Source organism: Ailuropoda melanoleuca, chromosome 1 (assembly GCF_002007445.2).
Source record: "Ailuropoda melanoleuca isolate Jingjing chromosome 1, ASM200744v2, whole genome shotgun sequence".
Lineage (NCBI taxonomy): Eukaryota > Metazoa > Chordata > Mammalia > Carnivora > Ursidae > Ailuropoda > Ailuropoda melanoleuca.
The window spans coordinates 137,837,783-137,981,961 of NC_048218.1; the positions used below are offsets into that span (position 1 = coordinate 137,837,783).

The 144,179-nt window shown below is 39.9% G+C and overlaps 3 protein-coding genes and 1 pseudogene across 11 annotated transcripts in view; 3 read left to right on the plus strand and 1 right to left on the minus strand.

Annotated features, from left to right (window-relative positions):
• Positions 1–7,166: 7,166 nt before the first annotated feature.
• DMTF1 (cyclin D binding myb like transcription factor 1) lies at positions 7,167–51,702 on the plus strand. Of its 3 annotated transcripts, none has more exons than XM_011236858.3 (18): positions 7,167–7,323; positions 18,295–18,417; positions 19,609–19,725; positions 21,512–21,634; positions 26,116–26,210; positions 30,061–30,175; positions 31,373–31,449; positions 36,085–36,242; positions 37,365–37,397; positions 38,294–38,403; positions 40,333–40,561; positions 41,718–41,869; positions 43,202–43,411; positions 46,171–46,256; positions 48,500–48,655; positions 49,167–49,544; positions 50,048–50,195; positions 50,359–51,702. In XM_011236858.3, the coding sequence occupies exons 3-18, from the start codon at positions 19,617–19,619 to the stop codon at positions 50,466–50,468; spliced, it is 2,289 nt and encodes a 762-aa protein (XP_011235160.1). In that variant the 5' UTR covers positions 7,167–7,323; positions 18,295–18,417; positions 19,609–19,616; the 3' UTR covers positions 50,469–51,702. The 3 variants fall into 3 exon arrangements, with proteins under 3 accessions (XP_011235160.1, XP_011235163.1, XP_034523127.1); XM_034667236.1 differs by lacking the exon at positions 7,167–7,323 and adding an exon at positions 8,670–9,171; XM_011236861.3 differs by lacking the exon at positions 21,512–21,634.
• Positions 51,498–72,034, minus strand: TMEM243 (transmembrane protein 243). 2 transcript variants are annotated; one of them, XM_011236835.3, is made up of 5 exons: positions 71,793–72,034; positions 70,860–71,158; positions 54,576–54,626; positions 53,436–53,540; positions 51,498–52,135 (listed from the first exon to the last, which is right to left on the minus strand). In XM_011236835.3, the coding sequence occupies exons 2-5, from the start codon at positions 70,935–70,937 to the stop codon at positions 52,013–52,015; spliced, it is 357 nt and encodes a 118-aa protein (XP_011235137.1). In that variant the 5' UTR covers positions 70,938–71,158; positions 71,793–72,034; the 3' UTR covers positions 51,498–52,012. The 2 variants fall into 2 exon arrangements, with proteins under 2 accessions (XP_011235137.1, XP_019665518.1); XM_019809959.2 differs by lacking the exon at positions 71,793–72,034 and adding an exon at positions 71,417–71,772.
• A 60,438-nt stretch (positions 72,035–132,472) lies between these two features.
• On the plus strand, positions 132,473–132,904 carry LOC100478459 (annotated as a pseudogene).
• A 2,116-nt stretch (positions 132,905–135,020) lies between these two features.
• Positions 135,021–144,179, plus strand: part of CROT (carnitine O-octanoyltransferase) — a 62,404-nt gene continuing 53,245 nt past the window's right edge. For 2 of the 6 annotated variants that reach the window (XR_004627415.1, XM_019809978.2), the window contains exons 1-5: positions 135,070–135,492; positions 136,088–136,177; positions 136,318–136,423; positions 138,713–138,848; positions 143,128–143,252. Coding sequence is in view for 4 of the 6 variants with exons in the window: in XM_019809978.2 (XP_019665537.1) it covers positions 138,734–138,848; positions 143,128–143,252 (240 nt within the window). In the remaining 2 variants the exon portion in view is untranslated. Of the gene's footprint in view, positions 135,493–136,087; positions 136,178–136,317; positions 136,424–138,712; positions 138,849–143,127; positions 143,317–144,179 lie in introns of all 6 variants that reach the window. The other 4 variants (XM_034667294.1, XM_034667281.1, XM_034667289.1 and 1 more) reach the window with 4 other exon arrangements.

The window sequence follows — 144,179 nt, forward strand, 5'->3', positions numbered from 1 at the left end:
TGACAGACTGTAAAGGAACAGGTCTTTGTATCTGGGTCCAGACATTCTCCCAATTTTAGTCAAGTAACTTAACTGTTTCATTTTGCACACAAAAAAAATTTCAAGGACAGAATGAAAACTTTTATCCTCGCTTACTGGGAGTATTCAAAGTCTTGGTTCTTCATTTTCCTAACTGAAAGAAAAACCAAATTTTGCCAATGTTCCATTAATAAGTCTCAGTAAAGACCTATTGCAAAAGAAAAAGTGAGGAGGGTATAAAGAGGTGGTGACTAAATTGAGAGATAAAAAGAAGTGTGGAGATGAGATACTGACACAAAATGCGCAGGGGGGTGGGGAGGAGAAAGGAGCATGACAGGGGTATTACATGGAGTGCCATAAACCCCAGAGAAAAGCCTAGAGGAGGAATGTGAGACCAAAGAGGACCTGGAAGAGTATGATGTGTGGGCCTAATTAGGGAAAGTTTCTTTCCCCTATTAGCATAGGAATCCCCATCAGATGTCCAGAACTTCTTGAAAGACTTCCAGTGTAGCCCACAAACTGTATTAACATGACTCAGAAACTGTGTAGAAAGAAAATGGACTACCCAGTAATTGTATTTTTCATATACTTTGAACAAAAGCCCTTGCAAACATCTCTTTCATACCATCCAGGACATGAGATAATCGCCAAACAACAGAACCTGCCTCTCAGTATATGAAACACTTTCGTGTTTAAGAAAACCAATTTCAGGGGCGCCTGGGTGGCACAGCGGTTAAGCGTCTGCCTTCGGCTCAGGGCGTGATCCTGGCGTTATGGGATCGAGCCCCACATCAGGCTCCTCTGCTATGAGCCTGCTTCTTCCTCTCCCACTCCCCCTGCTTGTGTTCCCTCTCTCGCTGGCTGTCTCTATCTCTGTCAAATAAATAAATAAAATCTTAAAAAAAAATAAAACTAATTTCATCAATATTTTATCACTGATGAGCTTCCAGAAAGTGTTATAAAAAAATCTAGAGTCCAAGAGAGTTAATCATAAGTAGCAAATGCAGCAAATAGCATAACTGTGCTGTAAATACTTTTATAACCTCTATTTGGGATAGAACTATTTATACGATTTTTCTACAAAATATTTAATTCTTAATTAGATAAATCCTAGGATAATATTAAAAATCTCTTGTATTCCCTAGAGATACAGTGACAAAGTACTAAGGTAGAAATAACCTACATGTAAAACTACAGAAAGTTGCCCTAGACTTCAAATTATATCATGGATAGTCCTTACAATGATTATGCAAGTTAAAGATAATATGATGTTACTATAATAAATTTTAGTATTTTTTTATTACTAAAAAAAAGTTTTAAGTACACCCATTTCTCCCACCCTCCGCCCATCACCTCTGGCAGCTATCAATTTGTTATCTATACCTATGAGCTTGGGGTTTGTTTTGGGGGGAAGGGATTTTTTGGGGTTTTAAGTTTCCACATATAATCATATGGTATCTGTCTTTCTCTGACTTATTTCACTTAACATAATACCCTTCAGGTCTATCCATGTTGTCACAAATGGCAATATTTCATTTTTTATGGCTAAGTAATATTCCATTGTACACACACACATTCTTTATCCATTCATTCACTGATGGGCACTTAGGTTGTTTCCATAGCTTGGCTATTATAAGTAATGCTGCGATAAATATGAGGTGCATGGATCTTTTTGAGTTTGTGTTTTTGTTTTCTTCCAATAAACACCCAGAAGTAGAACTGGTGGATTATATGGCTGTTCTATTTTTAATTTTTTGAGGAACATCCATAATGTTTTCCATAGTGGTTGCACCAATTTACCTTCCCACCAACAGTGCACAAGGGTTCCCTTTTCTCGACATCCTCATCAATGCTTATTTTTTTTATCTTTTTGATAATAGCCATTCTTTTTTTTTAAGGTTTTATTTATTTAATTGACAGAGAGAGACAGCCAGTGAGAGAGGGAACACAAGCAGGGGGAGGGGGAGAGGAAGAAGCAGGCTCTTAGCAGAGGAGCCTGATGTGGGACTCAATCCCAGAACGCTGGGATCACGCCCTAAGCCAAAGGCAGATGCTTAACAACTGCGCCACCCAGGGGCCCCTGATAATAGCCATTCTAATGGTATGAAGTGATATCTCTTTGTGGTTTTGATTTGCATCTCCCTGATTAGTGATGTTGAGCATCTTTTCATGTACTTGTTGGGCATCTGTGTCTTCCTTGGAAAAATGTCTTCAGATCTTCTGCCCATTTTTTAATCAGATTGGTTTTTTGCTATTGAAATGTAGGGGTTCTTTACGTATTTTGCATATTAGTCCCTTGTCAGATATACGATTTGCAAATATTTTCTCCCATTCAGTAGGTTGCCTCTTCATTATATTGATGGTCTCCTTGGGTATACAGAAGCTTTTTAGTTTGTTTATTTTTGCTTTTGGTGTCAGGTTCAAAAAAATCACTGCCAAGACCTATGTCAGGAAGACTACTGCCTATGTTTTCCTCTAGGAGTTTTATGGTTTCAGGTCTTTTTTTTTTTAATATTTTATTTATTTATTAGACAGAGAGACAGCCAGTGAGAGAGGGAACACAAGCAGGGGGAGTGGGAGAGGAAGAAGCAGGCTCCCAGTGGAGGAGCCTGATGCGGGGCTCGATCACACAACGCTGGAATCACGCCCTGAGCCGAAGGCAGACGCTTAACAACTGAGCCACCCAGGGGCCCCATATGGTTTCAGGTCTTATGTTCACATCTTTAATCTATTTTGAGTTAATTTTTATATATGATGTAAGATAGTGACCGAGTTTCATTCTTTTGCATGTGGCTGCCCAGTTTTCCCAATACTATTTATTGATAAGTCTGTCCTTTAAACATTGTATATTCTAGACTCCTTTGTCATAAATTAATTGACCACATATGCATGGGTTTATTTCCAGGCTACTTTGTTCTATTGATCTATGTGTGTTTTTAATGTCAGTACCATACTGTTTTTTTTTTTTTAAAGATTTTATTTATTTATTCGACAGAGATAGAGACAGCCAGCGAGAGAGGAAACACAAGCAGGGGGAGTGGGAGAGGAAGAAGCAGGCTCATAGCAGAGGAGCCTGATGTGGGACTCGATCCCATAACGCCGGGATCATGCCCTGAGCCAAAGGCAGACGCTTAACCGCTGTGCCACCCAGGCGCCCCAGTACCATACTGTTTTAATTAATGTAGCTTTGTAATACAGTTTGAAATCAGAGAGCATGATGCCTCCAGTTTTGTTCCTCTTTCTCAAGAATGCTTTGGTTATTTGAGGTCTTTTGTGGTTCCACACAAATTTAGAATTCCTTGTTCTATTTCAGTGAAAAATGCCATCAGAATTTTTAAGGGATTTTGTTGAATTTGTATATTGCTTTGAGTAGTATGAACACTTCAACAATATTAATCCTTCCCAACCATGAGCATGGAATATTTTTCCATTTATTTGTCTTAAGTTCTTCTATTCATGTTTCATAGATATCAACACACAGGTCGTTCACCTGCTTAGTAAATTTCTTTTTAGGCATTTTATTCTTTTGGATGTAGTTGTAAATGGAATTGTTTTCTTAATTTCTCTTTCTGATAATTTGTTATTAGTGTATAGAAATGCAACCAGTTTTTGTGTATTGACTTTGTATTCTGCAACTTTAATGAACTGATTAATTCTAACAGTTTTTTGACAGTCTTTAGGATTTTATATATATAATATCATGTCATCTGCAGACAGTGAATTTTACCTCTTCCTTTCCAATTTGGATACTTTTACTTCCTATTCTTGCCTAAATACTGTGGCTAAGACTTCCAATACTAGGTTGAATAAAAGTGGTAATAAAAGTGGGTATTCCAGTATTGTTCCTGATCTCAGAGAAAAAGGTTTCAGCTTTTCACCACTGTGTATGATTAGCTGTGGGTTTGTCATATATGGCCTATGTTGAGGTACATTCCTTCTATATCCACTTTGTTTTGATCATAAATGGATGTTGAATTTGCTTTTAAAATTATATATTAAACTATTATTAAAATACATTTGTCTTCCCTAAGTATATACTAATGGACTTTGGAAACGGTATTTATGTAAGAAACTCACCCAGAAAGGTAGAATTAATTATGAGGATGGGCTTGACTTTTTCAGGGAATTAATGCAGACTGGAGCAGAGTGCAGTCTGCAAAATTTTGCAGAGGGCAATGGACAGACAGACTATAATTTAGATACCACCCTGTCATGCCTTGGTGAAAAAGAATCCTATATGGTTATGCTTCATGAAAAATGTTGCTAACTAGGAACCACTTCCTCATAAATGTTAACAATTTTACATATGTAATTATTATTTCATTAGAACCGCTCTGAGAGTAATTGCTTTTCTGGTTACTACACATCAGGCCCTGTGCAATGCATGCCTACATTATTTTGGGAGGTAGATTTTATTATTTCCATGTTTTGAAGGCAAATGAAACTGAGCAGTGAATTACCATACCCACTACTAAACAATAAAGCCAAGATGCATACTTTGGTGTAACTTCAACATCTATTCCCCAATACAATCCTACCTCATGGTTTTGCTTACAAAAATGAGTGGTATACGTAATACCCAAGTAGGATACAGAGTATCACATATTGGTAATAAAGTCAGATGTAATAAAATGCTGCTTCTGGCATTTATTTTTGAAAATTGGTCAAATGTGTCTATCTTCCAGTTCAGTAAAGACTCTGTAAACTGGCTGAAATAATTTGTTTTCATTATAGAAAGACTGCAAAGTGTACTTTGTGAGCTGCAGGAGTCATAGTTCAGAGCATGGGCTCTGAAGCTGAGGATTCAATTCTGACTCTATCACTTACTTATCTGCTGTGCGCCCTTGCACATTTCTTCACTTCTTTCTGGTTGTCTAAAATAAGATTCATTTGTGATAACTGTACTGATGCACCTTACACTTGTGAACACTAAATGAGTTTAATACATGTAAAGCATTTGACACATAAGCAATCAAAAAATGCTGGCTCACGTTGTCCAAATCCAAAGGCTTATTTCGCACTTTCATTCTTTCTTTCTTCAAGTAGTTTTTTTTTTTTTTTTTTTTTTTTTAGATTTTAAGATGCACAGCAAAACTGAGAGACAGGTACAGACTTTCCATATACCACCTGCTCTACACATGCGTTGACTCCTCCCCATTATTAACATCACCCACCAGAGGGGTACATTTATTACAAATGAAGAACCAACAATGACACATCATTATCACCCGAAGACCACAGTTCACATTAGGGTTCACTATTGGTGTTGTACATTTCGTGGGTTTTAATAAACGTAGAAGCACTTGTATCTAGCATTTAGTATCATAGAGAATTGTTTCACTGCCTTAAATACCCTCTGCTCCATCTATTCCTCTCTCCAGCCCCAAACCTTGACAACCACTGATCTTTTTAACTAACTCCAGTTTTCCCCTTTCCGGAATGTCATGTAGTTTTAATCATACAGTATGTGACTTTTTCAGATTGACTTATTTTATTTGGTTATATGCATTTAGGTTTCCTTCATATCCTTTCTTGGCTTGATAGTTCATTTCTTTTTAGCATTAGCTAATATTCTAGTGTATGGATGTACCACAGTTTATCCCTTCACCTACTAAAGCACATCTTGGGGTCTTCCAAGTTTTTTGGCAATTATGAAAAAAGTTGCTATAAATATCAGTGTGCAGGTTTTCAGGTGGACTTTTCAACTCAATGGGTAAATAAGGAGCAATTGTTGGATCATACAGTAAGAACGCTTAGTTCTGTAAGAAACTGCCAAACTGTCTCTCAACGTGACTGTAAACTTTTGCATTCCCACTAGCAGAGTTCCTGTTCCACATTCTCACAAGAATTTGGTGTTGTCTATGGCTTTTTTTTTAGTCATTCTAATAGGTGTATAACGGTATCTCATTACTGTTTTGCACTCCTTTTGTGAAACCCAATGTTTATGCCAGAGACATTCTTTTACCCCAAAGAACAGCATGGTTATGTGGGCTACTGCTAAAACCATGGACATTTGGCTTAAAATGTGACTATGTTTCTAAACCCAATTCATTGTGTTTTGCTATGTTTTTTTACCACGACCACTCCCATGTTTCTTTGATGAATTACTGCCCTTTTCACAAAGTCTTTCAACAATACTTTGTAGTCAAAGAAAACCACAACTGCGCAGAAAAATCATAACATGCTAAGATAATGGGGGAGGGAAATCGCTAACCATTATTAACCTCATTAGCTACGTAAGACCAATTTGGGAGTACATATTCACATTCTCTATAGCCTTTATTTGACCTTTACCACTGAGGTGGACTACATTCCCCTCTTAACAACGTAGTGTGAGTCTACACATAGTTGTTGGAAGCAAGAACATTAGTCAAGTCTAACTTTTAAACTTCTGTCATCCCGGTATAGAAAGGAGACTACAACAAATCTAGTTTTATAAACAAGTAAAATGAGATCGGAATCATAAATAGTTGTAACAGGTTCGGACCACTCCCACCCTGATTTTCAAGGCCTTGAAATTCTTTAAAAACAAAATCTCTGCCAAGGTCTTACGGAGCTGCTGAAAGACTGGTCTAGGGGATAGGCCCGAGTATTGGTCCTTTCTAAAAGTTTCCCACGTAACTGAAGAACAACCGGCTTAGGAAAAACAGTGCTTTCAGACTGTAAACTAGAGTGGCAACTTCCTACGCTCACAGGGGATACTTCTGACCAGTACCTCATCACACTCCCAAAGCGCCTAGAGCAAGGCAAACCAAATGTGAGGGGCCAGACTAATTCCCGGCTTTCTTCTCCATCTAGACAAGGCTCTCATTCCGCCCCACGCCCAGCTGTATCCGCTCTGGAACCTGGCGAATTTAACAAACTCTGCCAGCTGGGCCCAACTGCCCCTCGAGCCGGAAAGACCACAGTTACGCCGAAAAAAGATGAGCCTCCTTTACAGCATCAGCAGCAGAATTGTCGGTACCAAGATTTCCCAGTAGCAAGAGAGAAGAGGAGCAGACCACAAACAACAGCCACACGGACCCGTACCAAAGCTCCAATAAACCGAGACTTTTTTCAGTGCTCCAACTTGGCCGGAAGTGACGCGAACAGCCAACACGCAGGGCAGTCCCAAGGGAGAGGAGAGCGGGAGGGGGAGCGTGCGGGGGCTGGGGGCGGGGCGCGGCCGTAGCTCCGTTTCCGGTGGCTCGTCGCGCTCGCTCACTCCAGCTGCAGCCACTCTTGCCCGTGGCTGCTTCCTCCATCCTGGTATTTTTTGGAGCCTCCATCCTGGTTCTTCCAAAGTGCCCGGACCCAAAACAGGAAGTAAGTGCGATGGAACCTTCAGGTCCCAACCGCCGCCAGGGCCGCTCCGCCCAGTGGAGCCTGTCCGGCCCCCTTGCTGCCAGCTTGTTCCTGCCGGCCGGCACAGGCTGTGGGGACCCGGGCATCGCGGGCGGGGTCGGAGCTGGGCCTTCATGACGCTGAAGCTGCCGTCCCCGCACGCTCAGGCCAGGGCCCCCCTCTCAGGGCCCGGCCCGCGGCGGTGGCTCAGGCTACAGAGTGGGGTAGAGAGCGGCCGCCGAGGCGCAGCAGCGATCCGGCGGGGGCGGAAAATGGCGGCGGCTTCGGAGGAGCTAAATGGCGCCGGGACCCCTGGGGGTGGGGTGGGCCGGGAGCTTCGGTAGAGAATTGGGCCCGAGAATGCGGAGAGTAAGGAAGCCTTACTTGCTTTCTCGTGGTATTCCTTTTATGTTTTTTTGTTACCTTTTCGGTTTTATGTGGTGCATTGAAGGAGAGGTGGGCTTGAGAGAGTTGGGCGGGTCTCGTCTCTCCCCCTCCCCCCCTTTTTTTCCCCTTTTACCTTGTTTGCGTCTTAGACTCTTCCATCTTTTGGGATTCCTTCTCGCTCTGCTATTCAGGGCCCATGCAGAGGCAATAGAGGTTGCTGGCTGTAGTATTTCTGTCAGTCTCTCTTAAAAAGGAGAGACTGGGACTGACTGGGGAGAGAGTGTCCTAGTCTAGCAGAGAACCGTAAAAGGCGTCTGCAAAGTAGTAATTGTCATATTTTGCTGAGTGCTGAGGAAGTTTTTAATTTTTTTAATCTTATTGTCCTTTAAAATAGACTTTGTTTTGACCCAATCTCTGGCGTAGATTGAGAGTAGAGGTGGCCAAGTGCCGCCGTTCTATGCAGCTGAATGATACAGCATCTGTTTTTATAATAAAAATACTCCGTGAAGATAAGGAGAGGGTGATAATTAAGTGTAAATCAGGACTCTCTCCCTTTCCCTGTTTGAATCTGGAAATTCAAATTAGGTGTGTGGTTGCTTGTCTCGTAACTTGATTCATCGTCGTGTTCCTTCTGACAGTAGGCGAGGCTGCTTGTTGGGACGTCCGACAAAATTAGTAGTCTTAGTACTAAGTCTATAGGGTGACTTTCGAATATGCAATGTTTTAAGCATAGAATAATAGCATTTCGAAATTTTTTTAATCTTTTACTAATTATATCTTCTTTTTTAATTCGTACAAGGCTATTAACTATTTATAGCTTTCAAGCTCCAGTCCAAGGAAGAAAATATTCTTCCATTGTGTTTAAAGTTTTACAAACGGGAAATCTTTTCTTTTTGTTAAAGGTTTTTATATTTTTCCGTTAAGATTCTTCTTTGAGCCGGCTTTAAAGTTGTTTCTAATATTTTTTGTATAACTATTTTCTTTTTTAGTAATTTGAATAATTACCACCACTTTAACATTTAAAGATTCTGTGGCGATAAAAACAGTTTGACTATGGCGGTGTAGTGTTAAGAGCGCATTTATTAGGCTAAGATTCAGAAATTTAGTAAGATTTAGGAAAAAATTATTCAGTTTCTTAACCTTACAAAAAGAATTGTCAGGCTGAGAAAAATTTGGTATGAGAATAGTTTTTTCATTCACCAGCGACAAAAAAATAGCTTGAATTTGGAAAAAAAAAATTACAGTTACAAAAAATACCTTTCATGTGCCACCAAAAAGCTAATTTTTTTTTTTACTATTTTAGTTGATAGGCTCACCCCAAAATATGCTTTTTGGGGCTGATCTAGAATCTGCATTTTCTGCGTGAATCTCTTTATTTGATTGCAGTTGAGGTAGATGGTGGAGCCAAAATGCTATTGCCTTGTCTTCATCTACAGTTAATCAGTAAGTACTGGGCGTTGCATACTTGCTTAGAACTTTAAGTTCATACTTTGAGCAGTTAGATGAATAAATATATACTGTATAAATGTTTTTCTCAGAACGTTCAGGTTTTAGAAATATTTTGAGGGGAAGCAATCACAAGAAAATTTTGAAGTTAGGATCTGATCTTTGAAAGCAGAGTATGGCTGGGAAATGGTTATAGAGAATTATATCAAAAGAATCTTTTTTAAGTTCTCTTCTTTTTAAAGGGTTTTGTTTTGTTTTGTTTTAAGATGAGCAAGTTTTATCTGATTTCACCTTGAGGCAATGGGAGAGAGAAGTGTATTTGTAAGGTTAGATATTGCTAGTTTAGTATTGAAATACAAACAGCAGACGCTTTTCTTTTTTTTTTTTAATTTATTTCTCTCTCCAACATCTACAGATGTTTTATTAATGTTGTAATAAAATTGTATGTTCTGACAATAATTTCACGTTATTAATAAACCGTTGCTTTTGTCATGCTCCGTTATGTCCATTGGCTTAAGTTAACACCTGGGAGGATGAATACCCTAATTTGAAACACTAGCATCCCTAGGGATTTACAACCTGGCACATGTTAAAAATTTAGGAGGGCTGGGAAGTGTTTCTTAAAGTATTGAGCTCCTGGATCATATTGAACACACATTTTTATAACTGTTGCAGGGACAGCAAAACTGTAGAACAACAATGAAGTTTAGGAAGAGTTGTCCTTTTTTTGTCTAAGAGGCTCCTTATTTAACATGGAATGTTTATTTCTCAAAATGAAGTTTTATTTTTAGTAGTCAATTTTCTCTTATTGCCCTCATCTTTAGCACTTTTTCTCCATATAAAAGGTTTGCCTAGGAATCGGTGTACCTCTAAATGCTTTGCAATTTCAGTTGCAAAACTTTTTTTTATCCTCAAATGATAGGAAATGACCTGAGAAAGTTATGAACTTATTGCGGTGTTAAGTGATAGATTTATTAAATGTATGTGGCATTTGTTTGCTTTCATGTCATTCCCTCCCCCCTTCTTTTCCTTTTCTGAAGAGAATTCTTGTAATAGAAATCACAATAGGTTTTGGTTTTGCTTTGATTCCATAAAGATAAATGATAAATAAAAGAACGAATCTGTTTATCATGTCTGCTGCTTCAGGTTTGTGGAAAGATCCCCATTCCATGACTGAATTTCAGAAGTTGTTAGGAAAAAAGCACACTGGAGATCCCGTTATAAACAGTTTTTCATTTTTTTTAAGCTGTCATTTTGGTTAAGTACACTGTTGTCAGGCCATTCTTCCAAGCCGTGGGTTGTCAACACTAATCTTTATTTACCATCACATACTATGTAGCGAAAGAAATGCTCATTGTTTATTTATTGCCAATGTGTATGTTAGTATCTGTCAAGAAAGTATGCTTTAAAAATCAACTTCAGTGTAAATCGGAGGAGTATGGTGATAATTTATTTCCATTTAAAGAGCTTCTGATCTTGTATAAAGGCACTCAGTTTTGAATGGATAAAATTTTTAAATGTAGTCAGATACACATTATAAGCTCTTAAATCATGCACTGTGTGAAAAATTGTCTTTCTTTTTAATCAGCAATATGATTTTATTGCCAAACCAGGTATGAAATGCTGCACCTTGAAATGAACCATACTACCAAGTAACTCTCTTTGATAATAACATTGTTTTTCAATAGCTGGTTAATTGGGGGCGCCTGGGTGGCTCAGTCAGTTAGGGTCTGCCTTCTGCTCAGGTCATGATACCAGGGTCCTGGGGATTCGGCCCTGCCTAAGAGCTCCCTGCTCAACCAGAGTCGGCTTATGCCCCTCTCCCAGCGTGTGCATGCTCTCTCTGGCTCACTGTCTCTCTCAAATAAGTAAAATATTTAAAAAAAAAAAAAAAAAAGCTGGTAATTGAAATCGGCATCTTAAGCAACTAAACTTTTTATAATGAAGTCCACAAACAACTTTATTGACTTAGTGTGTAGTCATATACTGCCACCTTAAAGCTAAGCTATTACAATGATTAGTTACCTTAGTCTAGTATGCTTTGCGTTCATTTATAGCTTCTCAGACTTTTTCACAAAATGTATAGAAGAGCAAATCCCCAGGGGCCTGGAAACACCATCCAAAGCATTCAACCTCAGTGTGAAGTGTCCCTGTTTCTATCTTGAATAAAATCAGTATTCTGCAGCTTTCTATTCTGCCAATGATGTGTATACCCATGTTCAGGATATAGGCACTTGTTATTACTCTCTTCCACTAAGACTTTCTAATCAGCGAAGAGTTTTATTCTTTCAAAATATCTTAAACATATCTTTAAATTTGTTATATATAACTGAGGAAGTCCACTTACAAGCATTTCCTAAGGCATTAGTTATATGCAGTGATAGGTATGAGATGGTTAATACAGGGTCTTCATAATAGCACAACCTCAAACAAAAATGTCCATAAAGGATAATGGTTAGATAAATTTAGATACTATGAACCCATTAAAAATGCTATGGAAGGATAAGTAGAAATACTGGAAAATGGTTCAGGTAAAGTAAGTGCAGAAAAAGAAGTTATAAAAGATGGAACAGTATGTTTGGAAGATCATCACAAAATGTTACAGAGGAATATATGAAGAACTTTCCTTACACAGGTTTAAGAAAAGACCTCTAAAAATTGAACATGGCCTTACTGCCTTATTAGTTGAATTACACCACAAACCTTGCATCACGGTGTTATTTTTCAGTCAACTCCTTCAATAAAAATCTAGTGTTACAAGTTCTGTAGCTTGCTTGATTTCCCCTTATAAAAGAATCTTATTGGGGCGCCTGGGTGGCTCAGTTGTTAAGCGTCTGCCTTCGGCTCAGGGCATGATCCCGGCGTTCGGGGATGAGTCCCACATTGGGCTCCTCTACTGGGAGCCTCCTTCTTCCTCTCCCACTCCCCTGCTGTGTTCCCTCTCTGGCTGGCTGTCTCTCTGTCACATAAATAAATGAAATCTTTTAAAAAAAAATAGTACTGAATGTTTAGTCTTCTCACATTTTTCAGTGTAGAATCCCGACTCTAAGCTTGTAGGGTCAGCAACTTTTAGCTCCTGTGCTTTTCATGATCTCCACTAAAATACACCCTCGTATACTTGGACTGTTCAGAAACAGATACAAATTTATCTACAAAACTAGTTCCCAAACTAGGAAGAAATGCCACTTTTCTTGGTTGTAGTTTTTGGAAGAGAACCTGACACTTGGAAAATTAGGAGCATTAAAAGCATGCCTTAAAGATCTGCAAGTTCATTCCGAGATCACTGCAGTAAAGCAAAGGTTGCAATAAAACAAGTCAAATGAATTCTTGGGTCCCAGGGTATATACAAATTAATGTTTATACTTTACTGTAGTTCATTTAAAAGCATGCAAGAGCATGTCAGAACCAATGTGCATACCTTAATTAAGAAATAACTGCTACAGGGGCGCCTGGGTGGCTCAGTCGTTAAGCATCTGCCTTCAGCTCAGGGCGTGATCCCGGCATTCTGGGATCGAGCCCCACATCAGGCTTCTCTGCTATGAGCCTGCTTCTTCCTCTCCCGCTGCCCCCTGCTTGTGTTCCCTCTCTCACTGGCTGTCTCTGTGTCTGTCAGATAAATAAATAAATCTTTAAAAAAAAAATAACTGCTACAAAATGTTATCATCTGAGCTTTCACCTAGTCTTAATCATTGATCACAGATCACCACAACCCATATACAGTTGTTGGATGCTTAGGGGAGATGGTCCCCTGGGCAGTTAAAATCCCTATATAACTTTCGACTCCCCCCAAAACTAATAGCGTACTGTTGACCAGGAGCCTTACCAATAACAATCAATTAACACATATTTTGTATGTTACATATATCATCTACTGTATTCTTAAACTAAAGAAAAAAATGTAAGAAAATCCTAAGAGAAAATACATTTACAGAACTGTATTGTAAAAATTCCACATATAATTAGACACATGCAGTTCACACATGCTCTGTTCAGGGGTCAACTGTAATAATGAAAAAGTTGAAAATAGTTTGAGCATTATCAAAATGTGACACAGACACGAAGTAAGCAACTGCTATTGGTAGTGCCAGTAGCCTTGCTGAAAGCAGGATTGCCATAAACCTTTATTGCATTAAAAAACATAGTGTCCTTGAAGTGTAATAAAATGAATTATGCCTGTATGTAGATTTAGTTGATGGAAATACCAATCTAAGATAATCCATTGAATAAGAACTTTACATCAATACTAGAATGAAGTAGGATGAAGGATTCATTTCTTTAATTAAATTCTGTACTAAGTACCAGATCCAGAGTTGTTATTTTGTTCTACATTAGATACGGTTCTCATTCACTGGGAGCTCTAAATGAAGATAGATATATTTCTCATTAAATGTGAGTGTAGGTATTCCATTATAAATGCTTTATACTGCATTTCACATATTCTTTTCATGACTATTAGTATATTGTTGCTGTTCAAGATAGCCACCGAATGATGGATGGAAACGTGCTAAAAAGCCATTTCACCAGTTAAAATGGCTGTTAAAATTTTTTTCCTCTTCTTGTTTCTAGTTAGTATAAAAACAGTACATACGTTACCTCCTTTTACAGAGAATGAAGGGAAGACCTCAGTAGGCTGATGGCAGTCCAAAAGAAGACTGAAACGTTGATACATCTTTCTGATACATTTCCCAAATAAGGAACAGGTCCAGAAGTTAAGCATAGTTTCATGTATAATGAATTAGAATGGAAGGCACTAAAGTTAACTCAGCTTTGTACCTTACTATCCTAAGATTTTTCACCAACGTTTCTCAGGCACTCTCATAGTTCTATCAGAATAGAGATTTCTTTTTCTAAATAACAGCTCTCTGGACGTTACTGTAACTAGTACTCTCACTTGCCCTGAAAACTAAACCTCATAAAAGACCCGTAGTCTTGTCTCCCTACTTTCAGTTCTCTGCATATTCCAGTAGGGCTGCTGTCCCCACTATACCTCAGATACTTTTGTTAAGGCCACCAATGTTCTCCATATTGACAGATGAAATAGTCACTTCTCCATCATCTCACATTTCTGTTAACACAGTTGACTACTTAATGCTCCTTGAAAAACACTCTGTGTCTTCTGATTAACACCTTAGTTTTCCTTCTCCATCACTAGCTGGTCCTTTTCAGTCTCCTTTGCTTGTTTATATATAGCTTGATTTCCGCCTGTTAAAGGGTGCTCTAGAACTGGAATCTAGACTGTCTTATCTAACCTCTCTGGGTGGTGATATGTTTAAAAATTATTTGCCAGGGTGCCTGGGTGGTGCAGTGGGTTAAGCGTCTGACTCTTGGTTTCAGCTCAGGGTTGTGAGATTGAGCCCCGCCTTGGGTTCTGCACTCAGGTCAGAGTCTGCTTGAGACTCTCTTTTTCCCTCTCCCTTTGCCCCTCCCCCCTAAAATAATTAAATAAATCTTTAAAAAATGTATTTGCATGTCACTAACTCATTTGTCTTGATATTCTAATCCTTGTTGAATTCCAGTTTACAGCTGCCAGTGTGATATCTTCATTTGAATGCCTTAGAATGTTAATTATTCATACTAATAGTAATAAAAATACATAATACATATTTGAGTGCCCCCAACTCAATCAGCTGTTCAAGCCAAAAGCCTAGGAATCAGCTTGAAATAGTTCCCCTCCCCTTAATCTCCATCATCTCCTCATTCAGCAGATCCTCTCAACACTGCCTCCAGAATATATCCGCTGTTCAGCCTCCTTCCTTTGACTGCTGTGAACAGTACAGACAAGAATCCTCTCTTGGACAACAGCTTGTCTTTGTAACTTGCTTATCCATTCTCCATTCTGCAGTCTAAGTGATCTTTTAAAAATGTAAATTATATTCCCCAACTGAAAACCATCCAAGGATTTGTGAGGCCTTGTGAGATTTACCCGTCTTTATCTCCAACCTTAAATTCAGCTACTCTCCTTTATGGAATGCTTCTGCCATACTGGCTGCTGGGAGTTTGGGGGGGGGTGTTGTTTTCCTGCCACCTACCAAAGCAGGTCCCACTTTAGGGACTTTGCTATTATCAATCAGTTGGCCAGCTTGCAGTCATATGCTTCTAGTGGTGTCTCCTCCTCTTGCTGAAGCACTGGAAAGTAGCCATTAAGGTACTGTTAAGTGTTGGTAGTATGATACTATTTCTGTAAAAAGGGTATGTGTAGCAGGAAGGTCTATATTAACTTAACATCTGCATAAAATAACTGGAAGGAAGCCTGAGAAATTGATAACAGTTTACCTGTAGAGGAAGGGGACCAGGTGACTAGGGAACTGGAGCAGGAAGTAGACTTCACTGTATAACCAACTTGATCTTTTGAATTTTGAACTGTGTAAATGTGTTACCTATTAAAAATAAATATATTAAAATCAGATGAGTTTCTTAAATATTAATAAATACACTGATCACCTAGCTCTAACTATAGTGGGGAGTGGGAGAGACCCTAGGAAAGTGAGTCAAGAGCATATCTAAAGAGACAGTTAAAAAAAAAAAAGTGGCCACCATATCCCTAGTGCCTAAGAGTGCCTAATATATAGTAGATAAGTAATAAATATTTGTTGATTGAACAAATATGCTTGTTAATTTGCAGAGCATCTCAGAACCATTTACTAATCTCAAACATGAGTTGCCGAATTTTCGAAAATGAACCTAAATTTCTGATTTAAAGCTAGTACACTACATAGGATTACCTGTAACCAGTACTGGTTGTCAAGAATGAAATCCTTTATTTCAGCTAGGTATTTCAGACTCCTTTTTTCTGGTATTATTATCTCACCTTATTTCCATATTGTCTTAAATCTACCTTTATTTTTTCTTAGTTTTACATTAATTTGGGTCCTGATGAAATTGATTAAAACGCTAAACCAGTGACTACTTTGCACCTATCAAATGAGCTCTTGCGCTGTTTTTTTTGCTTTGTGCTTTTTTTTTAAAAAAAAAAAGAAAGTTTGCCAAGAACAGAGTTTCTACCTCAGTGGTTTGCGTATAAATTCAAACAACCTTTCTGAAAAACTGATTGCAGTATTGATGCAGGCAGGCCAGGTCTGAAGATTCAGAAGGGGTCCCACAGGACCAGCCAACCAGGTTCTAGGCTTCCTGCAGAATGGAAATCAAAGCCAGCAAGAAGTGAAAGCAGAGTTGAATGAATATCTAGACGAGAGCAGATACAGACAGACTGTCTGGGAGACTCAAAGGAAAACCGGCGTGAGTCTCATCTTTGCCGATCTGGAGTTATTATTAAGGACGATGGTCTGGTGTACATGTCCTCTCAGGCATCCAGGAACTGGTCAAAACAAGGATTAATGGTCAGGTGCCCTCTTTAAGGCATTTAATGCCCTGGAGCTTGCAGTCTTGGTCCAGGTGTTTGGAGTCTGTGGTCTTGGAGAATGTTCTTGAAGACCTCATCTGACCACTCCTTAGATGTTATCAGTTGTGCTGGAAGACTTCAAAGAAATAATTAACTCCTTGACCTTTACAAGGAGGACATACATTAAGGCATGTATAAGGTAGGGGTGCAGGTCCTAGCAAAATTAGAAGCAGGGAAAAAAAAAAACAAAAAAAACACTTTTTTTTTTTATGAGGTCCCTTACAGTTTCCCAGTCTCAGTGTGACTTAAAAGTTCTAAATTTTGTGATGCCTGGGTGGCTCAGTCAGTTAAGCATCTGCCTTTGGCTCAGGTCATGATCCTGGAGTCCTAGGATCCAGCCACACATTGCATCGGGCTCCCCTTGCTCAGCGGGGAGTCTGCTCCCTCTACCTCTCATCCCACTCTTGTGCTCTCACTTGTGGTCTCTTTCTCTAATAAATAAAATCTTTTTTAAAAAAGTTCTAAATTGTGTCATATTCTTTTAGGTAATAATTTCCATTAATTAAAACTGTTTAAAGAAATAGAGTGTGTAACTGTTTCAGTATGTTTTAAGGAAATGAAAAATTAGGAACAACACATGTCCAGTGATAGGGCAATTATTAAAACAAAGTCATGTTTTTTAAGGTGGTGTAAGTTTTACATGATACCAAAAACTTCAGTTAGCTACCTAGCTTGGTTTCATCATACTTTTTAATATGAATAAACTCTAAAAAGCAGGACATAATTTGCTTATACACTGTAGTATATATACATTTACACACACACCAGAGAGAGTGAACTTTGCTTTTGTTAAGTTTATGGATCATTTTGTTTTAACATTGAATTTCTCCATCTTCTGCAGTAAAATATTACTAACCAGCCTTTTAAGAAATTTTAAGGGATTCAGAAATAAGAACAACATGAAATTTAATAGCAGACTGGAGGTTTCTCCAGCAGGATCTGTACCTTTTCACTGCAGACTTATTTATGTATAGCAATTCTCAAACAACTATCCTGGAGAGAGGAGTTCTCATTAGAACAATGCTAAAACGGGAATTTCAGCTGTTAGCTATTGGTGAAATACCCCTTAAATCTCAAATCATGCTGAACTTTTTGATTCTTTGACCCTTTAGGATGATAATGAGTGTATTGAAAGAAACGTTTAAAAAATACTTCAGATTTTGTAAGTTTCACATTGGATTCAAGAGCTTACTTGTAATTTACCTTTCCTGGCTCAGTTGTTTGGGGTTTCTTTTTTTTCCATAGACCTTAGGCAGGATTGTTCACAGATATGATATAGTTTTTAATGCTTTAAGATGAAATACAGTATTATGTATAAAGAGGTGTTAGTATATTATATAAAGAAAAAAAAAGTTACTGGTAGTACTTGTGGTACAGGGTTAGGTTGCATGTACTCTGTCTTCAGTTCACAGAGCCAGTAGCATAGTTGAACCTCTTTTTTTCTGAGAATATTTGTGTGTTGAGGGACAGCTTGGGTTGAGTAACTGCCTATAAACTAAATAGGTACAGGATCTCATCATTTCTGCCTTTCATTGGGAAATACTTTCAGAGGCTAATTTGATTTCTGAAAGGTCTATTTAGAAAAGAATTCTGGTTTTTGCCATTCCTTTTCTAGTTGAGACATCACAGAGTCTTGAGGCTAGAGTGTCATGAAAGTATCGATAGAACACGATTGTTTGTTCTTATTTAAGCCTTATTGTGTAATGCTGTTACTTTTTCAGAGTGTTGCAGAGGTAGGAATATGGGAGAGAAGCAGTCTGGATAACATGAAAGTGATGCTGGTGTCTAAGGGAAGGCGACTTGATTCTGTGGGAAGGGCTATACCTGATCCATCTATTTTCTAGGTAAGCCTGCCTTTGTTCCAAGGACTTCACCTGTGTTCTGCAAATTTTGGTGATAACTAGATTATTTTTTCTGTTTATCTTTAATTTGGGGAATGTCATCTTTATTACTGTAAAATGATTGATGTCCTTTTAAAACAGTAATTTGTGTAGTAAAACCTGAGTGAATCATTGGATCTTCACCATGTAAATAGTCAGTACATTTTTAAGTTTTTCTGCCAAGGAAAAATGCACGTGAATAAATAGTAAATATGCGAACAGACTGATATGTTGTGCATAGGAGCCAAATAAATATTGAGTGATTAGTAAACATTAAGGCTTATGGCCTCTATTATTTAGTTGGTAAAAATATGTGGACAAGACCAAAATGGAGTATTGAGGGGAGAACTTCATTGAACATTATAAGGTAAACCCCAAAGACTTCAACCAGGCTCTTGATTTTAATTCAATACATTTCCTCCTGTCAAGCATGAGGTATTCTATTGTGAGACTCTGATCATTCGGTTCCTCTGAACAAGAGGAAAATAATGTATGTGTAAAATAGCAGGTAAAGGCATTTTAAAATCAATTATTCCAAAAGAAAGCCTAACTCCATATCCATTAAAAAAAAGCAATTTGGTCAGTGATGAATGTATGCACTTTTTTAATATGGAAAAAAAAACATTGTGAGGATAATTCCATAGTGTTCTTAGTTTTCAGATAATAATAGAGCTTAAATACTTGTAAAAAGTGTTATGGAGAAATTATTAGATTTATCTTAGATTTCTAAGATACAAGGTTTAATGAATCTTCTGAAAGAATCAGAAGTTAAACACCTATTTGAATGTATCACAAAATTGCCAATAAATAATTAGTGGTGAGAGTTTTGCTAATAGGACATAATATTTTATGGATAAGACAACTTGCAACAGTCATTTTCATTGGATGTGGTAAAACCCAGTATTTAAAAAATAAATGCCACAGGCTTTTAATTAGAAAAGTCAGATTCTTGCAGATTATTACATCTCATTCTAAATATGGGTATAACTTTTTGAAAAACAATTTTTGAAGTCTGAACTGTCATTGCAGTTTCACATAAAGAACACTGTAGCGGATATAAATTGTGGGGGTTTTCGTGGGGTGGAGGGGGAAGTTGGAGGCTACTTTATGTTCGTATTTGGAAATAATGTTTTAAATCTGAAATCTGTTCTACAGATTTGAGTATGAGCACAGTTGAAGAGGATTCTGACACAGTAACAGTAGAAACTGTGAACTCTGTGACCTTGACTCAGGACACAGACGGGAACCTCATTCTTCATTGCCCTCAGAATGGTAGGAGAACTTGCTGACCTAGAATGTGGATCTTTTTGAATTTCTGGATTTCATGTCACCTTTGATCCCTGTTACCCAGATAGACAGTTTAGGCTAGGACTGTAGAAAAGAGAGTTCTCTCTTTGGATCAACCTTAATTTATATTTTTATTTTTTTAATATACTTTTGTATATTTAAACAATATACTTTTATTTAAACAATAAACTTTTATTTATTTAAACAAATATACTTTTGTATTTTTAAAATTTACCATGAATTTGAAGTTTGATGCATCTCATAGCTGTTTACAAATAAGTAGAATTTATTGAGCCTACAAAGATGATGATTGATTAACTATAATATACTTCCTCTTTGATATCATTTGATGCCTGCAATGTAGGTAGTATATTAGAAGATATACCTGTAGTCCTTGTCAGTTTTTTTGCTGCAGTCTGTTAGAGGATTTTATATGACTGAATAAGATTTAATGTCATTATCTGTAGGATTCCATAGCCTTGAGGCTTGTGATTTTGTTGTCACTTCTCTACCTATTCCTTATTTGTATTTACTGTTTATTTTGCTTTAGCTTTATCTTTGCTCAGCCTAGGTTTTATCTTCTTTTCTCATTCAGTACTTAATTTCTGGTTTTTTTATTGAATCTTGTGATGTTAACTACCACCTACCTATTAAAGTGATTCAAACTTCTTTTTTCTGAATTCTTTGTGTTTCTCATAGACACCTTAAATTTCACATGTTCCAAACTGAATTCTTTTACAAAATTCCCAGACCACCTTCTCTTTCTCAGTTTCATTACTTAGTATCCCAGATCATAAATGTGGGTAGGAATAAACCCTTCTCTCATCTCCTTCGTTCATTCCATCATGAAAACTTGTTGATAGTATTTTGTTTCTTGAGTCCATTGCTTCCTTTGTCTCAAGTCCCCCTTTCTCAGTTCAGACTCTTCATTTCTCACCTGGGAGGCCCTAGTAGCCTTTTAACGCATCTCCCAACCCGAATTCATCTTTCAAACTGCTGATGACCTTGCTCATGATACTCAGTAGTGTAGGAAGGTTTGTTTGTTTGTTTTAAGTGTCCCATGGTTTTTAGAATACAGTGATGGACTCCCATCATCTCCACTTTCCTTCCAGCCTCACTTCCTGTCACATTTCATGTATCTGTGTCCTAGCAATTCACAGCTGACTTTTTTTCCTTACACACCTTAAGCTTTTCATACCTCACTGTCGCTGCAAATAATTATTCCTAGTGCCAGTAATAATCATCACCCTGGCATTTGTTCATTCAAGTTCTTTCCAATTTAACACCTGCAGGAAACCTTCCTTCAACTGTAGTATAAATTAGATGCCTCTCCCCTCATTCCACCTGCATAACTTTTAGAACGCTATTTTGAAATTGTTGCTTTAGTCATCTCCACTACCCTGTGAGTTCCTTGACAGTGAGGAGTTACCTGTCATTGTTCTATTTCCAGTATTTAGCACATAGTAGGCATTCAGTAAATATTTATGAGTGATTTAAATAACAAGCCCTTGTCTTTACATGTGAAATATTTGGAAAGACAGGTAGTTAGTAGCACAAAAGTGTGATGGCACCTCTGTTGTCATAGTTCTTGTTGTAAGAATGGGAACTGAGGTTCCGCACTGGGGGTAGCGAAGGCATCTGGAGTCCTACCTGCACAATTGCATTAACTGAGCAAATAGATAAGATTGTTTTACAGTTACTTGTTGAAGATTTTGGGTTTTCCTCATTGGTTTGAAGATTTTGAGATTTTTGTTTTATTTTGTTTCATTAGAAGCTGATGAAATAGACTCAGAAGATAGTACTGAACCTCCACATAAAAGGCTTTGTCTGTCTTCTGAGGATGATCAGAGTATTGATGATTCTACTCCTTGCATATCAGTTGTTGCACTTCCACGTAAGTCACTGTGTATTAAGAACAGAGTTCCCTTTTGAAATCAAATTTTAGCTTGGGAGAAATCAAATTGGCATTTCAAGGTAGACTTAGACCCATTATATTATCTTCGTTTAGTTGAAAGAATTCTTAACACTTCATGAGTGGGCATGGCTCTAAATGGTTTTACATATATTGCCTATTTTAATCTTCTCAGCCTTTTTTTTTAATTATTTCATCCTCCCGCCCCAAACTTTTTTAGACATTTTCTCCTGATCGTGCTCTCCTCCAAGAAATCGTAATACCACAGATATACTGGTTTTTTTAATGTACTGTAGGTATGTATTGTTTTATTAATAAAGAGAATGCTTTTTTTCACCCACACCTCGCCCAGAAGCATGTATGCCCTCATTGAGAAAGCGTGCTGTAGAGTAGGTATTATGATCCCTGTTTTACAATGAGGAAACTAAGGCACAGAGAGGTGTGAGAACTTGGCTAAGGTCATACCCAGGCATTCTGGTTCTTGAGAACTTTAATTTTGCTCTCAGCATCAAGCAAAATCACATCTTCAGTTAGAAAAAATTAAGATTAGGTTTTCATCGTGGCAAACCTTGTCTTCACAGGTAGATGTATACTTTTCATGTAGAGTTTATTGCTTATTCAATTGAATAGAAAAGAAACCATTTTATATCAGTTTACTGTGAGACTTTATTCAAAGACATTGTTAAAGTTAATATTACTAATATTGCTTCCACTGACATATACAGACATAATGTATTTCTGATTAAATGATCTTTCCTTCTAGTGATGACTTATATGATTTTTAAGCTCCTAATTTGACCATAATTAGGTTGTGATCCAGTCTTAAAACTTGACTGACCTGTCTGTACAGATACAATCCTATATGGACATTTTCTAAGCTAGAATTTCTTAAAACTCAGATATAATTCACCTATAACATTATTATTAGTCTCAGGTGTACAACATGATAATTTGGTGTACGTATATGTTGTGAAATGAACATAATAATTCTAGTTAATATCTGTCACCACACCTAGTTAACACCTTTTTTTTTCCTTGTGATGAGAACTTTCAAGATCTACTCTCGTAACAAATTCCAAATATACCATAGAGTAATATTAACTATAGTCATCATGCTGTACACTACATCCCTAGTACATAAAACAAAAATATTTATTTTACTAAGCCAGAATTTTTGATGGGTTATTTTCACATAAATTATGACTGGTTAATTCATTTGGTTAAAGTTGAGTACCTACCTTGGTCATGATTGTAGGTTCAAATCTGTTCTATATTGTGGTGTTAGACTGAATCCTTCCACACTTACTCACTTAACTGGGTAGAATAATTTGGATGTGCTGACCTAAAAGCACCTGAGCTGCTTGATATGGGGTCATAGCATCATCACATTTGGAGGACATTCTAGAGCCTAATATTTACAGTAAGACTAAATTTATGAAACATTGGCTTGAAGTATTTTTCTCTAAATTGATAAAAAGTATGTTGATAAAATCAACTTAGGAAAACTTCTCCATTAAAAAAAATTCACATAAAAACATGAAGTCCTGTGTCTGTCACCATCGTCTGGGACTGACTGAATGGTTTGTTGGACTTCAGGGAAGTAAATATTATTAGCTCTTAAAAATTTAACTTGAAATTTAATTTTAATATTCAGGGTTTTCATTACATCCTCTATAAAACTGATAAAATTTATCTGTCTGATCCTTAAAAATCAAGTCTCATGTTAATCATTCTAGATCACTTGCCACTTCTTCTCTACTGCAATTATCTACCACTGCATTTACTCCATTCTCTCTTCACAGAACTCTTGGTGATTATTCATTTAGATGATTGTTGCAATATCTTAGCCTCTTCTGCCTTCTGTTCTCTAACTACCTTTTTTATTACTCCCATTACCTCCTTTGCTATCACCTATTAACTGGAGTCCATTTGTGATATACTTCCAGGACTACCTCCTATCTTTCTAGGTTACTTCCTCTAATACTCTTGAATGCTTGCAGTCCTTTGCCCACTAGGGCCCAGTGATCTTACCACTTTTGCATTGTTCTTTTCCACTTGTATCTTTTGTTTCCTCCTTACCCAGTTTGTTTCGTGGTTAATCGTTATAATCACTCTTGAATTTACCCTCAGATCCTTTTTTCCTTCTCTCACTTCGTTCTTTAGTGAAACCACAACCCTGTTTAAATATGTCTGGCTATTTATGCTATACTGGCACAGCTAACTGAAAAACGGCACAAGCAAGCTAAGTGATCTTACTTTAAATTCATGATCATTAACTTGAAGTGGGCTCATACTGTTGCCTGCCAGTCACACCACACTTACAAATGGATGTTTTTTCTCCCGCTCAGGTGACTGCTTTATACATTCCTGAAACCTCCAGTATTTTCTCCACCTTTGTTACTCTCAGCAGATAACCTTGCTTCTACTTAGTGAGAAAGTTGAAGTAATCCAAACAAGTTTCTGCAAGTGTCCACTACTACAGATACACACCCACACGTAGTTATGTCCATACATTCTCTTCTTTCTTCTAGCTAAGGCCAGCCCTTTGCTTCACTAGATTGCATCCCTTTTACTTACTCAAGGACATTGTTGCAGCATTTCTTTCCTTTTTCCTCTGAATCATCAGTTTTTTGTTCTCTACTGGATCATTCCCATCAGAATTACAAACATACTATAATTTCTTCTTTAAAATAAAAAGTCCCCGGGACGCCTGGGTGGCTCAGTCGGTTAAGCAACTGCCTTCGGCTCAGGTCATGATCTCAGAGTCCTGGGATGGAATCCTGCATCAGGCTTCTTGCTCAGTGGGGAGTCTGCTTCTTCCTCTGGCTCCCCCTGCTTGTGCACTCATGCTCTCTCTCTCTCTCTCTCTCTCTTTCTGACAAATAAATAGATAAATAAAATCTTTCAAAAGAAAAGAAAAAGTCCCATTAGCCCACTTGGGCTCCCATCTAACTTCTTTCCTTTCCTTTAGAGCAGAATACTTTGAAAGAATTGATATACTTAAAAAAAAAAAAAAAAAGAATTGGTATACTCACCTTCATTTCTTCCTTCATTCTTGCTAAACCCACTCCAGTCAGGATTTCACCTCTTATCACTTGACCAAAACTTCTTCCCAAGTCTCTAGAGACTATCCTGTTGCTAAGTCCATTGGTGATTGTGTGTGTTAGTCTTCTTCTTGATCTGTCCAAAATTTCTGACAATATTTATCACTCCATCTTCTCTAGAACATTTTGTCATTTGGTTTCCAGGGAACACATTCCTCTAGTTTTTTCTGCCGTCCTTTCTGCACCTTCTGAGTCTCTTATGCTGACCTTTTCACATCTCCCCAGGCTCTAAATTGGAGTAGACTAGGACTCAGTTCTTAGGTTGCTTCTGTTTTGTTTTCTGTCACTCCCTAGAATGCATGGTTTTGAATCCTATCTCAGGTGATGATGCCCAGATTTATTCCAGTCCAGACTTGATCTTAATTCTAGATGTTTAACCTCAAACTAGTGTGTTTAAAACCAAGCTCCTGAAACTTTTTAAATTCTAATATTTGCTTCTTCTACAGTCTTCCCCATTTCATTAATGGCAGGAACATTCCTCCAATGGCTCAGACTGTTAAAACTTTAATAACATCCTGAACTTTTCAGTTTCTTTCATATTTGGTTTGTCCACAAATCCTGTTGGTTCCCAAATCAAAATATATCTACAATTTGAATGACTCATCACCCTCACTTGCCTTCGACCCTCGTCCAAGTCACTGACCTCTCTTACCTGGATTATTGAATTAGCTTCTTAACCGATTTCACTGCAGCCCTTCCTGCCCTTCAGACTATTGTCTCCTTAGGAGCCAGAGTGATCCCATTAAAATAAAAGACTATGTCACTCCACTGTTTTCCTATGTGAGCGTTAGAGCCAGAGTCTTCACATTGGCCTCCAAGTCCCCATACAGTATCTTAATTTCGTTGTTCGGTTTTCTCTCGTCCCTGTCCTCCTTGCCATTCCTTTGAGCAGTCCAGGTGTGCCCCATCTCAGAGTCTTTGCCCTCGGCTTTTCTTCTGCATGAAGTACTCTTCCTCAAGATACCTGTGTGACTAGCTTCCTTTCTCAGTTGGGTCCAAACCTTGGTTCCTTTTCCTGGCCTGTTATCTAAAATTTCAATCCCTTCCCCCCAATAAATTCCCTTTTCTACCTTATTTTTTCTCATTATTTATCCACATCCGACATAATGTGTTCATTTTGTGTCTTCCTCACGAGAATATAAGCATAGTGAAGGCAGGACGTTGTTTCATTTGCTTACTGCTGTCTTCCCATCATGCAAAGCAATGGTATGAATTAGGTACACAATAAATTTTTGTTAAGCATATATGGTAATGTGTTAGGAAATTAGATGGTCACATATGTTTCTCCATGGATTTTTTTTTTTTTATAATTAGAACTTGCTGTTATTCTGGAGTTGAATTGTTCTTTTTTTCTTGAAGTTTCAGAAAATGATCAGAGCTTTGAGGTGACCATGACTGCAACCACCGAGGTGGCAGATGATGAGATTACTGAGGGAACTGTGACACAGATCCAGGTACAGTGAGTCTTTTTACTGACTGCAAGAGGGTTATCCTTAACACATACCTTAGGTGGTAAGATGATGAGAACATAATTTGTCTGACAAAGGACAGAACTGAGGTAAGATTTATTATTTTCATTCAGGTTTCCAGTCCCCACATATATGAATCTCAGAATAGTAGGCAAAGGTAGAATTTAAAATTCATTCCCTGTAGAGTGGTTCACATCTGTTGAAACAGATGGTGCACGTGCATTCTTTAGCTACATGGAATGATCGCACATGAGCTATTAAATAACTTTAAATTTTATCTTACCAGTTATATAAGATATTGGTATAAAGCTTTTTAAGTGTTACCCAGCAGTATCTCTAGTGACTGATTTAGGAGGGCTACATATGTGCCCTGTTCTCGTATGAATGGAAGCTATTCATTTCACATAAATTTTAATGATAACAGTTGTAGTCCCATTGGGTGCTATGGGACTAAGATACATTTTACCCTGAGTTAAGAGGTTGGATAACAAGCAGGACTTACTGCTTTCCTTTTATGTGAACTTCTTTGTCTCATATGCGTTATTTTTGCCAAACATAATCAGAATTTTTTGCTGTCTTAGATAGCCTGGAGCTTAAATCTATTTTACTTTGAAGTTTATGTCTGGCTTATTGTGCCTTTCTTTTTAGTATCTTGTCCTTTTGCTTCATTTCTTTATTTAATAACATATTTTTGAAGTAGATAATAAAGACATTATGTCATTATTTTTCTTATGTGAAGCATCACAGTGACCCTTCAGTTAAGTGTAAGTGTTATGAGTTGATATATAACATCAAGGACTAAGGACATCTCAGGTGGATGCACTGTGAACCTTTTTCAACAGGGAGCTTCACAGTGGTTCCAGAATGACAGGACTTCCGGAGGAGCGAATCTTTCATGTGCTTCAAACAGTTTTGAGCCTGCCTAGAGATTGTCATAATCTGCTCTTGGATTTCAGTGGGTGATTTGGACAGGAATTTTTTCCAAGTCCTCTGAAGCCATAGAGCACATTCTTCAAAACGGGGCTTGTCAGATTCATTTCCAATTCAAAGACTGTATAGTCTGACTTCAATTTCATATTCAATACAATAAAAATAGCTCTGTGTGTATATATATATATGTGTGTGTGTGTGTATATGTACGTATGTGATGTGGTTTACAACCTACTTGTTAAAAGATTGGGCAATGGCAGTGTGAGTTAGACAAATTATGGGGTTGTTTTGTTTGAGTTATTTCTTAAGAGTTAATGAGTTATGGGGCGCCTGGGTGGCACAGCGGTTAAGCGTCTGCCTTCAGCTCGGCGTGATCCCGGCGTTATGGGATCGAGCCCCACATCAGGCTCCTCCGCTATGAGCCTGCTTCTTCCTCTCCCACTCCCCCTGCTTGTGTTCCCTCTCTCGCTGGCTGTCTCTATCTCTGTCAAATAAATAAAATCTTTAAAAAAAAAAAAAAAGTTAATGAGTTATAATTTTATATTAGCCTCTTGGTTTATTATTACCGTCTTAGTGAATGAAAAGCGTTTAATAATTTCTGATATTTGTTTCATTAAAAATACCATTAGGTTGTGAGTGAAAGCATAGTTCAAAGTTCAGAACTAGCCTGCTTTTTGCTGTGTCCTGTGCCAAAGCAGGTGTAACTATTTCACATATTGTTGTAGTTAATGTACTGTCCCATTTCAGCATGGGAACTAGCTTGGAAAATAAATAGAAACTAAAAAATTTCACAATATATACAGTGCTTTGTGATTAAAAGAAGTATTTAGTGGGTAAAATATTTAGATTTCCAAGTCTATGTATATTACAGACATAAAACCCTATAACCAAACCAACTCAAAAGGCTGCATTTCAAGAACAGCAGCATACTAAATATATTTGAGTAATTTTAAAAAATGTATATATAGAGTAGTGAAAAATTGGGGTAAAATACTGTGAAACTTAATAATATCTATATACTAAATATAGTTAGACATCCTTTAAGGTACCTAAGTCGTCTTTACACTCTGTTCACTTGCTATGGAAGGTGTTCAGTTTTACTGCTAAAATTTAATAATTGTTGGCTTCATTTGATGGCTGTTTACATATTTACCATTTACGTGTTTACTCTTTATAAGTAATAATTGTTATTTCTTCATCAGGGTAATTTGAGACAAAAGGCATTAGATGCTTGCCCAAAGATAGCAGTTAACCAGAATGACAGGTGTATTCCTAAGATTCAGAGAATAGGCTGTATATTTAGACTCACTTTGGGAAATGGTGATTTTTTTAACCAACTGATTAATATATAAGAGAAGATCATCTCAGGACAGTATTTTCTACATTACGTTTCTTAACAGTGGGTATTGTTTGTATCAAGGTCTTTTCACAGCAATCTGTCACCCTTGATGAATAACCTCTGTCAAATCTTAGACAGTTGGGATCTTGAGAATACAAGAGGCCGTAGACATTATCTGTCTAGTCTGTCTCCATTCTCACCTTTATAGAGGTAGCCTCTTGATCTTTAACAGAAAAAAATCTAAAATGTTTGACAAATAAACCTAGGGTTACAAATTTTCCATACTTATTCCAGTGACTCTAGTTTTTTGTGCAGAGATTTAAGAACAGTGATTTCTTAAATAAAACGTACTCATTACTCCCAGATAAAAAAAATAACATAGGTAACAGTAGAAACGTGGCTTTCCTCCTTATTGTGCTTGGGCTATTCACTGACAGCTTCTCTCTTTCCAAGCAGGATGATTTCAGTTCCTCTTAAAATGAAAAATTCACTTTCTGCCTATTCAAGAAATAGTCCAGTGTCTTTCAGAACTTACCTCCAGCCAGTGACATGGCTTAGTTGATCCAGTGCAGAGACTGAACTGAGTCGAGCAGTCACTAGGCATGTGACACTCTCCTGCTCTGCTCAAGCCCTAGATGGGCTTGTCCCTGAAATGGTAGCCCTGTTGCCACATCTTCCTTACTCAGACTGTAGCAGTCTTTAGCCCAAGTCCAGCTCTCTTAAACGGCTTTGTTCCTGCAGAATTTGCTAGATGAGGTATGTCTGTGATTGAAAATATACTTGGTGTGATAATTGCATAAATATACTAAAAGCCACTGAATTGTATATATTTTAAAGGGTGAGTTTTATGGTGTGTGAATTATATCTCAGTAAAGTTATTAGGTTTTAACTACACATTTCTCAGTAAAGACTGCTTTAGCTGCAATAAAAATAAAAAGTGATAACATATAGTCCTTTGAGAAGATACATTAATGAGGTTAGGAATCAGTTCTAGAGGTTGGCTAAAAACAGACTTGTCAATAAACAATAAGGAGACCATGATTTTGCTATGTCTTTTGATTTGACCTATTAATCCTTTAAATTTAGCAAGAGATTACATTACAGATGACTGTATATTTAGGCAGCAAACTACCTCTAAGGACCTGAACAATCATGACATTCAAACGAAGCATTTCCATTTTATTATATGTATGAGCTCATTTTACATATTTACATAAACAGATGGCTTTAGATATCCTGTATTGATTTAAGTACTTAATGGAACCTTAGCTATTATTCTATAAAATTCAGGCTACTAGTACGGAGTTAACATGCTTAAATGAAGGACATATTTTGTTAATGTAGGCAGTTTTGTTTTCATACCATCATAATAAAAACAGAGAAATCATTGTTTTTCTATAAATTGAATATATTTTTCCTCTGTGTAAAGCAAATGAATTCCATATATTATAGTAGAGTTTTATAATGTTTAGTATTGCAAACAAAGATGAATCAGGTTGTATTAAATCAAGCTATACTTGTTTTTTCTTTTGTTTTGTTTTGTTTTTTAACATTTACCTCTTCAAGATTCTACAGAATGAGCAACTAGATGAAATATCTCCCTTGGGTAATGAGGAAGTTTCAGCAGTTAGCCAAGCATGGTTTACAACTAAAGAAGATAAGGATTCTCTAACTAACAAAGGTAATATATATTGTGAATTTTAATATCCATTGGAAAAAATGGGAGGTAAGAAGAACTTGTAGTCATCAGGATTTTGAAGACTTCGTAATTGTGATTGAGTTACAATAATTGAGTTTTTGTAATTGATTAACTTTGGCTCTGAATGAGACCATGAAACCAACATTTGTTTTTTAGTAATTATAATTTCTCTGAGATGCAGTAAATTATAAACAGAAGCACAGTGGTGGCATATAAAAGAAAGTACAGTTACTGCACGTGGGAGTGGGAAGTCAGGTCTTCTCAGAGATCTAACTTTGGTCTGTTAAGCTGCTTAGAGGTTTAAAGTAAGTGTTTATAGTCCTACAGAGTTCTGAGTATTGGTAGGGAGCTGTTACAAGAAAGTGGGGGTTGTGTATATGCCACTCTGAAGTTAAGAAAAGGAATTGTTTTCAACCACTGCATAGTATATACTCATTATGAATATTTTATTCACTTGGTGTGCAACATGTTTTCCTTGTCCTAGAATCGTTTGTGCATGTTCTTTTGCCCATAAAATTTATTTTTTCCACTGGTGAATTTTTCACAGTCTTGAACATGATTTGGCTTTTAGAATTTTCATGTCTTTTTAGCATGCCTGTATTGCTCAAAGAGTAAGACATATAACTGAGGGGAAGTCATAATTTTTTAGTCTTTTACTTATTGTCTTTATTTAGTAGAATCAAATGTATTTTTTTTTAAGATTTATTTATTTATTTTAGAGAGAGAAGGAGAGTGCAAGAGAAGAGGAGGGGCAGAGGGAGACCTAATCTCAAGCATTCTCCACAGTGAGCGCAGAGCCTGACGCAGGGCTCCATCTCACGACCCTGAGATTATGACCTGAGCCGAAAGCGAGAGTTGGACACTTAATTTCCTGAGCCACCCAGGTGCCCCAGGATCAAATGTATTCTTTCTTAAAAACTAGGGGTAGCTGGCTCAGTCAGTAGAGCATGTGACTCTTGATCTCAAGGTCATGAGTTCAAGTCCCACATTGGGCATGGAGCCTACTTAAAAGAGATTACAAAAGCAACTATCTGGGGGTGTTTCAGATTTCAGATGAAAAAGAAATTAGCTACATTTTATTCCCACAGATAGTTTATTTAATCACAAATCAAATCTGCAGTGTTTTATTCCTTTTGAAGGGATAACGTTTTCTATAACATTATTTCTTTTCCTTTAAAGGACATAAATGGAAACAGGGGATGTGGTCTAAGGAAGAAATTGATATTTTGATGAACAATATTGAACGCTATCTAAAGGTATTTTATGACATTTTTTGTTGGTTTCACAACAGATTGTTTCACAATTTTTTGTTTTCACTGCCAGTTGCAAAAATTATCAAAGCATCATTGTGTGTACTTTATAAGGAGCTTTCCAGTAATTTTTATAATGGATGATTGGTTAATATGTCATAGCTTCATACCTTCACACCTTCAAAAAGGTGTATGATTATAGTATATTTTTAAACAAATTTCAAATTCTTAATTTAAAATAGCTTTACTGTGTTAGTTAACACCTGAAGTTTAGACAAAATCCTAATAGTTTCTCAGAATCTTAAAGCCCTGTCTTTTCAAACAGCCTATAAGTTAGTTTAAGCTTGCATTGTCAAAAGCATAAGATATATGTCTTCTTCTTTGAGTGAATTTATGACGTGAGAATCTTCCCCCTTTTTAAAAAAATGAGTAATTTAGTTCATTTTGATATTGAGGCTTATATTCTGTTAGCTAAGTCATCCTTTTCATTAAATGTCTCTTGAACGTAGTATTTTTGAGGTACTGGAGATATGAATTGCCGTAACACATGGTATTGGCTTTTTAAAAGCCAGCAGTTCATTTGGGAATGTTGAAAGCAGGTGAAGAGTAATACAAGGATTTGTACCTAATGTGAATGATACACGTTGTGAATTCTGCATGAGCTCGGAGAAGGAAGAGTATATTCTTAGGGTTAGGACAGTAATGGAAAATATTTGGAAGAGCAAGGATTTGAGTGGAGTCTTAAAGGAATAGAACTTGGGTTAGAATGGGGCTGGAGGGAGCATGAGCAAGTAAGTACTGAGCACCAAGAAGTCAGAAATGAAACCCAGAGCACATTAAATTAGCTCCTTTAACTTAAACTGAGTAATTACCCTCTGGAAACTTGGCTTTGAAGTCCAGTCCAAAGAATTAGAACTCTGTCCTATAGGAAATGAAAAAAACTGGTACCTTAGTTGAGTGAGGGATTGGTGGAGTAGGTCTGTGCTCTTGTCAAGGAAATTTTTCCAGTGATTTGCTAACCATTCCCTTAAAGGAGTTCTAGTGCATGTTTGAAACACAGACCATCAGCATTGTTTGGGAATGGGAGGTGTACAGTATTTATTTAACCATTGTCCTACTGTTTGATACTTAGGTGGTTTATATAATTTTTCACTATTATAAATACATTGCTGCCTAGAATGTCCACATTCCTAAGCCTAATTTTAATCTGCACTGTTCCCAAGCTAAGCTTTGTAAACTAAAGAATGAAAAACTTCAGTTCTTTGTTAATGAATAAAGATCCGTCCCACCAAACTAATTTTTTTAAGAGAAACACAAATACAGTGACCATTGAAAACATAGGTCCAATGGTCACACTTGAGTTAAAACTTGAAAAATGCTGCAGGTTTAGATAAGGCAGTAACGAATGGTAAGAACGTGAACTTTGGAAATTAAGGAGCTGGTTTCTTGTCTAGGGGATCGGAGTAGATGGTTTCCAAGGACCCCTTCAATTCTATGATTAAAGGGCGGGAATGAGACTGAAATTTGAGACCTTTTAGAGGACCATTTCACTTGACCATATGAGAGTAATTAAGAACTTTATAAACTACAGCGTGGAAGAACTGGCAGGGAAAGGGCAGATAAGCAGGTAGTCTCTAAGGACACGTGGTGACTGGATGTGGGGGAAGAGGAAAAAGGATTTGGAATAACTTCAGAGTAGTTTATTCTGGATGACTGGGAGAATGATGAATGAATTGGCAGAGATAGGAAATATCGAAAAAGATGTACTGATCTTGGGAAAAGGTATTTTATTTGATAGTTGACCATGGTTTTTATTATGTGCTGCCGTTTAAGAACATTGTGGAACCATTTTTAAACCAATTAGTTAGACATCAGATAAACAAAAGTAACTGCCACAAGTGGGGGAAAGAAGAGCAGAAGAATCTTCTCGTCTCACTATATGGTCATCCTGCAACACAGTGCCTTTCATATATTTAGACTTGTAAATGTTAGATTTAATTATTTGCAGAACTGGCATAAGAGAATTTTAGATTTTAAAATTTAGAAACTTGGGGCACCGAGCTGGTTCAGTCAGTAGAGTGTGATTCCTGATCTTGGGGTCATGAGTTCAAACTCCCCACGTTGGGTGTAGAGATTACTTTAAAAAAAAAAAAAAAGGAGAAGCTTTTTACTGTGAAGTTTCATACATTCAAAAGAATGTATAAAATGCATATCAGTGTAATTTTACCTCTTTCTGAAATTTATGTAAATAGATTCATTCTCTGGGTGTTCTGTAATTGGCTTCTGTTTATTGTGATTTTGTGATCCATACCCTTTTTTTATTTCCTGTTTTTAGCTATATTTCATTATGCCAATATATATACTCTAAGTTACCCATGCATAGTTAATGGTCATTTGGGTTTTTGTGGGGGGTTTTTTTTGCTATTAATTTATACAAATTCGATGGATGTGAATGGTATTTTATTATGGATTTAATTTGTATTCCTCTAATTACATACTTTTATATGCTTATTCACCACTTTTTATGTTTCCTCTTTGAAATTCCTGTTTGGGTTTTTTTTTATGTTTTTTATGGGGTTATCTTTTTCATTTTCTAGACATTCTTAATGTATGCTGGATACTAATGGCTTTTTGTTTATTTGCATGACAGATATCTTGTCTCAATTTATTGGCCTATCTGTTCCTTCTCCCTGGGGGTCCTTTCATGAAAAAAGATTCTTAATTTCAATATCAAAATCATCATTTTTTACTTTTAGATTTTGCATGGTTATTTAGGAAATCCTCCTCTGCCTCAAGGGCATAAAGATATTGCCCCTTATATTGTCACATTAAAAGTTCTGTAGTTTTGCCTTTCACGGTGATTTTTTATCCTATTGCTCCAAGATAGGGTTTCACTGTTGGGGTTTTTTTTGTTTTACATGGAAGACAGTTGTCCCAGCATCGCTATGGAATATCAGTCTTCTCCCAATCTACAATGTCCATTTTGTTCCAAGTCAAGCTTCCACAGATTTGTTTCTAGGTTTTCTAATTTGTTTCCAGGTTCTGTTTGTTCATACTTGCACTAGTATAGATAACACTGTCTAGAGAAATCATAGCATCTGATGGGGCAAGTCTCTTCATGAATGTCTTGGCTGGTTTGGGCCGTTGCTCTTCTGTTATAAATTTAGAATCAAGTTGCAGAGAAGGGAAAACCTTTGGAATATTTATTGGGACTGCACTGAATCTGTGCGTCAATTTGAGAGTAATTAACATCTGTACAGTAGTCCATCTTCCTATTGAGAACATGGTATACCCTCCATTGTAGCAGCTTCCTCTTTAATGCCTTGTGGTACTTGGTTTTCCTCCATAAAGCCCTTACATAACTTGCCTGAGATTTAGTCCTGTTGCTTTTAATGTTGATGTTACTGTAAATGAGAACTTTTAAACTTTTTTATGATCTTTGTATAGAAATGCAGATGACTTTATATATTTTGTAACCAGTGTTTGCTAAATACTCTTAAGTTTCTACATATATAACATTTGTAAATGATTTTTCTTTTTCAACCTATACTTTTTCTCTTTTTTTATCAGATTATTGGCAAATCGAAACTAGATAGGCGTATAATCACTTATGAATGTTCTATGTTATGAATGTTCCTTCCACATCTATAGATATTTAGAAAAAATTTAATAATACTATAATGATAATTTTTTTTTAATTAACACAAAATTCCTGGAATAAGCTCACCTTCTGTATTGATTACTGACCTTCTTACACATTGCAGGTGCTCAGTATTTTATAAGGCACTGGAAGATCTGTGTTACTGAATGACTTTACCTGAAAATTCTTCTCTGAAACTGTCCTTGTCTGGTCTTGCTATTGAGGTTATGCTCACCTAATAAAACGAATGAGGAAGTGTCTTCCCTGTTTTTCTATACCCTAAAATAGTTTAAAATCAGAATTATGTTTCTCTTGATTGGTTGGCTTTACCTGTAAAGTCATGTGGGCCTGGTATTTTCATTGTGAAAAATTATTAATAACTGACTAAATTTTCTTGGTGGTCTGTGCTTATTAGATTTTCTATCTCTTCCTGAGTCTGTTTTGGTAAGTTGACTTTTCCTAGGAGTTTATTCATTTTATGTAAGTTTTTAAATTTATTGCCATAGAATTTTCATAATGTTCAACTCCCTAGTCTCTATAGCATTTCTGCTTAGGCCCCATTTTCTCATTTCCAGTATTGTTTTGTCTTTTAGTTTTGCCATAGTTTATGTTTTCATATTTTATTAGTCTTAATGAGTCTTTTCAAAGAACCATTTTTTAACATTGCCTCTCATTTCTGTTATTTGATTCCTGATTTCATTAATTTTGTTCTTATGATTTTCTTCTACTTTCTTTAGATACTAATTTCTTATTTTAAAAGGGGTTGACACAGCTTGACTTTCTTGAACTTAATAGTTTATTTTTGGAGCATTTAAGTATCACTTTATTACCTCTTGGAACATTTTAAAGTTTATATTTGACTTATTAATGAATTAGCAATACATTATTTTTCTAAATGCCTTTGATGATCTTGAACATAAAAAAACAACTTTTAAAAAGCATAGTATATCCATATGCATTTTATCAGAAATCCCTAAATCAAAGAAATGTAACCCATTTAGGCACGCGGAATAAAAGATGCTACAGAAATCATCTTTGAGATGTCAAAAGACGAAAGAAAAGATTTCTACAGGACTATAGCATGGGGTCTGAACCGGCCTTTGTTTGCAGTTTATAGAAGAGTGCTTCGCATGTATGATGACAGAAACCATGTGGGAAAGTATGAAAACTTGTAATGCTGCATGTTTTCATGTAATTGGGAAATATTTAAGGAGCTATCACTTTTTAAAATATAGTTTTGATCAGAATTTTAATTGGAGACAGCAGTGAATTACTGTTTGTTGTGTTAATATTTTTTTTCTCCAGGTCCATGTTGTAAATATGGAAATCTCATTATAACAAGGTCTCTTAGAAGTTAGAATGTCAGTCACCTTATATATGTCAGATTTTAGACGTAGCTGTCTTCATACATCAAAGTCTGCTTTATTATAAAGTAACATTATAATAAGAAATATTATAGTGGGTAAAGATTTAGGAAGTGCGAAAAAAACCTTCTAAATTCATTGGTAACATTGATCGTATTCATTTTTTTAAATATACTATAGCATTTCCTAGGTTAGTGATAATAAAGTGAAATAAAACCAGAGTGGAAAATAAATAAATTTCTGAATACATTGCCTGGCTTGCTGTTACAGGTAACATTTATGGGAAGGCATCATTTTTTTTCAATGCAATGATTCTATGGTGTTACTGACATATTTTAAATTTCTCTTTGGGAATTTTAGGTAGTCATAGTATGGCTTATTAGGTAACTGCTTTTAAAAGGAGCATTGCATTGGCTGTATTGAGTACTTTCCCTCTAAAGAAAAAGAGCCTTTATATTGGAGCGAGAGTATGGCAGATGTCCGTGCATGGGTAGGGGAGATGAAGAGAAGTTTTTAAAATTTTTTTGGTGCCTTCTGAGAATTTACCATGGATTTGCATTTTGGCTCTGGTTTACAATGTCCTGCATAAATCTTTCAGAATAGCTACGGTACAGAGGGTCTGAAACCAGTTTTGAAATAAAGGAAGACTTAAAGCAGAATAGGAGCAAATATCTTTTAAATGTTGAATTTTCCTAGAGAAAAATACGTTACTCACTTTTATTATACCTAAAAATATTTACAAAAAATAGAAACATCAGTTTTAATTTTTAGTAATTCACTTTGAAATTGATTGCTTTAAAAATATTATCAGTATGCTAAGTGACTTAATATTTGGCTCCCTAAGTGAAATTCTGATTTTATTAAGGTTTTTTAGCATTCTTTAATTGATCTTCTTAAAAATTTCTTTAAATTTCTAGATATACACCTGAAGAAATTGAAAAGCTCAAGGAGTAAGTTTAAAAATTTTTTTCTTTTCCTGAATTCTGATAGTTGGGTTTTAACTTTTTTAATATCTTTGTTTTTTAAACTTTTACTTTGAAAATGTCAAGAGATTTTTAGTAGACTGGTATAATTTAATCCTGCTATTAAGCATGATTGACCATAAAAAGAACTTTTTAGATCCATACGTGCACGGAGTAGCCATGCCCATAAATTTCTTCTCCTGTAGTGAGTTGCTGAATCAAATGTGTCCTCAGACCACTAATCAGGGTTACAGAAAAGATCAGATGGCCATTCTTGGTGGCCTGAAGACTAAATACGAGGAACTTACATACCAGGATCAAAAACAGGGTTGTGCTACATGCTTAGTTTAGAATGGTGACTTAACAAATGTTTCACTTAATGTCTGGGTGGACTCTATGAAGGCTGTTTCGCAGGAAAAATAATTTTGCTTTGTTGAGTAGGGCCATAAAGTATGGGTTAATGAATTGTATGGATCATGGAAAAAATTGAAGGTTGATCCTCTTTATGATGATAGCAGCTTGGGAAACTTTTTCAGATGTCTGAGAAGAGCTTGTTAGGAGTGCTCCAAAGGGAACAATCTGGGGATGCCTGGGAAATTGTGTCAGTAACCTGAGGGGAAATTTGGTCTTTTTTGAACACATATCCAAGTTACTTATTTCTTCTCTGACCCAGGAAAAAGGCAATTGCTGCCTGTTTTTTTTTCACCCACAGACAACTGTGGACCCCAAAAAAAGGCCACACTTTCAAACTTTGGCTCTCAAAGTATTGCTGCCCACAACTTCCAAACCAGTCAAATGGGAAGAAGAAGAATGAAGAATAAATGATGAAATTAAAAGGGAGAAAACAGTTGAACCCAATGCTGATTGGCAGACTCTTGTTTTAGGCTCCGGATAAAGCATGGCAATGACTGGGCAACAATAGGGGCGGCGCTAGGAAGAAGCGCGTCTTCCGTCAAAGATCGGTGCCGACTGATGAAGGATACTTGCAACACAGGTACTGTGAGCGCTGCCGCTGGGCTGCTCTTGTCTCCATCAGAGCTTCCTGCCCCTTCACATACTGCTTTCACTTCTCTTCTGGAAAGAAATTTGTCATTCACTTGAGTTCACATTTTATTTTTTAGTCTTCCTTTTTCTTCACGGTAGGCCCAAGTGATCCTTCATTTTTCTCCTTTTGTGTGAGGTGACATTTTTTGCAGGGACACATTTCCTCAGTTTCAGAGTTTCTAGCTGTAGCATGTTCTATTTTGTAGCAACAGAGCTGCTCCAGTTGGGAAAGTATTTATTATTAAGGCTTAAAAGAGGAAGTAGTTTTAATTTAAGCCCATCTAACTGTTGAGCTTTTGTTAACAACAGCTTATTAACTCATGTTTATAAAAAAGCTTTAGTTCAGGCAGGTCCACACTTCAGAAGTTATCTTTCGATGCTGTGGCTCTGTTTTCCTTATTTCAAACAAGTAAGTATATTTTTCCATAGGAACAACTTGTCATTAGTGTTTCAGTCTCTAGTCCAGACCACAAATGCCTATTTAACTCTTAATGTATACAAATTCATTGATGATACTGTTAAAGCTTACCTATGTGACTAACAACAGTATTGGGGCTCGGGCACTAGCTCTCACATAAATCCTTTCTGAGCCTCAGTTTCCTCTAAAATGAAGAGGTTAGAACAGGTGATCTCATAGTTCCCTTTTAGCCCTAAAAGTTTCTGAAGGAGCCACAGTCTGTGCTTAGTCTTTCAATAAGAAAAATAGCCCTCAAGGTAAGCTTAAGCTTCTAAGGTTATATATTTTGTTTTCACCTCCTTAACCCTGCCAAAGTGGAATCAGGAATATTTCCTACCTATTCATTCCACCAGCACTATGACCTGTAAGACATGGAGAACATAAATTCCACCAACTCTGTCATTCTGTGGTTAATGACAGCTTAACGAATGAAGCAGGAATAGGAGCTCTGGATTTAGGATGGGACCCCAGTTTTATGTAAAATTCTGTGAGTACAGAACCACTTTTCTTGCCATGATAAAGTAGGAGAACAGGACTTTGTCTTGAATATATGGTATCCAGAACTGTGCCTAGCACATAATAGACGTCCAATAAATATTTGTTGAATGAATGAATCCCTGATGCAAGCACACAGCTCTTTTGAAATTTCCTAGACATATTTTACTAGTAACAAAATGGAAACAAGTGGAAGGAGTAAAAAAAAAAAACAAAAAAAAACCACCTTCTTTTCCTGTTTTTCTGCTCAAGTTCCTTAAGGAAAGATCAAGAGGATCATTTGGTGTCATTACTGGTCTATGGCTTCAGGAAAACCTGGAGTAAAATCCTGTGTGAATACCAGTCTCAGACTTCTGTTATATCACAGTATCTTGGAGTTGGGATGGTCGGGAAAGGAGATGGTATAAACCTAGTTTCCATTTTTACTACAGTGGGTCGGAGCTCATAGGAGTTACCGCACATGTCTCTCATCATTCATTCCTCTAATGAAGGATCTCTGTTGAGCTTACTCTACTTCTGCAGAGATGGAATTCTAGGCAAGACGAAGGAAAAATTGTGATTGTGAGTTTGTGTCCATCTTGCCTCCATGAAGCTCTTCCCACTTAGGATTAGTGCACCTTGACAGTATATAATCCTTTCTAGGTATATATTGCGTAGTTTTTCATTCCTTAAGGAGTCAGCCAGTGTCTTCTATTAGGATTCTGTATTTTCTTTTGTGTCAAGAACCTTACTGGGCTAGTGAAAAGCAACCATGTTAGTGGATAATTTCCCGCCCCAGGGTCGTTCAATAATAATTTTTGATGCTACTGTGTACTTCCATCAGTCCTTGGAAATACAGGGCTGAATCTGATTTTTTAAAAAAAAAAAAAAAAAAAAAAAAAGAAGAAGAAGGTAGCAGTAGTAGTCTAGATGATTTCCTTCTTTCAGGGAAGTGGACGGAAGAAGAGGAAAAGAGACTTGCAGAGGTGGTTCATGAATTGACAAGCACTGAGCCAGGTGACATAGTGACACAGGGCGTGTCATGGGCAGCCGTGGCAGAGCGAGTGGGTACCCGCTCAGAAAAGCAGTGTCGTTCTAAATGGCTCAACTACCTGAACTGGAAACAGAGTGGAGGTACTGAATGGACCAAGGAAGATGAAATCAATCTCATCCTCAGGTTTGTGTCCTAAGTCCTTTAAAGACAAAAGCCGCTTAATCCCTATAGATGACTTGATTGTATTTCCTCTTTTGGTTTCCTTAGATGCCTAATGTCTGAAAGCATCCTTTCCATAGAGAAGACATCCATATAGGATCTTCCAGATCCTATGGATTTCATGTTGAGCTCTTGTTTTGTTTTGTTTTGTGTTTGTTCCTTTTTAGTGGATTTAGTGCTCATGCAAAGTAGCAGATTGCAGGCGTGGAGACTGAAGTCCTCTGTCTATCCACAGAACAGGTACAGCCCAGGCAGTGGTACTGTAGCTCACCACCCACCACCGTGCTTCAGTGCTGGCAGAGGGGCACCGTGTGGAGGGGAAGAGGGCTGCTCAGTCTCCATGCCCTTCAATCTCGGGCTGCTGTGCTGAGCTCACCACGAAGGGGGCCCAGTCTGCAGTTACCCCACACCTTCACGCTGGACCCAGTCAGACACGTCTGTTTCATACATATCCGGAAATAGCTTTAAGATAATAATCCTGAGCTTTTTTTTTTTTAAGTTAGTCAGTTTAACCATTAAGACTCAGTGACTCAAGTGGGCAAAAATGCCAGCAAGAAAATGTTTGAGACACTGAAGTAATAAAAGCTACTCCCTCCTGCAAATCAAAATCATCATGATAGTTGAAGCTAGAAAACAAATGGACCATTAATACCCAAAATTTAGTGGTACTATTAATGTTGGTGGGTTTTGTTTTTAAAACACTTTTTTCAACTAGTCAGCTGCAAAGAGCTCATTTCTAAACATTTTTATTATATAGAAATGGAAAAGCTCAGATCTAGGAAATAACTTGCTATGACACACTATAAAACATTGCAAAACACCATACAACTAACCCTCTTCTTACCCTGTTTCTAACCTTTAGCTACTCCCTTGCCTTTACAGTGCTTCCATCTACTTCAGACCATTTTTGGCCTGGCCCATTGCTTATACCGTTAATGAAAGGGTATTGCTAGTGCTAGGTCATATAGTTCTCAGCTCTGGGAGCAGTTCTGCACCTTGGAATCCTTTCCCATGCAATGAACAGTAGCATCTCCGTGACAGAAGCTGCTGTCCCCTTTATTGCCAGTGCCATCATGTGTAGAAGTTAACATCTAACAGACGTTTGTTTTGTAACCTGTAGGATAGCAGAGCTTGATGTCGCTGATGAAAATGACATCAACTGGGATCTGTTAGCGGAGGGATGGAGCAGTGTCCGTTCACCACAATGGCTTCGAAGTAAATGGTGGACCATCAAAAGGCAAATTGCAAATCATAAGGATGTTTCGTTCCCTGGTAATGTATTATTTGCTTCTTAAGTCCTTCCCTTGTCTTATTCATATTTACTCCTCAGGACCTACTTAGAGGTCAGAAGTTCTTTGCCTCAGCTAAAGAGATAGGAATCTTAGTAGATCTTCACTTAAACATCTCCTCTATTTCTTTGGGTAACTGTCTTTTCTTCCTTGAGAAGAGTTGATGTGATGTGTAATTCTCAAAGTACCTAAGATGAAAATATACACATTTACATACATTCTCACTGTGTAGAAAACGATTTTACATATTGTGCACAAAAATGTATTTCTGAAAACTGAGGTTTAAATCAACTTTTACGTGTTGAATAATTTCACCTGTCTTAACTGGGTTTGTCATATAGAGATTTTCTTGGTGGTTTTATAGTATAAAGACTACAAACTTATAATCATTTATTATGTAAATCTAGGGATCTTAAGTTGGGTTTGCTGAAGAGTGAGGCACAGCGTTTGTCCTTTCTTTGCCTGCTTTGCACTTAGGTGCGAAACTAAGTTGTACAGTCTGTTTAATTAAGGCATTCAGATTCATTCCCCTTAGTATAGTGCTCCAACTTCCATTTTTCCAAAGGAAAAATAAATGAAAAACTTTGGCTTGATGAAAATAAGATTTTTTAAAAAATTAAGTACATAGTTACACATTTATAAACCTAATGTTAAAACCAGAAGAGTGAATGTATACTAATATGACATGAACTCACCCAGATGGCAGTCATCACCTAAGAGGATTGATAGTTTATCAGGACTAGTGAAGGGGAGAGTCTAGATTTGACTTTCCTGCACAAGAATTTAAGGTGGTTGCATATTACTATTTGGAAAAGATGAGCTGCTACTCTGGAGTTGTGAGTTAAACTCGCAGCCAGCTGATGATGCCTTTGCCGTGGCTAAAACAGTCACATGTCCTCGAGTACTTGGTGTGGTGTGTGTGGCGGGAGAAATACACTATTCACTGAGAAAAGGAAAGAAGCTACTTTGCATTAACAATATTCTTCCCAAATAATAAGAATTTTATCCTGAAGCCCTAGGACATAGCAAAGGTCTTATTTTCATTGTCCTCACAACGGCTATTTTTTTAATGCATCTTAGGTGGCAAGAATAACATTAAGAATTTTGTAAATTTCTTGTGATGGATAGTGTTTCCAAAAATTTCCAGACAGGTTGTGGCTTTAAAAAATTTTTATTGTTATTTTGCTGAGATCTCACATGCAGCGTACAATTATTTATTCCAAATACTTTCCCTCCTTACCCCCACCTCCCTTGCTGCTTAGATGGTGGTCTGTCGGAGAATCAATGTTCTTTTTGTCTACCCATCTCCCTTCAGTCTTAATAAAAGGTCTTAAACAGTTACATGAGAATCAAAAAAACAACCCAACGCTTTTGGAGAATAAATCAGGATCTGGAGTTCCAAACAGTAATTCCAATTCCAGTGTACCGCATGTTCAAATCAGAGTCGCCCGCTTGGAAGACAATACAGCCATCTCTCCAAGCCCCATGACGGCCTTGCAGATTCCAGTCCAGATCACCCATGTCTGTAAGTGTTTACTGGAGACTCCCTGCTGTTGGACCTGTATGATTTGGTAATGGCTCTAACACCTTTCATTCTTCTAGAATGCTGACAGGAATTTGTGCAAGTTGACAAAGGCAGTTTAAGGCATTTCATGTTCATTAGGTCAATTAATATTTGCACAAAAGATGAGTGTGTGACAGGATGAACTTGCCAACCATTTAAACCACTTTAAATCATCTTACGTTTAGAGGTTACAAGGAATTAATGATTAACAGACTACTACCTAAAATACAGTCAGTTGAGCAAGGAAATAGAGTTCATGAGGTGGCACATCATTTTGGTGATTCACCAGACACACACAAATTGGGGGTGGATTTGAAGTCATGGCAGAAGAAATGGGTTTGATGAGATTCAAGATTTTCTTCAGGAACTAAAGAGCCAGTTTCCTGTGGGAACTATTTTGTTTATCCTTTTTTTCCTTAGCCTCTCATATATTTTGTGTTTAATGAGATTATGAGAACCCAACAATTGTTATAGGGAGAGGAAATTTATTTCCTGAAATCTAAGCCAAGTTGATAGTTCTACCTTTTCTTTCGTGATAGAGTAACAGAAAAGGAATGAGAAGAAAATTCTCAGAACCAGATGATTCACTTTTTTCTCATTTCTTTTGTCTACCTAAATGCTATGTCTATGGAAAGATCATTGCCAAGAGTATACCAATTGCTGCATGTTATTCTCAACCAGAGGATTATTGGCATTTTGAGTGAGATAATTCATTGTTGGCAGGGCTGTCCTGCACATTGCAGGATGCTCAGTATCCCTTGACTCACCCACAAAATGCCAGTAGTATTTCCTAGTCATTATGGCAAATAAAAACACCCTACAGATTTTTAAACGTACCATATGACACCATTTTGAGAATCACTGGGCTGTATATTGGTCTTGGTGACACTATATCCATCCAGTGACTCAAAGTTACCTTGGAGACCTGTAAACTAATCATTGCCTATCTTAATATTCTAATTTGTTTGGTTATTTGCTTTAGCTTTCTACCATTGTAATAAAGCATGAAGAATTCTTCTTTAGCCCTCTGCTTATTTAACTTTATCACCTGAAGAATTGTGAAACAACTGCAATTATTGGTCCATCATAAATATGAGAACTACTGTTAGTTATAGATTATGCACAGAGATTGTTAGAACTTTCCTTGGCTGTTGGGGTGACTATACTTATTGGGAATGCAGACATTTTAGAATTGGTACCCTAATATTCACAGGATGGCTTTTTTTTTTATATGTAGAATAATTTTATTTCTTCCAGCAGGAAGTATTAGTAAGAGTTTTATACTATATCGGTTATTCTTTGCATTCAGGCTAAAATCTCATGGCTGTTTCTTCCTTTATTTTAGGAGTCAGGGACTAGCAAAATTTAGAGCCAGAATAGTAAATATAAACATGTTAGACTTTGCAGCCTACATAGGTCTTTGTGGAATTTTCTGGTTTTTAAACAATCCTTTAAAAATGTAAAAACCAAAATAATTAAATAAATATGTAAAAACCATTCTTAGTCTTGTGCCACATTTATCTCTGCCCATAGTTTGCTTACCCATGACGAAGGTTATTTCTCTGGAAATCACTTTAAATTAATCTAGATATGATCTTAAGATCTAAATAGAGGAGTAGTAACGTGAATCAAGTACATTTCTCTTGAAAGGTGTCTCATTTCCTTTCCAACTGATTAGTATTTTAGTTGGAATAAACACTACACATTACAAGATGATTCCAAATCATTTTTCACATGGATTTATCTACAGGTGCAATTGAAAGCACCAAAAGATCACATTTCATCTAGTCTTAATTTCTTATAACCTTGATCAGGTATAACCAACACTGCTCAAGTCTAAAGCCTCAACTGACACACCTATAAAGAGGTTATATACTGTGTGATCTCTAAAGCGCTATACAGTCTCCCAGATGTGTTCTTCTGAAATAACACTATCTTTTTTGTTTGTTTGAAGATTTTATTTAAGAGAGAGAGAGAGACAGCACAAACGGGGGGTGGGGGGCACAGAGGGCAGACTCCCCACTGAGCAGGGAGCCCGACATGGGGCTCCATCCCAGGACCCTGGGATCATGGCCTGAGCTGAAGGCAGACACTTAACCGACTGAGCCACGTAGGGGCCCCTGAAGTAATACTATCTTATATTTCATGTTTGTGGTTCCTCCCAACAACTACATGAGGTAGGCAGGACAGATAAAGTCTCAGAACATAAGTAGGTTCAATGCAAGCTATTTGCTCAGGTTTACATTGCTCGGGAGTAATGCTGCTAGAACTAAAGTCTGGTGTTCAGGGACTACCGTTCCAGGAATCTATACTGCTTATCAGAATACCCAGGCAAATTTTTTACCAAGTTCCTATTTACTTGTAAGTTAGCCTTGGTGTATCCTCTTACTTCTAATACTAGAAATATTTTGTGATCTATACCAGGGGTTAGTAGATATTGTCTCTATAACAGCTAGTCAACTCTGCCCTTGTACTGCAAAATCACCTGTGGAAAATAAACAGATATGGCCCGTGTTCCTGTATAATACTTTTTACAAAAACTGGTAGTGGGCTGGATTTGGATATGAGCCATGATTTGCCAACCCCGTATCTGTGCCATCCCAGGTAAATCCATTAGATTCCTTCTCTTGTAAGAAATTTAAATGACTTCAGGTTTCCAGGCAAATTATTCACTATGAGACTACATATTTTATTTACTGTTGTCCTTGTTCCTACCATAGCTTCAACAGAGTCCCCTGCTGCTACTGTTGACTCGGAAACAATAACACTAAACAGTGGAACACTACAGGCATTTGAGATTCTTCCAGTGAGTAACACTTCACAAAATAGAAATTGGTCATTTTATGCATAAGAAAAATCACTAGTTTTAGCACTGTTATTGTACGAACAAATGAAATAAAAACATGATTGGCATTAAGTGCAACTATGTCCATGTTTTTGAGGCCAGATGACTTCCACTTTTTATCTGTAGAGGTTTAAACCAATAACGTGCTCTTTTTACATATGGAAGTGACAGGGCTTAATGAGGGGGGTGCATACTATTGATTTGTGTTGAGTCATAAACAAATACCATATCTAACCAAAAAGTTTATTGTACTGGCCCTTGGGGGTACAGAATTTAAAAGTCCCCATCCTAAATGGTGTAGCCACTTTACAAAAGAATGTTGCAGTTCCTAAAAAGGTGAAACAGTATAGTTAACACCTGAGCCACCAATTCTAATCCAAGGTTATACCTAAGAGAAATGAAAAACATGTTTGCATAAACTTGTACATGAATGTTCTATTCCTAATAACCAAAAAGTGGAAACCCAAGTGTCTATCCACTGACAAATGGGTAAGTAAAATGTGCTGTCGCCATCCAGTTATTCAGCAGCAAAAAAGAATAAAGTGCTAATACATGCTCCAAGGGTGAGCCTTGAAAATGTTATGCTAAGTGAAACTAGGCACAAAATACCATATAGTATTTGATTCCCATTTATTTGAAATGTCTAAAACAGGCAAATCTACAGAGACAAGAAGATTAATGGTTGCCTATGCTAAGAGGTTTTGGGGAGCTAAGGGTCAGGATTGCTAATTTGAATGGGGTTTCTTTTGGGTGTCGTAGAATAACTTTTTAAGTCCCCATTCTTGTCCTGTTTTCTAAAATAGGTAATATCCAGAATTAGCTCCTTTTTCAGGAGGAAAATATAAAGTAGGTTTTATTTAAATTATGTCAAGGTTTATTTGCTGTGAAAAACATAGGGCTATTAGTGCAAAAGTTTATCCTCTGCACAGTCAGATCTCATGAGGATAGCCAACATGGCTAAAGTTTCTCTAACAACTTTGGAACCTCTACTAGCAATTTACTTAACCTTAGCTTCCACTTCCTAATCTTGTCGTCTCAAAAATAGGGATGTGTAATATAACCCTTTGTCACAGGTTGAAAACTTTTGCCAGCTCCCCTCCTCCCCCTGGCCAAATAATATACATAAATATAGCTAGAGACTTCAGTCCTGATTTATTAATAAAGGATGATAGGTGCGCCTCAGCTTCAAAAAAGTGTGAACATTACAGAAACTTACATGTATATAATACATGAAGTATTTATTGTCTGACCACATCTAATTTACTGAAGGTTGTGTTTGTAAATGATCAGCTTTAACTTTTATGGGAGGGAGGAAAGAAATTGAGTCCTACCGTGTGCCAGGCACCATTTTGTAATAATTTATAATGCCCACAACCCCATCCCCCCTAAGGTAGTTGTTATGCCTGCTTTAGCAATAAAGAAACTGAGTTTCATTGAGCTGGTACCAGGAGAGCAGTTTTGACTTCAGTACACAGGACCATAGGCTCTAGGACTTCAACACCACCCTCTAAGTGCAAATACTTTCCCTTTGGGAGAGTAGGATAAACCGAACTCATTATCATATATAGAAGCTTGTGGCTGTGAAAGGCTTATTGGTGCTGAATAGTTTTGTTACAGTTCTGTGAAACATATCAAGATAAACTTATCATCAGTTAACCAGCTTTTCAAATAGTTATTCTTTTTCATTCTGAACACTAATTACTATCTCTGTCCATTTCTTAGTATAAAAAATACTTCCTAAAATTACACTATGAAAAACTGTTCAAGTAAACTCTGCTGCAGAACCTTTTCAAAAATGTGAAACTTTTAAAAAGTGGGGAGAGTACCAGTTCTTCATGTGCTAGAGAGACAGTAAAGGAAGACTGTGTGCAGGTTACTGCACTGGACACACTGGCTGATGCTACCATGTCTTGGTGCTTTGAAATAAATGCGTAAGACCAGACCGTAGAAATACATGGGAGTGAAGAGTAGGATCAAAGTCTGGCCTTGCCTCTCTGTTAAACCGCCAAGACAAGGGTAAGGACGTAGGACAAGTCACTGTTAATACACTTCATTTTGCTACTTGAGGGCACCTTCAGGATTGGGAAGTATGTTTGTGGCTAGTAAATTGAAGCCCCATTTTGGATATAAAGCTAGACTTAATAAGTAAGCTTATTTATTTAGTCTGTTGTACCTGTGCTGATCTTAATTTTTTTTTCCTTTAGTCTTTCCATTTACAGCCCACTGGCACTCCAGGCACCTACCTACTTCAAACAAGCTCAAGCCAAGGCCTTCCCCTCACTTTGACGGCTAGTCCAACAGTAACCCTAACTGCTGCTGCTCCGGCTTCTCCCGAACAGATCATTGTTCACGCTTTATCCGTATGTTACATCAATTCCTTGATTGTTCTAGTTTCTGTAGAGAAGACTGGCTGATAAGTGTCATCAGCTTTTTGTTTTTAATACTAGGAAAGAACCCATGTGCTTTCAGTAACAACAGGTCATGGGGAAAATTGATTATTTACTCTAAGTATTTGAGTACCTGTTAGGGACCAGGATTAATTGATACAAAGTTTAAGACCCAAAACTAATGTAGTACAGTTATTTAAACAATTTTTCCTACTGCTGTTGTCTCAGGAACATGGTTTTACACCATTACTCTACCTTCACTGGGGTGTAACCCTTATCCCCTGTGTCTCCATATATGAGATGGAATGATGGGGCTGGGGGAAGTCCTAGAAGAACAGTGGTAAGAACACTACAGTTCCAGAGGGGGGAAGGGAGGGGAGGGGACAGTAGGGTACCACCTGTAAATGGTATTTGTCACCTATAACTAAAGTCTAATAGGGACTTTCACATTTTGCTATTGATCGTTTTCTTTAACATTTTATAGCCAGAACATTTGTTGAACACAAGTGACAACGTCACAGTGCAGTGTCACACACCGAGAGTCATCATTCAGACTGTTGCCACAGAGGACATCACTTCTTCCATATCCCAAGCAGAACTGACAGTGGATAGTGATATTCACTCATCTGATTTTCCTGAGCCTCCGGATGCCCTAGAAGCAGACACTTTCCCAGATGAAATTCATCAGCCTAAGATAACTGTAGAGCCATCATTTAATGATGCTCATGTATCCAAATTCAGTGACCAAAATAGCACAGAACTGATGAATAGTGTTATGGTCAGAACAGAAGAAATCTCTGACACCGACCTTAAACAAGAGGAGGAGTCATCATCTCCTTTAGCCCGTGCTTATGTTACTGAGGTAAGTAGCAAATACGGGAGCAGCCTCTGGGTTCTTGCCTTGAGCCTTGAAACCTTCAGTTTGGAAAAAGCCTAGCAATAATATGGCGGGGGCTGGGGCGTGTCTTCCACTAACTTCTTTTTCTCTGGACACAAAAATCAAATGCAAACCATACCTGTGACCTCACTAGTATGAGACAGCAGTGTTGCTCAGCCTTAGCACCAAAACTATTGAGAATTGTTTGTTGGGACCTATGGAACCATTTCCAGGAGAGTGGTGAGTAGTAGGTCTTTGTGGTACACCTTAGCACCTTACTTACCCCGGTGGAACAACATTATTTCTGCTACTTTCAGGGGACCTATAACTGAACTACTTCTTTTAAATTCTGTTTTGCCCATCTTCAAGGCTTTAATTTTCTTTATAAATATGAAGTCCTTTTAAACCTAAATGTGTTTGGGATCTTAAGGAAAACCAAGAAATAGGAGTCAGAATGTCTTTTTTTTTTTTTAATTGCTACTGTTTAGGATCTAGAGTCCCCTACCATAGAAGAACATGTTGATCAAACCACCATTGATGATGAAACCATACTTATCGTTCCTTCACCACATGGCTTTATCCAGGCATCTGATGTTATAGATACTGAATCTGTCCTGCCTTTGACAACACTAACAGGTACTGTAACATAACTCCATCATGTGCCTGATAAATCTTAAGGGGAACATGAGGCTACTTGATCCAACAACATTTAGTCATCTTGTTAGATTTTGCACTTACTATACCTTCTTGACATGGATTAGAGTACATACACATAAACTTAACATTTAACTCATTACAGATCCCATACTCCAACATCATCGAGAAGAATCAAATATCATTGGATCATCTTTGGGCAGTCCTGTTTCAGAAGACTCAAAGGATGTTGAGGATTTGGTCAACTGTCATTAGGTAATTCTTACGAGACAGGTAGCTCAGGCAAAGAAACCACACTGTTAATTACAACATCTCCAAAGAAATAGGAGCAACTCCCAAGAGGCTTAATTCACCATTCCTTTGGCTTTTAAATAGCTACTGTGCTTAAGCCACATACAGTGTTGCTGCTATGACTTTTTACCTCCTTTAAATATACCATCTGAGGTTTAGTCTTAGGACAGTGTGTAGATGAACCGAGTATGGAGGTCTTAACTGATAGATCCCTGTGATTCGTGTTAATTGTCAGCAGGGAGTTTCATTCACTTCAGCTACTGAGAAAAGTTTACAATCACCAAAGCTTATCTACTCCATTTTAAAAGCAGTCATATTCATCTCTAAAGATCACACATGGCTCTATCCAGTCTCAGGTAGGCCTGTTCCTATTTCAGAGACTCCCATCAACGTGGCGTAGCGCTTACCAGTAACGCTCAGAAATGTTAAGTATCCTTAGTTTGAAAGGTGACCAGCATCCCATACAGAGACCTAGGAGGGGATTGTGTGGCCGCTACTTTTGGTTTACCCATTGCTGGCAGTGGGAGCTGATTCAGGCTGGGTACACGGAGAAGCATTATAAGAATTAAGAACATTCACTACAGGTTTTCTATTACTTTTAAAGGGAATATGGAAGAGAATAGCAACACAGCTCACCAGAAGCTAAGTAGAGTTTTTACCCCTTCAGAACCCACTGTTGTCAGTTTACAAAGTTAGCACTTTGAAGTAAAATTAAACTAAATGGGAAAGGAAGTAAGGTTGCCTACCCTATACTATGACTCTTACACGTTTTGCTATACAAACTACCGAGGAAATAGTTGAGGAAGGTGTCAGCATCTGCCCTTCACTTCAGTGCATTAGCTGGTGGGGTGCGACAACTTCTCCTTCTCAGGCAATTTAAAAAAACAAAATTTGCTTCTGTTATGAAAAGAAAGAAATCAAGAGTCATTCCTGTATTAGAGAAGATGAAGCCAAAATTAGCCTCTAGGGCTTTAATGAACATGACCCCTATAGAAAAGTCACAAAAAAAGAAAAAAAAAAAAACTTGTATAAATTATTTTATTTATTATTGTAATTAGATCTTCACAATCAAAGTTGTCTTTTCACCGTCTGTGTTTTGTTAATGTGAAATTGTAGTTATAAGCAAAAGTTGGTTGCCTCGGGAACAATAATTGTATATTCAGTTTAACAGAAATAAAAGAATATTTGTCTTAAAATGCAAGATCGTTACATAGCCTTTCGCCATGCACTTACATTATAAAAAAGTTTAATTTCAAAAGTGAAAATTGCTTGTGCCATTTGAGCTTTAAGGGTTGGAATGTTTAAGTGCAATACCACCTCCTTAAAGAAAAAGCAAAGCAATCTAGGATATGTCTCCCCTGCAAGAGGGAATTTTAGATTTACAATTAACATGAAAATCATGTATCAGACTTGTGCGGGAGATTCTTCAGCATAGCTTACCCAGCTCTGACTCACAGTCCTAATGTATAGCTTGGAAGAGACCTGGTAAGTGTTTCTCCTTGGCAGCCTCACCTCCCCACGTCATGGAAGTACAGGTTCGCACATACACATAACATGATGATAGAAAATAAGATATAGTAAATTAGATTTCTAAATTTCGGTTCTAAGTCTCCTTGTCGATACCAGTAGATCTAAAAGAAGAAGAATTAAATAAGAGTTTAAGTAATAGCCACTGGGCCTGGTATGAAAATTTTTAAATACAACTAATTTTTTCACCTGTGATGAATTTCATCCATATATACTTTCCCCCTGAGACAGTCTTTACGTTACTCTGCATTTCTGAAACTAACGTGGCCAGAATGTAATTTTTCTCTTTACAATTCCAGTAGTACCAGATTTCCACATCCAAGATCTTACTTATTCCTGCTTTCTCAGCTACCTTTGTTCTGTTCAAACCAGTGTCATCCAATCACTGACAAGCCATCCAAGAATGTATACCTTGTAGGTCTATTTTAAATGTATTTGAGTAAAAGGTACAGCTCTTTTAGGTACTGAAAAGGATGACAACTTTTAAATTCTTAATTACAGAGTCAGTAATTGCCAATACATTTTAAGTTTTCATACAAAACTAGATCATGTTAGTCACTCCTGGCTTTGGGCTGGGAGTGAGAAGCCATCTCTGGTAGCTTTGTTCCAAAGGCTCCAGAAGTAAGTAGATGGGCCAAATCTTCCTCAGATCAAAGGAGTAGAGCAGAATGAATTAATTAGATAAGTGCATTACAATGGCAACTGAGCCCTATGTGAGTCAGAACTATTGCTTTTAAGGGTTTATAGTTTTGGTTCTACCTCTCCTCAAGGGAAATAAAACAACAGCCAACTAACGAATGACTAAATCACTGGCAAATATCTAGGTGAGGATCTGTCACCGTCTTTGTTTCTTTACATAAAGGAAAATCATCTTTATGGTAAAACTGTACATTCTTGTGACAAGGATACAGCTGTAGCTTAAGATTTCCCAGGAGGTTCTTGGTGTTAATTACTTTCATTTGGGGAGATAAGCACAGAGATTAAAATAGACTAATTCTGTAGTTAGAAATAAATCCAGAAGGCTGTATCTCTTCCCTTTAGAGCAGTAATGGTATTTGCCAGGTCCTGCTGGGCCTGTAGTAGTCCTTGAGGGAAGACGGAATAGGTAAATTAAACCAAAGCTTTGGCCACCCAAGTCTTAACTCTTCTTCCCCTCCCCACACCCCCCCTTTGTTTTAAGCTTTCAAAGGAACAGTTTCCCTTTAGAATTAACAACTCCTGATTCCAACATCAAAAAACCTGCCAATTTAATACTGAGACTTCTGATATCCTTTGCAAGCAAGGTGGGGATGACTAACTAGATACACCCTTTCTTACAGACCCAAGGCTGGGAATCTGTCCTAGGCAGGCACTGCAACCTTCAGCCCTCAAGGATACTCAATTTAAATTCTAAATAGTACTCACAAGTATGCAGGCAGTAATACTACTCAAAGAGATGCAGACAGCAAAAAATATATTCAACGGTTTTGGAGGTAGTTGAGGGAAAACAAAAGCACTGATCAGCGTTACCTGTATGAAAAGAAATTGTGTCAGGCCTTGGGGTAATTACAACACTCCGTTAGACTGGAGTTTTAAGTGCTGTCCTATTATAAAATACTTCACATTGTACAATAGTACCTACCACCAGGTTTGTCTTCTGGAATGTTAATATTTAGTAAAGTATTTGTAATGTTACTTCTTTTAGTACTTCCTTTCTCTATCCTTTTCCTCTACTATCAAAGGAGACAAAACATCATAGAGCATAAAACTAGCTAAGCTCAAAATAACCTCTTGACAAAAAGATTAGAAAGCACTTAAACCTCATTCCCAGGATAGGACTCCACTGGGAAAAGTTCTAACCTTTGTTACGTTATTTTGAATACACCAACAAAAATTAAAACCAGAACGGTTTTTGCTGAACATTTTGGAAAATACTGAAAAAGGATTCTAATACACTGGAGTTCCGTTTCTACCACAGAGAAAGCATTATACTCATTCTTTTTATTAAGAAGTCAATGAAACGTCACTAAAATTCTCTTAGATTTAATGAAAATAGGATACAAAAACGCTATTTTCAGACTGCGGGAGCTGTCGCTTTATTTTACAACAGTAGCACCAAGCTACATTACACAGGATGAAAAATAATGACCAAATAATCTTTTTAAACCAAAGGATAATGAGTTTGCTTTAGGAACAAAATAAACTTAAGGGATTAGCGGAAATGGGGAGTTGTGGGTAGTATACAGGGGAATTGCTATGCCCCTGACAAGTTACAAATTTACTGAAGAAACATGGCAAACTCAGAAAAACTACTTACCTGATGTGTGCTATTTCATATACTCAACTGAGGGATAAGGGTGGAAATCTACGTATTCCTGTTGTCAACTGTAGTTTTATTCAAGCAGTATTAAATCTGAAAACTAGATTATGACAAGAATACTTCACAGGTTCACGTACTGGCCTCTTTCAAGTATTTTTTCTGAGTGTTAAACTGAACCACAATACTGAGGCTTTCAAAAAACTCTGGCTAAGAGCCTAGGTGAGACACAAAGTAAACATACTTACTAGAATCAGTAAGGATGTTAAGCTGCCAACAACTAAATTGATGATTCGATCCTGAAAGAGAAAAGCGTTTTTGAGCTCTATGATGGGACCCACGGCACTTCCAGAAAGGTACAGTTCTAGCCACTGGGGTGATTCTGAATTACGACACTACGGTCCTGCCCCTCTCCGAGCTTTACACATACACAGAACTGCCAGAAAGGCAAAGTGTACTGCGCCACCAGAGTGGAGAGGGTACTTCGGGAAGACACGGACCACTAATTAGAGAAGGTTTTCTGAACGGACACGATGCTTTTACACTATAGTCTTTTGAAGACTGGGAAGGACTTAATGGGGAAAGGACGCTTATAAATATTCCGTGTGCTGCTGGGAACAGTTTTAACAGAAGCAAAGGGACAAAGGCACTGGGATGGCCAGCCCAGGACCTTGGTGACAAGTATCAGGAATCAGACTGCAGATGATACGGAGTGCCAGGAGTTTGGGCCTACTTGTGTTACAACTTAGGTGTCCTTGTCTAATGTATTTAACAGAAGATGCTATGGCTGGAAGGGATCACACAATGCCAGGGCTGGAGGCAATCTCAGACGGTCTATGCCAGTGCTTTGCCAACTAAATTAACAAAAGCCTTTAATAACAAAATAATCCTTGGATTGAATGCAGAGCCTGGGGTCCTATCCACTGAGCCTTCGTGTCATTCCCATCCTTACTCCAACCAATTCCACAGAAAGATTTGGAAAACTTCTCATCTAATTCAATCCTTACTTTTTTTATAGATGAAGATAAATTTAGGTCCAGTGAGTATGGTTAAATTATTTGCTTAAAGGCCTACAGCAAGTGAGAAGCAACTTTTTAACAGGATTCCCAAATCAGGATCACTGGTTAGACAAAGGTTCAGCTGTAGGGACTCAAGTATTTTATATATATAAAACTAATATACTATTAGTAATATGTAATATACGTGTAATATATAGATTTGGTTGAGCTTAAGAGAACAAGGTCAGGATTAAGAAACTGTAAAGGCTATTGAGAATACCAAGTAGTCTTATTACGGAGAAGTCACAGAAGTCAGTAGTCTTAAAGATTGTTTTGGTAGCATCTGAGCAAGGAACAGCAGGATATGGAACATGAGTAGCCAGTATTCAAAAGCTGACAGATAGAAGGGCACAGGAAGGAACAAGCACAGAGCAGCAACTCAACACCCATTTCCGAGCTGTCTACATTTAAAGCTAAGAATCCTAAGTTAAGAGGCAAGCGAAGCTGAGGAAAAATGAAGGAAAGCCAGGTATTAAATTGGGTGTGCTTGATCTGACCAAGGACAAACCACTCTCTCCAGACCAAGGGCGCTGCAATTCACCTGTTATATAGGACAAAGGTAAGGACTCCAGCCACATCCTTAACTAACCTAGAAGGACTTGGAACAGATCTTGTCACCGCCTCGGCTAGAGAAGCCTGGCCAGCAGTACGCAGAGTCTGAAATTACAACCATTTGTGGGGAAAGAGACCCAGGGGCAAAAATCACTGATCGCCAAGTCACTTACTTCCACACTCAAGACAAATGTGTTTCTCAACCTAAGTAGTACAGTCTATTAATGGGAGCCCCATTATTTTTACCTGGTGAAAAAGGTTTAACTGAACTCTCTGGTCTATTCTGAGAATATCTGCTCTCATCTCTTTAGGAGTTCAGGGATTTGCTAAAGTTTACAAAGGTCTGCATACCTCACAACACCTCTCTTACCCATAGAAAGAAGACAGTGAAGAGGTTCAGGTGAGGTAGCCAAGAAGAATCACTTATCTCCAAACAGCACAGCAAGATGCCAACTAGGATCAGAGCAGGAGAAAAAGTAATCATAGTGAAGGGACAGTAACTATGCCAAGAGCTTCTGCATATCTTCTTTAAAAAAAAAAAAAAGTTCTGGGATGGAATGGTATCAGGACTATTTTACAGGTGGTAAAACAGGTTCTGGGAAACAGAATTTGCCCAAGGTCTCAATATCAGTTAGCGATGGAGACAGGATTCAATGCTGAGAGGGTAGATCCCGTTTACGCTTCTCACTGGAAGAGCAACTTAGAATGCTACTTCTGGTCTAGACAAAGAATCAAGTGGCAGGTGGCCCCTCGGCCCATTAGCAAACTACAATGGGGTGTCAGGAATGAAGAGTTCCTCAATTGAGTTTTTCATGTTGTTGTTAAACTTAGGTAAGCCTAACTGGTTTTATAGGTAAGCCTAACTGGTTTTAATCTTTCATGGTAAGATATCTAAACTTGAATGAAGACTCCTTGATTGCCTTCTAGACAGTTCACTGAATAGAATCCCAAGTCATCTTCATGAATATCGGTCATTCTATCATAATGCAGCCCTTCTGGGACTCCCAAGATGGAATGAACCATTTAGCATATGGTCAGGTGTTTCTCACAGGGTTTTCCTTCTCCAAGCCAACGACTTGGCTTCAGGCCTTCTGCTATCCAAGTAACCATGAATCCAGGCCAGAGATACAGCAGAGTTGACTTAGTAAGACCTCCCACTTTTAGGTGCTTCTAAAAGCTTGCTATGGGGAAGTCTGGGGGGCAGCCCAGCAGCATCGCCCTCCTGTGAGAAATGCAGAATCCTGGGCCTTGCCCGAGGACCTACTGAATCAATCTGCATTTTAACAAGATCTTCTGGCGATCTGCACTATTAAAATCTGAGAAACACTGCTCTATCAAGTCCAAACTAAACCATTTTAAATATTGAGAAGTTATTTAATAGAGAAGAGACCCTTTCCAGAGGTTACTTTGCTGGGCTCTAGCGTCTCTCCCACAGCTCCCAGTCTCCAAAGATAGAGCAATTGAAGCAAATAATTAAACAGCATTTCAAAGGTCAGTTTTCAAACTAATATGCACCAAATCATAATAAAGTACATGAAGATAATATTAATTTCTCATAAAACAGTCTCCTCCTCAGTTTTACTATTCCTGTTTCTGCCTACCAAAACTTCTCCCCTCCCAGACCTTTAGACCCTATACTGTGTTTTATTTTCACTCCCCAAGAAAGCTCGACAGGCTCAAAATCATCCTTGATCTTACTTGCAGAGGATAGGATAGGGAATTAGGACATCCTAGCACATGAACAGAGAAAATGTATAGTTCTGAGAGGCATTCTGCATATATTACCTTGTGAGTCATTTATTCATTTAAACATCGCCATTATATCTCAAAATGAAGAAAATTACTATATTCCAGATGCAAATACAACAATGAATAAACAGATTCTACCCTCCAGAAGTTGACACTGTCCAAAGCTCAAGAGAGCACTAAGGAGAAAGGAAGTAAGGTACCTTCGTCAGGTAGAGAATATAAGACAAAGTCAAACCTGAAAGAGGACTCGCAGATGAACAAAAAGGAAAGAAGGTGGTCCAGAGGGACCTTAACCAAGACCCCAGAGAAAACAAAAGCATGGCAAATGGAGGTAGCCCATAGTTGAGCCAGCTTCATTAGACCTGAGCAAAGGGGCTGGCATCAGCCTGAGCCCAAAGCAGTTGGGTCTCATTTTCCTTGGAAATGGGGAAGGAGAAAAATGATGGACGTATGTGCCAATGGCTTGTACCTGGGATGGTAGAAGGTAACCCTGTGACTCAAACAAGAAAACATGATCTCCATTTACCAATGGGTAACTAGCTTCAGTGAGACTTGTCTGTCAAGGTCATACGACCAGGTAATGGCCAAGTCCATCCAATGCTCTTTGCAAAATTCAAGCCAAAAGTCTAAGAATCCTTAGACTAATACTATATATGGATCCTGAAATGAGAGTTAAGAAACCAAGGTTCTCATCTCCTTTCTGCCACGGGCTAACCATGTGACTTTAAAAAGATCCCTTAACCCATTTGGGTCTATCATACCAGAGGACTGGGCTACATCGTTTCTGGGCCCTTCCTGCTTTAACTATTTATGGTTCTACGTTGTCAGCTTCAAATGGCACTTGGGCCAGAGTAGAAGTCCCACTCCCCAGCAGGCAAGAAGCAGAGAATCTTGGCAAATCTTGCCAATCTTGCCTTGTCAGTCATTAGCCAGCATCTTTATACAAGACAGAGACCCCCAAACACGTGTCAAATGCTCAGATGTTTCATGATGGCTCTGGAAGGAAACTGGCAGTAACATCCCAAATAAACAAAAACTGGCCTTTGCCGTCAGCAGCCAGGAAACATCCTGGTTCTAGACTGTTTGGAATGCAAACAAGTATTCCATTTCCAGAGCAATTTATTTTTTGCCGACTTCCAAAATGGATTGAAGGGCTTGTGCTACTGTAGTAAAACCCCACCTCATTTAAGGAACAACAAAAAGAGCAAGGCAAAATTTCTAAAGGGGCTTGGGGAGTGGAGTGAGAGGACAGACAAAAAAACGGGACTAAAGAAAACTTTTCTGATTTAAGCTCAAGTGTTAGTACTAAGACTGCTGGGTAAATGGGGAATGCAGTAGGGTGTAAAACTGCTGGCTGATGAAGCACGCTGGGTCAATAGGAGAGGCAAACTTTGGTTGCATGGGTCTTTGAAATACAGGGACACAGGAAACACAGCTACTTCACACATAATCGTCTCTTATATTGACCCGTAAGTAGAAATGAAGGCACAGTGTTCTCAAAAGTGAGCTGTGGGGTGGGAGGTGGGATGGCTAACATGCCACACTCCCAATTTCAATGCTCACCCTTCAGAGCTCAACTCAGACATCCAAGTCCGCTGTAAATCCTTTCTGGACACCATCCTCAGGCCCCTTCCCCTCAGGATGAGATGCTCTTATCTCAGGACTCCGATCACGCTGCCCAGACTTGACGCTTACTGCACTGAATTAGAACATACTGCCCATCTCCTCCATTAGGACTGGCAGTCAGTTTACGGCAAGGCAGGCAGCCTTCTTGTCTCCCTTCCCTGCAGCCTGGCACACAGGTGATGCTCTATGAATGCTCGTTCAGTCAGAGAATCCTAAGAAGCGGCCAACAGCATTACTCTTAGAGGGCCTCTCGCCAACAGAGGCTCCTCTCATCACTGATCTGGGGCCTGGCTGCTGAGAAATCTCAGCTCCCAGGCAGAACAGCGCGTGGCCTCACCGTTCCGAGATGGACACAGCACTGCCCAGCAGAAGCTATGGCCTGGTCCTGCAGCCTAGAAGGTCACGTTTCTGCCAGCCACGGAGGCCCGACACGCAACTGGTGCCTCCCAGGCTAGGTTCCATTAATTCCATGGAAATATCTAATCAACCTGAGTCCAGGTTTCCCTACCTGAGTACAAGCCCAATTACTCACTTTCAGCAGGAGCAGGACCAAGCACTGGTTTCAGAGGCACAACAGCAACTCCTGCTGAGGAATTCATCCTTCAGCGATGCTGCTTGGCAGTCCCAGGGAGACGGAAAGGAAAACAAAGAAAGCTCTGCGCAGGACAGAAAACCCCTCTGGGGTGGGCGCAAGGGCTGGGGTAAGACTGAGAATTCCACTTTAAGCGTTGCCTGTAATTTTGTGACTCCATAAAATCCTTCGCCTCCAACACCATCACAGGTAGCCTGGCAGACCCGCAGCCTCCCGCTAAACGTTCTCCAAGTCTGTCCTCATACCCACCCTCACAAGTCCTGTGAGCCATCCCACCCCCTGAAACCTGTTCCGTGGGAGCCAACAGCTTTGTGGGCTGCAGAGTTCTCCCACACCCTGGATTTCCCCTGCTTCCTCTGTCTGCGAACACTGTCCCCAAGACAGCCGTGTCACCCATGTACTCACCCCAGGTTCACAGCCGAGGGGTGGGGTGCAGGGCATACCCTACTCTGGGCCAGATGGAGTCAGCAGCCTCAGTCAAACCCTCTGCTATGGTCTCAGTGTTTGTGTCCCGCGTTCTCACCTTCATATCCTACTGCCCACTGTGACACTATTAAGAGGCGGGGTCTTTGGGACATAATTAGGCCACAAGGGTAGAGCCCCCAGGGATGGGGCTGGTGCCCATATGAGAGACTCCTTGTGCCATGTGAGGGTACAAACACGAGCTACCACCCGGCAGAGGACCTTCCTCCAACCATGCTGGCAACCTGACCTCGGACTTCCAGCCTCCAGAATGGAGAGCAAAAAAGGTTTGTTGTTTATAAAATCACCTAGTCCTTGGTCTGTGGTATTTTGTTCTAGCAGCTCAAATGAACTAAAGCATCCTCTTTAAAACCTAGATCCCTGGCAACATCCAGTCAACTTCTTCCCCCTCTTCCCAGTTCCTCGATCATTTCTGCACCTGCTTTTGCCAAATCTGTATCCCTGCAACGTTCTGCTCTACCGCCCTTCAATCTGGTCTTCACCCACATCCACGGTCTAGATCATTCCCCATCTGTTACACCAAAGCTCTAACCTGAGGGCCTCCCTACCAATCTCAGACCATGGAGTCAGCGGTTTCAGCTGTGCACGGAAGATTCCCCAGTGGATCTGTTCATCTGCTGTTGATATTTTGAAAACCCAGTGCTGAGTCACCCCTCCCCCAAACCCTCGACTACTTCTATGTTCCGGTGCTAAGCCTCGCCATGAAACCTTCCTACTGTCCTAACCCCACCTGCCAGTTTATGCGTCCGTCTCCCCCTTCCCCCTGTAAGGTCTGGGAGCTTGAGGGCCACGTCTTCGTTGTTCACTGTCAGACTGCGGGCCACTCACTACACACGGCTGCATGCCTGCAGTCCAGCCCCCTGCTTCGCCCTCCCAGCTGAGCATCCTGGCACCAGCCCACAGCACCCCACTGGCAGGAGCACTTTGCTCTAATTCAGACAAAGCCAAGCCACGTGGCTGAGGAAGCTGCCACTGCCCAGAGCAGACAGAACCTTCTTGTTTGTACAAAGGTGCCACCAAATTGGGGGGTAGCACTAGTCATGCTGACCACAGTGCCCAGCATAGATTAGATGCCCAAATATTAGCTCAAAGACAGACTAACTGAGCTGACTGCAAATTCCTGTTGTCAGCTGAGCCTTCACTGTCCTTCCATGGCCTTCCGAGATGACAGTCCCTGAGTCTCTCCAGAACGGGGTGTGCAGGTCCATCTCAACTCAGCTTCCTCATCCCACTCTTGCAGACTGTTTATCAGCAGACATCCTTTAAAAAAAGATGCCAAGAGGAAAACTCCTCCTCCTCCTGTTTCCATTCTTTCCAAGCTGAACAGAACCAGAAGGTGACCTGCTTCTCTGCCAATCCTGCACCCAGTCCCCAGCTCAATTAACTCTCTCCCTCATCATCTTTATGTTGAAGCTCTCCCTTGTGGAGTCCATCTCGAGCACAGAAAGCTCAATTCCCTCCAGCATCAGAAGAACCTTCCATCCATACCGCCTCCCATTTTGACGTTAGGCATTCATTTTCCACTCATCTTACATGCCAAGTGTTAGGAAGTTTTGAAGAAAATAAAACTGGGTAAATGAAGAGTGGCCAGGGTGGAAATGGGGGCTATCTGTAAAAAGAGGCCCAGGAATCCTTCTTGAGGATGTAACCTAAGGAATGAGACATTCAAGGATCTGGGAGAAGGGTACTGCCAACAAGCCACTGCAGCAAGTGCAAAGGCCCTGAAGCAGGAGTAAGCTTAGGAAATGGATTAAGGAGACAAAAGGGGGTGGGGGTGGGGAAACCTGAGTAGCTCAGTTGGTTAAGCATCTGCCTCAGCTCAGGTCATGATCCCAGGGCCCCACATCAGGCTCCCTGCTCAGTGGGAAGTCTGCTTCTCCCTCTGCCTCTGCCACTCCACCTGCTTGTGCTCTCTGACAAATAAATAAAATCTTTAAAAAAATCTAATTAAAATTAAAATAAATAAAAGGCCAGGATGGCTAAAGCTCAATAAGAGAGAGGGAAGAAAAGGGATTGTTTAATGCCTTTCTATCTTCCCTGCAGTACATACATGCTCCATAAGAGATCGACAACTCCGCACACACAGCACACTTCCTCAGACACAGTTATGGTTAGTAAGTGAATACAAGAATACAGGCACGCACAAGCAACAACCTACAGCCTCCGCAAGAACTCACACTCCCCAGCACAGCATTCGAGGCTCTCTGCCCAGCCCATTCCCAGCAAGCTCTCGAGTCCAGTCACAGTGGCACCCAGAGTTCCTTCACCATTTCCTGTACTTTCCTGCTCCCACCCCTTTGACACAGGCAGGACCTCCTGCTGGGGATTCCCCATCACCTCCTCCTGTCAAAAATCTTACTTCTGCTTCAAGGTCCAAGACTAAAAAGCACTCTGATCTGGTGCCCAGAATAGAAGTTTCTCTTTCTTCAGGCTCCCAGAACTTTGCTCATCCCTTCATTAAAGGCCTCAATCGCATTCTAAATCCAGAACTTATCCTCCATAACCCACAAGAGCTTCAGGTCACTGAAGACAGTGATTATCGTCTCTGGTGAGGCAGAGAGAAGACCGTCCATTCAGCACGTAGGAAATGTCCAAAGGGCACCACTTCCTACCATTGTTAACCTGACTGAGTGAGTCAGACCCTTGAGCCACATCCTACAATTTTGTGTCAAAAGTTTTTGCATTCTCAAACTAAACCAATGCCATAAATAAATGTCAATTCTCAGAAATGATTTTCCTTTTACTTCTTCCAAATCGCAGTGGAAATCTTGTCAGGAAAGCTCTGGAAATAGCACAGATGTCCCAAGAGGCAGCCCTGTGGGTATAAACCTACCGAGGGGGTGTAAAATGTGGGAGGTTGGGGCCCAGCTGAAGCAAGAACTCTCACGCCTTGTCAGTGGGTTAACACGGCTCCCCCAGAGCTACACAGCCCTAAGTAGGAGCCTGCCCTCACACTGTAATCTGGGGCAAATCCAGGGACAGCTTTCAATAGTGAATTTGATCCTAGGTGCTGCTCTTCTGAGACATCCCAAAGGACTCCCAAAGAAGCACCAGACTGGGAATGGCGCCAGGAGCAGAGGCAGTGTGAGAAGGTAGTCACGAGGATGCAGGCGCATGCACACTTTACAACCCCCCCCCCAGCCCCCTCTCAAATGCACCATGACCACCACTGCCACATGTCCATCTGAACACCAACCCCCCGTCTCGATCTGGAGAAAGTACATGCACAGGCATTTTGAAAGGGTTCCCTTATTTCACACACTCACATTTTGAAGCAGCTTTCATTTGTGAATAATTTTGTAATTCCATCCTACCTGATTCTCTTTCTCAGAGATACATGAACTTGAAATATGTTAATTTCATTAAAGCACGACCTATGCAAATCAGATCACAGTGAAAATAGAAAACAAATCTACCCCTCAAGTTTAAGGGGCAAAATAATCCCTAGAATCCCACAGGAAGGGGCCGTGACCTCCTGAGGGTCACAGAGACGTGGAAGTGGAAGATTACAAGAGTAGAAGCCCGACAGACGGGACGGATTTATTCTGCCATATGCCGGCCTGTGGCCTTCGAGGAATCATTCAACTTTAAGCCTAGATTGCATATTCGCACAATGGTCGAACATGTGGGGCTGCTGTAAGGACTTGGAGGTACTATCTGTAAAGCCTCTAGAACAGTGACATTTACCAGAGAGCCGGTAAACGGCTGCTAATATGGTATTACTATTATTTCTACATCTAATGGGGCATTTTACCAATGAGAGGTTGGGTCCTCAGAGATGAGGAGAGTACAGACGGACCATACCCTGGCACCAGTTTCTAAGTCAGCCCCAATTTCAAACGCATTCCATCATTTCCAAAGGGACACTCAAGTCTGTCAACCCACTCGATCCTCGAGCAGCTCAAAAAACGTAATTATACATCTACATGCACCATAAACTGACCCTCAGAGGAAAAAACAACCCTTTTCAGCAGACCTAGCCTACCACCCCAGACCTGCAAAAACCCCACGTGTGGAGAGGACCACTCAGCAGGCCGGAGAGCTTCTGAGAGGCCAACCTCAGTTTAAGTTTTCTGTACAATACGGTATCAGGTTTACTGCCTGCCCCTCTGCTGACACACAGCAAGCACAGGGTCGCGGGAGGCCGTCAGCAGCAGGAGGGCCTCCTACCCTCAAGGAGCTGACACTCGGGGTCAGGAAGGCAAGATGTAGACAAATCCCTCACTTCACAAGGAGTAAGTGCCTGGGGGGCACCTCCGAGGGCCAGGCTCATTTAAGGGCAGCATGGTTGCAGCCTGGGTTTTAAGGAATTTTTTTTTTTAAAGATTTTATTTATTTATTCGACAGAGATAGAGCCAGGGAGAGAGGGAACACAGCAGGGGGAGTGGGAGAGGAAGAAGCAGGCTCATAGAGGAAGAGCCTGATGTGAGGCTCGATCCCACAACGCCAGGATCACACCCTGAGCCGAAGGCAGACGCTTAACTGCTGTGCCACCCAGGCGCCCCTTAAGGAATGTTCTAGGGTGGGGATTTAGACTGAACGGGATTCAGATTTTGGAGAAGAGACAGCACTGGATCCAGGGAATAGGATTCTTTATTCACTTAAACCTTTACAAGGTTCTTCCTCTATAAAAACTTCAGGGGCTGCACACAGACACATTCCTTCACCACCCTGCAAAAATTATTAACCCTGTCCTTTTATTCTTTTTCCTGAAGTTAATTACAGAGACCAGGGGTGGCATGCCTGCTGAAATGTCTGTCTTGCAGAACGGGTTAACATGTAATGAACCAGGACCTGGCTACCACCAGGGTGGGGAAGATAGCACATAATAACCTCAAGAAGTTTCAAGACCCCCTGGAGAAGTTTCAAGTTCACCCAGGTCCTGCTCTAACTGCCACGTACTTTGCTAATCATAGATCAGCCATTCCTAAGTTCCACAGGGCAACTCAGATAGGGCAATGCTCTCCCCTGCCTTCTTGTGGGGTGCCCTTCTGATAGCACAGCCTTCTCTGCTTCAAACCCGGTGACTCAGAGACTGGCTTACTGCGCATCACGAGTCTGATGTCAGGGTTCGGCAAGAACGCTACGGAAAGGTAAACAGCATTTGCCAAGAGCAGGAGGCAGCTAAAGGAAAGAGGTTGGTGGAGAGTGCCAGCCTGCACTGGGCTTCCACAAAGCATGGGTAAGACCAAGGGAATCGGCCCTCGATTCAGGAGCACCCTCTGAGGGGCTTCCTAAAATTACAAATGCCTGAGCCCAACTTGCAGAGATCCCCAGTCCTTTGGTTTGGGGATGGGAGAGAGCAAACTTACTATAGTAAGAAAGAAAAAAGGTGTGGCAGGGATCCTCCTCGAATATCTCCAGCACAAGAAATCCCAACTCAAAGTGGTTTGTCGGTGGATGAGAGGCAAGGGGCCAGCTGATCTGGTACCCTGGGCTACCAGCTCCCCTTGGAGGGAGACAGGAGTTGGGCTCAGAGGCTCACCCAGAAGCTGTAGCACGAGGAAAGAAGCTAGAAGCCTGCACCCCTCAGAGTAAAGACTGGCCTTCTAGGCAGAGGGAGGGGCGGCAGGCAGACAAAATCTTAATCACAGCTTTGTTATGAAGTAAGCGGCAACCCTTAAACTGCCACCCCCCACAAAAAGCACAAAGTAGCACTCTCATTTTACACTATCATCTGCAGAAGCTAAATGCCCCAAGTTGGAATGGCTTTCATTGGAGTACAGGCCATAAAAGACCTTTGTTCCCCCCACCAATCTTGTTTGTTTTGTTTACGGGAAGAAGAGGGAAGGATGCAGGAAGAATACTTTCCTACATGGACCTTTTGCCTTTGGAACCAAAGATCTGAGCCTCGGGGCCAGTAACGTATGCCCTATACAGACCCCACCACCCCACCCCCACATTAGTGGAGTTCAGTGTATGTACCGTCACCAAAGTCACTCACTTCCTTAGATCATATGCAGGTATGAATGGAGGGGCAACCATGGTCACCGCCCACCTTAAAAGATGCATCACTCATTTTTGGAACCAGTGACAAATCAACGGAGCAGGCTGGTCCAGAAAGCAGTTTATATTACCTTCCACCAGGGGTAGCGTTCCTGCTTTCCCACTTGTGCTAGCTATGGGGTGTGGGTTTGCCTTCTTCCTGGAGAGAACCATCTTCTCCCTCCCATCTCAGGTTCATCCATCTGGACTGGATGAAACTGATCTCAGATGACTGGGCAGGCGGCCAGAAAACCAGAAGAACATGGACTTCAGGCCCTGAGGTTAACTTAGGGTGCCTCCATTACTTAGAAAGATGGCCCCAACTATGTGCGTTCCTAAAGCAAACTTTTAAAGGTAGCCACGGACAAGAGGGGGATTTTCTCCAGTTTTAGTTCACAGTAGGGTAGGGAAGAGAGGAGCAAAGGAAGAGGCTTCCTACAGTAACAGTTTCCAAAGGGTGTCCTGTAGAAATCAGTCTCACAAATGCTCCCGTGGGGGAGGGAAGAACCCCATAACTCATCATGCCCGTCCAAAAAGGCTACCTTATCAACAGTCCACAAGTACTACCTACCCACCCTCTCCAAACACAGTCCCAGTGAAAATCAACATATTAAAGGTTCTAACAAGTCTCCCCAAAGATAACAATTTTGTGAAAGTGACCATGGAGACACCGGAACTAAGAACTCACCTGCTTCAGTGCTGTCCAGTAAGGCAGTACCAGCTGTTTGTGATTACTGAGCACTGGGAATGTGCTCATCCAAATGGACACGGGCTCCAAGTGAAAAATACACGCGGGATGTCCAAGGCTTAGTCCAGAAATGTAAAAATATCTCTGCTTTTTATATGGATTATACATGCAAATGTATTTTTGGTAGGAAATTAAACAAAATGTATTGAAATTAATTTCACCTGCTTATATTTTAGTATGGTTACCAGAACATTTAAAATCACGTATGTGGCTCACATTGTGTTTCTACTGGCTCGTGCCCCTTTAGAAACACGAAGCTAGAGTTGGCAACCACAGATACATCCATATTGGCAAATGCGCCACATTTGTTTTTTTCCCTTTGACAAATGTACGTAAGTCCATCCCAGACTTTGGGAATGGATCAAAACAGCTGAAAACAACATTCTGACCAGGATGCATAAGCTAGCCCACCTAGCAACACGTAATTCCAAAGGAATGATGGATAGGTTTCCTTTTTCATCTATTATCCCTGAGATATTTATGTAAGGACAGCATGGTTTCACTTTGCCTTTCCCTCCAAGGCTCTATCTGAGAAGGTATTCGTAAGTATCATGCTGAAGTCTGAATATGTTTAGAGTTCGGTAAATGAAGAAAAAATGTGCATCCCATACAGGTGAAGACAAAAGTTACTACAGGGGCACCTGGGTGGCTCAGTCGTTAAGCGTCTGCCTTCGGCTCAGGACGTGATCCTGGGGTCCTGGGATCGAGCCCAACATCAGGCTCCTCTGCTGGGAGCCTGCTTCTTCCTCTCCCACTCTCCCTGCTTGTGTTCCCTCTCTCACTGGCTCTCTCTCTCTCTGTCAAATAAATAAATAAAATCTTAAAAAAAAAAAAAAAGTTACTACAGAGACTCCCCCACGAGGAAGCAGCTGCAGGCCCACTGGGTTACATATCTTCTGTCCTATAGTAGACTCTGGTACCTTTCACCCACTCCAAGACTTTGGATGAACCCTTTCACCCATTTCCTGGGACTGGGTAACTGGTATGTGAACGTCTACACTGCTTTTCAAAGTATGCACTCAGACTGCATCATTTACTGTCTACTATCCTCGTCAACTCCTGAAAGGGAGTTGTTAAAACATTACCAGGGAAGAACTAGTAGTGTGACCCTACAAGGAGCCTGCTTTGTGGATGAGCTTTCTTAGTTATAAAATCGAAGTCACAATGCCCACCTTACAAAGGAGCTGGATGAGCAAACAGGGGAAAGCCCGAATGCCTAGCATGCTGCCTGGCACTGAGGAAAAGCAACCCCCCTGGAGATTCTGCTCTGTTCTGTGGGCTTTCAGTCATCTTTTTGCCCTAGAGGTAGACACTGGACCCAAAGCTCTCGACTAAAAATTGAGAGGCTAAAATAAATAAATAAATAAAGATAAAAATAAAATAAAACTGAGGGGCTATATATGGTCAGTTGCTGTATGACAAACAAGATTACTGAAAGTTCAGAGCATCTAACAGACTATGACAGGAAGTGGGCTTTCCCCTTTCTGGGTTTTTCTCCTCAGAAATGGTAGCTCATTAATACTAAGTTTCATGGCCAAGTGGCTTTTGTGTCCAGTTCCCTGGCATCTGAAGGAGAGCAGGCTAGGAATACCTGCACAGAGGGGCCAGTGAAGGGTTTCTCTGGGTCCCCAGGGATCCGGCCCGCTCTGGCAATGACTGCTCTCCACACCAGTTGCTCCCCGGCAACTTGTCCTCCCAGTTCCTGTGCCTGGCCCACTTCGGATCCTCCTATAGAATCATTTGCTGTCATTAAAGACCTAGGTCTCTCCTTCAGACCTGACACCTCAATCTGTAAGACAGAGGACGTTTTCTCCCATTCTCAGACCAATGGTCTCTTTCCTTTCTCAGTTCTGGATAATTTCTCTATGTCCAATCATTCTGTCAGCCTCACAGAGGGAACTAAAGGTTGATATGTGGAGCTGTACCTTATTCTTAGTCTCTGAGTAGCTCAATCTACTGTTACAATGCCCTAAATTACCTAAGTAATGCCAGGCCTATATACCCTTGGACTAAATAAGTATGCAACAAAGAGAGAAACATTTCAAACAGTCAAGTTCTTGGATGGATTTCAAACTGATCATAGGCAATAGAAAACTTACAGTGATTGACTGTTTAGGCCCAAGCAAGTCAGAAAACATCAGTATTTCCCAGTGTCTCTGTAAATCAAGTCCATTTTAAACTCATCTACCTCAGTGTTAAGGGGCTGTGGGGCTTAAAGGAGGTCACAAGTCTACATCACCCAGAACCCCAATCTGTGCACCAAGGTCTGTGACGGAGACACTGAACCTCTTAGCTCTTGGGACAACTGGACAGTAAGGTGCCCTTGGTCCAACACCTTCACGCAACCAAGTTGCCTCTGCTCTCCAAGCCCCAAATCCTCTTCTTGTTAAACCCTAATTTAGGGGCATTCATATGTGCAAGCCCAAGGCTACCAGAAACTCTGAATGGAAAAGCCGTCTAAGATCTTCCCCAAGCTTCCCAAACAAAAGTGACCAGTTTCTCCTGTGTCCCCCAACACGCCCTCTCTATGCCCCGTCATAACACAAATCCAATGCATCACATCTGTTTCCCTATTTCGCCCACCAAACTGTGCTCCTTGGACACCGAGGGCCTATCACATAATATTTAATAATAGTAGAAATAGGAACGTCTAATCAACTAGAATCATGCTTCTCAAACTATGTGCAATATGAACCTGGATTATGCAAAGTCACAAAATAAATAAGGTGCATCTTCCTAGAGACCAAGCTTAAAACATTTTCTTAAAATACTCCAAGAAAGAAGAATACCCACAGAGTTTAAAAAATCCAGTACTAGTTCTGTAGAAGACTGGCAGCTTCCAAACCCACCCTGCCAGGTGTACAATTTCCCATCCTGTCAGAGATCCCCCCCACCAAAGCTGAAAAACCCAATAAGTTCTAGATTCCACATGTGCCCTACTTTTTGAGAGGCTTGAAAGGACTTTGTCACCTCTCTCCCCGTCCCTCTGCCCTTCTGCTTGTGCACTCCTGCACTATCTCTAAAATAAATAAATCTTAGGGGAAGAAAAAAAAAAAAGGACTTTGTCAGGGATCAAAGGTCACCAATACCACTATCTAGGTGAAAAAAAAAAAAAAAACATAGGCTCATCTTGCCAAAATGACTCAAAATTAAAGCGGAAGACAGGAAAAGAGCTCTCTTCAATTACTGGCCCAGAACATCACATGATAAAGCCTGTAAGAAGGCATTACACTTTTTAAAAGCCTAAAATAAGGTACTACAGCTTGTTTAGGTCAGCAGACCCTTTGAGCGCTTCCCGGAAAGGAGCGCCGTCAAAGAAAGCCTCCTATCAAGCCTCTTTGCTTGGCTGCCTCAGCCGTAAACCCTTAATGGTTCCAGATAAATACTCATGAGAAGCACCTCTCTGGGGTTCTTTCTTGCGGAAGGTTTAGTTGCACACCTGAAGCCTCTTGAAGGTTGGCACTCCAGCTCCACCTCCCGTCCCGAAAAGGGCTTCCGTACTCCCCTGAAGGGCCCCCAACAGCCCAGAACTTTCTAAACTTTTCTCCACCTCCGCCTTCAGGGCTCCGGGGCCAACCCTGTCCCAAAGGAAAAGCCGAGTGGCAGGACAAACATCTTAAGAGGCAAGCAGGACTGAAGAACCAGCTCTTTCCTACAAGCACCTTCAGGGCCGCAGGCCAGGGCTCCGGGCGGGAGGGCAGACACACATCCCCAACCCCGAATCCAGGTCCGCGCTCACCTTGGCCGACGTCTCTCCGAACAGAGGTCTGTTGTCCAGGCCACTGGTGCCATAGGTCCTAGTAGAAAAGTCCTCCATTTTAGGGTTTCTTCACTCTCCCACGCCACTCAAACCTGAGCCAGCATTACCTCCCGAAGTGTCAGGTCCACGAATGCCCAAGCCGCGTATTCACCGAGAGCTCATGGCCGAAAGCCGAGGTGGGTCGGGACGTCCCCGCGGTGGCGGCGGGTGGGCGCTCAGGCCCGGGGAACGCGGCCGCTCCGCCCAAGGCCCGCTGCCCTCCTCATAGCGAGCAACTGCTGCAGGAAGTGAAAGGAAACAGGCACCGCGTGGCCGACTCTCCTCGGGACGCCCCGCCCGCGCGGCTCCCACTTCCCCAAATCTCAGCGCTCAGCCCCATCGGGCCCGAGGCTGCAAGGTCCGCGGGGCTGCTGCAGCGCGCACAGCAAATCCGCGGCCGCGCGCTCCCGGGGGTACCCACGTTCCCACCCCTCCCCACCGCATTTCTTTACGCTATCGTTTCCCAACTTTCTCAATATTCCGTTGAGCACCAATACCTCCACGCTCGAGGAGGAGCGGGGTTCCAGTGAAGAACTCATTACAAGCCCCTCTCCAAGCTCTCAGCACCTCTCCACCCCTCCAGTTCTGGAGCGGCGGGAAAAATGAAGTTGCCCAAGCCCAGCGCTCCGCGGGCCTCTCCCCCAGCACTGCAGCTGCAGGTCGCAGTCGCAGCCGCGCCAGGCACCTCGAATCCCTTTCGTTTGCCGCATCTACCCGCGCACCGTCGCGCTTTCCGCAGCTCCCTTCGGCTCTCTCCTGCGGGAGCCGCGGCTGGAGCACCCGCCCGGGCTGAGCGAGCAAGAGAAAATCCCGCCTCGGTCGCGCACAGATTGGCCACCCTCCCGGGCACCGCCCCGCGACCGCAGGCCAAACCTCGGCGTCCCCTGCCGCCCTCGAGCTGGGGAGTCCTGGCCGCGCCGGGGTCCGCTGCTCCCGGGCGCACACACCCGCCGGGATTCCGAGCCAAGACTCCGGGGCGCGGGCGAGACCGCACGGAGAAGAAAGAAACCTTCCGGGCTGGCGGAGAGCGGGCTCGAGGGCCAAGCGCCGGGCTGCGGATCCCGTCCGCTCAGCTCCCCCGGCCGGGACCCGCGCCCTCTGTCGCAAACCGACTTGGCCCGCCCAGGCGACGTCACCGCCGGGGCAGCCAATCCCGAGGGCCGAGGAGCCGCATTGGCTGCGGAGCTTTATTTCTGGAGGTGCCACTTCATTCCCGCTGGGGCGGCCAATCTCCCTGGCTGCACGTTTCTCAGCCTCTTAGTAATTAGCGTCTGCGCAAGCCACGTGGGTAAAGAACCTCTCTGAAGATAGCTTTGCATTCGGCTGAAAACACCTTTAAAACAACCAGCCTGTTTTAACCATCCCAGTCTTTGCACTACTAGGACGCAACGGGGGACACTGATAAATTTGGTTTATGGTTGTTTGTATGTTAGTCTTGTTTTGTTCTGTGATAGGGATCCTATGGCGTTTAAAGAAACAGCTGGGACGTGACACTTGCAAGGTACTTCTTTGACTTGCACACTCATGCTGTCAGTGATTGTGCTGACTAAGCACATTTGCAGCCACAGAGAACACTACAGCATAGGGAACTGGAGGTGGACAGGCCTTATAGGCAACATAGTGTCACCGTATTTGGAGTCACAAGTATTAGGGAACAAACGCAACCACGTTACGTTGGCAGGACACTGCAGCTCCGAGGTTGAAGAGAGCTCTGAAAATGTTTGTATGCAGGGAGAACCCTCGTTAGAACGCTGTAGCCATGTAATGTTTAAAGCCCAAGCAAAGATTCCTGGTGACCTTTCGGCGGTTAGGTCAAGGGATTAGGACGGGGGATGGATTAAGAACCACAAATCCATTGATTTGAAATTTGCAACACTGAGTAGAGGAGCTGTGGTACATATCTAATCTACCAGTTATGTATTTCATAAATGATCTTTTTTTGCAGGACTTTTTGTTTTAACAGGAATGCTACACAACCCTGCACCCAGTTCTGATAGAAGGTCGATGGGCTGAACAAATAAGTCACTCAACATTCAGCCACATTCATTCAACAAGTACCTTTGAGAGCCTGCTCTATACAAGCCAACCACCAGAAAGGGTAATAGGGTGATCAAGAAAGAGACAGGCAAAATACATTGGCTAAGAGGGCAAGCTTTGAAGTAGATTATATCTGCCCTCAACCAGTTTTTATTTAAAAAAAAAAGTTTAGTAGAGAATATACAAGACATCTGACAAATAAATATCCAAATGGTGGTTGTCATAATGGTGATGAAGGCTATGATCTGGACTCCAAGGGGTGCTATAGGGATACACGGGAGGGCACCCACCAGCTTCAGTTGACAGGAAAAGCTTCCTCCTTCTAAATCAAGACCTGAAGAGGAGTATGATTTAGCTAATGTGAGGAGAAAAGTGAAGAAGGCAGGCCAGAGAGGCCAGATATTTGTGTAGGGCGTATTTGAGGAGGAAGGTTGAGTTGGAGATAATGATCCCTTACTCTAGAACTTCTTATTCTTTTGTCTCACTAATTTTCTATGCCTCTGCTCCATTCTGTTTCCTAAGAACCAGTCTCCTCATCATTGCTACTCCCCAAAATTTCAAGTGACATATGGCCTAAGCTTGTTTTGCTGCTAAACTTGGGAAAAAATAGATTTTATAGAGCCACTGCCCACCATTGATTTGCAGGCTTAGTCTCTATTTTGTTAGTTCAGAATCTCATGAGAAATTTGATTCAGCTGAGTTCAGCTTGTGGGTAGTTTCCAGTTGCCTCAGGTCCTCCACCCCCAACCAGCCAACAGGTGGGACCAGGGACAACAGGTATCTTCTAAGATCCACCCCCTTCAGCAAAGTAGAGTAGAGGTTTATTTAAATAAAGAAGAGAGTCTGTGTAGAAGATAATGATGGGGTTATATAGTGTCTCGCCACTCGAAGTATGGTTCCCGGACCAACAAATCAGCATCACTTGGTAACTCGTTATAACTGCAGAGCTTCAATCCCCATCCCAGATCTACTAAACATAATCTTCATTTTAATAAGATCTCCAGGAGATTCGTACGCACACTGACGTCTGAAAAGCACTTCTTTCATCCACTTCTATTTTTACAAAGTATTCCTCAGGCCATTAGATGACCTGCCAATCCCATAGCTCTTCATTTCTTGATCTTTGATGTATTTAAGCCACTCATTCTAATTCAACTTTCTGGAGGTTGTCAACACCCAGAATTGCACCATGTTTGAAAGAAACCAGCCCATTTACTAAGCCTTATCCAACAATCCTGCCAATTTACTCATTCTACACCAGTCCCTTGACCACCTCATTGTCTTTAATCCTTTGGTCTCTTGAATTTTTCCAGTGGATCTATTCCCCTGTTTTCACTTCCTACCTGTTCAGATTGTGTGTGCTATCACTAAAATTGCTCTTTCGATGGAGTTTTCAGTTCCTCTGTTCTATTTATTTTATCACACCTGTGCAGAAAGTCCCCTGAGATAGTCATCATTCTGCCATCCCAATACCTGTGGCCAAGTGTCTAGTGCAGCTGGAGAAAAAAAAAATCATGAATGCCCCTAATTAAAATAATTTTAAATTCAGGGCAGCAAGCCTCAACTGATCCTTAAAACCAGCTAGAAATCCTGTGTTACCTGGGCAACACTCTCTTGTGTTGTGTTGTGTCCCCTTACCCTTGGCAGATAACTCAGCCACTCCCTTTGCAAGAAAGAAACCAAAGCCATCAGTGGAGATCCCCTCCATTTCCCAGCAAACCAACACATGAACCATATCCACCATCTTCAGTTCTCCTTCCCTCCAATTAGAATGGAAGAGACACCTGTCCATCTCTCATGTGTTACTTCCCCTGCATCCCACCATCATGGGGGTCTCACTATTATGATTATATTTTTTCTAAGAAAAGCATTTAAGCATGCCCAGCTTCAACCATGTTAAAACAAACAAGCAGAGAACTTGCATTAAGCCCATGTCTACCTCTGGCTACCATGCTTTCTTCATACTCTCTGTGCAACTCTGTGGTCACCTATATAGCCATCTTTCTTTTCTCTCCCTTCTTCTTTGAAAGCAGAATCTACCTCCCAATGTAAAGGACAAAAAAACCAGATGTTCACTTGCTGAGAACCCCTTGTAGCTGGGGGAGGGCATGTGAGTGTTAAGGGCAATGAGTCACTAGAGCAGGTTGGCTGGGGCCTTTCAGGAGGGTTTCCTCCCTAACAAAAGGAGAGGCATAAGAGGAGACCTATCCAGTAGATGTCATGTGAGGACGTGATATTTGAAGATGCTTCTACTATCTCATGACCATGAAGGGTGGCCAAGAGTATGCCAGAGAAGCCAACGAGGGTCTAAATCTGTGAACTGCCCACTTCTGGGCTTCTTGGTGTGCGTGTGTGTGTGTGTGTGTGTGTGTGTGTGTGTAATGGGAGGGTCTCTATTGTGTAAGTCACTTTTATTTGGGTATTCCCATGCTTACAGCTGAAAACACAGATACGTTTTTAAAGCCAAAATTTCAGTAAAAAGGTCCATATGTATTATATCCACTTCCTTACCTCCCACATTTGCCTCAGTCACTGAAATCTGCCTTACCCACACGGCTCCCCAGTGTTCTGCCATGAATGTTCCCATGAGAACTTGGGGCTAATTTGCAGGTTTCCAGGCCTTCCCCTACATGACCACTTGGCAGCACTTAGCATTTAAAAACCCTGGAAGTAGGGCACCTGGGTGGCTCAGTCAGTTAAATGTCTGCCTTCAGCTCAGGGTCCTGGGATCGAGTCCCGCATTGGGCTCTCTGCTCAGCGGGGAATCTGCTTCTCCCTCTGCCTCTCCTTCCCACTTGTGCTCTCTCTCTCCCTCAAGTAAATAAATAAAATCTTTAAAAAATAAAAAACAAAAAAATTTTTAAAAATAAAAATCCTGGGGGGCGCCTGGGTGGCACAGCGGTTAAGCGTCTGCCTTCGGCTCAGGGCGTGATCCCGGCGTTGTGGGATCGAGCCCCACATCAGGCTCCTCCAGTATGAGCCTGCTCCTTCCTCTCCCACTGCCCCTGCTTCTGTTCCCTCTCTCACTGGCTGTCTCTATCTCTGTCAAATAAATAAATAAAATCTTTAAAAAAAATAAAAAATAAAAATCCTGGAAGTAGACTGTATGATAGCTCTTTGGCTCTTTCTCTACCCATCTCTTAAATATTATCCCCCTGGGCTCTGTTCGCATCTTCTTTCCCTTCTCACTACATGCTTTGCAAGAGCCAGCTCACCTACAGCCATGGCTTCACGTCTATCTCCATGCTAATGACTCCCAAACTTATAGGGACAGGCAACCACAATGTGGCAGGAAGCCATTTTTGAAGTTAACTAACTCATTCATTTCATTTGTGATTTAATTGTGTTTCCCCTCTTCTGTCATTTCTACAGTAAAGTTGTCACAGAGAACAGTAGCTGGACGTTAAAATACTTGGGAGTTTTGGAATACCCTGATGCCTGGGGCCACACCCCAGGCCAGTTACATTTGAGTCTCTCAGAGGAGGCAAGACTATTTCTTAAAGCTCCCCAGATATTTTCTGGTGTACAGCCATAAACCACTGGTTTTTGGACAGAGTATCGGGCTAAGTAACTGGATCTGGAGTTCCACTGCGTATCCTCCTCACTCTACTATCTGACAAGTCAGTAGCCTAGACTTTGGAGTCCACACACTTTAGTTTGAATCCTGACTTACCCCCTCACTAGGTGCATGAATTTGAACAAGTTACTTAACCCCTCTGAGCCTCGGTTTTTACTTTTGTAAATAAGATGAAATGAGCAAAACAATACTTGCCCTGTAGGGTTTTGTGGGAATTAAATAACATATTTTAAACACTGGACACATAGTCAAAACTCTGTAAATTACGTATATTATGCATCTACTAAAATGGACATACCGAAGACTGTAGCAAAATTTTAAAAATGCACGATTTAACGTAAAAGGGAAAAAATAAATATAAAGCAGAATCTTTACAGTATTCTTGCTTAACATAGCTGTGCACATGAACCAAGACTGGGAGCAAACATGAAAAATGTAAAAACATGAAAAATATGAAAATCTGGCTGACTCTGTTGGTGGAGCCCGTGACTCTTGATCTCAGGATCGTGAGTTCGAGCCCCACCTAGGGAGTAGAGATTACTTGAAAAAAATGAATGAAATCTTTAAAAAAAAAATATAAAAGCAGAGCTGTTATTTTTAAATCTTTCTTTTCTGAAATGTTTTTTCAGTTCCATGCCTTTCCCAGAAATAGGAAAACTGGTAACAATGCATTTGTGCTTCTTTATTGTTTTTCTTTCTCTTTTTTCCATCTTTGCATATGTTCACTGGCATCCCATGATCCTTCAATAGTCAAGGGCGCCAGTTTTCAGAAACCAATACTAGAGGTCAGGAGAGGCTGAAGAGAGAAGCAGTGTTCACAGTCCAGACTTGAAGGAAAAATTCATATTCCAACACCTGTTCAGTGAGGTGGCTTGCTAAAGGAACAAAGCAGTTATACACACACAACCTTTGCTGAGGAATAGAGTAATATTAATAGCTTCACTTAGGATCACAGAGCAGATTTTGAAGAAGTGTGCTTCTCCTTGATCCCAGAGCTCAAAAATGAGAGGAGTGCACACCAGGTAATTTGTGCCTGGGTCTTGCCAAACCAAAATCAAAAAGATTTTATGTATTTATTTGAGAGAGAGAGAGAGCACAGGCAGGGGAGAAGCAGAGGGAGGGAGACAAGTATGCTCTGTGTTGAGCATGGAGCCCACCATGGGGCTCAATTCCACAACTCCGACATCATGACCTGAACGGAAATTAAGAGTCAGATGCTTAACCCACTGAGCCACCCAGGCACTCCTAACCAGAAGATGTCTCTTAAATAGTAGGGGTGCGGAGAAGCGCACATCTTCAGAATTCTGCTCTGAGTGCTGCCCTCACAGCCTCACTCAATGGACACAAGAAGAAAGTTAAGTGGCAAGAAAGAAGTCAGCTGGCAGAAAGGCTGTGGTACCAGTGAAAAGCAGCCAGAAGCAAGAGTAAGGGAGCAAGTGTCTTCCTACATCACGGGGCCAGATGGCAGGAACTGCTGGGGGCCTTTGCAGGTGTACATAGTTTGTACATGTAATAAGATTGATTCACCAATATAATGAATTTAGGCATTGCAACAGACTGTACATACCATTCTGCATGTGCCCCCAAGAGGAGATAGTCTCTGCAGACTTGCTGACAACATTTTTTGAATCGAAGTATGCAATTTCTACAAACCAGGCAGGTGTTGTGAAAGAACCAGCTTAGTAATTGGGAAACTTATCTGGTGAGCTTAGGAAAGTCTGCTCGGGCACCAGGTTCCTTATCTGTAAACGGAAAGGTTATATTCTACCCTGCCAGATCTAAAATGCTAATAAACTCTGAGACTAATTAGAAGACCTATTTTTAAATGCCTCTAAGTTTTGCAATACTTTTAGATTTACTGAAACATTATAGAGATACTACAGAGAGCTCTGGTGTATACTCCTCACCCGGTTTTCCCCAATGTTAACATTTTATACAACTATGGTACATTTATTTATCAAACCTAAGAAAATTAGCATTGGTATAATACTATTACCTATAGACTCTTTATTTGGAGTTCTCCACTTTAAATAGTGCTGATGTGTAATAGAGAACTGTGACTTTGAGCAAATTTAAGAGGCTCAGTTTTAAATATGCTAAAAAAAAAATAGGGAAAATAAATTCCCCCCTCAGGGTTGTTGTATGAGAATTCAGTGAGATCCGGTGGGGGAAATTGATTTTTATACTATAAAAAGTAATTTTTAGGGGTTTTAGTAATGAATTCAGCACTGGTACTGAAGTGGATAAAATCTGAAGCAATTGTCTATTGCCCACAGCAGAAGCACTGTTCTCAATGTGAAAATGCAAAATCTGCACAGAGAAATTGAATTAAACAAATATGCCAATTTAAGCCAATCCTCTCAAATAGGAACAAATAGGATTTTGAGCATGTAAGCCTTTCACCGTAACTACAGTAGCTTCTGGGTTTCAAACTCTGTGTGTGTGTGTGTGTTGTTTTTAATTCTATGAATGAGAAATTTGAAAATAAATATGCAATGACAAAGTATTTTTCAGGCTTTGAACTATAATATATCTCTTAAGAAAATTTTGGAAAAACTGATGGGAATGACAGTTAAGTTTTGTAATAATTTCATATGAGATCTAGAGTATTTTTGATAATTATTTTGAATAAATTCTTTAAAGTTCAAGCATTTAGCTTCAGGAGAAGTGTGTGCCAGGCAGCGGCTTTGTCACTAACTGTGTCACATTCGGTTATTTATTTAGTATTTATTTATTTACCCTTACTGTAAAATGAGAACAAGAGAATAAGTAAATTTTTAAGGGTCCTTGGCATGAAAATCATGTGACTCTTTGACCTTAAGAGAGGAGGCCAAAAATTAAAGCGGAGAAAGAGAAAAATATAAATGTAATGTAGTTCACAGTGCAGATATATTAGCTTTTTGCATAGTGACTTTGGATACTTTGGGCCTTTTTTTGGAGGGGTAAGATCTTTTCACAAAGGTGTTTTCCCTGTGATGCTTAGATATACTTAGTACTATATGCATAGCACGGCACACTCCAGTCCAGACCTGCTAGCCTTGCTCTAGGCACCTGTCTGTACTACTTATGGTGTTGTCTAAATAAACATAGCAGTGGGGTAATCACACTTCTTTTCTTAGAACAATGTCACTTTCACTTTTTTAAGGAGGCCTAGACAGGAATAAAATGATCTTATTCTTAGAAATTCAGGTTCAGGGGCGCCTGGATGGCTCAGTGAGTTAACCGTCCAACTTTTGGTTTTGGCTCAGGTTGTGATCTCAGGGTCATGGGATTGAGCCCCGTGTCCGGGCTCCACACTCAGCGGGGAGTCGGCTTGAGGATGATTCTCTCCCTATCCTTCTACCCCTCCCCTCCCCTGCTTGTGCATACGCTCTCTCTCTCCCAAATAAATAAAAATAAATCTTTTTAAAAAAAAAAAGAAATTCAGGTTCAGAGTCAACAATAAACATCTGAAGAAGTAAATGGCATTGTTTAAAAATATCTATGGTGTCTTTTGCTGACTATGGGAAATTGACCAAATTAACTTTTTCACTGTAAAAATAGAAAAAAAGTTAAAGAAAAAACCCAAGAATTAAAAAGTTCACATGTCATTCTCGCTTCTGACTTTTTCAATAAAATACATAGAATATTATGAAATAGGTTTATTTTCCAGAGAAGAACTTGGGGGGGGCTTTTTTTTTTTTAAGAAGGCTATTAAGATCAGGAAGAAAAAATTAAATAAATAAAAACTAAGATAAAGAAATTCTTTTGCAACCTGTCCACCCCACAGCACACATATTTTTCCTTCTTAGAGAGTCATTTATATTCTCCCCAGTGAAAATATTAACACTACCTCCTGTTGGCTGGCTTCCTTAACAATCCCTATGGTGAGATCAGACATCTGTTACTGAGCCTCTATTTGGGGAAAAGCTATTAACTCTCAGAATTCACAAATGAAGAAATCTCATCTCTAATGCCCAGCATGATGTTTTTCCTCCCTGCGCACTAAAAGAGAGATATGAACAGAACGTCAGAAGATCTAACGTAATTAGCTCTCCTCTCAACCACGTCTTTTGCTGCCTCCCATTAGCAGATTGAATCGTGGACTCCCAAAAGATATGTTTACCCAAAAACCTGTGACTGTGGCCTTATTTGGAAAAAGGGTCTTTGCAGCTGTAATTAAGGTAAGACTCTCCAAATGAAAGCATCCTGGATTGTTGGGGCCCAAGGCCAATGACAAGTGCCTTTACAAGAGACGACGGCCACGTCAAGACCGAGTCAGAGTGAAGGAATGCCAAGGGTTGCTGGCAGCTCCTAGAAACTAGGAAAGAAACGGGGAACGGATTCTCCCTCGGAGCCTCCAGAAGGAAACACCCCTACTGACACCTTGATTTTGGACTTCTGGGCTCCAGACTTGTGAGAGGATTAATTTCTGCTGTGTTAAGCCACCCAGTTTGTGCTAATTTGCTGTAGCAGTCCTATGAAACTCATACCGGCGACTGCTGCCTCCTTCACTAGAGATATTGCAAAGATTTATTAATGTTGACAAAGCTCTCTCCTGAGCTAAGTCCTCCAGAAGAACCACTTGTTCCAAAGTGAAAAAGATCTTAAGAAAATCATTAAGAGTACAGAGAAGGAAGGCTATCATCTGTCTGGTATGAGACCTGCCTGTAAAATAAGGCCACTGAATTTTTAAGAGACACACAGAATGTTAGCGTCATCCTACAATGCATCCTCAGAAGCTACACATAACTCAAGGTGCCAACTTGGCTCATACTTTTGAAAGTTTTCTCCTATCATTGACCTTAGAACCTGTTGGCAAGTTGTGCTAGTTGGGGTTCTCTAGAGAAACAGTCCCAATAATAAATAAATAAATAAATAAATAAATAAATAAATAAATAAAGTATATATTTATTATAAAACACAAGCTCACGCAATTATGAAGGTTGGTAAGTCCCACAATCTGCCATCTGCAAGCTGGAGACCCAATAAAGCTGGCGTCTTAAAAGCCAATAAAGCTCCTAGTCTAAAAATCTGAGAAGAGAAAGATGTGGATTCCAATCCAGATCTGAAGGCCTGGGCACCAGGAGTGCCAAGAGCAGAACATCAGTGTCCCAGCTTAAGTACTTAGGAAGGGCCAAAGCCTTCCTCCACTTTTTCCTTCTCTTCAAGCCCTCAACAGATCGGATGATGCCCACCACATTGGAGAGGGCAAATTGCTTAAGCGTGTCCAGTGATTCAAACACTAATTTCACAGACACATGCAGAAATAATGTTTAGGGGGTGCCTGGGTCACAGCAGTTAAGAGTCTGCCTTCAGCTCAGGGCATGATCCCGGTGTTATGGGATCAAGCCCCACATCAGGGTCCTCTGCTGTGAGCCTGCTTCTTCCTCTCCCACTCCCCCTGCTTGGGTTCCCTCTCTCACTGGCTGTCTCTCTGTCAAATAAATAAATAAAATCTTTAAAAAAAATAATGTTTAGTCAAATATCTGGATGATCCAGTCAAATTGACACATAAAATGAACCATCATACAAGTTATGCAAGCCAAACAATTTCATTCATTTATGGTCACAACTCCGAGTGTTATTTCCCATCTTTTGTCTTAGACAATTTAAATTACAGTGACAGAGACTAAGGGCCCCTGGGTGGCTCAGTTGGTTAAACATCTGCCTTTGGCTCAGGTCATGATCCTGGAGTTCCAGGATCGAACCCCGCATCGGAATCCCTGCTCAGCAGACAGCCTGCTTCTCCTTATGCCCCTCCTCCTGCTTGTGTGCTCTCTCTCTTGCTCTCTCCCTTGCTCTCTCTCTCTCAAATAGATAAATAAAATCTTTTAAAAAAAATTAGAGACCGAAGTTGAACTTGAATCCACATGACTTTTAAATTTTTTTTTAAAAATGCATGTATGTGTGTGTGTGTATCCTCCCAAAATATGAAGAAATGTCACTTTATACCCACCAGACTGGCAAAAACTAAAAATCTAACAATACCATTTTGAGCAAAGGTATGAAACATTAGGAAATTTGAGACTCTGCTGCTGATATTTCTACAGGAACAACTACTGTATTCGTTATATGGTAAAGGTTAAGTTGTGAGTACTTCCTATTCCCATAATTCTCTTTTTTTTTTTAAAGATTTTATTTATTTATTTGACAGAGATAGAGACAGCCAGCGAGAGAGGGAACACAAGCAGGGGGAGAGGGAAGAGGAAGAAGCAGGCTCATAGCAGAGGAGCCTGATATGGGGCTCAATCCCATAACACCGGGATCACGCCCTGAGCCGAAGGCAGACGCTTAACTGCTGTGCCACCCAGGCGCCCCCCTACTCCCATCATTGTAAACCTAGGTATAGAGGAGAAACTCTTGACAAATGCAATGAGACTTGTGAAAGAATGTAACATTATTTCTGATAACAAAACAACAGAAACAGCCCAAATGTCCATTAACTACAGAAGGGATTTAAAAAAAAAAAAAGGAATAAATTAATGGAACATAGTCATATAATGGAATATAGCAGTGAAAATGAATGAACCACGATTTAAATGTATCAGCATGCCAACATGGATGAATCTCAAAACCACAGCGGTGAACAGCAAGCAAGCAAAAAAAAAAAAAAAAAGCAAATTGCAGGATTGCTCACAGAGTATGTGACAAGATACTAGAAGCTCCCTGCTCATATCCCCTTAGGCCTTACCATTTCAGCACAGGTCAATCCAAGCCCTACGTCGGTCATTGCTACCCCCTTCCAGAGGCGTTTCTTTCCGAAGCTCGCTCTGTCTGCACATTAGGCAGGCCAGAGTGAATTAACACCCTCTAGGAGCCAGGCCTCAACCCATGATTGCCACGGGTTGCTGTATTAATACTCTGATTCCCTCCCCACCTTGGGTGGGTAACTCTTTAGTGTTTATTCTACTCTGGCTTCTTAGTGTGACTAAGATGTAGTTGTCCAAAGTGGTAACTTCTTTCTTGGCTTCTCCTTCCTTGTTTCCACTCCATTCCCTTACTGGGCTTTTATGGCTGTGAGGGTTAATTGTATATGTCAACTTAACTGAACTAAAGAATGCCCAGAGAGCTGGTAAAACACTTCCGGTTCTGTCTGGGAGAATGTCTCTGAAAGAGATGAGTGTTTGAATGGTAGCTTGAGCCAAGAAGATTGCCCTCACCAATGCAGGTGGGCATCATCCAATCTTTTGAGGACCTGAAAAGAACAAAGAGGCAGGGAAAGGACAAACTTGCTCCCTGCTTGACCTAAGACATCCATCTTCTCCTGCCCTTGGCCATTGGTGTGACTGATTCCTGGACTTTCAGGCTCAGGATTTACCCCGTGGGGCCCTGATTCTCAGGCCTCAGGACTCAGTCTGAATTACACCACCAGCTTTCCTGGTTCTGCAGCTTGCGGACGGCAGATGGTGGGACTTCTAAGCCCCCACAACTGTGTGAACCAATTCCTATAATAAAAATAAATCTCCTCTTATATCTATCATGTATATCCTATTAGTTCTATTTCTCTGGAGAACCCTGACAAATACAGTGGCTCACCTCCCAAAGAAACCGCTCTCATTAGAACCCACATCTCAGAATGCCCTTCTGGACAAATAGAACTAACACACTGGGATTCTATTTGTACGTGATTCAAAAATAAGGAGAATGACAATATATTGTTAAGAGTGGGCAGAATAAGTAGTTAAGGGTACAGAAGCTAGAGGAAACTGCCAGGGTTTGAAACCAGGGCCTGCTATGTACTGGCTGTGTGACTTTGAGCAGGTCACTTAAGCTCTCTGTGCCTCAGTTCATTTAACTGCTGCATTGGGATGTTAATAACAATATTTACCCTTTCTGCTTATTGTGCAGATTAGAGTTAAGATACATAGAGAATTTAGAATAGTGTCTTACAAAAAGCAAGCACTCAAAGAATGTTAGAAGTTACTATTATTATTTCATTTATCTATTTATTTATTTTAGAGAGAGAGCAAGAGTGAGCACAAGCGGGGTTGGTGCACAGAGGGAGAGGAAGAGAGAGTCTTAAGCAGACTCTCCGCTGAGCACGGAGCCTGAGGCGGGGATCGATCTCACGACCCTGAGATTATGACCTGAGCTGAAACCAAGAGTCCGCACTCAAACGACTGTGCCACCCAGGTGCCCCAGCTGTTACTATTATTAAGGATGTCTACATTTGCAGGGGCGCCTGGGTGGCACAGCAGTTAAGCGTCTGCCTTCGGCTCAGGGCGTGATCCCAGTGTTATGGGATCGAGCCCCACATCAGGCTCCTCTGCTATGAGCCTGCTTCTTCCTCTCCCACTCCCCCTGCTTGTGTTTCCTCTCTCGCTGGTTGTCTCTGTCTCTGTCAAATAAATAAAATCTTAAAAAAAAAAAAAAGGATGTCTACATTTGCAATAAAACCATAAGGGACATGTTAAACACAAAATTCAGGAGAGTGGTTACTTTTGGGAGGGCAGGAGCTTGATGGGTTCAGAGAGAGGTATATGAGGGTCTCAAGGGTATTAGTCATGTTCTATTTTTTAAGCTGGGTACTGGATATAGTTTTGTTAATTATTATGTTTCTAACTTACATATAAATTATATCATTTCAAATATCTATCAAGAAGTGCATAATTTTTAGAATTCTAAAAAGATAATTTCTACCAAATATATTCAAACTTTTGTGTCCTTTAAGAGTTCAGGGTGCTCTCTGCTTCAGCTGTAGTCAGCCCCCCACCATTTTCCTAGTATTCCCTGGGGGCACTAGCCTCTCGGACTTTACTCAGTGGCGCCTTTGAGGACAGTTCCCAGGATACCTGTACCCTGAAAGCCCTCTGGGACCCAAATCACATCATCCTTCAGAAGACATTCAGCAACCCTGTGCTGTTGTCATGATGTAATGAGCCCTGGGTATTATACAAGACTGATAAATCACTGACCTCTATCTCAGAAACTAATAATACATTATATTTTAATTAACTGAATTTAAAAATAATTAAATAAATAAAAAATTAAAAAATAATAAAAAATAAAAATAAAAAATAAGGAGTTAGATACATAAAAATACCTTGGTTTTTAAAATTCTTTCTTTCTTTTTAATAAGCATTGCACTTAACACATTAAACAATTAGTATATGATTATTTTAGAAAAAAATTGTGCAAAAAAACAGTATGCTCACAAATCATCATTCAGCTATAACCACTATCAATATCTTGATGTATACCCTTCCAGATTTTATGTTTCATACTTTATTTTATTTTTTAAAAGATTTTATTACTTATTTGATAGAGAGAGAGGGATCACAAGTAGGCAGAGTGGCAGGCAGAGGGAGAGGGAGAAGTAGGCTCCCCGCTGAGCAGAGAGCCCAACGCTGGGCTTGACCCCAGCACCCCAGCATCATGACCTGAGCTGAAGGCAGACGCCCAACCGATGGAGCCACACAGGCACCCTTATGTTATACATTTTAAAACAAAATTACGTTAAAAAGAAATGCTCTAAAGTGATATCCTTTTTTTTAACTTAATATGGGAACATCTTTAACGCAAAATGGAACATTTTAACTTAAGCTGGGAACAGCTTTCTTTTTGCTTTTCTTTTCAATTAGGCTCCTTTGTAGGAATAAGCAGAAGAGACTCGACTGCTGCTGGGTCAGCAAAGGGAGGAAGGGTTTGCTGTTAGGATCCCTGGCACTCAGGAATACAGGGATCCAGGAGGCTCCTAGGAAGGGAATTCAAGAACAAGAAGGCCACACAGAGCTGGAAGTTCTGGGGACACCAGCCACAGAAGTGTGGGAGCCGTGTTCCATGAGACTGCATCTCAGCGCATACTGATGTGATGATGCTATCTCCTCTTCCTTTCGGCAGGCTTCCCTGCTCTAGGTATCTTTTTTAGCTCCTTCTATCTTCTTGTTCAGTTTTGTCTTCCAAACATAACTTGAACTTACTGAACCTTTGGCTCATTACTGACCCATTATTACCCTCCAGCTTCTCATTATCTCATGGATTTTCTCCTTTATTCTATCACTTACATCGCCTATATCTCCATGTCAGATGCATGTGACTGAGACCCTGACAGTCTCCACAGGAGCAGAGATTTTTGTGTCACACCTTTCAATAGGTGCATGGTCAAGATATGAGCTGTCCTTCGGCCAAGTGCCTTGCGCCTGGTCCATTTAGTTGCGTCCTGCAGAAGACAGCATCCCTGCCCTCTCCTCATCCCCAGCAGGGGGAGCCTTTGGTATAAACCCTGTCTGGCTAGAATTGTGGTGTCTCCTTGTGGAGACTTTAGGTATTACAAGCACCATGATTTTCTTCCAGAATCCGTTTCAAATTATTGGTACATTAATTTAGGATGATGAACTCAACTAGAGGCTGATGACCAGAATTTTAAGAATGGAATAGAATAGAACAGAAGAGAAAATATAAATATAAAACTGCATCACATTCAGTAAGACTGAGTGTGGTTTTCATGAAACTTCTATTTCAGGTGTGTGTGTGTGTGTGTGTGTGTGTGAAAAACAATGTCTATGACACTCCAAAAATTTAAGAACTGCCATGACATAAGAAAAGAGACACCCACCATATACAACTAGCACAATTGTACTGGTGGAAGCCAGTTTACCCTCCTCCTGTCATAGATGGGTATGGTTGTGACGCAAAATGTTTCTTTCTTCCTTTTTTTAAGATTTATTTACTTACTGGGGGGCAGAGGGAGAGAGGAACTCCAGCAGACTCCACACTGAATGTGGAGCCCGACACGGGGCTCGATCTCACAACCCTAAGATCATAACCTAAGCTGAAACTAAGAGTCCCACAACCACCAACCGACTGCACCACCCAGGCACCAAATGTCTATTTCTTAATATAGGTCACGTCAAAAAAGTTTTAAAGACATTGTTCTAGAAAACAACTCAATACAGGCAGGCCTCAGAGATATTGTGGGTTCAGTTCCAGACCACTGCAATAAAGCAAGTATCACAAAAAATTGAGTCAAATGAATGTTTTAATGTTCCAGTACCTATAAAATTTATGTTTATACTCTACCATAGTCTATTGATTGCGCAACAACATTATGTCTTTTAAAAAGCGCATCTTAATTAAATAATATTTGATTGCTAAAAAATGCTAACCATCATCTGAGCTTTCAGCAAGGTGAATCACTGATCATAGAGAACCATAACAAAAATAATATTTTAAAAGTTTGAAATAGTGTAAGAGTTTCCAAAATGTCACAAAGAGACACAAAGTGAGCAAATCTATTGGAAAAAGGGTGCTAATAGACTTGCTCAAAGCAGGATTGCCACAAACCTTTAATTTGTCTAAAAAGATGCAGTATCTGCAACCAACAATAAAGCTAGTATGCCTGTATAGTGTGCATGATCATTTTTAATAATTGCATAGTATTTGTATACATGTGCTATAATTCATATACCCTCTCTTTCTTCCTTCTCCCCCTTCACCTCTCCTCCTCCTCCTTTTTCTTTCCTTCTCTCTCTCTTTCCCACCCCCTCACACGCACATGCACTGAACATTACTGATTTTAACCATAGCTGTTATTGGCTGTTTAGATCAGGCAGGAAGTGGAGTGGAATGGTTAAGAGCATGGACACTAGAGCTAGACAGCTGAGGCTAAATCACATGACTCTTCAACTTACCAGGCATATGACCACATTACATAACCTCTGTGTGCCTCAGCCCTTCATCTGTAAAATGGGGACGATAATAATCATAGTATCTCCCCCATATTGTTTTTTATGAAGTGTGCATGAATGAAGGTGTGTAAAGTTCCAAGTAAGTGTCTAGGACATTGTAAACACTCAATTAAATGTTAGCTATTATCATTATTTAGATTCTGCCCAGCTTTTCACTATTACAAATAAAATATTGATACAATGAGGATATTTGTAGCAAAATTTTTGGAAAACAGACTTACTTAAGTCTACTTGTAGAAACAGAATTGCTAGATGACATACGTACTTTTTTAAGGTTTTAAAAACTGTTGCTAAATTATCACCTGAGAGGATCTACCACAGTGTTTTGAGACCCCTTGCCCCAAACTCTAGTCAACACTGGATATCATGATTTAAAATAAAAAATGTTGCCAATTTGATCAAGGAATAATGATATTCATTATTATGTAAATTAGCTTGTCTGCGATTACTAGTAAGGTCGAATAATTTTTCAAATGATTACTGGCCATTAATATTTGACTCTCCAGTATGGCACCTTGACGGTGTGTCTTTTTAAAAAAATATTTATTTATTTACTTGAGAGAAAGAGGAGGGGAGGGGGAGAGAGAGAATCTTAAGCAGTCTCCACACCCAGCACAGAGCCCTAGGCACGACTCAATCTCACGACCCTGAAGGTCATGACCCTGAGATCATGACCTGAGCTGAAACCATGAGTCAGACCCTCAACCAACGGAGCCACCCATGCTCCCGTGCATCCTGATGTAGAATTACTTTTACATGTGCCTTTCCCAATTAAACTGTGAAGTTCTCACTTTTTACTCTCCCTCTCTGGCTGAACACAAGTCTGCACACAATTGGTCCCAATATATTTTATTTTTATTTTTTTTAAATTTTTTATTTGACAGAGAGAGAGAGAGAGAGACAGGCAGAGAGAGAGGGAACACAAGCAGGGGGAGTGGGAGAGGGAGAACCAGGCTCCCAGCAGAGGTGCCTGATGTGGGGCTCGATCCCAGGACTCCGGGATCATGCCCTGAGCCAAAGGCAGACGCTCAACAACTGAGCCACCCAGGCGCCCCTGGTCCCAATATATTTTAGCTGAACTAGGGATCATGGTCATTATGTCTGATCTCTACGATGAATTTTTGAGCAGAATTATCTGGCAGTCAGAAAAAGGAAGATATCACTGATCTCCTCTCTACTCTATCAAAATGGCCTGGGTAAAGTGAGGCAGTATCCTTTCTTTGTGCTCCTGAGAACTGTTTGAGAGTTCTATGTAAGAGAATTTAAATGCATTTATTTTCTATTACTGCTTCTCTCTGGTAGTTATATGTTGAAATGTTCCCCTTCTCCAAGAAAAAAGAATTGTTTTTATATTTGAGACTACACGAATACTATAGTTCCAAATGCGACTGCCTTTTCATCACCAAAAAATATTTCTAAAACAAGACTGGGTGCGAGGCAGGGGAAAGGTATGTGGGTTGAGGGGGAGGGAGGGAATGGGTATGTATACAAAGTGCAAAATACATTCTCTTCCCACAAGGAAGTTAGAGTTTAGTTGGTGAAGGAAGCAGCATAGTGTGGGGGATGATGCTGAAGGGGCACCCAGAAATTGACATTCTGGGGACGTCTGGGTGGCTCAGTCAGTTAAGCATCTGCCTTTGGCTCCGGTCATGGTCCCAGGGTCCTGGGATTGAGTCCTGCATTGTGCTCCCTGCTCAGTGGAGAGCTTGCTTCTCCTTCTGCCTGCTGCTCCCCCTGCTTGTGCTCATGCTCCCCATTCCCCTCCGAAAAACAAATAAATAAATAAATAAAATCTTAAAAAAAAAAAAAAGAAATTGACATTCTGTACCCAGGCTGCTGTCACTGACTGTCAACTTGCATAAATCCCTCAACCTCTCTGCACTTTTGTTTCTTTACCTGGGAAGTTCAGAACAGATTATGTTTCTAACATCTGTCTATGAGTTATATGGTGTAAGGGATAAAGGGACAGAACCAGAGAGATATGGTAAGACTCCTAAGTGGTCACTGTCAGGTAAGAGATGGGCCAGACCAGGGAGAAGGGTTTAAAGTGGGGGATGACATGTCCAGTTGGGGCAATTGAGGGAGATTCGTATAGAAGTTAGAATCTGATTTCAAGCTATACAACAAAGCTGTGGTAATCAAAACAGTCCGGTACTCGCACAAAAATAGACATATAGATTGATGGAACAGAATAGATAACCCAGAAATAAGCCCACCCTTATATGGTCAATTAAACTATGACAAAGGAGGCGAGAATGTACAATGAAGAAAAACAGTCTCTTCAATAAATGGTGCTGGGAAAACTGAGCAGTTATATGCAAAAGAACAAAACTGGGCCACTTTCTTACACCATATACAAAAATAAACTCAAAATGGATTAAAAACCTAAACATAAGACCTGAAACCATAAAACCCCTGCAAGAAAACAGAGGCAGTAATCTCTTGGACATTGTCAGCCTTAACAACATTTTTCTAGATATAGCTCCTCAGGCAAGGGTAACACAAGCAAACATAAACTATTATGACTACCTCAAACTAAAAAGCTTTTGCACAGCAAGGGAAACCCTCAACATCATAAAAAACTAAACTAATGAATGGGAGAACATATCTGCAAATGATGTATCTGGTAAGGGGTTAATACAAAAAATATATAAAGAATTTATACAATTCAACACCAAAAACCCGCCCCCAAATAATCCAATTAAAAAATGGGCAGAGGACCTGAAACAAACATTTTTCTGAAGAAGATACACAGATGGCCACTAGAACCATGAAAAGATGCTAAACATCACCCATCATCAGGGAAATACAAATCAAAACCACAATGAGATACCACCTCACACCTGTCAGAATGGCTAGTTTCAAAAAGACAAGAAATAACAAGTATTGGTGAGGATGTAGAAAAAAAGGAACCCTCGTGCTCTGTTGGTGGGAATGCAAATTGGTGTAGACACTATGGAAAACAGTATGGAGCCTCCTCAAAAGAATAAAAATGGGAATACCATGCAATCTAGTAATTTTAGTCCTGGGTATTTACCTGAGAAAATGAAAACATTAATTTGAAAAGATATATGCACTCTTACATTTATTACAGCATTATTTACAATAGCCAAGATACAGAAGCAACCTACTTGCCCATTGACTGATGAATGGATAAAGAAGATGATACACACGCACACACACATACACATACACACACACATATATGAATATTAGTCAGCCTTAAAAAAAGAAATGATACCTTGCCATTTGCAACAACATGGATGGCCTCAGAGGGTATTATACTAAGTGAATAAGTCAGACAAATGAAACCAGACCCCTAGAACTGACAGGAAACTTAAAGCCTATTTTTCAGAGATCTGTTTCTCCCTCATCAGTTATTGTTCCTTTTCAGACTCCACTAACAAATTCACTGGAAGGTCACTGATATGGTTCCAGCCTATGAACAAACATGGCCCTGCATCCAGTTTATATAGGCTCTAGGAGCATACCTGTAGCTCTCTCCTCGTCCTAAAATAACCTCCTGACAGAAGAAGGTGAATTTTACCTCTTTTTAACATTAAGTGTCCACCCCAAGGTGAACATGGGATGCATTTTACATACATGTTTGCACAATGTGCATACTCTATCTTTCCTCTCAAATAGTCACAAATTTCTCCGCCTTTTTCATCAATATGTATGTAATCCCAACCCTAGGATTATAAAAAACTTGTTCTAATCTTAGTCCAGGAAACAGATTTAGAGCCAGCCTCCTGTCTCCTCATTTGGCTGTCTCTAGAATAAACCCTTTCCTTGCTACATATTCAACGTCTCAGTGATTGGCTTTGCTGCCCGTGGGGCACGTGAACTTGGGCTCCATTACAACAAATACCATACGATTTCACTTATATGTGGAATCGAAAAAATAAAACAAACAAACAGAAGCAGACTCATAAATATAGAGAACAAACTGGTGGTTGCCAGAGGGGAGCAGGTGGGGGGGATGAGTGAAATAGGTAAAGGAGATTAAGAGGTACAAACTTCCAGTTATAAAATAAATAAGTCACAGGGATAAAAAAATACAGCATAGGGAGTATAGTCGATGGTGTTATAATAGCATTGCCTGGTGACAGATGGCAACCACATTTACACTTTCTATGGGGAGCACTGCATAACGTACAGAGTCATCAAATCACTATGTTGTATACCTGAAACTAACATAACATTGTATGTCAACTGTACTTGAATTAAAAAAAAAAGGAGGAGTTAAAATCTGAACTGGACCTGGCAGGGAAGAGGGTTCAGTAGGTAGAGCAGGGGGCATGGGAAGCAAAGTTTGGAAAGCGGCATGAGCAAAGAACAAAAGCCAGGGTGAGAGAGTGCCAGACATGTCCCTGGGACAGGGAATAGATCAGTTTGGCTAGAACAGAGGGCTCATGCAAGCATCCACAGATCCACTTGAAGAATGAAACCTTTATGGGGGAGGGCCTTGACCATGCAGTGTGGGAGTTTACTGTCAGGGCTCTAGGTCACAATGCAAGAAGGGTGTCTCCTGTGTGCACCTGACTCCGGAGGGGTTTCCAGGAGCACTGGGTTGAGAGAGAATACTGTTGTGGTTTGTGAAGCCTGCTCTGATAAGAGTTAGGGGTGGCAGTGGGGCACAGAGGGGCTCTTCTGTGACCCGTGTTTGTCATTCCAGCCCTAAGTCCTGGGAAGACTTGAAGGTTTTAGAACAGAGTTCACAAAGAGCAATGTTTCAGCACAAGTAGCCTTTGTGATATGCAGATCTGTACAGAGAAATAAGAGACAGGAGGAGAGAAACTAGTTAGAAGGCTATTATATATTCAAGGCCTCACACCTAACTGGGGATGAGTGGCGGGCTTGAAGACATTATGGCTCCAAGAGCTGGTTGCAAGGACTGGCCAATAGGAAATTTCCAGCAGGAAGATGGTGACTCAGGCCTGGAAGGCAGGGGAGGTGAGGAAAGGGTCCGGCAAGGGGCAGACAGTAGAATCACAGAACAGAGGAGTGGAACAGCTAGCAGGAAGAAGAGACACTGAAAAGTTCCAAGGGGAGGAGGAGCTTATGCCTTTGGTTTTTTCTTTTTGGTCTAGTACATGGGTGGGAGGCAACCTACTGCAGTGGGTAGAGGCCAGAGCTTTGCAGCCAGACAGACACAGAATGATTTTTGGTCACCAAGGTTCAGTTAGTGGCCCCACCACTGGTGGAATATGTGATTATCTACAAGTCACTTTGAACCTACCTGAGCTTCTGTTTCCTCTCTGCACATGTTCACACCTCCTGACTGTACCATGCAGAAGATATTCACCTGGGACAGAGTAAAGACCATAAACAATAGCTATTGGTAAAAGTATAATTTTTATTTTCAAATATTTACATTTTTATATGTACTGAGAGTAGAAGGGTTCAACATTGTGGCTGGTGGCTAAAAAATAGTCCAGCTTAGACAGTGCTTGAGGGGAATAGAAAAGGGAACCCTTTTGTGATTAAACCTCTGGATTCTCCTTTTTTCCGTCTCTTAAAAATTTTTCATTAAAGACATTTTCAAACAAACATAAAAGTAGAAGGAATAGTATAACAAATTCCTTTGTACCTATCACCAAGTTTTGCCAAACTTGTGTGGTTTTGGGGGGCGATGGAATTATTTTAATGCAAATCCCAAGTACAATTTCATATAATCTTTTTTTTAAGATTTTTTAATTTATTTATTTGACAGAGATAGAGGCAGCCAGCGAGAGAGGGAACACAAGCAGGGGGAGTGGGAGAGGAAGAAGCAGGCTCATAGAGGAAGAGCCTGATGTGTGGCTCAATCCCATAGCGCCGGGATCACGCCCTGAGCCGAAGGCAGACGCTTAACCGCTGTGCCACCCAGGCACCCCTCATATAATCTTTTTAAAAGAATACACAGGGGTGCCTGGCCGGCGCAGTCGCTTAAGTGTCGGACTCTTGGTTTCAGCTCAGGTCATGATCTCAGGGTCGTGAATCAAACCCTGCGTCAGGCTCCGTGCTCAGCAAGGAGTCTGCTTGAGACTCTCTCTCCATCTCCCTCTGCTCCTCCTGCTTGTGTTTTCTCTCTCTGAAATAAATAAATAAGGAAATCTTTAAAAAGGCATAAAAAATAAATAAAAGAACACACAAGTTCATTTTCCAGCAGTATTTTGGATGAGCTATCTTTGGAAAATACCTCACTAAAAATTTTTTTTAATGCTGGATTAAATGAAGGGGAAAAATCTTTTTAAATGCATTGATGAGTTGGCAAGAAAGAAAGGAATTCTCAGAGGCAAAAAACAAAGTGAAAGTAAAAATCAGAGCAGGCAAAGAACTGACTTTCACCTTGAGGATTTTAACTAAACCGAGATGAACTTGCACTTCCATTCTTTATGGTGTCTGTGGATTCAGGGGACAGACCCCCAAACCTAGACTCAACACCAGGCGGACAGCATAGTAAGAGCTTCCCATTCCTCCACATTTATGCTGGGTGCCAAAGGGCTGCATCCTCAGGGTGAATGTAAAGTAGAAATAACGAGCTTTTCATGAAGCAACAAGGAAAACTGATTGTCCAACAAGAATTTATGACCACAAAATGCCCTCACGATAGAGTCAGCCCCCACACAGCCCTATTTGGGTATTCTGGAAAGAGAAAAGCCCTCAGGGCAAACATTTCAAGTGGCCCTGGGTTTGTGGAGCCTGCAGCCGCTGGAAAACATATATTCTCTCTGGAGGAAAACATCTTAAAGTCAGGCCTCTGAGCATTCCTACAGAGAAAGTTCCAAGAAATCTGAACTCACTTCAACAACCCCAATGCTCATAAGGAAACAAATAGCCATGAACAAGAGCTCAAAGAAACAGCGGGCAGCAGACCCCAGAATCAGAACCACGAAGACTGCAGGTGTAAGAATGATAACGTAACAGAACAGAAGGTATCTATGGAGAGCAGCAGAGGCTCCAAGAAGTTAAGGAACTCACCTGAGGACAGAGCTCACAAGTAAAAGAGCCCAGAGATTTTAGCTACAGTCTGAAATCAGGTCTGTCAGCTGCTGAAGCTTTTTATTTTTTTCTTCAAGCTAATACTTAACAGGCTACTTACATCCCGCCCCTGAGCTTTGCCAATGCTTGATTATGTTTGCTGCACACATAACATATAATGTGGAAGCCCAGATAACATTATAACCCTGCCCACAATTCCTTTCCATTTTTCTCTGCCTGGGGTTTTATAACACTTATGCATACTTTTGTAATTCTGCAACTCTTCCTTTCCCTTAATCTGTGTTTTTAAGATTTATCTATACTGATACATGGAACTCATCGACTTGCATTAATTTAGCTATTGTTTGAAGATGTACCACAATTCATGTATGCACTTTCCCATTGATATAAATTTAGGTTTTGAATTTTGTACCACGTGCGAGTTTTTTTGGTATATACTGAGGGCAGGAACATAGGAGCGTCTATAACTTTAATGGATACAGCCAAATGGTTTTCCAAAGGGTGGTGCAGCTTTACTCTCTCACCAGGAGTTACTTTAGCTCCACATTCCCGTTGTCGGGTGTTTACATTTTTGACAGTATTATGGGTCCGAAACTGTACCTTCTATTAATTTGTATTTTTCTGATTACTAGTCAGACTAAGCATCTTTTCAAATATTTATTGGCCTTCGGCTTTTCTCTTTAGCGAGTTGCCTATTCAGGTCTTTTGTTCATTTTGCTAGCGGCTTATTTGCCCCTTTCCTTATTGATTTGTAGGAGTTCTCTGATAAGATACCAATTCTTTTTTTGGTCATAGGTGCTGTGAATGTCTTCTCCCAATCCATGGTTTGCCTTTTCACTTTTTGAAAGGCATCCCCTGATGCACTGATGTTTTAATTTTGACACAGTTTATGAATATTTTACGTTGTGATTTGTTTTCTTTATGTCTTGTGTCAAAAAGCATTTTTCTACCCAAGGTCACACAGATACTCTCCTAAATTTCATTCTAGATGTTTTAAAGTTTTGCTTTTCACATTTAGATCTTTAATCTATCTGAAATATGTTTGTGTTTGATGTAAGATAGAGACCTAATTATTTGACTCCATGCAGGTATCCCATCCTTTCTCCAGTGACCTGTAGAGCCATGCCAATGAAGAAAAGGAGGACGAAGACTCACACCCTCACTAACACAGAGGGTCATTATCAGACCACCAGCCTAGGGTTTAATAAGTCTACTGGAAACGAACCAAAAGCTCAACTGGACAGCAACCTGTTTTATGCTTTGGAAACTGAGCAAACAAGCCTGCTTTCACAAAGTAAATGCCTTCAATTTTTCTCCACTGTCTTGCTCTCCTTTCCAGAAATTCAAGGTTGACCATTCGAGGGTGCTGCTTTGTGAGGCAGCCATTCTGCATTTCCCATTTTCCCTATTGCCACACCCATCAATTTGCTTTTGTGTAAAATCCCTCTTTGAAATGTACCTGTCTTACTCACCTCAGTGGCCCCGAGTGCCTATTATAATGCTTAACTCAGAGTCTCCAGTTTATATTTGCTGCATGAATGCGTTAGGTGAACCAGGTTTTCTTTCTATATTCATCCAGGGATCAAAATACTTAGAAAGCAATTAGGCAAAAGGGTATTTGGAATCATACTATACATGCTGGAGCATATAGTCTCCATGGTAAAAGCTATAAATGTGGGCAGAAACAGATTCTGGGAAATATATTGTTTCCATCTATCAGATGACCTACCAGGCGCAGAAGACGGTTCCATCTCAGTTGGGCAAAATCACACAAGCCTGTCTGGTAGATGCCGGACATCAGGAGAGGGGCACCTAGCTGAAAACACAGGAAGGGTGGTCGCTGTCTCCCGGCCCCGCGACAGAGTGGCGGGTGCTCCACACACAGAGCATTCCGGAATCCAGGCTGCTTTCAGGAATATCTCCGTGGATTCTTGGAAGTCTGTTTTCCGAATAAGTCGCACAGATTTCAAAACATCAACAAGTCCAAGATGGCGGAGAAGCCGACGACCTTAGTTTCGTCTGGCCCCTGGAATTCAGCCAGACAGCTATCAAATCATTCTGAGCACCTGTGAACTCAACCGGAGCTCTAAGAAAAGAATTGCTGCAATTCTACAAATAGAAAAGCAACCACTTTCTGCAAGGCAGGAGTTGCGGAGAAGTGAATCTGAGGAGATACACAGGAAGATTCACCATGGCGGGGAGGGATCCTCCACCAACTGGCTACTGGAAAGTGATACAGCAGCAGAGCATAAAATCAGAACTCCTAGAAGTCTGCTCTGGTGAGGGATGTCCCTGCCTGAAAGGCGCTCAAGTGGCAGAGCAGGGCAAGGAGCCTAGTTGGGACAGTATGGTCTCGGGATCCCCGGGGTCACAGGAAGGTCGGGGGTGCCTGAGTGCAGCAGAGTGTCCAGGCATAGGAGCGGGAAAGTTGGCTGCAAACGGAGCCCAGGAGGGGGCTCTCAGCTTGGCGTCACCATAAACCACAGACCACCGCACCGTCCGGCAACTGCTCTCCAAGCAGGGGCCCAACAAGCGGCAGAACCGGTGAGACCCCCCCACCCCGCTTCCACCCCTGGAAGGAGTGGCACGGGAGCGTGCCACCGAGCCCGCAGGGTTTGGAGACTCGAAATGCGGTCCCGTGCCAGAGATACAAACACTCAGTCACAGGCTGGGTGGCACGGAGTGTGGACTGAGACCAGGGAGACAAGAGTGGCTGGCTACTTTTCCCTGAGAGTGCACTGAGGAGTGGAGTGGGGCCCCAACGGGGCCCCAAGCTTTTGGCTCTGGGGCTGTAGACTGCGAGGCCTCCATTTTCATTCTCGTCCTCTAAAGAAAGCGCAGAAAGGCAGAAAGCCATGAGGGAACAAAAGCCACATGGACGGAGCAGATTAGTTAGCCGCTGGCAAGGTCGGGGCAGTTCTGCCCAGGGGGGAGAAAACACTTGCGAATCATTGCAACAGGCCCTTCCCGCAGAAGACCTGCAAGAACATCCAGCCAAGACCAAGTTCACTGATAGATCATAGAAACTGCAAAACTCCAACACTGGGGGGAATATAGTATATACAATTTGTGGTTTTTTTAATCATGATTCTTTAGTCTTTCAATTTTAATTTTTTTCTCTTTCCTTTTTCACCCAATTTCTTATTTTATCAACTGTTTTTTAAAAATCTTTTTTTTTTAAAGATTTTATTTATTTATTCGACAGAGATAGAGACAGCCAGCGAGAGAGGGAACACAAGCAGGGGGAGTGGGAGAGGAAGAAGCAGGCTCCCAGCGGAGGAGCCTGATGTGGGGCTCGATCCCATAACGCTGGGATCATGCCCTGAGCCGAAGGCAGACGCTTAACTGCTGTGCCACCCAGGCGCCCCTAAAAATCTTTTTAAATTTCATTTTTGCAGTTACATTCAATCTTTTCATTGTATTTAATTTTTGTGTATATATAATTTTTTCTTTCTTTATAATTTTGGGATGCAGTTTTTTCTAACAGACCAAAATACACCCAGAATCTAGTATAAGGCTCTGTTATCATCTCCTGTCTGACCATATTCTCTCTCTTTTTTCTTCTTTTTTTGTTTATTGAAGTCTTTTTCAATTTTCATTTTACAATTGCATTCTATCCTTTCAATGTATTTAATTTTATTTTTGTATATATATGTTTTTCTTTCTTTACAATTTTGAGATGTACTTTCTTCTAACAAACTGACCAAAATACACTCAGGATATAGTGTATTGCTCTGTTTTGTTCACCTGTCTGTTTATATTCCTCCTTTTTTTTCTTTTTCTTTCTTTTTCTATTGTCTTTTAATTTTCATTTTTACAGTTACATTCTATCCTTTCACTGTATTTAATTTTATTTTTGTACATATATAAGTTTTTCTTTCTTTATAATTTCGGGATCTAGTTTTCTAAATCACAGACCAAAATGCACACAGGATCCAGTCTATTGCTCTGTTCTGTTCACCTGTCTGATTATATTCTCTCTCTCTCTTTTTAATTTTAATTTTTTTTTAGGTCTCTTCTGATTTATTTAGTGTATACTTCTCTAGGGTTGTTGTTGCCATTTTAGTATTTTGTTCTCTTGTTCATCTATTCTTCTCTGGACAGAATGACAAAGTAGAAAAACTCACCTCAAAAAGGAGAAAAAGAGGCAGTACTGACTGCCAGAGACATAATCAGTATGGATATAAGTAAGACATTGAAGCTAGAGTTCAGAATAACAATTATAAAGATACTAGCTGGGCTTGAAAAAAGCATAGAAGACACAAGAGAATCCCTTTTTGGAAAAATAAAAGAACTAAAATCTAATCCAGTCAAAATCAAAAAGGCTATTGATGAGATGCAAAAAAATGGAGGCTCTAGCTGATAGTATAAATGAGGTAGAAGAGAGAATTAGTGATATAGAAGACAAAATGATAGAGAATAAAGAAGCTGAGAAGAAAGATAACTAAGTATTGGATCACAAGAGGAAAATTTGAGAGATTAAGTGATACCATAAAGTGAAATAATATTAGAATAATTGGGATCCCAGAAGAAGAGGAAAGAGAGGAGGGGGGCAAGAAGGTATATTGGAGCAAATTATAGTGGGGCACTTCCCTAACCGGGGAAGGAAACAGGCATTCAAGTGCAAGAGGCACAGAGAACCCCCCTTAAAATCAATAAAAAATAGGTCAATACCCTGACATATAATAGTGAAACTTGCAAATCTTGGAGGCAAAGAGAAAACCGTGAAAGCAGCTCAGGACAAAAGGTCCGTAACCTACAAGGGTAGAAACATTAGACTGCAGCAGACCTATCCAAAGAGACCTGGCATGATATATTCAGGGTGCTAAATGAGAAAATTATGCTGCCAGGAATACTTTATCCAGCAAGAATGTCATTCAAAATAGAAGGAGAAATAAAAAGCTTCCAGGACAAAGAAAAACTAAAAGACTTTGTGATCACTAAACCAAGCCCTGCAAGAAATACTAAAAGGGATCCTTTAAGTGAAGAGAGAGACCAAAAAGTAACACAGACCAGAAAGGAACAGAGACGATATACAGAAACAGTGACTTTACAGGTAATACAATGGCACTAAGTTTGTATCTTTCAGTAGTTATTCTTAATGTAAATGGGCTAAATGCCCCAATTAAAAGACACAGGGTATCAGATTGGATAAAAAAGCAAGACCCATAGATATGCTGTCCGCAAGAGACTCATTTTAGAACCAAAGACACCTCCAGATTGAAAGTGAGGGGGTGGAAACCATTTATCATGCTAATGGATGTCAAAAGAAAGCTGGGGTGGTCATTCTTATATCAGATAGATTTTTTTAAACCAAAGACTGTAATAAGAGATGAGGAAGGACACTATATCATAATTGAAGGGTCTATTTAACAAGAAGATCTAACAATTGTAAATATTCATGCCTCTAACTTGGGAACAGCCAATTATATAAACTAATTAATAACAAAATTAAACACATCAATAATAAATAATAGTAAGGGACTTTAACACTCCACTCATTGCAATAGACAGATCATCTAAGCCAAAGATCAAAAAGGAAACAAACAAGGGCTTTGAATGACACACTGGACCAGATGCACTTCACACATATATTCAGAGCATTCCACCCTAAAGCATTAGAATACACATTCTTCTTGAGTGCACATGAAACATTCTCCAGAATAGATCACATACTGGGTCACAAATCAGGTCTCCACTGGTACCAAAAGATCGGTATCATTCCCATTTCAGACCACAGTGCTTTGAAACTGGAACTCAGTCACAAAAGGAAATTTGGAAAGAACTCAAATACATGGAGGTTAAAGAGTATTCTACTAAAGAATGAATGGGTCAACCAGGAAATTAAAGAAGAATTAAAAAAAATTCATGGAAACAATTGAAAATGAAAACAACTGTTCAAAACCTTTGGGATGGAGCAAAGGCAGTCCCAAGAGGGACATGTATAGCTATAAAAGCGTCTCTCAAGAAACAAGAAGGGTTCAAATACACAACCTAACCTACACCTAAAGGAGCTGGAGAAAGAACAGAAAGTAAAGCCTAAACTCAGCAGAAGAAGAGAATTAATAAAGATTAGAGGAGAAATCAATGAAATAGAAACCAAAAGAACCGTAGAACAGATCAATGAAACTGGGAGCTGGTTCTTTGAAAGAATTTATAAGATCAACAAGCACCTGGCCAGACTTACCAAAAAGAAAAGAGAAAGGACCCAAATAAATAAAATCATGAATGAAAGAGGAGAGATCACAACCAACACTGCAGAAATACAAACAATTATATTAATATAATATATGCAACTATATGCCAACAAATTAGGCAATCTGGAAGAAATGGATGCATTCCTAGAGTGTATAAACTACCAAAACTGAAACAGGAAGAAACAGAGAACCTGAACAGACCCATAACCAGCAAGGAAATTGAAGCAGTCATCAAAAATCTCCCCAAAACAAGAGTCCAAGCCGAATGGCTTCCTAGGGGAGAAAAAGTAGAGAGAATAATATAATGAAGCTCCATGTATCCACCACCAAGCTTCTGCAATGATCAACATATGGCCAATCTTACAGTTTTCTTTTAAGAGAGGGGGGAGAGCGGTGGGGAGAAGTGGAGGGGGAGGGGGGTGAGTCTTGAGCAGTCTCCACTCCCAGCACCCAGCATGAAGTGCAGAGCCTGACTCGGGCTCAATGCACGGCTCAAACTCACAACCCTGAGATCATGACCTGAGCCAAAATCAAGAGTTGGATGCTTAACTGACGGAGGCACCCAGGCTCACCCAATCTTACAGTTTTTAAAACAATACTTTGTTCAAAAGAAGTAGCTCTGGTGGTATTCTTTTGTGTGTGTTTATTTATGAGTGCATGTGGCAGGAAAGGGATATGGTACAAATAGCATTGAATTTCAAGATGCTAATTCCTTTCGAAGTAATCCAGGAATAAGAAAATAATGAGCATTTGTATGTGGATAACAGGGGAGCAAAATAAAATTTCTCCAGTTGAGGGAGCTTGGGATAGAATGCCAGGTGAGAGAGAGAACATGGCCAGTATTTCCCAAATATAAACTGAAACATGGGCATAGATATTGGTAAACGTAATTTCCCAAATTCTCCCTTTTTGAATGGGAGAATTCATTCTGTCCTATGCCTGTCCATCTTCAAATTTTGCAAGCAGACAACTTGATTGGTTTTTAGGTTCCCAGACAGAGAGGAATGTTTTCCAGAATGATTCATACCCTGGATCTCATCCAGACCTGATTTAGAAGAAACTTTGACTTAAAGTTGATGCTGGAATGGATGAAGACTTTTGAGGACGGGGGGATGGAGTGATTGTATTTTGCATGTGAGAAGGACATGAGTTTTGGGGACCAAGGGAGAAACCATTACAGGTTGGGTTGTATCCCTGTCTTCCTGAAGATCCCTATGTTGAAGTATTAGCTCTCCAGTACCTCCAAATGTGACCTTATTTGCAAATAGGGTCATTGCAGATGTCATGAGCTAAGGTCAGGTCATACTGGAGAAGGGTGGGCCTCTAATGGAATGTAACTAGAATCCTTATAGAAGAGCACCCTGTAGAGAGACAGATAGGCACAGTAGGAGAACATCCTCATAACATGGAGGCTAAAACTAGGATGGTGTGTCTAGAAGCCAAGAGATACTGAAGATTTCCAGAAAATCCCCAGAAGCTAGGAAAGAGACATGGGGCAGATTCTCCTGCACAGCTCTCTGATGGAACAAATCTTGCTGAAAGCCAGAATCGCGGACTTCTTGAAATGGGAGAAAATACATTTCTATCGTTTCAACTCCCCAGTTGGCAGTGGTGGACAACAGTCCTAGCGAAGTAATACATTTAAATAGCCATACACTGTTTTCCTCTTTTGAAGTTAGGAACCCCATTATGATGTTTGTGGGTTGTTGTTTTTTTTTTCCCTGCTGCCTCAGGACCCACTAGAACAGCATGAACCACAATACCCTGTAACAACTAGTCTCCTACCTGTATCAGTCAGAGAGGGTCTGGACTGGGCACTGTTGCAAAGGCTCCATTTCATTTTTGGTCCTATGAAGTTTCCACTTGGGTTGGACAGGAAGTGGGGGGTGGGGAGAGTCTGGCTGATATTTCCCATAATTCTAGATGAAAAGTGTGCTTGAGGCTGATTTGTTTCTCTCTAAAAAGCCAGTGTCCAGGAACAACTTGTAAAATCGAGCAGTGGAAATTATTAACTCTCCAAAAAATATGACCCTGTTGATGAAACTGAACCTGGTCAATAGAATTGATTGAACTTTTCTTGGTTTGAAGCTAACCTGAGCAAGAGAGCCTCCTCAAAGGCGGCCGGCTTCTATGCAGTACTCCACATATACCAGAAGGTGTCGCTCCACCACAGCCAGCATTTTCTGGAGGCTAAGAACTCCTCCCTGAGTCCACGTCTTTAAATCTACAACCAAGTTATTAGTTACCAGTCTGTGCCCAAGTGCATATTTTCACCATGACATTACCTAGAGGAGATGCATCGGGTTTTCAGTTTGCCTTGAATTCCTTGAAGCACTTTTAAAATTAATTTCTTTTGTAGCCAAGTATTTTAAGATTCTCAGTAGGTGATAATGCATGAGCTAGGAACTTTCTCCAAAGTGGGGGGGGGGGCGACTATATATATTTTGCTTTCTTTGGAGAATAAAGTCACTAAAGGAAATCGAGACTAAAGGAAATGTCTGTCACACGCTAGGAAAGTAAAGCCTATGCTTGGCATTAAAAGGACCGTTTTGGAAACTAGAGCCACAGGGTCTGAGCATCTTGGCTAGGTGACCTGATGTGGGGAAAGCAATAGCGGATGCAGGTGGCCAGGAAACAGACTTTAAAGTCATGTCTGGCTACTAGCTAGGTATGGGGCACAATTTGCCTCAGAGTGTTTTCTTCCCCTGGGGGGAGAAATGGTCACGGTGAACTGCCTTCACATACTACATACAGGTTGTAAATGCAGAGAAAAGAGAACACCACACAGCCCAGGGTGTGCTCTGGACAGAGGGAAAAGGGTTCTGCAAACTATTCATCCTCTGCTTATAGAAGCTGATGTCCAAGAACTTGATTTGGTTCAAAGTAAAGACACATTGACAAATTGCTTCAGTTTGGACTTCGTATCGCTAAAGGGTAGCGACCAGGATCATACTGTCTATTTTTGGGTAAACATTATGATGGATCTGATCTTTTAAAAATATGAAATTATTAATAGGTTTCTGGGCAAGGTCTGGAAGCAGAGAAAATGAACAAAGACGAACTGATACAGTTGCCCTACACAGTCAAGCTCTCTCCCCACTGAGAAGGGGAAGCTTCTCATGAAGTCGCCCTTGGTTCTTCTCCTTGATATGGGTTTATACTCCACTGGTTCCGACTGTTTATCCCTGAAGGATGCATATGTGGGAGTGAGGGGAGATGCATTAGGAGTCTGCAGGAGGAATGAAGAGTCCCGTCCTTATTTCATACCTATAGATAATTCTCAAAGAAACCAGAGGACTTGGAGGGTCAAAGGCCTTGTGGGGCCAGTCTGACAGAGCTCCTCTCCTCACGTTATGTTAAGATTGGGGGATTGTTCTATGGCAAATTGTTGCCTTCAAGGTGCTCCCAGGCAAGAGATAGCGAATCAAACTTGCACTCTGTTAAGGGTTTTTTTCTGAAGGATGAGATGCAATTCGTATTGGGAGATACTGAAGAAACTCTTCCTCTTTTTCCTAAGAAGTGAGTGGACACCAAGGCAGAGAAATGGGTTGTGTCCCAGAAAAGGTTTAAATATTTTTAAAAATCTGCAATGTGGGAACAATTGCAATTAGCATATTTTAAGGTTTTTTTTTTTCCTACATTGAATTTTCTTCTAGTCACTCACTGCTTTTCGCTAAGGCAGTTACAGGGACCCAGTCCCACGTTGGTGATGTTGTCTTTGCCTGTAAAATCTGGAACACCAAAGATGAAAAGCACTACAAAAGGACAAGTAGAGATCCACTATCAGCTCTATTATGAAAAAGCTGGATTGGAGAGCAGGGCTGCCCAGAAGAGCCTGGTCAAACCACAGAATCATGAGAAATAACTTGTTATATTAAATCACTAAGTGTGGGGTAGCTGGTGGTGCAGGAAAAAGTAAGTGAGTGACGTTGAGGAGGTAGGGAAATGAGGAGCCAGCCCTTGATGTATGCAAGTTTATTTTTATTTTATTTATTTATTTTAGAGACAGGGGAGAGGGCAGGGGGAGGGGGGGGGAATCCGGAGCAGACTCTGCTCTGAGCAGCGAGCCGCACACAGGGCTCAATCCCAGACCCTGGGACCCCGAAGGCAGATGCTGAACCTACTGAGCCGCCCCTTTCTTCTTTTTTTAAAAGCCTATTTGACAGCCAGGACAATGTGAAGACCTACTCTGGTGTCAGCACTGGCGCGGGCTGGACCCGCATCCACTGAGGGTAAAAATCATGGCGATTTCCAACTTCCTTGTCATCATTCCTGGCCAGATGGGTGACATTTGTCCCTTGTATATATAAGGTCTCCTCGTTCTTCTATGACTTCTATAGTCATTCGCTTTTAACTCCCTCCCCTTCCCCACCCCCACACCTCAGCCAGGAACAAACACACCACTACCAGGCTAGCTGCTATTACTGTTTACCAATCTAGACTATTGCATAGACATCATTCAGGAATCTTGTGAAAATGCGGATTCTAAATCAGTAGTTATGGGGTTGGGTCCAAGAGTCTAATAAACTCCCAGGTGACACTAGTGCTACTGATTTCTGGACCAAACTGAGTAGTAAGGGTCTAGACCCGCATTTTCTAATAAGGGTTCCCTGACACTTTTTTTTTTTTAAAGATTTATTTATTTATTAGACAGAGAGAGACAGCCAGCAAGAGAGGGAATACAAGCAGGGGGAGTGGGAGAGGAAGAAGCAGGCTCCCAGTGGAGGAAACTGATGTGGGGCTCGATCCCAGCACCCCAGGATCACGCCCTGAGCCGAAGACAGACGCTTAAGGACTGTGCCACCCAGGCACCCCTCCCTGACACTTTTTAAACAGATATAAACTGAAGAAGTTATTTCTAAACACTTCCTCAAAACATACCTTTACGCATTTGAGGAAGTGTTATGTTAAGATCAGTAATTATCTTTGAACACTGTCCTTTCCATGGTTTTCTTATAATAAAAACTTCTGACCTTCTTATATAAAAGAGGGTGACCCTAGTTCCATTCTTTCTGCATTCTCACTACAATGTTCACAGTTTATGGCTTGGAGTTAGGTAGGTTCCTTCCAAAGTCCTTGGTGGGACAGGACACATTCCATCTTGTACTTTACTTGTCAAAGACTTAACAATAGCTGCAGAACTGGCTCAAGAGTAAACGGCAATTGCTTTGCTCACCGAGTAGAAATCCAGATAATAAGACCCTATTCATTCATCCTGGGTCCCACTAGAGACACAGATCCTGGTCTGGGCGTGGGGCACTTTGGAGACTGCTGGGCGGTTTTAGAAAAGAAGCCCCTTTTGGGTTATGGCACATGTGATTCATGAGGAAACAAGTCAGGGAGGCGGGCAGGGACTGTTTCTGCTCAGACGTCCTCTTTAGAAGTAAGGACAGTGATGTGATGAGCACTGGGCATTGTACGCAACTAATGAATCATTGAATATTGCTTCAAAAACTAACGATGGACCATATGTTGGCTAACTGAATTTAAATTAAAAAAAAAAAAACAAACACAAGAAGAAGTAAGGGCAGTAAATCCCAGCAGAGAGGGCTGCATTTCCATCCCTGACCTTCCTGTGCTCTCTATTGAAACTGGAATAGTTGCAAGCGGCAGCAGCCACTGTCTTCTGGGTTTTGCTTCTGGGCAGCTGGGGAGAGAGCTGTGTATCACAGGATTTGAGAGCAGACTAAATGAAACAGGAATTTTGGCTCTGACCAACCACCTCCAGCAAGTTACTTGCCTCTCTGAGGATAACAGTATCTTCTGCCAAAGGGTATTGATTACACAAAATGATGTATGTGTGTAGGAGATTATGCAATGCAATGCACGGAAAAGCTGCTGTTTGTGTTAGTATTAATACTACCAAGTCTTAATCAATGGGAGTGAGCTAGGTTTCATAGTAGTATTTATATTATTTTTTTTAAAGATTTTATTTATTTATTCGACAGAGATAGAGACAGCCAGCGAGAGAGGGAACACAAGCAGGGGGAATGGGAGACGAAGAAGCAGGCTCATAGCGGAAGAGCCTGATGTGGGGCTCGATCCCACAACGCCGGGATCACGCCCTGAGCCGAAGGCAGACGCTTAACCACTGTGCCACCCAGGTGCCCCAGTAGTATTTATATTATTAAGCCCTATGGGATATGTCTCAGCAGCCAGCTAGCCCAGTCATTGGGCTGTAATTTACCTCCATCTTCCTACCTTGTCGGGAAATTTGGGTAGAGGTGACCTGCTAGATATTGGAACCTAGTAGAGCTTAGGCTACATGTAGGACGTGAGCAGTGTGACACATCTGGGAGGCGACTGTTATGTCAGGCAGGTCTCAGCAGGTTCAGTAAACCAAATACAGAAACACAAAGTCAAGTAGATAGCTGGTTCTTCCATGCAGAGGGGACTTGTGTTGGAAGGAGAGGCAGCTAGCCTCAGCCTTGGGTCTGCAGCTTTTGTGATCTGTCACTTCCCTTCCACTTTCTCACCATTGCCCATGGTTACTGGCACTGAAGGAGTAGTTCAAATCTACCCCTTGAATCAAATCCTGGTTCAAATCATGTCTCTTGCCATCTTTTTCAAGCAGGTGACTTTAGGGAAATTGTCTCCCTGAGCCTTGTTCTATTTCATCAGCTGTGAAACTGTCATCATTTACCTGCCCTTCAGTCTGGTTGATGATTGCAGTTGTCAGACTAGCAAATAAAAATACAGGACACTCAGTTCAATCTGAATTTCAGATAAACAATAAATTGTTTTTACTATAAATGATATCCAGTTAAATTTGATAGTTTTATAATATGTCCCAAATATTGCATGGGACATACTTACATGAAAAAAATGTTTGTTGTTCATCTAAAATTCAAATTTAACTGGGGGTCCTGTATCTTATGTGGCAACCCTATTCATGACATTGAAATGTGTGAGAATATTTAGCATGAAGAAGGTACTGAATTGGCCATCTTTGTATTCCCAAAGAGCTCTGTACATACTTATGCCAGGTGCTCAAGGACAGTGAAAGAGAAAAGAAGAAGTAAAAGGGGGAAAAGGCAGATTAGAAACACACTTTAGAGGAAGTAACGTGATCTGGCTTTGAAGCACAAGTAAGAGTTCATCTGGCTTAGAATCCAGCAGAGAGTGTAAGACACAGGGATGGTCAATGAGTGAAAGCAGGTAAGGACCACTCCGAAGCCTGAATATTATCTTAGGATCACTGGAGAACCCCTCATCTTCTTTTCCAGGAAAACGATTTGATCAGATTTGGGTTTTAGACAGATTGCTCTGACAATGGTGCAGATGGCTGGACAGAGGTTGTGGTGCAGTGGGGAGGGAGATGGATGGGGTGTATAACAGGTGAAGAGCTTGGACCAAGTTCATGGCAGTGAATAGAGAGGAATGGATGGATTCAAAGAGACATTGCAGAGTTTGAATGACAGGAATTTGCAAGAGGTTGACTATGAAGATGGAGAGAGGTGTCACAAGTTCATCAAAATGGCGCCTAAGTGAAAATTTTAGAGGGAAAGGAATTACACAGGAGAAAGTGGTCTCATGGAAGTCAAGGTGGGAAAATTGGAGGGAAGATGGTGAACAGTGTTGTCACTGGTGTCTGACGTCCTGAACTCAGGAAATTTCTTTTTTTTTTTTTTTAAAGATTTTATTTATTTATTTGACAGAGATAGAGACAGCCAGCGAGAGAGGGGACACAAGCAGGGGGAGTGGGAGAGGAAGAAGCAGGCTCACAGCGGAAGAGCCTGATGTGGGGCTCGATCCCATAACGCCGGGATCACGCCCTGAGCCGAAGGCAGATGCTTAACCGCTGTGCCACCCAGGCGCCCCATGAACTCAGGAAATTTCTAGAACCTCTGCCTGTCAATCTTACTTTTTAAGAACAGAACTCCCAGAACCTTCTGCCTCACTGACCATCTTATCTTAAGAAACTAACTGACAAATTGCGGGAACAGAAAAAGAAACATTTGAGGAAGACACCTGCACAAATGAATCAGGAAGTGCCTCAGCCTCACGATAATGTTAAAATTCCCCTCTGAATATTCATCCCAAATCCTAATAAAATGGAAGCAAACTTCCTTAAAGCTGAGGTGAGGAATTGTGCACTGCTTTCCCTTGCTCAAGGAGGCACAGATTTGGAAATGATTCCTCATGATCCCCTTATTTGTACAAATAAAGATGACCTTGTGTGTGACAACTCTGCATGGTGTAGTCTCTGTCTATAATGCACCAAGAAGGGGACCCACTTTAGTTCACCAGCAGTGTCTCCTTCAAAGATGAAGGAAGATGAAGATGGGGAAAGGAAAGAGGTCATTGAATTCCACCAACCTGGACACTTATGTTGGAGGTCCCAGTGAGGTCCTTAAATGGATAGTTGTAGAAACACCGTGGAGTACATGGGAGGCAAGCAAGAGAGAAATGAAGGTGGTCTACGCTTTCAAGACATTTACAGCTGAAAAGAGAAACCAATGTAGGGGGATGCATGATCCATGGAGAATGTTTGGTTTGCGTTTTAGTATGTGCAGGAAAGGAGCAATTTGTATAAATTAGGCAAAGAATCCAGAGATAAAAGATAAAGGAGAATGAGCAGATAAGCTATGAGTAAGCTCCCTGAACAGAAGGGAAATAGTAACACAGGTGAAAACTGGTAAATGACACTTCTTTCCCCTGCAGTAAAACGGAAGAATGTAGAACTGGTAAACACATGGGTGAGTCCCGAGGGACAGAGACCGGAAGTTGAGGGAATTCAAGACTAGATGATTTCCATTTTCCCTGGGAATTATAGATAAACCGAGGGAGAAGTCAGCACGCTGTAAGTCCTGCCAAGCCAATACAAAGGTTCAGTGGAGCAGAGAGAGCAGGAGTGGTATCAGTGTCAGTATAGGATGCTGTGGCAGAAAAGGGAATTTACGACAAAGATGTGTTTTACTTACTGTTAATAGATACATCACATAAAATTTACCTTCTTGACCTAAAAATTTTAAAGGAATATTTCATGGTGGTAAATAGTATGTGGGTTCCTGAAATGGAAGTGAACATCCTTAAAGCTGAGGTGAGGAATTGTGAAACTCAGTGAGAGAGAGAATTTTTGAAGGAAGGTTACAGAGCAATGAATTGAAAAAGGCACAAGGCAGAGCCAAGATTACACTAACTCTTTCTCCTAGTCTAGAGAGAGATGAGGGTGTAGGGGTGAACAGACTCCACCTGACACTTAGCAGGGAAATCTTTATCAAGGGAAAAACTTCAGGTCTTCAGTTACAGTGAAGAGATGGAGGATTTTAGGAAAGAGCTAAATTTCTAGGGAGATCTCTTGGAAATTAATCTGTGGCTTGAGAACATGATAGGAAGATTTAAAGAGAGAATCAGTAGGAGGAGGCAAGGAAATGGGTAAGACTCAGGTGGCTAGTCATGAGCCTATGTGAGAAATTAACCAGATAGCAAGTGTTCTGGGCTGTAGCTATGGTCGAGAGATGGGGATGGCAGTTTGACAGCTTGACTTGAATGGACCCAATGAGGCTCAGGGTCCATCTGGTATCGAGCTGCTCTGGTCTCTGCAAACTGTCTTACATCTAGATGGAACAGCAAGCCCTTTGGGAGTGGGGGGACATAATATGTGGAGATTGTGCTGTAGATTATTGGCTCTTTTGGTGGCCTTGGCATTTTATCGAGACTTTGGTAGTTTTCATTTGATATATTTAAACTTACTGGGAATTAACTCTACCCCAACCAACTTCTTGGTTTTCATGAGAAGTGATGGGATTAAGACAGTTATAGGCACTAAGAAAATAATTTTTTCCTCCAGTTTTTTTTTTTACTTTTCCCCATGAATATAAAAGAAACACTTACTCCTAACAGAAAGTCTAAAAATTTTAAAGAAATAACACAAACGACGAAATAAAAACTTCCTAAGTCTACCGTTCAAGATTAACCACCTCTAACATTTTGGCATATTTCCATCCCATGATTTCTTTGCGTTTTCCCTCCTTTATGTAATTAGAATCATCATACAGATATATACTTGGCTTTTATCACTTGATGTTTTATAGTAATCTAGCAGGATGTTTTAAAAGGCTTATCGGATAAGTTGGAACTATTTTTCTAGGTTTGTTCTAGGGTTCATTTTGGTTTCCTTCTAGAGTCTGAACCTGATGGAGAACAACACCCTTTTGAATCTTCTTCCAAATGCCTTATAGACTTGAAATGTCTTATTTCCTAAAATAGAACTTTATGGAAGAGCTACATTGTATGAAATATCTCATTCATATGCTTCTTATTCTGGGGTCTACAAACATTGATTGCGGATGACAGTGGTACTTGCACTGTACTGACACATTCCTTAATTGTGTAAACTTCTAAGATTTTTAAATACAATTTATAGAATTAGATGAGAAAAATAAGTGCATAGAAAACCACTTTTTTTGGCAGAAATGTTAAATTTAAACAATACATCTTAAGGCCTTAAGTCCACTAGATTCATTTTGGCAAATTAAAATAAACTTATGATATGGGATTCAAGTGAATTTACTACTTGGAACTCTAAAAACAAAGAAAGTTGTAACTTTTACAGGTATGTCAAAGAAAGTATTGACAAGTTTCCTCATATCTCTGGGCAAAAAAATGATAGAAAAATATGGAATCTAATACAATTTGTCATGAAAAATTTTTCATGATTAAAAACTTTTATATTGATATGAAAGAAAATCTAAAAGAAAGTTAAGCAGTTTTGAGGCCAATCAAGACCCAGCATTACTGAGAGGCCTCTGAGCTGCCCCAAGAGCCCTAGTCCAGTCCTCGCCAAAGCAGTTACTGGCAAAAACAGAACCTCCCAAACTCTTCCAGACCTGGGCCTGGTTGCTCAACCCACCTCAGACTGAACTTCTCTGGACTGAAAAAGAACGATTTGGTTAAAAGTTTTTGGAAAGTGAAAGGCCATCCACATTAAAGAATTCTGTTACTTGCCAGAGGGCCCCATTATATGGAATATACTGAGCACAAGATATTAGGCAAGTCATATAATGACTGTAAGTCATATAATGACTTACAAATTTAAAAAGGTATCAAATGAATCTTGCTCATTGGTAGAGATTTCAAAGAACAATTCCATTTAAGGAATAAAGACTAATACATTTATCATACGACGTCATTTTTCCAGGATTACATTAATCCATCAGACTAAAATTATGAATTCCAACTCAAGGACTCCCTCTCCAATTAAAATGAGGGTTTTAAAATTAAAACTTTTATTTTGAGATATGTAGATTTGTATCCGCTAGGAAGAAATAATACAGAATGATCCTGCGTCTACTTGCCCAGTTTCCCCAATGGTAAGATTTTACAAAAAACTATTGTACAATATTATGAACAGGATTTTGACATAAACATTGTCAAGATAAAGTACCTTGCTGAATGAGAAAAGTTAAGAATGAACATCTCTGGAGGTGCCTGGGTGTCCGCAGTCAGTTAGGTGTCTGGCTCTTGGTCTCAGCTCAGGTTGTGATCTCAGGGTCCTGAGATCGAGCCCTGCGTTGGGCTCCATGCTCAGTGTGGAGTCCGCTTGAGATTCTCTCTGCTTCTCCCCCTGCCACTCCTACTCTCTCTTTCCCTAAAATGAATAAATAAACCTAAAAAAAAAAAAAAGAATGAACATCTCTGCCGTATTTTCTATCTATGGGAACATCATTTGGTTTTTCACCATTAAGTATGATGTTAACTATAGTTTTTGTAGATGTTCTTTGCCAGGCTGAGAAATTTGCCCTCTATTCATAGTTTTCCAAGAGGTTTTGTTTTGTTTTTAAATAAGAGATGGCAATTGAATTTTCTCAAGTGCTTTCTTTGGCATTGATTGATACGATCATGTGATGTTTCTTCTTTAGCCTGTAAATAGAGTGGATTACATTGATTGATTTTCTGATATTGATCAGCCTTGCATTCCTCGAATAAACTCCACTTGGTCATGGTATATAATTCGTTTTATATATTTTTGAATTCTATTTGTTAATATTTTGTTAAGGATTTTGCACCTTTAAAAGCAACTCAGATAACAACGTTCATGTCTGTTCAAGGAAAGTTTGTAAATTTGCCAGTAAGATTTTGGTAAGATAAACTTATGGAGGTAAGATTGCCATTTGAAAACGGTCCCTAATTATTTTCTTTGTTGAAATACCTGTTTTTATTTAAAATACCCCTACAAATTTATTCACGTCTTATTCTCTAATAAAAATACGTGCCTATATATTTGTTTACTGGCCCAATATGTGGGTCAGTGTGATAGTAAGATTCTTCATGCTGTTTTTTGACCAGTTCTCCCCGTTAGAATAAAATGTATTTCAAGGCTGTGTTTTACACAGGTTCATTTTAGATTCAATTCTCTTGCTGATCCTTTAAAAGCAACCATTAAGTTATGATTGCCCTTTGGAATATAGGTGTCCATGAGGTTTAGTACTCTGTTTCCATAGAAATAGGATTTCTATATTCTTTCAGAAGCATCTTTGGAAAAATAACCTGACTGCCTTTATTTTTTATTTTTAAGCTTCCTTTTGAAATGAAAGCTTATTCCAACATGGATTCTAAGTTCAGCAAAACTATTCACGAATGGCTGGTTGTATTTTTTTTTCCTGGCTTTATTGAGGTATAATTGACAAACAAATTGTATGTATTTAGGGTATACAACATGATTTAATATTCATGTACATTGTGAATGATTACCACAATCAAGTTAATTAGTACATCCATCACCTCACACATAGTTACCTTTGTGTGTGTGTGGTGAGACACTTAAAATCTACTGTCTAAGCAAATGTCAAATAAATGATACAGTATTATTAACTATATTCATCATGCTGTATACGAGATCCTCAAAACTTATTTCTCTTATTTCTGAAAATTTGACTGGTTTTAGAAACCTCTCTTGATGTTTTAGACAGTTCTATTAATGAAATAACTATCTCTGGTTTCAAGTATTCTTTTCATATTCAAAATCTATAAAATTACCATATTATTTTTCTCTAACAGATATAAGTTGCTTCTTCCCTATTTTATGAACCCGTTTATTTACTATCCTAAAATTTTTCCTTTTCTCGGTGAAAGAGGAAGTTGCTGTTGAAATTGCATCCTTTTACAAATCAGATTGTTTTTAAATGTGGTTTGATCATCAGCCAATTTAAATTTTCATTCTATTTATCCTGTACTTTTAAAACTCAAAACTAAGAATGTCGTAAGGAAAAGAAACAAATTACATGGGTGGTCATATTTAATAATCATTCTTTTTTTTTTTAAAGATTTTATTTATTCATTCAACAGAGACAGCCAGCGAGAGAGGGAACACAAGCAGGGGGAGTGGGAGAGGAAGAAGCAGGCTCCCAGCGGAGGAGCCTGATGTGGGGCTTGATCCCAGAACCCTGGGATCACGCCCTGAGCCGAAGGCAGACGCTTAAGGACTGAGCCACCCAGGCACCCCTAACAATCATTCATTTTTAAAGTTAATACATGGAGCTACAATTCACATAAAACATTTATTCTCTTAATTACACAATTCAGTAGTTTGGGAAATATATTCACAAGGTTGTACAACCGTCACCATTACCTAATTCTGGAACATTTTTATGACTCCAAAAAGAAACCACAAGCCCATTAACAGTCACTCACCATTCTAGCCTCTGGTAATGACAAATCTACTTCCTGTCCTTATGGATTCACCTATTCTAAAAATGGAGTAGTTATGGAATTATATAAATAGAATCTATGAATAGAATCTACGAGAAACAAACTGAGGGCTTCAGAGGGGAGGGGGGTGGGGGAATGGGATAGACTGGTGATGGGTAGTAGAGGGCACGTATTGCATGGTACACTGGGTGTTATATGCAACTAATGAATCATCGAACTTTACATCAGAAACCAGGGATGTACTGTATGGTGACTAATATAATATAATAAAAAAAAACATTAAAATAAAAAAAAAAGTAAGTTTAGGGGTCAGATCACTCCAAGTTCAAATGCTGCCGTGGTCACTCGCTGGCTGTGTGGCCTTGGTCAAGCGATTAACATCTCTGGGCCTTTCTTATTTATAAAATGGAGATGAAGGCATCTGCCTCATGAGGTTATTGTGAGAATTAGTGGGATAGTGGGATGAAACAATAATAAATGAATGAGAAATAGCAAAAAATAAAATAAAATAAATAGAATCTTACTTATGTGACCTTTTGGCTTTTTTCATTCAGTGTAATGCTTCCAAGGTTCATCCATGTTGTATCATATATCAGCACTTTGTTCCTTTTTATGATTGAACATTATTTCATTGCATGGATATAACACAATTTTTTTCATTTTAAAAGATATTATTTATTTGAGAGAGAGAGTGAGAGAGAGAGAGAGCACAAGTAGAGGGGAGTGGCAGAGGGAGAGGGAGAAGCAGACTCCCCTCTGAGCAGGGAGCCTGATGCAGGGCTTGATCCCAGGATCCTGGGATCATGACCTAAGCTGAAGGCAGATGCTTAACCAACCGAGCCACTCAGGTGCCCCTATACCACAATTTGTTTACTATTTACCTGTTCATAGACACTTGGTTTGTTTCCACCTTTTCGATACTGTTGAAGAATGCTGCAGTGAACAGGTGTGTATCTTTGAGTATCTGCTCTCAATTCATTCGAGTATATACCCAGAATTGGAATTGCTGGGTCATATAGTAATTCTATGTTTAGCGTTTTGAGGAACTGCCAAGCCCCTTTCCAGGGAATTAATACACATACAGTGGAATTTGCACCAATTCATTTGGAAATCTACAATATTGGTAATATCAGAGTGCACATTTATTCTTTTCAGTGGTAAAAATCTCCTGTGACACTTTGCTCCTTTCTTGTTCTGTTTTTGTTGCAAAAGATCTGGAAAATAAGTAAAGGTTTCCTTTCTATTTCAAAATATTCTTTCTGGAATTTGGATAGTTTTGAACTTTGATCTTTGACAATGATATAAACTGTGTGAGTTGGAACTAATTGACCCAAGGAAGTAAACTTCGATTTTACAAAATAATTTGAGATAGGGAAATAAATTACACTTGGTAAATCAAGTGCAGCTAACATGAATTCCTATACAGGTTTGTCTTCAAATTGCCTACACAGGCCCATTTGAGTTTCAGGGCTACTCGTGGGGAAGGTGAGCAGATTTACTGGTGTGAGCAAGAGTTCTCAAAGAAAAACAGCTATCTCGAAATATCTAACTTGGTCAGGTAATGATTCCAATTAAAGAATAAGTATCACTAGAGCGCAAATGGATAAACAAAATGTGGTGTGTGCATACACCCACCCCACCACCTGCACAATGGATTATCGTGGAGCCATAAAAAAGGATGAGATCTTGCCATTTGCCACAACATGGATGGACTTAGATGGTCTTATGCTAAGTGGAATAAGTCAGACTAAGAACCACACTCATGTGTGGAATCTTAAAAAACAAATTCATTAACAAACAGACCTGTAGGGATAGAGAGCAAACTAATGATGGTTGCCAAAGGGGAAAAGGGTGGGGGGATGGGCAACATGGGTGAAGGGGAGTGGAAGATATTGTTTCCAGTTATGGAATGAATAAGTTATGGGAATAAAAGGCAGAGCTTAGGGAACATAGTCGATGATACTGTAATTATATTTTATGGTGACAGATGGTGGCTACATTTGTGGGGAGCATAGCATAACTTATAGACTTGTAAAATCACTATGTGATACACCTGAAACTAATGTAACATTGTGTATCAACTGATGAGGGTCAGGAAGGCAAGAACAATGTGGTTTAAATTAAATCTTCTTACGTCTTGAAGCCCCTGATGGATACCGGAGACATGCAGAGCATGACATTCCTCAAGGAGTTCATGGCTGCCTTATTGCCTTAATGTCATATTTCATTATGGACTGAAAGCAACCTTATCTTGAAAACAGCTAAATATTCAAGGTCCTGTAAAACCCGCTTTCAGCATATAGAAATTCCTTAGAAACCTATGTTATCTCTATCTCAACTCCCTCCACAAAGCTTTAAATACATAATCAGTCGCCCCTCCCACTTGCAGGTGCAGCTCTTTCTGCCCACGGGTCCTGTCCCCATGCTATAATAAAATCATCTTTTTGCACCAAGAACATCTCAAGAATTCTTTCTTAGTTGTTCGCTCATGAACCCAAAACTTCCAAATTTCATCATCGACTACACTCAAATAAAATAAAATGTATAAAAATGCAACAAGAGAAAATGTTAAATATATATTTAAATGTTAAATATACATATGTAAAATATATACACATATTTGAAGCAATTGGATATCCATGGACCAAAAAAAGAAAAGAACGTTGGCCAAATCTCACACCTTTTTCAAAAATTAACTCAAAATGGATAATAAATTAAAATGTAAAATATAAAACTATAAAACTTCTAGGGGAAAAAAAGGAGAAAGTCTTCAGGATCTAGGATTTGGTGAAGAGTGCTCAGACATGAAAATAGGATTCAAGCAAGGAAAATTTGATAAATTGAACTTGATCAAAATGAAACTTTTTTTTGTAAAAGACTCTGTTTAGAGGATGAAAAGGTAAGCACAAACTGGGTTAAAAAAGTATTTGCAAATCACGTAGCCGACAACCAACTGTATTAAGAATACATAAAGAACTTCCCAAATTCAGCAGTGAAAAAATCAAACAAACCAATTAGAAAATGGCCAAAGTACTTGAATAACTATTTCACTGAAGAGGATATATAGATGTCAGATAAACACATGAAAATAAGCTCAGCATTTCTAAACCATTGAGGAAATGCAAAATTAGAACAATGAGATGCCACTATCCACCTATCCAGCCAAAATTTTAAAAATTGATAATACCCACTAATGGTGAGGTAGTAGAGAAACTGGACTTCTCGTACATTACTGGTGGTTATGTAAACTTGGTAGACCACTCTGGAAAATGTTTTTAAAATTCTTGAGAAATCATAGACTTCATATGCAATTGAACTGCTGGGCATTTCTCCCAGAGAAATGGAAACTCATGTTCACACAGAAACCTGCACGCAGGGGCGCCTGGATGGCTCAGTCGTTAAGCGTCTGCCTTCGGCTCAGGTCATGATCCCAGGGTCCTGGGATCAAGCCCCGTATTGGGCTCCCTGCTCCACTGGGAGCCTGCTTCTTCCTCTCCCACTCCCCCTGCTTGTGTTCCCTCTCTTGCTGCCTCTCTCTCTGTCAAATAAATAAATAAAATCTTTAAAAAAAAGAAGAAAGAAATGAAACCTTCACGTAAATGTTCATAGCAGTTTTATTTGTAATATCCTTAAATGTCCACAACCAAAGTGTTTCTGAATAGGTGAATGGTTAAACAAACAGGTACATCCGAACCTTGAAATACTACTTGGCAATAAAAAGGAAATAACTATCTGGGTTCTCTAGTCTGTTCCATTGGTCTATGTGTCTGTTTTTGTGTCAGTACCATATTGTCTTGATGGAAAGAGCCCAGATGTCCCATCAACAGAAGAATGGATAAAGAAGATGGGGTACACACATACACACACACTGAATATTATTCGGCCATCAAAAAGAATGAAATCTCACCATTTACAACGACGTGGATGAAACTAGTGTGTGTTATGCTAAGTGAAATAAGTCAGTCAGAGAAAGACAAATACCGTATGATTTCACTCATATGCAGCATTTAAGAAACAAAACAGAGGATTATAGGGGAAAGGAATCAAAAATAGAGTAAGATAAAAGCAGAGAGAGAGGCAAACCGTAAGAGACTCTTAACTACAGGGAACAAACTGAGGGTTGCTGGAGGGGAGGTGGGTGGGGAGATGGGGTAATTGGGTGATGGGCATTAAGGATGGCATTTGAAGTAATGAGCACTGGGTGTTGTGTGTAAGTGATGAATCACTAAATTCTACCTCTGCAACCAATGATGCAGTACATGGTAATGAAACTGAATTTAAATTAAAAAATTTTAAGAAAAGGAATTGACTTTCGAGATACAACAACTTGGGAAGATATCAGAAGCATCTTGCTGAGTGAAATAAGCCAATCTCAAAAGTATGATTCCATTTATACGACGTTCTTGAAACGACAAGTTTGTAGAGAAGAAAAACAGATTAGTGGTTGCCAGGGATTGGGGTGGTGGTGGTGAGAACAGGTATAATTATAAAAGGTTAGCACCAGGACATTCTTTGTGGTGTTGGGGTGCCCCTGTACTTTCATTACAGCTACAGTTACAAAAATGTGCAAAAACTTGATAAAATAATGTGGAACTATATACACACATTGTTCTGAGGTCAGTCTCCTGGGGTTTATATGTACTATAGTTATGTTAAATGGCATCATTGGGGGAAACTAGGGGAAGAGTATGGTGGGACCTCTCTATACTACTTTTGCAAGTTCATGTGAATCTGTAATTATTTCAAACTAGAAGTTTTTTTTTAAGTCATACCTTAACAATAAAGATTTAATTCTATTTTAAATTTGTATAAGCTGCTCACTTACACACTAAAACAATAATATGTAAAAACAAAACAAACAATCAAAAAACAACAACAACAAAAAAAAACCTAGAAAAACTAAAACAACACCCTACAGGCCTGAGGGCTTCTCTGGTGAATCCTAGCAAAAACTCAAGGAAAAATAAAATCTCTTTTACCAAACTTTTATAGAAAAAGACAAAACACTCTATCTCATTTTATGAGACTAGCAGAACTTTAATATCAAAATCCCACAAGGACATTACTAGAACTTAAAATTTTAGGCCAATGTACTGATGAACATAAATGGAAAAATCCTAGACAATGTATCAGCAAACCAAACCCAGTAATATAAAATAGATAATACATTATGACCCAAATCTAAGCATTGCAAATTGATAATAGGTCTTTTTTTCTTTTAGTCCTCCCCTTCATTTCTGCTCTTTTTTCCCTCTAAGGCTTAGAGAAATGTGCTTACATTCTCCACCACCAGGGAATTTTCTACATTTCTATTCACTTGATTAGTATTTATGTTTTTTTATGTGTTCAGCACAGAAATCAAGAATGCATTCATAGAAAACCTGACAAAGGCTATATGCAAAACAAAACAGAAGGAGGGCTGAAGATGGGCCATGATGAAGATGGTGGTGTGGATTCAATGGACAACAAACTGGATCTTTCCCCCCCTATCTTTGTAATCCTCGCACTTTCCATTACAATGCCCGACTCAAGGCAGGGGTTCAACATAATCTAGCTTGGATTGAATAAGGTAGTCTTGAGTAAATCATCATAGATTACACAAGAATCGAACGGAAGATGAAGAGTTAATCATTTCTTATGATTGGCAAGGAAGAGTTTGAGATTGTAGAAGAAAGAAGAGCCAATAAACAGGAGGGAGATGATGCAGCAACTATCACTGAAGGATATTAATGGAAGCAATATGATTATATATATACATATATATATTTTTTTAGAGAGAGAGAGCAGGGGGGAGGGGCAGAGAGAGTGGGAGAGAGAGAATTTTTTTTTTAAAGATTTTATTTATTTATTGACAGAGAAAGAGGGAGAGAGACAGCACAAACAGGAGGAGCAGCAGGCAAGGGAGAGGGAGAAGCAGGCTTTCTGTGAGGGGCTTGAACCGGGGACCCTGGGGTCATGACCTCAGCGAAGGCAGACGCTTAACTGACTGAGCTACCCGTGTGCCCTGAGAGAATCTTAAGCAGACTCCATGCCCAGTGTGGAGTCTGACTTGGGGCTCGATCTCATGACCCTGAGATCATGGCCTCAGCTAAAACCAAGAGTTGGTCCCTTAACTGACTGAGCCACTCAGGTGCCCCCAAGCATCCCAGGTGTTCTGATGAAAATTGTAGCCCATGCTTTAAACAAGGGTGAGAGGGTATATATGAACAAGCTTGAGGGCATCTGTCATCTGTGAACCTCCTGAAATTTTTTTGTATTTTGTTTGTATATGTGTATTTGTATTTCTCTGGGGGGAGGTTTTCATACCTTCCAATAGATTATTAAAGGAACCTATGATAGAATATTTTTTTAAAAAAGCAATGCATTTACAGTGTTAAATATTAACCATGAATATATGTCCTTGTTGAGTAAAACAAAACTTCCTCCCTCTTTAAGGAGTAAAACTTGACCTCAAGAAACCTTCTTATAAAAAAAAATCAGTTTTGATTAGTGGTAAACTATGCAGTTGTCATTACAGAAAATAAGAAAAGCATGGAAAAATATAAATGAGAAGGAAAACATTTACCCACAACCCAGAAGCAACCACTGCTAATGTTCTGTTATATTTTAAGGCATTATCATTGAGAATCTAATACATGCATATTACTGTATAAGGCACTCTGAGATTTAAAAAAGGACAAAATTTTCAAAGTGATTAAGGACCACACACACACACACACACACACACACACACACACACCCCTGTACTGCGCACTGTACATTTCAGAATACCAGAGGTTTAACATAAAGCAGGTACCATGCGCGTATAATACTGGAGGAAGGGTGGTTCCACACTTCCACCTGTTATGTTTATTTTAACTGGAAAAGTACAAAATACAATACAAGCCAGAAACATCTTGGTTCTGGTCCCTTCTCCATTACTTCCTGCTTGTATAATTCTTGATAAGCCACTTAATATTTTTAGGCTTCTGAGGATTGACCTCTTATAAGGATAATGGCACATAATATTTCTGAAGGCAGGATACAGGACTGTACGATATCCTAAGGCCCCATAAAATCACGTCTGTGGATCTACATAAACATATTGATGTATAGGTATGTATGTGTGCATGCATGCATTTAAGTATATACACAAATTATTTATGTTAGGCCAATTGAAAAATGCAGAAGAGTGCAAAGAAATACAAATTATTCCTATTTTTACAACCCAGAGATAATAGCTCTTATCCATTATTATTTTTTCACATATAAATTCAAGCAGCACCCACTTTGGCTTGGCATTGAGTTAGAGACACCCAAAGTGTGTCTAATAAAATGATACACAGCCTATGTTTGAAGTTTTATTTAAAAGGAAACATTAATACAAGGAATAGCATTAAGCCCAGAATTGTATAAGTAATGAAAACACACAGAATTCTGCATTTGGATTTATACAAGCAGAATGTCAAATACACTTTTTTTTGGTAGAAGTTACACACTTGGCAGCCTATGATTATTTTTTTACCGTGTATATGCTTCACCATAAGATACAGCAAAAAATGCCTGAGGATTCCCACCTTATATGAGCTGTCATAACCATGGATACAGAAAACTAGAAAATACAGAATTGACTCGTTGACTTCTTTCTTTCTTTTCTTTTTAATTATTTTTTATTCTTAATACATAATGTATTATTTGTTTCAGGGGTACAGGTCTGTGATTCATCAGTCTTGCCCAGCACAGCGCTCACTACAACACATACCCTCCCCCATGTCCATTTGTATTGAACAGAATGTTAGGCAAGGGGCAGTGCTCAATAAATAATTGTATAGCTTTTTACTTCTTCAGCTAATCACATGCCACTTCGTAGGAAACACAAAGGAAAGGAAGTGAACCTTATACACACCAAAGCAGAGGGAACAATACTTGGAATGCTAACGAGAAAGCTGCAGTACAGGGGGCCAGGCTCGACAAGTATATCAAATTGCGCAGTCACATTCATTGTCCCCATCTAGCAGCTTCAGTAATGCAGGGGGAAATTGCACCTGAGAAGGGTTCACAATAATTACAGAAACGGTGGGCAGTGGAAAAGATTTGCTAGGAAACAGGTGTGCAGTTAGCCTGGCTTGCTGGTGACAAGGTGAGAACAAGAGGGGAAAGAAAGTTTTCCTACAGGAATGTGGGTGTAAGAAGGAGTGGATAGCAGCCCCAAGAGATGCTGGAACCCATTTCGTGTTCTGAGGACTCCTACAAGTTTCCTGTGGTGGATTGTAAATCCTACTCACACTCCCACGACTCCAGTGCCCCATGGGAATTCTGCCCAGCAGGAGACACGGTCATGATGAGCGCTGCTTTGGGACACCTGGTAAAGCTCATTGGGAGTTTCTCAGAACTATAAAGTAAGTAGCGACGATGGAGCTCAGAGAGCAATCATTTTATTTCCCAGAGAACCTGAAGCCTACCTGGGGTTTGCATGATTGAGAACACATATCAGGTGCAGAAGTAGGTTTCTAGACCTTCTCATGAGTGCTCCAACTATACCACTTGGTCTCATCCCACATTATCTGGAATACAATGGTCCTGCTATAGAGCCTTGAGGCTCTCCAAGGCTATTCTGAAATCTATTAAAAAGGTTCATTCAAGAATATTATATTGTCAGGGTATCAGGGTGGCTCAGTTGGTGAAGCAGCCACCTCTGGATTTTGGTTCAGGTCACGATCTCGGGGCTGTGGGATTGAGCCCTGCAAGAGGCTCTGCTCTGTGCTCAGCGGGGAGTCTGCTTGTCCCTCTCCCTCTGTTTCTTCCCCCACTTGCTCTCTCTTGTTCTCTCTCTCTCAAACAAATAAAGTCTTAAAAAAAAGAATATTATATTCTCATCAGCAAAATCTTTCTGGAAAAATGATGGCCCTAAAATCTAAATGGTTTTGTCCACCAAGATAAGTCTCAGAACCAGGAAGAGACACAGAAAGGACCTCAGGCATTCTTGGTACTATGTATGAAATATATTTGCCTCAATAAAGCAAGAAGACAATGTTGAGTAAAAGTTGATACACTACTGTGTAAACACTAATATGATAGAGTATCTTTAAGCTTTTAAAAACATATTAAAGTATCTTTAATCTTAGTGTTACAAAACTATTTTATTTTTACTGATATAAATGCAGGTCATTTTTTTCCTCTTTTTTTTCATTGAAGCGTGGTTGACACTTTTATCTGGAGAAAAGCTATTACTAAGGAAAAGCCCTTACTTTCTTCTTTCAGTACCTGATTAAATGGAATGTTTCCTCAAAAATGTTTTGCATCAAGTAACAAACATAAGCATTAAATTTATAGTATTCAAACTCATTCATAAAACTCACTCTCCAAGATGTGGCAAAAGGCATCTTTCAGTGCCTTTCATTTTCCTGGAAAGTAGTGATGATATGGAATTGAATATTCCCTGTAGTGCAAAGACTGCTACTTAAGGGAATCCTCTATGAAATGTATTGATAACTATTGAAAATAGTTTTGAAAATGTATTGAAAACTATTGAAAATGTATAAGAAAACTAGTAGTTTATCTTTGTACAAATCTGTATTATCTAATTTGTTTAACTTCTTTTTTTTTTTTTAAAGATTTTATTTATTTATTCGATAGAAATAGAGACAGCCAGCGAGAGAGGGAACACAAGCAGGGGGAGTGGGAGAGGAAGAAGCAGGCTCATAGCAGAAGAGCCTGACGTGGGGCTCAATCCCATAACGCCGGGACCACGCCCTGAGCTGAAGGCAGACGCTTAACCGCTGTGCCACCCAGGCGCCCCTAATTTGTTTAACTTCTGAATATGAAGTAACCAAGGAATGGAAGCCAGGTGTCTTTCAAGTCAGGTGGGACAGCCCAAAGGACACAGACCATAACCTAAGTGGAACATTCATAACACTTCCTAGAAAGATCCCTATCCTGATAAATACCAACTTTTATATTCTTGTCTTTTGCAGTGCAGGAACTGTAACAGTAATGTAGTGGGCACTGGGAGTGCTTCCTAAGCAACAGTCTCCCCCACCCCCTTTTCCTTCGGTAATGAATTCCTTCTTGAAAACGAAAGCCTCTTTTTTGGTTCTCCCTCTTCGCAGCTTATCACTCACTTTGCTTCACTTTCTAAAACACTTTCTAGCATATAAACATACAGTGGCTTTCTACTGCCAAGAGAGATCTTGAAAGGCAATGGGATATTGCAGAAAGAGAGTAAGGGGATCCACATTCTAGACCAGTGGCAGTGGAGGGGGAAATCAGCCCGTTGGGGGTCTCTGGCTCTCATTTTTAAAACAGAAGTTTGTCGTTCCAGCTTTCAAATTTTGCATTTCTTTCCTCTGTAGCATTCAAGGCTCTTCATCAATTAGCACCATCTATCCACCTCTCTTTCTCTCTATGCATACCTCGTGTCAATCTTCCATCTCCCTGGCTGCCTCATCATCCATTACACACCAGCCAAACACTCTACTGTTGTCACTTTCGGAATGAAAGCCCGTCTTCCTTCCTCCTTAGCGATTGATACATTTCCTTTGTGGTCCATCTATTCCAAATTTGCTCTGAGTTAGAGCTTGTGATAATCTCACCCATGTTTTGAAATGCTTTAGTGCTAGTATTTATGACCTGTACAACAACCCCTAGCGCTCACTTTTTAAAAGACACATCATAGTCTCCAGTTATTTTTGCATGGAACTTTGTTTCTGAATTCTTTAACTACATACACTTTTTTTTCCCTCCCTCTTGGTTTATCCTTTCCCACTCCTCTCTCTTATTACACAGGACTTGAAAGTGCTTTCAATAAAAAAGTTTTAAAAATATTTACGTAGGACAAAGGACACCATGTGATCAAAATTTTGTGAGTTTCCTTCTAGCTATAGCTTAGAGGAAATCCAGTACGTTAATTAAATTTCATTATCAGAAAGGAGGAACCATACCAAAACTTTCCCTGAACTCAAACCTAAAAGAAAGTTTTAATGTGGGACATAATGGGAGATATTGTAAGTGATGTAACAAACTACATTCTTAACACGTTTATAGGCATATTTCAAATTTCATGTGGTTGCTCTTTGAGAGAGCCTCCAGTAAAGCTGAGGGCAAAACACTGACATAAAACTAGTGAAGATGATGCTTTAAAAAATTCATTTGTAGTTCCCTGCAGAATGTTACACACTCTTTAGATGCTACATAAAGACTTGTTTGACCTCTTTAAGGGAACTTTTACATTACTGCTTTATAAAACTACTGACGGAAGACTGTCACTTTTTTTCCTTAGGGCACCTAAGTAATCAAAGAGAACTGGGGATGCAGAGAAAGCCAGCTCCCTAAATTCATGAAGTTTTAATCATCGGTTATGTATATGGTTTTATTTTTCCTCTACAAAAAAAGTATCAGATTTGGAATTCCCACTGACAGGAAACAAGAATTTGGTTGTTAGGCTGAAAAGATACTGGTTACGCTGCATTAGAAAAGATTTTGAAATCGATCCTGGCCTTTGGCCGAGCTCTCAGGATGTACAAATGCCATCCTAAGCCACTTCGATTCCAAAGCCAAACAGTGCGGTTGAACCTCCTTCTTTTCACATATTTACTGAGACCAGGGTTTCTTAATCTCAGCACTATCGATATATTGGGTCAGATAATTATTTTCATAGGGTGGTTAGCAGCCCCTCTGGTCTCTCCCCACTAAATGTCAGTAATACCTCCACTTATAGTTGTGATCAGCAGAAGTATTTCCAAAAAATATTTTGGTGGGCAAAACCACCCCATCTTGAAAGTTATTGCTTTAGAATATGGTGAGACAGCTAGCAAGTAGTACCAGCTAAGCCAGTTTATGGCTGTATTTTAGTTGTTAGGGTAAGTTTGTGTCCTGTATTGCCATTTTTACAGTCTCTGTCTGAAAATTCCTGTTTATACTCTTTGTGAAAATTTAAGTTTGTCTTCGTTGAACTAAAAAAGGAATTTCCTCAGTTTAGGTGGGGAATTCAGCACTTCAGCGGACAGTAGGAGTTACCACAGAGAAGAGCGCAAGATACAGAACGAGGAGATACAGGGAGAGGCGCAGGTGCTGAAGTTCTCTCTTAAAAAAAGCTCACTACTCTTCCTTTCTTCCCTGAAATTTCATAGGATAGTTATATTTCTTTGAAGCCTCATATACACTTTCTCTTGAGCTCCAAATTTGTACGCCCAAATATTTACAGAACAAAGCTTCTGAATATTTCAAGACCACTCAACGTCAACATAGTGCTTTTGAACCAAGTCGGGGAGCCTGGCTACATATCACATGTGTCCTGTGAGCTTTCGGCTCACATGAGGTGATGTGCCCCAGAGGTAGAAATGAAATAAAAATAAAATGAAATGAAATGAAAAAGACAAAGATTGTTCTAGAAGTCCTGTGAATTCAGGGAAAGAGAAAGCTTAAAGGAAAGCTGAGATGGGACATTTTACTATTTTTTAAAATTTTATTAATTTATTTGAGAGAGAGGGAGAGAGAGGGAGAGAGAGGGAGAGAGCACACAAGCGGGGGAGGGGCAGAGGGAGAGAAGGAAGCCTTCAGAGAAGCAGGCTGCTGTGCAGGGAGTCCAATATGGATGTGATTTGGGGCTTGGCTCTATCCCAGGACCCTGAAATCATCACCTGAGCCTAAGGCAGACACTTAAACGACTGAGCCACCCAGGCGCCCCAAGAGATGGGACATTTTAAAGATACTGAATGTATAGAACTCAAGTAAAGCTAGACAGGGACTGTCAGTACAGGAGAAACCAGTAGTCATTAGAAGTTTCAACAAGGAACACATGGTTCCACTCGGCTCTAACAAAAAATGAAATTACTTCATCAAAGAAGCATAGAAACCTTATGAATTTGTGTTTGAAAAGTAACCAGTAACTGGAAAGAGAATAAGGAAATGGATTTGTATTTAATTAATTTCACTACTATAGAGATCTTATTCATATACCATGTATATCTCAAGTCGCTTATATGTTCATATGTTTAGATAAACTTGACCCAGTGGCAGAAGGATGCTATTATGGGGGAAAGGTAAGTTTGATATTTGGAGCAGAAATGGAAATCTTCCTTCAGCTTCTTGATATTAAAGAAGGTAGTACAAACATCACACCATGCTTTGTTTGCCTCAGCTTTGTAATATAAGGATTGTCAAGAATAAAAGTACAACAAATGATACTTGATCTTGAGTATGTAGAATATAATTTCATATCTCTTTGGCAATTCAGAGGGTACTTGAGATTATGCAACATTTCAGATCTTTATAAATACCAATTATCTTGGTATGTACTAAACGTAAATTCCAATTATTTGTGCTTCCCATTTTTTTTAAGTTGTATAATTACAAGGAAGTGTGACATAACAGGTGACTTCACCTCATCTCATGGCTGCTATAAAAATCATTATAAAACTTCCAAAAAGTTCTTGGTAATTTTAAGTGTTAGCATTTAGTCATAAGCATGATAGACAAAAAGCAAGCAAGCAAAGCAAACAAAACAAAAAAACGGGAGCTCAGAGGAGTTGCAAATTGGTAAAAGTACTGTGATGAAAAAATACAGAATAACATGACAGCTTCCCTTCTGTACAAGCCCATAATGAAGTTCCCTCTGTTTGGTGTATGGTATCCTTTTTCTTTCTTTTTTTTTTTTTTATTTTATTTATTTGACAGAGATAGAGACAGCCAGCGAGAGAGGGAACACAAGCAAGGGGAGTGGGAGAGGAAAAAGCAGGCTCCTAGCGGAGGAGCCCGATGTGGGGCTCGATCCCATAATGCCAGGATCACGCCCTGAGCTGAAGGCAGACGCTTAACCGCTGTGCCACCCAGGCACCCCGTATGGTATCCTTTCTAATAACTGAAGGATAGAAAAAAAAACATGAAGAATGATGGTTAAGTACCCAGAATTATTTTTTTTCAATTATTTATTTATTTGACACACACAGAGTGAGAGGGAGCATAAGTAGGCAGAGTGGTAGGCAGAGGGAGAGGGGGAAGAAGCTCCTTGCTGAGCACAGAGCCTGATGCAGGGCTCTATATCAGGACCCTGCGATCATGACCTGAGCCAAAGGCAGCCACTTAACCGACTGAGCCACCCAGGCATCCCCAGAATTATTTTAAATAATGCAATGCCTTCAATATACTTCAAAGAAAATATACACGTATTTTAATAGGCAAAGTACATTTTAAGGTATGTATCAAAATATGAGTTATAAACTAATATGGAATGCAAATTTAAAAAGACAAAATATTCAGTGTATTACAAAAAGGTAACAAAAGTCACTCTCAAAATCTGACATTTTCCTCTAAGCACTTAATGTTGATTGGTAGACAATTTTTATATGTTAGTAGAACATATCATATTGTTCATTATAAAAACACAATAATGGAAAAATATTCCTAAAACTAAAACAAGTTGAGGTTCAAATGTCAGTAAGCATGATGAAATATAATCCGGTAGATCACGCACAATTTCATGGTAACTGTTTTTTCAAATGACCTTCAAAGTTAGATTCGTGATAATACTATTTGCCTTGTAGCCTATGGCCTGCTGATTAGCCCTCACGATGTTTTTCTAGAGGGCTGACCATAGCACTTTTTTGATAAGCTATAGTTATTTAAAAACTAAATGGAATAAGACTGGTTTCCTTTTGAGGATATAGATACATTATTTCTATTATCTTATTTCTCTTGTTTCCCTTACTCTTTGATCTGGGGAAAGATCCCCTAGATACGCATTAACATGAATATTATGCCATATATAGATTATAAACCTAGTGTTATTAATAAATATTAACATTGAACTTCACATTTGTAAATAACTTTTTCTTCATAACTTTTTCTTGTAAATGATACTGGAAAGAATCAAGAATACTGGTATTTCCAGTTCATTAACTAGATTAGACTGGTTTCTCAGAAGCATAATCTAGGTGAAAAGTGAAAAAAAAAATATATATATATATACTAAATCAAATTTGGTGTATATTCCAGTGTCCCCAGCTATCTTGCAAAATGTTATGTCCTTGGAAACACAGGAAATCCAAAATACCCAAATCAATCTTGAAAGAAGACCCACAAAGTCAGAGAACTCAGACTTCCATACTTTAAAATTCAACTATAATAATCAAGACAGTGTGGTACTGGCATAAAACAGACATATAGATGAACCAAAGAGAGCTGAGAGTGCAGAAATAAGCCCTAACATTTATACTTCACTGACTTCTGACAAAGGAGTCAAGTGAGTTTAATGAGGAAAGAAGAATGTTTTCAACAAATGCTTCTGGGACAACTGGAATTCCACATGTAAAAGAGTGAATTTGGACCCCTTCCTCACACCACACATAAAAAGTAACTTACAATGGATCATAGGCATAGGTATAAGACCCAAAATGATAAAACTCTTGGAAGAAAACACTAGAGCATCTCTTCATTATCTTAGCTTAGGTAATGACTTCTTAGCTACACCATCAAAATTACAAGTGATAAAAGAGAAGACTGATTAGGACATCATTAAAATTAAAAACATTTGTACTTCAAAGGACACTATCAAGAAAGTGAAAAGACAATTCACAGGAGGGGAGAAAAATATTTGCAAATCATTTATCTGATATGATTTGTATCCAGAATATATAAAGAACTCTTAAAACTCAACAACAAAAAGACAAATAACCCAGCTAAAAAAAATGGGTAAAAAATCTAAGTAGATATTTCTCCAAAGATACACAACTGGTCAATAAGCACAGGAAAAGATGCTCAACATCATTAGTCTTCCTAGAAACACAAATTAAAACCACAATGAGCTAACACTTCACATCTACTAGGATGGCTATAATCAAAAGGACATACAATAACAAGTGTTACTATTATATTGTTACTGTTTTTACGGTGTAGAGAAATTGGAACCTTTATTCATTGTTGGTGGGAATGTAAAATGGTGCAGTCACTGTGGTGGAAAGCAGCGTGGCAGTTTCTAAAAATGTTGAACACGGAGTAAGCATATGACCCAACAATTCCGCTCCTAAGTATACAAGCATATGCTCACACAAAAACTTGTAAATGAACATTTATAGCAGCATTATTTTAATAACCAAGAGACAGAAACAATCCAAACAGCTATCAACCGACGAATTGATAAAATGTGGCATATCCATACAATGTGATATCATTCAGTCATAAAAAGAAATGAAGTACAGATATATGCTACAACATGGATAAATTTTGAAAAAGATGCTAAGTGAAAGAAGCCAGTCACAAAAGACCTATGGTATGATCCTATTCATATGAAGTGTCTGGAATAGGCAAATCTATAGAGACAGAAAGTAGATTAATGGTTGCATAAGGCTGGGGAGGTAGGAATGAGGGGCTGGTGATGAATGAATGCTAATGGGTATAATGTGTTCTTTTGGGGGTAATAAAAATGTTCTAAAATTTGATTATGGAGACTGCATAACCCTGTAAATACAGTAAAAGCCATTGATTTATATACTTCAAACGGGCAACCTATGGTATGTAAATTATATCTTGAAAAGTCTATTACATTTATTTTATTTTTTTTAAAGATTTTATTTATTTATTTGACAGAGATAGAGACAGCCAGAGAGAGAGGGAACACAAGCAGGGGGAGTGGGAGAGGAAGAAGCAGGCTCATAGCAGAGGAGCCTGATGTGGGGCCCGATCCCACAACGCCAGGATCACGCCCTGAGCTGAAGGCAGATGCTTAACCGCTGTGCCACCCAGGCGCCCCAGGCTATTACATTTAAAAAAATGTTCTGTTTAATAATAAGAAGCTTTATAACTGATATAAGAACATCATAGTTATGTTAATTCTTCCCTAGGATTAAGGTGGTAAATTTTTATATACAGTAAATATCATCAAAGGCAATCCCAAAACAATGATCAGTGCTAAAAAGAGCCCCCTTGTGTGTTCATCTGTTGTTGGTAGTGGAGTTAATTTTTAGTCTCTGGTTGGTCTCATTGCATCTGGCATGCTTTAGTTTGCTGTTGGCTGCTTCCCAAAATGACCACCTTTTTACTGTCCTCCCCATTCAAAATAAGAAAAGATCACATAATTATTTCTTCAATATGTTCATTTTATGCATTGGGGTGAAAGTAAAGATCTGTCCCATAGATGAGAGCTATTTATACATTACTTCATTACTTCTTAGTGACATAGGCAAGCCGTGTCTGAGGACCCAAATGGGGTCCCACAGGAAAAGCCAAGAGGGTCTTTGGCTTCGTGCAGGATACAAATCAAACACAAGCCAGTGAGAGCAGAGTTTAATGAATAGTGGAAGTGATCGGATACAGCAGATGGAGTGTCTGGGAGGCTCAGAAAAGGAGAAGTGAATTTCTCCATTGCTTGAGATTAGGGTTTTATACTGGAAAGGGGTTCAGGGTATGGGTTCCTTCAGGAATCCAGGTTAGGCTTTCTTCCTCAGTGCTGTCTGAGGAGGTGGCAGCCCTCTGTTACTGGGCATCATGGCTGCCCTCAGACCTCTGGTGAAGCCCAAGATTGTTAAAAAGAAGACCAAGAAGTTCATCTGGCACCAGTCAAACCGGTATATCAAAATTAAGCACAACTGGCGGAAACCCAGAGGCAGTAACAATAGAGTACATAGAAGATTCAAAGGCCTGATCTTGATACTCAACAAAGATTATGGGAGCAACAAGAAAACAAAGTACACTTTGCCCAGTGCCTTCCGGAAGTTTCTAGTCCACAACGTCAAGCTGCTTGAAGTGCTACTGATGTGCAACAAATCTTAGTGTGCAGAGATTGCTTATAATGTCTTCTCCAAGAACCCCAAAGCCATTGTGGAAAGAGCAGCCCAGCTGGCCGCCAGAGCCACCAATCCCAACACAAGGCTATGCAGCAAAGAAAAGGAATAGAAAGCTTATGTGCACGTCATATTTGTGTTAATAAAACCAGAAAACTACCAAAAAAAAAAAAAAGGAATCCAGGTTAGAGTCCCATCAAAGGCGAGTGTCCAGTGAACAACAGGTGTAATTCCATAAATCACTGAAGGGGCTACTGGCACAGTGTCCACCATGGTTTGTTCTCAAGATGTTATCAGGTGTATGGGGGCCTAGGACAAAACTCAGAGAGTGATCAACTTTCTTGCTTCCCCCTGGAGTGGGAACATAGCTTCTTTGGTTTACTCAGATGCAAGATGAAATATAGAACATGAGTAAATGGGGCCTAGCAGAGAAGGAGGTTTTCTAAAGTGGAGTCCCTTCAGTTTCCCTATCTCGTTAGAGTTACAAGTCTTAGTGGTAAGCTAGAATCTGCAAATGGAAATGCAAACTTCTAGTAGTTTTGTACTTTTTATTATGGAACTCATCTAGACTTGTCCATAAGGCCTTTTTCTATTTGTAGTATAGTGAGAAAGAGCTATGTAGGACTAAAAATGAAAGCTCTTTATGGCAACTTAAAAAAACTTGCTATCACCACTTATAGTATTCACAGGTTTTTCTCCAGAAAAATATTTTGATTCACAATCAGTTTTTAATCTTAGGACAACTTCTTGTTATCAATGTACTTCATGTGCCTGAAACATCTTCCTTATTAGCCAATATTGCCCACATTATTCTAGGAAATGCAAAGTAGTTCAAATTTAACCTGAACAGAACATAATTTGGGATCTACCATTAAAATATATATTATACATTTTGAAGAAAAATCACTTATATGCTTTTTAGGCTTATGGGTACACACACTTACCAGTATAACATATTTTAAAAGATAACATTTTTTGCCCTACACACTCAAGTCTCTGTTCCTGTCATTTTCACTCAGTCCACATTTTTTCCCCTTCCAAAAATTCAGGAATCTTTACAGAAATACTTTGCTTCCCTTAAAATCAATACCAAGAGTAGGAGAAAGACAGTGAAGGTAAGAGACCCTAAATCTTGTGCCACCAACAGTCATTAAACATGCACAAACTTTTTAAGAGGTGCCAAAACTCACTAGGAAGAAGAAAAAAGTACAATGAAGGCTCTTGAGCAGTTTTTAAAAATAACTCTGTTTAAGAATACCGCCTTGTAAGCCAATTTTAACGTTACCCAGAGCAAAACATTTACATAGTTTGAGAAATGTTTTCTTTCACAACTTCAGAAATAACTACTACAAGTAATTTACAATTCTGTATCTGAAGCCTTTTTGGCCTGGTATATCTGAGAATTCAGAACTTTTATTAGAAAGGTGTGCGATCACATATGATGCAACACCTCCAGCAAGGGTTGGAGTCGCACTGTAATTAAATAAGTTAATAGTTCCATAGAAAACTTATGACTATTAACACCAAGTGAATATCCGGTTATATACGGCTTCAATACAGTTCAGGTAAGATTTAACTAGTAAGGAAGTTAGGAAAGACAGATAAATGACTGGGACCTGTAATGACATGTTTATCGGAAATCCGGTTCTTTATAATTGATATCTGGTTCAGAGCCAGTGCAAACTCTTGATCTTTTCTTCCACAAAAAGGAAACAATGTCTTTTAAATGAAAACTGAAACAATATATTTTGTTCAAAAGGTAAATGTAAAATAGACTAGCCTGTGAAACTAAGTGAATTACATTATGATCCCCTTGAACTCGTCTAGCTCCACTTTGGTTAAAAACTCCCATTTTTTTTGTCGCAATAGGAAAAGATATCAGATCAGCCCCAAGCTCGTAGTGTGAACAGCCCTCGGGGCTTCACGGACTTTGGGATCAGGACGAACTGCAGAAGGGTAGGGAAGCCAGGGATGCTGCAGAGTGCTCCGGCATTATCTACGCTGCGCCAACTTCAGTCTTGGTCGGATAAAGGGAAAGAGAGTAAGCAGAGATCTTTGCGGTCACTGCTCTCTTGCCAGCAGGACACAGGGGGAACACCATTCCTTTCAGAGACGTTGGTATAAATTCTTGCTTGGGGGTTGCAGAAAGAGTCTCACTGGTAAGGGAGAGGAGCGGCTGGTAACCCAGAGCTGGGGCTAGAAAAGGGAAACGGCGCCGAGTCTTGCACAAAGTGGGTGAAAACGAATCTAAACCACCAGTTCCTGAATCGGTCTCAGAGGATTAGGTGTACCTGCGTAGGTGGAGCACTACAGGACCCGACGGAGCACTAGGGGACCGGAGCACTAGGGGACCCGAGCGCCGCGGTACCCCCTGATCCGGCGTCGTGCTCCGCCTGCAGCAAGTGGTTTACTGCTACGCCGCAGGGCTTGGGGCGTTCCTTTCGCGTCCGGGAAGCCTTTCTCAGGCTGCGGAGGACGCCCACGGGAGGCGGGGCTGGGTTCTACCAGAGCGCAAGCCCGGCTCGTCCCCGGCTTCAAGTACGGGGCGGCACCCTCGCGGTTTTCCAGCCAGTCTTCGTTCCCCGGTGACCGCGGGGCGGGACCCTCGCTGCTTTCCGTCCAATTCCCGCCCCTCAGCTGCGGCGGAGGAGCAGGCCCGTGACGGCTGTGGGTTGCCGCGGAGTAGACGGAGCGCAAGCGGTGAGGACCGGCGGGACCAACGAGGCAGCGCTCTCTCCCTCCCCGAGCCCTTGGGGATCGTGGGGGGAAAGTTAAGTTGCTCAGAATAGAGTTAAATAGAGTAGAATGGCGGAAGCGCGGGGATTCGGCGGGAGTTCGTGATGGCAGGCATCTTGCCTGCGGGGGTCGGAGACGTACCCCTGAGGTTGAGCCTCTGGGCTGGTCCATAGTGCTGCTAATTTAGATTTCCCTCACTTGGCCTCTTGAGTGTGCAGAGCTGCTCTTGGAGTGGTGGGAGGAGGCTGAGCTCCCGTCGCACACTGCGCCCCCTGTTTTCTCCAGTTCAAAGCCGAGCTTTGAACTCCTTGGAGCCCTGAGAGGGCACCGGGAGACACTTTGTGTAATGAGAGCGTGGTTGTCCGAAATCTGGTTAATCCTGTAGTAATTGTTAGCCAGCAGTTTAGCAGATGAACTTTTTGCGTGTTTCCTGTGATTCCCAACAGTTTAAGTCTTGGGGCTTCCCGTCTCTAGACTTTTTGTCTTTCACTTTCTTTCACCAGTTTTTGTTAAAAATTTCCCCCCTGCAGTTGTCACGCTTGTTTTTTCTTTCCTACAGTCACCAGCCTAGATCAAACCCCCGTTTTCTCGAAACAGAATTGTCGCAGCAGATTCCTGGCAGTCCTAAGCAGTTCATCTTGGTGTACCGGTATGTGACACTATGTTTTTGTTTTTTACTTATCTTCCTGATTCTATTTTCCATTTTATTTACATGATTTACATCTTATTGCCCCGAGGAAGCCTACTGTAATTAATTCCAGTGGCATCATTTTCTTAATGCATATGTAGGTTCTTTTGGAATTATTCTATCTTCGTGGTGAGAGAATTCAGAATAACCCTTCCTGAACGAGTCTGGTAATTCATATTTTCGGTGTGTACCTTTTGGTGAGTTAAGGTAAGTATGTATGGGATTGGTAGTCTTGGTATCAGTTTTCTAGAGCCTATTAAGTAGCATGGAGGTATATAACAAATAGGGTATCTTTTCTATATATGTGTATTGGATTCTTATTGATGACCATTTATCACGAATTTAACAGTTCAAAAAAAAAATCACAAATTGGTTACCTCACAACTTCTATAGATCGGAGGTCCAGGTAGGTTTAGTTGGATTCTCTGCTTAGCATTTCATAAAGCTGAACTTAATGTTTCTGCAGTTCTGGGCTCTTTTCTGGAGACTCTGGGAAAGAATCCACCTCCAGGCTAATTGAGGTTGTTGGGAGAATCCATTTTCATGCAGTTGTAGGAACAAGGTCCCCCATTTCCTCGCTGGGTTCCAGCTGGGGGCTTTCTTAGTTCTGCAAGACCACCTGTATCTTCATAGCCAGATAGTACCTTCAGCCCTTTTAATGCTTTTAATCTCTCTGGCTCATCTACAACCAGCTGCTGGAGAAAGCTTTCTGCTCTTGAAAGCTCCAGTGATTAGACCCACCTGGATAATCTATTTAAGGTTAACTGTGCTGTAGAAGGCAACATGACCACAATCGTGGAAGTGATCGTCTCCTTATATTCACAGGTTCTGGGGAGTATAGGGGTGGAATCATGGGAGCCATTCCTAGAAATTTTGTCTAGCATGATAGGGTTGTCTCAACTAGATTACTTTATTTTTATAATATGGTTTTGTAGGCATTAAAAAATAATCCTAATAACACCTCTTCTGATTATGATTATCCTCTCTACAGATGAGGAAATTCAGTTAAAGTTCATTGCCCAAGAGGCCCATGGCTAGAGAGTGGTGGAGTTGGTATCTACATTTCCATTAGGTCTAAAGCTAATATTTATGGATGGTCAAAATAAAGTGCAGCCAAAGTCATTATATAGGAAGAAACTGAGGAATTGGGAGATCTTGTTTTACCTTATTTTTGGATTATGTCTTTTAGTGGTATAGGTTAAACTCTTTTACCCTAACAAAGAAAGCACAAAATACAATGACATGAATAAAAATGGTTTTTCATACATCTAGTGGGGGGAGTCTAGGGCTAGTAGGAAGATTCTGACAACCTCAATACATGGCTTCCATAAACAGTTCCAAGGTGCTGCTTCAGTTGGTCCTACCTGTTAGGCAGTGAGGAAAGAAAGCACAGGGAGAATACGTGTAGTTAGTCCTTTACAGGGGGTATGACCTGGAGGAGACACATTACAAGGTCACACTGAGCTCCAAGGCAGGGTAGGAAAGATAAAGCTGTGTGGCTTTATACCCAGTTGAAACTCAGGTTTCTGTTAAGAAAAAAGGGGAAAATTTATATTGACTGATAACAATCTCTGTGACACCCTTGCTTTTGGTAATATTTTATTCTGTAACCTTCTATAAGTGGAATATTTTGTTTGGCTTTGCTATTAGTTTTAACTTAAAAAGTGGTATTTGAAAGGTTGGTAATTCCTATTATTCCTTGATTTTTCATTTGCTATTATAATATATAACTTAATTTTTAAAGGCTTTGAGAAATCTCATTTAACATTTGTATATGTCATTCTCCTTTGGGTTAGTTTGATGTCTTTGAGGAAAATTAATAAATTTGTGGTAAATGTTTAAGTTTGCTTTGGGATACTTGAAACTGTTCTGTGTAGGCCTCAAACCATCTGCATAAGTAGGCTACAGCAGCTTGTCATAAGAGTTATGTACTCTGTGATGTTCTACAGCTGGATGAGTCTTATACTCCTCTTCATACTTTTAAGAGTTCTCTCTTTCCACCCATGGTACTTTTCAGCACATCTGAATTCTACCTACCCATTTAGATCTACCGGGAGTTTCCTCACCCACTTTCAGTTACCTTTAATGTAGGGTGAAGATTTTGATGAAAGAGATGGGGGTTTGACCTTAGGAAAGTTGCTAAATCTCTTAGGTTTTGGTTTCTTCATATATAAAATGGAGGTGAATTCCAAAAGGCAAAGATTATATGAAGATTAGATGAATATCTTCTATCACACCTATTGTACTACTTGGCAAATAGTAGGTGATCAATAAATCAAAATTACGCTAGTTCCATCGATGCCTCCTTGAGTTCCAGCACTTGGTGTCTATGCTTTTTTTTTTTTTTAAATGATTTTCTCTGACAAGTTTATGAATTCCTTAAGGATTAGGACCAAATTCTGGATATACTGTGGTCCCTAAATAATGATTTAGTGGATTGGGACTAGCATATATAAGTATTTATGAGATTAAAACTGTGAGGGCTTTTTTCTTTAGTTTTCCTGTTGTGATTGCATCATGGAAAATCAGTTGGCTAAATCAACTGAAGAACGAACATTTCAGTACCAGGATTCTCTTCCATCTCTGCCTGTTCCTTCCCTTGAAGAATCATTAAAAAAATACCTTGAGTCAGGTATGTTTGTAATCTTCTAGTATATATTAATATTATTAGTAACGTAGAAAACTGAAATTATTAGAAGTTGATGAGGGTCTAATTGCTTTTTCCTTTAGGCTTATGATAATTAAAGTATCGTTAAAATGTCTAGAACTTGGAGCGCCTGGGTGGCTCAGTCGGTTGAGTGTCCAACTCTTGATTTTGGCTCACTTGAGATCGAGCTCTGTGTTGGGCTTTGAGCTGGGCATGGAGTTTGCTTAAGATTCTCTCTCTGGGGGCACCTGGGTGGCTCAGTCATTAAGCGTCTGCCTTCGGCTCAGGGTGTGATCCCGGTGTTAGGGGATCGAGCCCGTATCAGGCTCCTCCACTGTGAGCCTGCTTCTTCCTCTCCGACTCCCCCTGCTTGTGTTCCCTCTCTCTGGCTGTCTCTCGCTGCTCTCTGTCAAATAAATAAAGAAGATCTTTAAAAAAAAAAAAAAAAAGATTCTCTCTCTGTCCCTCTCCCCCCTCTTCCCCCCCACCCTCCACCCACTCTCTACTCTCTCAAAAGAACCAAAACAACCCCAAAGCATTTAAAAATGTCCAGAACTTCTCTGTTTATTTCTTTATTTCTCAAGTTAATTTTTCCATAGTTTAAAAAGCCCCAGATACTACTATTAGGCTTATAATAAAAAGTAGTAGGCCTCTGCCTCATTCTCCACTCCCCACTCCAATCCTAGTCCCTCAGGCAAACATTTCAAATATTTTATTTTTTGTATTGTTTATCTCTGGATTTAAAGTAACACTTTTATACTAGTATTTGTTAGGTTTTTTTCAGTTGTGGATATTATAAATTTGTTCCTAAAAAGATGTGGATTTAACTCTTTCACACCTTTAACCTTCCCCATCTTCTCACCCAACAAATAGGCAATCTAACATATCCACATTTTCCTTTTCATTCTTTCAATATAGTTGTATAAAATCACCATTTGAGATTAAATTAGTATTCACCTGATTTAATGCCAGGTTTCACCTGATTTAAATCAGTATGTACCTAAGTTAATTTACCTGACCATTTAGGGTTTATTGTTATGCAGTTATTCACAAGAGAGCCATTTAGTGTACTTTGGTTGTCTTTTGATGGCATTGTTTATTTTGTTTTGCTCATTTTTCGTTTGTTTACTTTGCTTTGTATCTTTAAGTAATTTACTCCCAAATACTTCAGTACACTGAAAATCCCTGAATACCTTATATAATCCTTGACTACAATATATAATGCANCTTTGTATCTTTAAGTAATTTACTCCCAAATACTTCAGTACACTGAAAATCCCTGAATACCTTATATAATCCCTGACTACAATATATAATGNCCTGAATACCTTATATAATCCTTGACTACAATATATAATGCACACACATATATATATGTACCTATACATATTTTATATACATAAGCTATTCTCTCAGTTTTATTTCTTGGGAGACATCCCTCCTGGCGCCCTCTGGCCTCTTGGTCCAATTAGTGTTTTCTCGAGTTGGCTGGACAGCTGTTACCTTGGAGCTTTCTTTCCCCCATCTCTGGCAGTTCTTTTTCCCTCTCTCTCCTGTGTTGGATTCCCTGGTTCCTGTCTTTCTTTTTCTTCCTCTTTTCACTTATTTTTGTGAAATACATCTTCAGTAGCTACTTGAGAGAAAGAGTTTCTGGGAAGGAAAGAATGTAAGACCTAAAAATTTATTCTGCCCTCGTACTTGATTGTTTGGCTGAGGGTAAAATATTCTGGGTTGGAAATGATTTTTCTTTAGAGTTTTGAAGGTATTGTTTGTTCCTCCAGAGAAGTTCCTCTTGAGATGCCATTCTGTTTGCTCCTTTATATGTGACTTGTTTTTTATACTCTGGATGTGTTTGTAATCCTTTTTCTTTATCCCTACCATCCTGAATTTCTTGATGTCCCTTAGTGTATAGATTTTTTCATTTATTTCTCTGAATATACGGTAGATTCTTTTAAGTTTAAAAATTCATGCAATTCAGTTCTAGGAAATTTTCAATATACTTTTTCTTGGATAGTTTTCTCCTCCTTTCTTTGCCCTCTCTTTCTGGAACTTCTATTAATTGGGTCTGGGGTGTTCTGGAATAAGATTTAATTAAAAAATTATTTCCCTCATTATTAGTGCCTTTCCCTTCCTGGTCTGTTTACTGTTTGGTGTCACCAATACTGTTTCTGCTTATTCTTCTCTTTGATTCTCATGTGAGAGGCTTTTGTCAAATATCTGACAATCATTAATCATTGATTTTTTATGAGTTAGGCCCTAAAAAGCTGACTGAGAGCTCTGTGTGCACAGGTAGCGGCTTGGTGACCAGTGGATCTTCTAGTGAGCCTTGTTGCAGAGATCTAGCAGTTCCACTGGCACATGCCCAGATATCAGTAAGACTTCTCTTGGACTGATTTGTTTCCCCAGAGAAGAATCGTCTTTTTTAGAAGGCACGAACCTGTTTGTCTAGTGTTTCGGGAACTAACTAGGGGAAGGAGGTTGGAGGGCTTATTGTTCTGGGTGTTCACTTTGATTATAATCTCTCTTTTTTCCGATATGTGTTAGAATCTATTTATACTGCTTGTCTGGTTCAATTTCTCCTAAGAGTAGACTTCTAGATTTCTACTGGTGTTGGTAGGAAGTTGCCTGGCTTTTTAGAATGGAGAAAGATCTACAGGCCTGAGTGTGGATGGGGTGGTTGTCTGCGGTTCTGAACACTTAAAAGCAACCTGTTTTCAGTCTCTCTTTCTCCTTTGGAAGTCCATTTGCCTTGAATTTTTTAACCTTTCTGGGATTCTACTGCAGGCATTGGCTTGCTTCCTGGTTTGCACTTAACCCTACCTTGTCTCTTCCTACCTTCTGCTCTCCAGGCTTAGATATTAACTTTCTCCATTCTACAAATTCAGTTACCATTTTCTTTTTTCTTTTTTTTTTTTAAAGATTTTTTTTTTTTTTAATTTATTTGACAGAGATAGAGACAGCCGGCAAGAGAGGGAACACAAGCAGGGGGAATGGGAGAGGAAGAAGCAGGCTCACAGCAAAGGAGCCTGATGTGGGGCTTGATCCCACAACGCCGGGATCACGCCCTGAGCCGAAGGCAGACGCTTAACCGCTGTGCCACCCAGGCGCCCCGCAGTTACCATTTTCTTATCTGTTTTCTAGTGTGTGAAATGTTAGCTTAACTGGTTTGCTGCCCTCTCCTTTCTCATTCTTTGTCCTTACAGATTTATGCCTTTTTAATTACTGTCATTTTAGTGAGCTTTTAGAAGGATTAGCAATAAATGTATGCATTTAGTTCACTTTAACTGAAAGTCCTCTGATATTTTTAAAATTTCTTCCTTTTTTTCCTCTTCATTTACTTTTATCTGGGAATTCTAGTTTCTTTTTTAAAAAATTTACTGATTATTTGCTCTTTTTTGATTATTCATTTCACTTGTACTTTCTCTAAATACAGCTATTTAAGTTGACTTTAAGACAGTACTTTATTGTTGTTGTTGTTTTTTTTAAAGATTTTATTTATTTATTTGACAGAGACAGAGATAGCCAGCGAGAGAGGGAACACAAGCAGGGGGAGTGGGAGAGGAAGAAGCAGGCTCCCAGCCGAGGAGCCTGATGTGGGGCTCGATCCCAGGGCTCTGAGCCGAAGGCAGACGCTTAACGGCTGTGCCACCCAGGCGCCCCAAGACAGTACTTTGAAGAGACAAAATAAAACAGAAGATATTAATGTCCTTTGATTACTAATTAACTTTTGTCTGTAACTTAATTTTCAGAACAGTTTGTTTTCACTTTCATGGACTAGGAACCTCCTATTCCCTCCCCCTTTTTGGGGAAAGAAACCATTATTGGCTCTGGGCAGGCTTTATACTTAAATTTACATACGTATTGCACTTACATACATGATGTTCAAGGCTCTGCTTGAACATTAGTGGAAAGAAGCTTTAATTTCTCTTATTTATGGCTAAACAGGATTTACTTCTCTGTTGGACCAATAGCTAGGTGATAGTCCTGTCTTTATCATTTTAACTGTCATCATCCAGAATGATTTTTCAGAATAATTTTTCAGAAAATGGTTATCAGATTACATAGTATCCACTGTTTAATTTTTTTACAGCATTTTGCATTGTTGCTTTTCAGTCATTTTCATGTTGTAAACTCTATTATGATTTATTGGACTGCTGTGATGCATACATAATTGTTTTACATAATTCTCGTTATTTGTGTAATAATGGAGGTGCGTTTGTGGTACTTGATGTCTAAGTATTTTAATGCATATTTTTCCTTGTAGTAAAGCCATTTGCAAATAAAGAAGAATATAAAAAAACTAAAGAAATTGTCCAAAAATTTCAAGATGGTATTGGAAGAAAACTGCACCAGAAATTACTTGAAAGGGCAAAAGGAAAAAGAAATTGGGTATTTATGTCATTGTACTTAGAATTAGAAGATTGATGATGCCTAAAGAATGAAAAATAAAAATGTAAAGAGTTTTCATTTTAAAATCATTAATGTAAATGTCCTTTCAGTCATTGTTATAGTCATCCAAAAGAATTAATGAATTGTTTAACTATAGGGAATTTGTGAGTGTTGTATATGAGCTCCTCTCTTATATGGAGAACTTGTCAAAATACAGATTTCTTGGGACCAGTGATTCTGAATGGGAGGCCAGAAACTCTTATTTTAACAATTGTCCTATGTGGTTCTGATGGAGGTGTTCTGTAGACCCCGATTGTGAGAAACATTTTGTTTAGGTAATCCCAGCCTGAAAAAACTCCAGACACTAAAAATAGACATACCACATAGGTGGCATACAAATATTTAAACGTCATATGGTAGAGAAAGGGCCATTACAAAATTGGAGTGGAGAATGGTTATGAGTATTATGTGTTTCAGATAGATTGAAGGGCAGATGTTGGTATAATAATTATTGAAGCACTCAATAATTTTCTACAAGGAATCTGACTTCTTCAGCTTTATTACCTTTGTAGTATGAACGAGAGGATAAGTTTTTGTAATTAAAAAACATTGCCTTAATTTAGAAATAATGATTGTAGCTATCTTTAAGTTTTGGAAATAAAAAGGAAGCTGATCTTTTCATTAGTTATTGATACCTATGATGGAATAATAAAATTTTATACTTCCAGATTCCTTTTATCTCAATCTTAACACTTGAGCGATTTTAATTAAATCAGGGTAAAGGTAAAGACGTCTATATCCTTTTGCTTATTTCTTTTTCTGAACAATTGACTATAACGTCAGTTTCTTAAAAAATTACTCCAGATAGTTTGATGAGATCTGCTTACTTACACATGAAATTCAATTACATATTATAAAAGAGGGACA

Excerpts from the sequence above, each read along its gene's own strand:
- DMTF1 (XM_011236858.3), top strand. The coding sequence starts at position 19,617 with ATGAGCACAGTTGAAGAGGATTCTGACACAGTAACAGTAGAAACTGTG. Across the intron at positions 26,211-30,060 it reads GAACTGTGACACAGATCCAG|ATTCTACAGAATGAGCAACT; the intron begins GTACAGTGAGTC and ends TACCTCTTCAAG. Across the intron at positions 36,243-37,364 it reads GACAGAAACCATGTGGGAAA|ATATACACCTGAAGAAATTG; the intron begins GTATGAAAACTT and ends TTAAATTTCTAG.
- TMEM243 (XM_011236835.3), bottom strand. The coding sequence starts at position 70,937 with ATGGAGGACTTTTCTACTAGGACCTATGGCACCAGTGGCCTGGACAAC. Across the intron at positions 54,627-70,859 it reads TCGGAGAGACGTCGGCCAAG|GATCGAATCATCAATTTAGT; the intron begins GTGAGCGCGGAC and ends TTTCTCTTTCAG. Across the intron at positions 52,136-53,435 it reads GTATTACTGCCTGCATACTT|ATCTACTGGTATCGACAAGG; the intron begins GTGAGTACTATT and ends TTCTTCTTTTAG.